This window comes from Lontra canadensis, unplaced genomic scaffold, assembly GCF_010015895.1.
Source record: "Lontra canadensis isolate GAN:19392208 unplaced genomic scaffold, GSC_riverotter_1.0 scaffold202, whole genome shotgun sequence".
NCBI lineage: Eukaryota > Metazoa > Chordata > Mammalia > Carnivora > Mustelidae > Lontra > Lontra canadensis.
Window position 1 is genome coordinate 12,339 of NW_022631196.1, and position 142,692 is coordinate 155,030.

Here is a 142,692-nt window from a genome sequence, read left to right on the forward strand (position 1 = left end):
AGACTGAGGTGATGTGGGTGTTTGGCCTGCCCCGCATGCAGGTGAGATAGAAAATGAAACCTGAGAAAACCTTCCCACTGTCTTTACTTTTCTTCCCTCCTTCCAAGAATGTTTGCTGAGCACCTACAGCACTGGGGCCACTGCTGTGAAGCGAATAGACAAAAATCCCCCCACCCCCACCCCATGGACCTCGTACTACTGAATAGAGAATGACCACAAACAAAACTGAAAAGGATATTATACTCTCTCACATCTCTGGGGTCTTTCCAGCACTAGGAAGATGCCCAACCCAGAGGGGTGCACTGTGGAAATACTGGTGGCTGCCTCTCATTAACTCAGTTCCCTTGATGTGCCTTTATCCATTTTGTTTTCTGAAAAAGTCATGTCAACCTCTTCTTCTTCATGTAGGTCCTCTCCGTGGGGGTGGGCAGGAATAAGTATATAATGGAGGATGTTACAAGGACTGAGTCTACAGATAACAACAATGCAGAGATGGGGACAGTGGGGGCTGGGTGGCTACAATCTCAGATCTAGTGACCAGGCAAGTTGTCACTGAAAATGTGAACTTGAGTTAAGACCTGAAGGAAATGAGGCAGTTATTTGGGAGAAGAACGTCCAAGACTGTGAAAGCAACAAGTGCAAATGCCCTGGCATGGGGACATCCCCAAGCTGGTGATGGAGCTGGGAGGAGGCCACTGTGCCTGGCAGAGACAGAGAGAGGGGAGAGCGTGTCGAGATGACAAGGCAGGGGAGATGAAGTAGGGCCTTGAAGGCATCCTTAGGAGTTTGGCTTTGCTTGGAGTGAGATAACAGGAGTCATGGGAGGTGTTTGAGCAGAGACGTGACACATCTGACTCACCTATTAGCTAGACCACCTGCTGCCCTGAGCCAGGCTGACTGGGCAGCAGGTGCTGAGGATGTGGGAGAGGATGATGGCTGGGACCAGACTCCAAGCAGAGGTGCAGAGAACAGATTGAATACCAGTATATTTGAAGGTAGAACCAACAGAATCTGTTGGTGGTTTGGATACAGGGTGTAAGAGAAAGAAAGACATGCTGGAAGCATGGAGCTCCTCGGGACCAGCCTGGTTTGTTGTGGTGGCTGATCGTTGTGGGTTTTGGGTGGGGAATGTGGGTACCAGGAGCTCAGTTTCTGAGTGTAAAGTTGGAGACCCACTGGGTGGTTGTGTGGGAGGAACTAGAGCCAGGGGGACAGCTGAGCTGACAAGTGCCCTGTGGGAGGAGAGCACCACGGGAGAGAATGGAGGGGCAGCAGAGGTGAAGGAGGAGCAGTCGGCCAGGGGGAGGAGGGCCTGCACAGTGCAGCAATAGAGGTGGGCATAAGGGAGCAGACTGCCAGACGCTGCCCAGGAGGTGGTCAGGTGGCAAGAGGACCGAGAACCACCTGTGTTCAGTAATGCAGATGTCATTGCAGTGTCACCTACAGCGTGGCCACTGTGATCGGAGACCATAGTGGGGTGTTGGGAACAGGAGCCTGCTGGAAAGCACTCAGAGAACAGGAGCCAAACTGGCAAAGTCATTTGAGGAATTTCACTGCAAAGGGCAAGAAACAGAGCAGTGGCTAGAGATGGAAAAGTCGCTTTTTAAACAACATTACTGGGATATAATTCACATCCCATAAAATCCACCCACCCTTTAAAGTTTGCCGTTCTGTGATTGCTAGTGTATTTGCATGATTGTGCACCCATCCCACTCTCTAATTCCAGGGGATTTTCACCACCCTAGAGAGAAACCCCACATCCATGAGAGTTCACTGCCCATTCTCCCCTTCCCCAGCCCCTGACCACCACCCATCTGCCTTCAGTCTCTATGGATTTATCTCTTCTGACATTTCATACAAGTGCAGTCCTTTACTATGTGACTGGCTTCTTCCACTTAGCTTCTATCCAGGTTTGTCCCTGTTGTAGCTAGCATGTATCATATATAATTCCTTTTTTTTTGGCTGAATAATATCCAGTTGCATATTACATACAATGTATAAACCACATCCTGTTTATCCATTCATCAGATGATGGGCATCTAGGTTGTGAACACTTTTTGCCTGTTGTGTAAAATGCTGCTAATGGACATTCCTATACAAGGTTTTGTGTGGACATGTTTTTAGTTCTCTGGGTATATCTAGGATGGGAATTGCTGGGTCACATGGTAACCTTATGCTTAATACTTTGAGGAGCTTCCAAACCATTTTCCAAAGGGGCTGCACTGTTTTACTTGCTCACAAGCAACATATAAAGGTTGGGATTTCTTCCTGGCCTCATGAACACTTGTCATTGCCTTTTATACTTGCCATCAGAGTAGAAAAGAAGCAGCACCTCGCTGTTTTTTTTTTTTTTAATGACTAATGATGTTGAGCACCTTCTCATGTGCTTGTTGGGCATCTGAATATCATTTTTGGAGAAATGTCTATTCAAATCCTTTGCCCATTTTGAATTGGATTGTCTCTTTATTGTTGAACGGTGAGAGTTCTTTATATATTCTACATACTAGTCCCTTATCAGATACCTGATTTGTAATTTTCTCCTGTCTTGTGCTTTTTTCATATTCTAGATGGTGAAGCACCAATTTTTTAATCTTGATGAAGTCCCATTTATCTCTCTTTTTTTGTCATTTGTGTTCCAAATCATATCTAAGAAACCACTATTGAAGAAAGGTCATAAAGAGGTATTCCCATGTTTTCATCTAAGAAATTATTTATTTTGAGTTAATTTTATATATGGCATAAGACACAGGTTGTCCAACTTCGCTTTTTTTGCAGCTGGCTATAACCCTGTCTCAAAACCATCTGTTGAAAAGACAATTAATCCCCATGGAATTGTCCATACTTTGTTGAAATTTTTAGTATTTTTTACCATGGGAGAAATGACCCAGGTGTGCGTGTTGCTGGGCCACACCCTGCACAGAGCTGGGAATGCTGATGAAGGGGAAGGAGGAGAATGACTGGAGCAGCAGCCTCCAGAGGGAGAGGGCTGCCCAGTGGAGGGGCTGGCATCGTCAAGGTCAAGGTCAGTATGTAGTATCAGAAGAGATGGGCACAGATGTCAGCAGTGAACTTTCTCTCCTTTCCACGGCGACTCAGCACTGCAGAGAAGCAGAGGACAAGGGCTGGGAGCTGGGAGAAAAGGTGAGCAGCTGCGGAAGTCGGCTCAGAAAATGCAGGACAATGCCCGGAAAATTGCAGCCCCCTCTGAGCTTAGCTATGATGAACTGAAACAGGTGCAGAGGGAGAGAGTGGAGGGATCCAAGGCCTCTGAGGGCTCTCTGTGCTGGGATGTAAGGAGAAAGCTGGTATTTAGTGGCTGCAGGAAGTAGCCCTCCCTGAGGATGGTCAGCGTCACTCCAAGGAGGAGGTCTTTAGTGGTGCAGAGGCCAGCTTGTCCTCTCAAAACAGGAGACAATGCCATTGTCCCTAAATCTAATTAAAGAGGGTAGCAAGGGAGTCACCAGTAAGTCCTCAACTCCTCCAATGCCCCATCTATCTCAGTGGGCTTGGGCTGCCACAACAAATTACCAAAGCCTGGGTACTTAACTAACAATGGGCTTCTACTTAACTTTACAGTGAACATTTATTGCTCACCTATTAGAGGCTGGGAGCCCCAGAAGAGGTTGCCAGCATGGTTGGAATCTGATGGGAGCCCTTGCTTGAAGACAGCTGTCCTCCCACTGTGTCCTTAAGGCAGAGAGATAGTGAGTGAGGTCTCTGATGTCTCTTCTCATAAGGGCATTAATCCCTTCTTGGGAATCCCCACCATGGCCTCATCTACATTGATCACCACCCAAAGTCTACACCAGTAAATACCATCACACTGGGGGTTAGGGCTTCAGCATAGGAATTTGGGACACACAAATTTCAGTCCACAACACCACCCAAACTGCTCTTGACCTCCAGGAAGCCTCGATCTGAACTTCACAACAGAGAAGGGACAGAAAAAGGTTCTGGGCCCTTACAGGGAGCTATCCACATCATTGGCAAACCACATGGAAAAGAAAAATCTTTCATCTTTACATTTTCTATCATTCTATCTTACAGAGTTGTCAGACCTGATATGGTAGCCACAGGTCACACGTGGATTGACACATCGGTAGTCAGAATGTAGATGTGCTATAATTGCAAAACATACACACCAGGTTCCAAAGACTTAATATTTTTTAAAAAGTAAAAGATCTCAATAATCCATTTATATCAATTATGTGTTGAAATGATGATATGTTGGGATACTGGGTTAAATTATTATATGAATTTCATCTGTTTGTTCTTACTTTTAAAAATGTGTTTACTAGAAAATGTAAAATTATATATGTGGCTCACATTTGTGGCATGTATGGGATTCTGTTGGAAAGATGCTGGAGAGAGGACCCCACATTGAAAATGGCCCCCAGCATGGCAGGCCCTCCTGCCGGGGTCCATGGGCGCCTGTGCCACCAGGAGGGATGAGCCTTATAAGTCCGTGTTACAGCAGGACCTTGTCTCCGAGGAGGTAGGGCCCCCGGGTCAGGCTCGTAAGGACACTGCCTTGTGGGGACACAGCCTGGAACCCAGTCCAGGCAGCCTTGGACAGTCCCTGGGAGGCAGCCCCGTGGAGCTGGGGATCAGGCTGGTTCTTTTTTGGTTTAGGGACAGGAAAGTAATGCCCATTTTGCAACACTGGAGTAGCCCCAGGAACGAGATTCCACACCTGGAGAATCTCGGCTTCCCCTGCTTCCTCTGAGCCATGGTCTCCTTGCCTGGGAAGCCGGTAGGTCCCCAGCACCTGTTAAAACTGGTCTTTCTCTTTATTCCCGCCTCGCATGCACGCACGTGTGAGATTGCTGTAAGGTAAATAATGTGTGCGGAGCAGTGTTACTGAACTTCGTACACTCATCCCCATTTACTACTTATTAAAATCGGCCATGATACTGCACAAAGGCAGCTTGACTCCGTCCCTGTTGCTCAGCCCTGGGTTGGCTCCCTTCTCTCCTGCTGCCATAAACCTCAGTGCTATGACTATCTCTATCTTCTTTCCACTTGAATTATTTTATTGGAATATTTCCCCCAAAGTGAAATGTGTTGGCTGGAAAGTATATACAGTTTTGTGGTTCCTGTGACTTCTTTTCTTCAAATCACACTCCCAGCAGAAGGCATCACCATGTACATTCTCCGGCACCCCATGGTGCAACCACACCTAGTCTTGCGCAGTCCGTGGGGTGTGCTTGTGTGTGCTCCATGTACATGTCTTCTGTGTGTGTGCGCTTATGCAGTGACTTCCTCTGGCTCTGCCAGCTCTGGGTTTGATCATCTGTATTTCTTTTACCATTTAATTTTTATCTAACAGATACTGCTTATATATTATCCTGGTATTGCTTAATTGCAGATGACAATGAGTAAAGTCCTTCCCTTAAAAGTCACAAATTCAAGAAACAGCCACCATCTCAATATCCTACCTCTGCTTGCCAGCATTTTGGGTACCCACCACAGCCACCCAGGGGCTGCAAGTCAGCTGGCCAGACGCCAGCTTCACCTTCAGACCCACTGTTATCACAAATGTTATCACATTAATTATAAGTTAATGAAGCCATTTATCTCCTCCAATAAACGGAAAGCACATCAGATAGTCCCTCTTCCCTCTGTATAGACAAATCCTGACATTTCTTAGTTGCCATAATTTGATTGTTCAGGATTAGACACATTCTGGTTTATATGCAAAAAAGTTTGCAGGAGATATGGCTGATGTTCTGTTCATGGTTTATTAAAACCTCAGGAAGACCTCAGCCCCCTCCCCAGGGAAACTCAGTAAAGGTCTCCTTGTGCAGCAACATTCTGGCCTGACAGGTGACCCAGGAAGGCAGGGAGGGAAAAGAGAGAGGATGTCCCTACTTGCCAACCAGAAGGCACCTCTCAATAATTAATGGGGGAAGGATCACTTCCTTCCAAACCTGGAACCCCTTGCATTGCAACACACCCCAATCATGTTTACTTCCAAGCCTGACATCTCAAAAAACAGAAAAATAAAAAAGTTCTTTCTAGCAAAAAATACACCATCTGCTTGTGAAAAATCTTTGCTCAGCAATGTCATGTCAACACCCAAAGTGGGTTAATAACTAGCCCGGAACAGATGGTTTCTTTTTATAATTAGTGGGTCCCCCCACCAAGACTTCCTCCTCAGATGCCTCCATGCCCTCCTGGTAGCCCCCTGCTGTTTCCTGGCCACCATGCTACCACTGCCCAGCCAGCCAGTGCCCTACCAGGCCCAGGGAGCTAGCCTACAGCCAGCCCTCTGCTCAAGCCAGGTCCCCCTCACTTTCTGCTGGGAACCAGCAATGGGGTCGGGGAAGCTTTCAAGACCACCTGGAAAGATGGACCCCAGCAAGTGACCCCAGTCTTGTCTCCCCCACTAGCAAAGAAAAATTAATCAACCCAAGATGTCAGTAATCACCCATCAAATCAATAAAAGTCGAAGACACTATCATCCCATTCCTGCTGAAGATGCAGTGAGATTGTACCCCAAACCCTATGGCAGGGAGAACAAGTTATCCACAGTCAACATCTAGAATGAATTTTGACTGAATATAACAACCTTAACGAATATTGCATACTTTTTAATCCAGCAATTTCACTTGGAGGAATCTAGCCAAAAGACTAGCTATGAGAGCCTAAAATACAAACATAATGTTAAAACAAAACTGTTCACTGCGACAATGGAAACCACACCTACCATAGGGTAGGCCTCAGTAGGATGGAATATTATACAGCCACGACACATATTTACAAGGACTTTCAAATTACATCATCAATGTTATTTAATGTTAACTGGTAAAAGCAGTTGAAGTGGTCTAAACAGGAAGAATGAAAATATGTTGGAAAAGCACATACACAGCTAAATGTTTGCAAGAAACAGACATTGCAACATAGTGTGTTAAGAATGATTTCCTGGGTGGTAAAATTTGTAGCAGTTTCATTATCTTCTTCTCAATTGCTCTCAGCTTTCATCAGTAAACACTGACAAATAAAAGGAAATGAATGTTTTTCAAAGACTATTTAAAAACCAAGTTAACCCTAACTCTGGGAAGGGTCTGGGGAAGAGTTCATGCTGGAAGAAGCCTTGCTTTTCCATTTTTACCACCTGGAGGGTTTTAAGTTTTGCACCAGGCTCTTATTACCTATTCAAAAATGAGTAAGTAAATAGTTTGCCAAGGAGTCACAAAAGTAAGAATACTAAAACCACAGGAGCCAAGAGGAGAACATGAGGGGATATCCAGGAAAGTGTTTTCACCTCCTGGGGGAGACAGGACTTGAGGTCCAGCCTGTCCTCTCAAGCTGAGCACCCATTACAGTCACCCCAGGACCCAGATAGTGCACACTGACTTCACTCAGCAAGATCTGCTCCATCTGACCCAAAATGCTCAAGTTTGGTCAGGGTTTTTCCCAAGAATGAAGGTAGGCCAGACAGGGGAGGGACTTCAGTGGGCACCAGGGCAGGACCACTGACTAGGACTCCTGTGTTCCCTGGGTCTGGGAGGGTTGGACCCAAGCCATGAGCAATGAATGGGTGAGGCTTGCCCCAACTCCCAATCACCTCTATGAGTCAGGAAAACCATCTAAATGGCCCACCACCCTGTGGAGAATCATCTAAATGAGACCCCTGCTTTCCAGAAATAGCTTTGAAATCAATGTACTGGACTTCAGCCTTTGAGGCACTTTTCCAGCATGGCCAGCAGCTGCATCTTCAGGGCCTCACTGCCCATGACCAGTGTGGTCAGATCTTCGGTGTCCCTCCACTTCAGGTGCTTGAGGATGACCATGGCTTCATTATAGAGCTTTTGCTTCTTATCAGGCAGCAGCTCCATTATGGTTTGAGGAATTGGTTTGAACTGTCCGCTTATCATCCATGTATGTGAGAGACCCCCAACAGCACCAACTAGAAAACAAGGAAGGTTCAATTAGTTGGTTCAATGTGTGCTCTTCTTGGGAGCATGTCCACGGCCGTGACAAGTGAGCACATTTACAAACATGCCAGAATGGGCTCGGCATCGTGCCCGCTCCACCCCTTGGTGAGGGGGCAAGTGTTTCTGGGGTCCTTGTTCCATTTGGCTCAGATAACTGACACCCAACATGCCCTTCCTTAAGCTGTGCACTCAACAGATGCAGCATAAAGCATCTCCCACCACACAGCTCTGAGAACTAAAATCTTCTCCAGGGCCCGCAGGTTTCCTGTTTCCCACAAAACTCTCTCATCTTAAAGGACAGAGCTGAGAAGCCAGGGCATTTGCAAGGAGAATCATCTCAGTGGTGAGGCTGAGTTTTCTTCATAATATGCACTTTGCCCCTGAACATTGGAAATTTTCAGTGAAATCCTATGGTTAAAGGACCCTGTGGACAGAAAAGGAGACCATACTCTGGAAGCAACTGTTTTTCATGCCAGCCCTCCAGAGTGGTATGATGATAACTATCAAATAGAGCTTACTCAACTATTTCTCTTCCTGTGACCCCGAAAGGGCATAGCCATTATTTTGAAGTGTAAATTTATGATCGATTTAAGGTGTATGATTTTGGGACTTGAGGCCCTTATGTCAATGGAAAGTTCTTTCTCAGCAGGTGGGATGTAGGTTTGCTACAGGTAGGTGCCCTGGGGCAGGGGTCTCCAACTCAAGTGCCTTCAGGGGGCAGGCTGTAGATGAAAGGAATGAAGAAGCATGAGTGAGCCTGTGGGTGATGGTGAGCGGGGTCCCTGTCTAAATGGGCAGTGGCACTGTTGTTCAACAGAATGCTCAAAGTCCTAGGCTCAGCAATCAGACAACAACAACAACAAAAGAGGAGACATTCAAATTGGTAAAGAAGAAGTCAAACTCTCACTCATTCAGGATGATATGATACCCAAAAGATGGTACCCCCAAGTTTCCTAGAACTGATACAGCTGTTCAGCAACATAGCAGGATACAAAATGAATGCCCAGAAAACAGTTACATTTCTCTACACCAACAATGAGCTTGAAGAAATAGAAATTAAGGAATCAATCCCATGTACAATTGCACCAAAACCATAAGACACCTAGGAATAAACTGAACCGAAAAGGTAAAGGATCTGTACTCTAAAAACTCCGTAACACTTATAAAAGAAATTGAGGAAGGCACAGAAAGAGAAAAACATCTCACACTCATGGATTAGAAGAACAAATATTGTTAAAATCTCTACACTGCCCAGAGCAATCTACATAGTCAATGCAATCCCTATCAAAATACCACCGACATTGTTCACAGAGGTGGAACAATCAATTCTAAAATTTGTATGGAACCAAAAAAGACCCTGGATATCCATAGTAATGTTGCAAAGAATGCCAATGCTAGGGGCATCAGAGTTTCTGACTTCAAACTATATTACAAAGCTGGGATCATCAAGTCAGCATGGTACTGGCACAAAAACAAACACATAGACCAATGGAACAGAATAGAGAGCCCAGAAATGAACCCTCAACTCTATGGTCAACTAATTTTTGACAAAGCGGGAAAGAATACTCAATGGAAAACATAGAGTCTCTTAAATAAACAGTGCTGGGAAAATTGGATGTCCACATGTAGAAGAATGAAAATGAAAAATTCTCTTAACCCTACCCAAAAGTAAACTCAAAACGGATGAAAGACCTCAATGTGAGACAAGAATCCATCAAAATCTTAGAGAAGAACATAGGCAGGAAACTCTTTGACCTCAACCATGTCAACTTCTTCCTAGACACATCTCCAATGTCAAAGGAAACAAAAGCAGAAATGAAGTATTGGGACTTCATCAATATAAAAAGCTTCTGCACAACAAAGGAAACCATCAGCAAAACTAAAAGGCAACCTACAGAAAGGTAGAGGATATTTATATATGACCCTACAGACTGATATCCAAGATCTATAAAGAACTTCTCAAACTCAACACCTAAAGAACAAATATAATCCACTCAAAAGAAATGGGCAGAAGGTATGAGCAAATATTTCTCAAAAGAAAACATACAAATGGCCAACAGACACATGAAGAAATGTTCCACATCATGTGGCATCAGGGAAATAGAAATCGAAACTAAAACGAGATACCAAGACCAGTCAGAATGGCTAAAATTAACAAGGCAGGAAACAACAAATGTTTGAGATGATGAGGAGAAAGGGGAAACCTTCTACACTGTTCGTTGCAAGGCAATCTGTGAAAGCCACTCTGGAAAACGGTATGGAGGTTCCCAAAGAAGTTAAAAATACAGCTCCAATATGACCCCAAAATTGCACCACTGGGTATTTATCCCAAAGATACAGATGTACTGAAAATAAGGAGCAGCTGCATCCCAGTGTTCATTGCAGCAATGTATACACACACACACACACACACACATGCAATGGAATATTAGCCATCAGAGAGGATGAATACTTACTATTTACACCCACATGGATGTAACTGCAGGGTATTATGCTAAGTGAAATAAGTGAATTAGAGAAAGACATATATCGTATGGTTTAACACATATGCGGGCTATAAAAAACAGTGCAGAGAACCATAAGGGAAGGTAGTGAAACCTGAACAGGAAAAAAAAGAAAGGGAGCAGGCCAGGAGAGACTCTTAATTATGGGAAACAAAAGAAGTGTTACTAAAGGGGAGGTAGTTAGGGTGTGAGGTAACTAGGTGATGGGCATTAACAAGGCAGAGGTTGTGATGAGCACTGGGTGTTATATGCAACTGATTAATTGTTGAACACTACATCTGAAGATAATGATGTACTCTATCTATTTAAATTGAATTTAAATAGAAATAAAAAATGGGGCGCCTGGGTGGCTCAGTGGTTTAAGCCTCTGCCTTCGGCTCGGGTCATGGTCTCAGGGTCCTGGGATCGAGCCCCGCATCGGGCTCTCTGCTCAGCAGGGAGCCTGCTTCCCTTCCTCTCTCTCTGCCTGCCTGTCTGCCTACTTGTGATCTCTGCCTGTCAAATAAATAAATAAAATCTTTAAAAAAATAGAAATAAAAAATAAAGGAGCAGTGTCTACCTCTTGACAGTTCATTTCTACTACACAGAATGCAAGATGTATATCCTGAGAAGTCTCTTAACTATTAAATATTGATGATCAGATATTAATAGGTGCAGTCCAGCTGTACTTAGGGACTCTCTTTGAAAAAGCAGAGTGTGGAAAGGGGAGACATTGACTTCAAAATGGACAAACCTGGCAAAGACCACCTTAACCAGGTGATCAAGGTGTCCATCACCAGGAAGGACTGTGGATGTCACATGTCCCTAAAATGGTGCTATGAGATAGGTGCTCCCCCTCTGTCTGTGGTATGATTTCCCAAGGTCCACAACCCCAGGATAAGCATGATAAAACATCAGGCCGACCCAAACGGAGAAGCATTCTACAAGTACCTGCCCAGTATTCCTCAACAGTACCAGATCATGAAAAAAAGCCAAGTCTGAGGAACTGTCACAGAGCCTGGGAAACTAAGGAGACCTGAGGATTAAATGCACTGTGATCTCTTGAGCTGGATTCTGGGAAAGATCTTAAGACAAATGAAAAGATCTTAATGCCAAAACTTGAAAAGTACAAATAAAGTCTGGAAACCAGTTGTTAGTGATCCATCAGTGTTGACTTCATAGTTTTCATGGTGGTAATGTTACGGGAACTGGATGAGGGATATCTAGGCATTCTCTGCACAGTCTCAGCAATGTGTCTGTAGTTCTACTACTATTGCAAAATTCAATGTTTATCTGACAGAATAGAGCCCACGCCAGAGAGAGCCCAGTTGTGGGCTGGACCCTGCCAACAGGCAGTAAAACCTGCACCCATTCAGGAAGCCAAGTGTGGAGGCATCTGGAAACACAAAACTCCCCTGGGGGAGAGCCCGGGCCAGCATCAGGCCCAGGAGACTGAAGACTGGCCCTGGTCAGCCTTCTGCTCTGCTCCAAAAGAAGGGAGGATTTAGGGAGGGAAAATCAGTCATTTACAGGTTTTACTGAACTTTCCCCACAGCACCCATGAAGCACTTTGTGCCAACAAGAAATGTACTCATCTGCACTAAACCAATATTTGATTTAGAACAACACTTCATGCAAAAAGTCATCAAGATCAAAAGCTTCTGCACAGCAAAGGAAACAGTCAACAAAACAAAGAGTCAACCCATGGAATGGGAGAAGATATTTGCAAATGACAGTACAGACAAAAGGTTGATATCCAGGATCTATAAAGAACTCCTCAAACTCAACACGCATAAAACAGACAATCATATCAAAAAATGGGCAGAAGATATGAACAGGCACTTCTCCAATGAAGACATACAAATGGCTAACAGGCACATGAAAAAATGTTCATCATCACTAGCCATCAGGGAGATTCAAATTAAAACCACATTGAGATACCACCTTACACCAGTTAGAATGGCCAAAATTAGCAAGACAGGAAACAAAATGTGTTGGAGGGGATGTGGAGAAAGGGGAACCCTCTTCCAATGTTGGTGGGAATGCAAGTTGGTGCAGCCACTTTGGAGAACAATGTGGAGATTCCTCAAGAAATTAAAAATAGAACTTCCCTATGACCCTGCAATTGCACTACTGGGTATTTACCCCAAAGATACAGATGTAGTGAAAAGAAGGGCCATCTGTACCCCAATGTTTATAGCAGCAATGGCCACGGTCGCCAAACTGTGGAAAGAACCAAGATGCCCTTCAACGGACGAATGGATAAGGAAGATGTGGTCCATATACACTATGGAGTATTATGCCTCCATCAGAAAGGATGAATACCCAACTTTTGTAGCAACATGGACGGGACTGGAAGAGATTATGCTGAGTGAAATAAGTCAAGCAGAGAGAGTCAATTATCATATGGTTTCACTTATTTGTGGAGCATAACAAATAGCATGGAGGACAAGGGGAGTTAGAGAGGAGAAGGGAGTTGAGGGCAATTGGAAGGGGAGGTGAACCATGAGAGACTATGGACTCTGAAAAACAATCTGAGGGTTTTGAAGGGGTGGGGGGTGGGAGGTTGGGGGAACCAGGTGGTGGGTATTAGAGAGGGCACGGATTGCATGGAGCACTGGGTGTGGGGCAAAAACAATGAATACTGTTACACTGAAAAGAAATAAAAAATTTAAAAAAAATAATATGATAGGGAAAAAAATAAAAATAAATAAAAAGTGAAAAAAAAAAGTCACCAGGAATATCGACCAGCAAATTACTAGCTCTTTGGATAAGAGAAAATTCCTTGGTTTTCTGGGTAAAATGATGCTCCACCCACGACTAGTGGCTTCAGGTAGCAAATTCCCGGGTTCTCCTGGCAGACGTCCTGTTCTCTATCAGATTTGACAGAATCTGCATAAGATATGTGCTCCCACAATGGCATCTGGGAATAGCTATAGGATAAATGATCCCATCAAGCCCTCTCCTGAGCACATTAGGTGGGGGTGGGGGACCAAGATGTAGAATGTCACTGAGGAAGAAGTCCATGGACACGTTTCCTCCCTCACTGGCTGCCCATTGGATGTTGAGAAGCTGAATTCAGGACTCACTAATTCACAGGTAGGAAAGGGACATGTACAGGTGGAAGGTCTGGGGTCACCCACACACTGATTTACTCCCCAGTGTGAGCTCTGCATCACGAAATGTCCTTGAATGCCAATCCTGCCATAGAAAGGCAGAACAAGGCAGGAAGCCATGCCAGGAGCCAGAAACAGAAGCCAACCTGGCAGACAGGCAGTCACCTCCCCAGCCTGTGTTCATGTACTGTGAGCTCTCCCACATCCCCAGCACAGGCTGGCTGGCACAGAGCAGGCATTCAGTTATGTATCTGCTGAGCCCAGTGTGGCAGACCATGCCTTTGCTGCTCCCCTGTGCTGCAGGGTCCATCTGAGGCACCTCACCGGAGGTGTAATCCAGCCCCTCCTCATGTCAGACCCACACAGCAGTCCGCTCTCTGATGCCACCCTGGCCCAAGGGGAAGACCACACCAGAATTCTTCCTACTCTTAAGACAAAGGAGGCAACCCTTCCTAGCTTCAAGAAATGATGGGAAAAATCAGCCAAATTTCCATTCGTAGCCCAAAACTGGCTCTCAAGTAGAAGCAGGTGGCAAAGACGGGGACAGGGATGGCCACCTAGGAGAGTTTGCTGCTTTTGCTGCATTAGACTGTTGGTTTCAGAATGGGGTGGTCTCCATGAATGAGCTCATGTGAAATGGCCAGACAGCATCTGCTCCTAGGAGGTGCTCAGCACCTCCCAGCTTCCTCCCTGCTTCTCCTCTGCAGTGACATACAATGGTGACAGGGGGAGGAGACCATCCAAAGGACCCAGGACACCCTGATGTCTTCAGAGGCTGGGACATATTCCTGAGGGGAGAGGCGCCCTCCAGGTCTGTATCACTCACATGCCATTTACAAGGATGGCCTGCATTTCAGAGACCTTCACACTCAGAAGCCTGTGTTTTCTTTTCTTTTTTTTTTCTTCTAAGAAGCTTTATTTTTTTAATTGTATTATGTTAGTCACCATACAATACATCATTAGTTTGATGTAGCGTTCCAAGATTCATTGTTTGCATGTAACACCCAGTGCTCCATGCACTTCGTGCCTTCCTTGATACCCACAACCAGGCTCAACCAGCCCCATTCCCCTCCCCTAAAACCCTCAGTTTGTTTCTCAGAGACCACAGTCTCTCATGGTTCATCTCCCGCTCTGATTCCCCCTGCCCTCACTTTTCCTTTCCTTCTCCTAATGTCCTCCGTGTTCTCCCTTATGTTCCACAAGTAGGTGAAACCATATATTATTGACTCTTTCTGCTTGACTTACTTAACTCAGCATAATCTCCTCCAGTCCCATTCATATTGATGCAAAAATTGGGTATTTATCCTTTCTAATGGCTGTGTAATATTCCATTATATATATGTGTAAGAACCTATTTAGCCAGAGCAACTCCATCTTGGTTAAAAGCCATTTTGTTGTTTGTGCAGTAAAAGTTAAACTGACCCTGCCCCCTCGCCCCCCCCAGAAGAACATACTTAGAAAGAAGCAAGTCTGGGAAACCAGTAAAATATGGTCAGCTAGTTCCTAATAACAGAGTCCAGAATACAAGGCCATATCGGCCAGTTCTTGATAACAGAGCCCAGAATACAAGGACGAGTCAGGCCAGGTGGAGACATCCAATCATTAAGAAACACACATACTTTTTCCCTAACCACCAAAGAATGTAAACCCCACCGCTTGGGCACCAACCTTGAGCACCAGTTCTGACCAGAGTAATAGGTTAGTTCAAACAGCTACTATAGGTAAATTGTAATTCAATTGGCCACCTGTGTGTGACCTAACATGACTACAATCTCATTGGCCACCTATGTGTGGCCAGACTTTTGTCCTATAAAAGGTAGTCTGTAAGATGGGGAGGGGTCGCTCTCTTCAGAGGCGGCCCTGACTGGTCAGTCAGTCAATTCTTGAGCCTGTAAGCTGGAGGTGGTTGCTCTCTTCGGAGATGGCCCTGGCCGGTCAGTCTGACTTCTAATGCTTAGCATAGAATAGAGCTTTGCCTAACTTTCACCTTGTCTCAGTCTCATTCCCCTGGCCAATCAGTCTGATTTCTAATACTTGGCATAAATAGAGCTTTAAATAACTTTTACTTTGTCTCAGTCTCTTTTCATTTAATAATGGACCTAACGATATGGACCACATCTTCTTTATCCATTCGTCTGTTGAAGGTCATCTCAGCTCTTTCCACACTCTGGCTCTGTGGACACTGCTGCTATGAACATTGGGGTACAGATGGCCCTTCTTTTCACTACATCTGTATCTTTGGGGTAAATACTTAGCAGTGCCATTGCAGGATCATAGGGTAGCTCTATTTTTAATTTTTGAGGAAACTCCACACTCTTTTCCAAAGTGGCTGCACCAACTTGCATTCCCACCAACAGTGTAAGACTGTTCCCTTTCCCCATATCCTCTCCAACACTTGTTTCCTGCCCTGTTAATTTTTGCCAATCTAACTGGTATAAGGTAGCTTCTCAGTGTCATTTTGATTTGAATTTCCCTGATGGCTAATGATATTAAACATTTTTTTCATGTGTCTGCTAGCCATCTCTATGTGTTTTCTGTTTTAAATTATTTTTATTTATTTATTTGACAGAGAAAGAAACAGCTAGAGAAGAAACACAGCAGAGGGAGTGGGAGAGGGAGAAGCAGGCCCCCCAGTAGAGCAGGGAGCCCAATGTCAGGCTCGATCCCAGGACTCTGGGATCATGACCTGAGCCAATGGCAGATGCTTAATGACTGAGCCACCCAGGTTCCCTTCTATGTGTTTTCAATAGGATGAATTAGGGACACAAAGATCATGTCACAAAAGCAACTGCAACTCAGCAAACATGTCCCACAGGACAGAGATTTTTGTGAGGTCTCTGTGGTTTCAAAGTCTTTTATTACAACACCCCCAAGACTGGCTGTCCTGCAAGGCTTACCAACAGCAGCTCCAGGTGGGCCTCTGACCAGATCACCGATAACTCCACCCACAGCTGGTTCCAAGCTCCCCTTCTTTTCCCTCTGCTCAGTGATGCAGCACAGCAGCTTCATGACATCTTCCACCTTGAGAGGTTTCTTGGCGAGCCTCGAAGGAAGCATTTCAAAGAGAAAGTTTTAATGAGTGTCAGAGTATTTGCACCCAAATGTCACTCTTGCTAGAGTTTGAAGGACATCCTCAAGCAGAGAACAGGAGCTCTGCTGTATGCAAACCAACAGTACCCAGCAATGTGATGGGTTCCTTGTCACAGAGGAAGTTGGGGAGCCACTAGTTAATAAGCACACAGAACCCGCAGAGGGATGGAGGTCTTCCTTGCCCTCTGCATAACTTCTCATGACAGATTACAGAACAGGTTCAGGCACAAGCTGCAGTGTTTCATCACAAGTGAGGCAAGTGTGCCCTTTCTCACGTCTGTGGCCTTCCTGCTGGCTCAGGCACCCCCAGTGCACAGAGCCTGGAAGAGGGCAGATTGTCCCAGCCTTGAGTCCTCTGTCATGTGACAGGCCAACCGAGCTCATGCCAAGCCCAAGAAGGGGAAAGTACTGGGCTCCGTGACCACCCTGGCCTGTGCCCACACCTGCCCTGTGAACCTGAGCCGAGCATCAGATTCCTCACCTGTAAAGGGAGATAAGCCACCTTCCAGCTGGATTCTGGAAAGGTCTGAGGGGAATGGATGCAAAGTACCTGTGGTGAGTCTGGAAAGCGTGGCCCTGAGAACTGATGGCTCTAAATGAATGTTCTGTTACTGATACACACCACTGGCTTTTCTGTAAGCCACCCCTCCTAACCCCCATCCAGTTCTGCGTGGGGGATAGTAAAGGTAGGGACAGGATGGCCCTAAGAATGACCAGTAAGATGGAACAACCAGAGAATAAAATAAACCAAAGAATTCCAGAGGTTTGCATGTGTTTGCATAGACAGACAGATGGACCTTTGGAACAATGTCCTTTGAACAATTTTCGGTGGTCAGGAAACTGTTATCCGCACTGGTGGGAAACTGACAGGCACACAGGGCAAAGGCAGGGTGGGCTCTGCCCCAGGGTCAGTGGGTATGGAGAGCCACAACACTGAGGGGACACCTGACAGGACCCGGAACCCAATTCAAATTGGCCATGAGCTGGTGCTTCTCCTCTTGGCTTCAACTGGACCCAAGGCTGGAAGGGCCCTTTCTTTCCTTCACTCCCCTTTTCATACAAGCAGTCCCTAAAAGATCTTGACACAGTTTGGGGCAGACCCTTTGCTCAAGAACTCTTGGTTACATCTCCTTTTGACCCAAGGAAAATCCAGAACCAGACACTCCTCTAGAAATCATCCTCTCAATCCTAGGGGAGAATTTTGAGCCCCTAGAACCAGTCTGTAGGTCTACTGGATCACCACAGTCAGGATTCAGAACCTCTCCACTATTCCAGGAAGATAATTAGTGTCCTGGGCTCTGGATCCTGCCATGTTCTAAATCAGTGATTCTCCATAAGTGCACCCCACTTCGGACAGCAAGACCCTAAGAGAGCATGACCCAGACATCAGACATCGGCTCCTTAGTCCTCGAGTTCAAAAAGTGCAAACAAGCATCCCCTAAAAGTGTCTGTTTGACCATGTGGGGTGTAGAGGCCATGAAGGGGCCAGGCCTGCAGGGGTGCTCAAGGGACTGGAGGAGAAGTCAGGAGTGCCTGCCCCCACTCTGGCGCCATGTGTCCTGGACCTGCCAGCACACCGCTAAGCTTCCTGTCCCTTTGCTCACTGCTGGCAACCCCTTGCAGGGAATGGAATATCTGTCCATTATCCTGAGAAAAGGGGAGATGAAGCTTGGATCTGGGAAGGCCCCTCTGGGGGCTTCAGTGAGCTTCCCATTTCCAGGCACATGAAGACCCTAAGCATGGTCTTTAAGGCTGGCTCCCTGGCCAGGGCACTCTGCCCAGATACCACTCCTAAAACAGGGTTTCTGCACAATTATTGACCTGCACTTGGAAACACTTTCTGCAGGGCAAGAAAATGTGTGGAAAGGAAGCAGGAAACAGCCATGTCACACTCTGGTCCATCAAAGAACCTAGCTTCCCACCTGCTCTGAATGACTTCATACAAACCCAGAGGGGCTAATAAAACATCATCATGCAAAGACTACTTACTTCCAACCTCCTCTCAGCCCAGGCAGAGCAGCCCAAGGCAGGAGCCCTGGGCTCTGTAGACCTGGAGGGCCAGGAGGTGGCCCGGTGTGTGGGAGGGCACGAGAGGCCCACCTCTGGCTGGGTTCAACAGCTTCACACCACAGCAAGACGTGGCACTGTGGCTGCCTCAATGCAAGACAGAGCTGGTTTAATTTCTGTGTGAAAATCATTTTAGACTTTAGAGCATCAACAGACTCTTGTGGAAGAATGGTTTGTCACCCCATCTCCTGAGTCCTTGCTGGAAAGCCCACCCTCCTGACTTCTCAGGGATTGCCAAATTGAAGGAAGCCAGTCCTGCTTCCCCTCCCACTCCAAGCTTGCATTTGTCTGTGAGCAACAAGGAAGCCAGGAAGGAGGGAGGAGGGAGGAATAGTACATTGATGGGGACCGAGCTCAAAGTGTGGGAATGGGGTCTCCCCATCCCACTTCACACCTATTCAGTATCAGCTTTTTCTACAACATGGGCTCTGGTCACAGAAAGCCCATCTGCCAGCCACAGGGAAGGCAAATGGCAACTTGAAGCCCTGGATTCTTGCAAGCACCAGGCTGCTCTGCTGATGACAGCAAGGTTCTGGGGAAGAATGAGATCAGCCCATCCCTGGGACTGCAGCCTGGCTTCTTGAGATGGACCAGATTGTGAGAGAGGCTTCAGAGCTAATGGAGACCCACATGCACTGTGTTAAAAAAAAAAAAAATTGGAAAAGCAGAGCCTCTTAAGGAGTCAGAGTGATCTTGCTCACCTGCCATCCTCAGTACTTTCTACTTCTCTGTTGAATTTATGAAACTCCTCTGTGTGGCCTGGCTCTTGCAAGCCTTGTGTCCCCACTTCTGTAGGTCTGCTCCAAAGGTCCCATGTGGGACCCCACTAGCACTTTCGGATATGCCCACAGACTTTTTAATGACTGAAGTGTTGCCAGTATTTAAAAACCAGATTTAACGTACATCTGATTTCTGATTTCTCTTGAAAAATCAAAAGAACACTTTCCCATAGATGCAGAGGCCAAAGCTAAGCAGGTCCTGGCAGGGCGACCTTACCTGAGCAGAGGCTCATAAATAGGTCATCTGCAACCTCTCAAAGTCCCCCTGCTTCCTCTTTTAAAGGCTAACAAAGCTACCAGTCCCCACCACAGGAATTGTCCCCTCCGAGATCCCTAACATCCATTCTTGATCATCTCTAAACATTATCTTCAGGGCGAGGCCAGGGGTTGGGACTCAAGGGGTATCCTAGGACTCTGTCCCGGATTTGTAACACCTGCCGCCCCACCCACGCACCTGGGAGGCAGATGAGGGTGACGCACACCCCGGAGTTACTGAAGATGGCACATACATGAGAGTAACTCAAGAGGTCATAAACAAACTGGGGTCACTCAGCTGGGTGCCAGGGCCCTGAGTCCCACTGCCTGGGTTGTAACCCCAGCTGGGCTGCTTCTGCTTACTTCTGGTGTGACATCAGCCTCTCTCTGTCTCAGTGGCTTCTTGTGGGAAATGAATACCTTAGCGACGTGGATCCGGCTCCGCGCCCCACCTCACCTGCACCACACCTGTGCACCCAACCCTTCACCTGCTGGGATGCGACCCCTGGCGCCAGAAGACCTAAGGACTGGCTTCTCCGGCCCCACCCAGGGTCTCCTAGCCCCGTGGCTGCCCCAGCGTGCAGACCCTCTCCCTGACGCCTTCCGGCTCGCCCACGCAGGAGGGCCTTCTGGTCCCCACTCACCGTGGCACCAATGCCACCACTACTATCACCACCACTGCTGCTGCCACTGCCGCTGCCGCCTTCATCCTCTCTGCCGCTATCTCCGCTGCCGCTGCCGCCTTCATCCTCTCTGCAGCTGCCTCCGCTGCCGCTGCTGCCTTCATCCTCTCTGCCGCTGCCTCCACTGCCGCTGCCGCTGCTGCCTGCATCCTCTCTGCCGCTAACTCCGCTACTATGGTCCTCCTGGCCGCTACCACCACAGCCACTACCGCCACCACTGCCACCACTATGGCCACCAGCACCACTACCCTCACAGACAGGCTGTGCTGCTTTGGCGCCTTCACCTTCACGCGATGCTTCTCTGACTTCGGCTTGTTGGCCAGGTGTTGCCTAGGACCTGGAGACTGAGGGCTCCTGGGGAGCTTCTCCTGAGGGTCCATCTCTACCCTCTACCACACACGTTTTATCTGGGCTTCCCTTGCACCTTCCTGAAGCTGGAGGAGGCCTCTCTCTTTGGTTTCGATTCAATATCTCTGACCCTTGGGCCTAAGGAAGCTCCCCGCCCTCTTCATTGGGCTTGAGGGAGAGCCCAGCAACACACGGAAGCTCAAGGTGCTAAGTTAATGTTTGCTGAATGTATGGGCCAAAGTCCAACATAGGTTGTCCCCCATCTGCTGCAGCAGCGCAGGCCTCTGGGTGGGGGGGTTTGAGAGGCTAAGCACTGGCTTCACTCCTACGGTTCCAACAGAAGGGGGAGTCCACCTTCCAGGACAAAGTGAGGTTGGGGAACCTCTTGGGAGGGGGCAGAGGTGTGTGTGGTGGGCTTGCAGGCAGTCCTTCAGAGGGAGCATGGAGACGATTCCCTCCCCATCCCGCACCCCAAAACACACACACACACACACACACACACACACACACACACACACAGGCTGGCCTTGAACCATCTGAAATCTGAAAAAGGCTCCTGGGGCTTTCTATGAACTAGCCCACTTAATCCTGACACTGTCCTCCCACCTAGGCATGGTTGCCACTGCAGTATTACAGATAGCTACAAGAGGTTGGTCTGCCCAAGGCCACCCAGGTAGGGAGTATCAAGGTCCACACTCTAACTTGGGTCCACCTGGCTCAAAGTCCTCACTGTGCCTCTTTCACACACAGTCTTTTTGTTTCATTTTCTTCTCGTCCTTCCTTTTAATGGGAAAGTACTTTGGGAGGATATATGCCATATATACACACACATATATACACCATAATATTCAACATATAAATATACACACACATTGCTGAATTCCTGTATCAGTTCTAGCAATTTTGGAGTAGAGACTTTTGAGTTTTCTACATACACATCACGTATCTGCAAATAGTGAGAGTTTGACTTCTTTGCTTATTTGGATGCATTTTATTGCCTTTTGTTATCTTATTGCTGAGGATAGAATTTTCAGTACTAAGTTGAACAATAGTAGTGACGGTAAACATCTTTGTAGTATTCTTTTTTCCCACTTTTTAAAAAATTTTTTATTATGTTATGTTAGTCACCATACATCATTAGATTTTGTTGTAGTGTTCTAAGATTCATTGTTTATGTATAATACCCAGTGCTCCATGCAATTTGTGCCCTCCTTAATACCCACCACCAGGCTCACCCATTCCCCCCACTCCCTCCCCTCTAAAATGCTCAGTTGGTTTCTGGAGTCCACAACCTCTCATGGTTCATCTCCCCTCCAATTGCCCCCCTTCACTTTTCCTTTCTTTCTCCTAATGTCCTCCATGTTCTTCCTTATGTTCCACAAGTAAGTGAAACCATATGATAATTGACTTTTTCTGCATGACTTATTTCACTGAGTATCATCTCCCCCAGTCCCATCCATATTGATGCAAAAGTTGGGTATTCATCTTTTCTGGAGGCTGAGTAATATTGCGTTGTATATATGGACCATATCTTCTTATCCATTCATCTGTTAAAGGGCATCTCAGCTCCTTCCACGGTTTGGCAATTGTGGACATTGTTTCTATGAACATTGGGATGGGGTTAAAACCCAGTAGTGCAATTACAGGGTCATAGGGTAGCTTTAATTTTTTGTGGAATCTCCACACTGTTTTCTGAAATGGCTGCACCAACTTGATTTCCCACCAACAGTCTAAGAGGGTTCCCCTTTCCCCACATCCTCTCCAACATTCATTGTTTCCTGCCTTGTTAATTTTTGCCATTCTAACTGGTATGAGGTGATATCTCATTGTGGTTTGGATTTTAATTTCCCTGATGGCAAATTATAATGAACATTTTTTCACATGTCTGCTAGCCATTTGTATGTCTTCATTGGAGAAGTGTCTGTTCATGTCTTCTGCCCATTTTTTTACTTGATTATCTGCCTTTGGGTGCTGAGTTCCAGGAGTTCTTTCTAGATCTTGGATATCAGCGCTTTGTCTGCAGTGCCATTTGCAAAAATTTTCTCTCATTCTGTGACTGCCTCTTTGTTTTGTTGACTGTTCCCTTTGTTGTGTAGAAGCTTTTGATCTTGATGAAGTCCCAAAAGTTCATTTTTCTTTTGATTCCCTTGCCCTTGGAAACATGTCTTGAAAGGAGTTGTTATGGCCAATGTCAAAGAGGTTACTGCCTATGTTCTTCTCTAGAATTTTGATGGATTCCTGTCTAATGTTGAGGTCTTTCATCCATTGTGAGTTTATCTTTGTGTATGGTGTAAGGGAATGGCCGAGATTCATTCTTCTCTATATAGCTGTCCAATTTTCCCTGCACCATTTATTAAAGAGACTGTCTTTTTTCCAATGGATAATTTTTCCTTCCTTAATTGAAGATTATTTGACCACAGAGTTGAGGGTCCATGTCTGGGCCCTTTACGCTATTCCATTGGTCTGTGTGTCTGTTTTTGCTCCAGTAAGATGCTATCTTGATTTTCATAGCTTTGTAATAAAGTTTGAAATCAGGCAATGTGATACCCCCAGCTTTGTTTTTCTTTTTCAACATTTCCTTGGTGATTTGGGGTCTTTTCTGGTTCCATACAAATTTTAGGACTGTTTGTTCCAGCACTTAGAAAAATGTCATTGGCATTTTGATTGGGATGGCATTGAAAGATAGATTGCCCTGGGCAGCGTAGACATTTTAACAATGTTTATTCTTCTGATCCATGAGCATGGAATGTTTGTCCATCTTTTTTGTGTCTTCTTCAATTTCTTTCATGAGTGTTCTATAGTTCCTCAAGTATAAATTCTTTACCTCTTTGGTTGGGTTTATTCCAAGGTATCTAAGGCATTTGGGTGCTTTAGTAAATGGAATTGATTCCCTAATTTCTCTTTCTATAGTTACATTGTTAGTGAATGGGAAAGCAACTGATTTCTATGCATTGATTTTGTGTCCTGACACATTACTGAATTGCTGTATGAGTTTGAGTAATCAGGGGGTGGAGTCTTTTGGGTTTTCCACATAAAATACCATGTCATCTGTGAAAAGAGAGAGTTTGACTTCTTCCTTGCCAATTTGAATACCTTTTATTTCTTTTTGTTGTCTGATTGCTGTTATTAGGACTTCTAGTACTATGCTGAACAACAGTGGTGAGAGTGGGCATCCTTGTAGTGTTCTTGATCTTATGTAAAAGACTTATAGGTTAATAAAAATAGATGGAAGGAAAGAAAGAGAGAAGGAATGAAAGAAAGAAAGAGAGAGAGAGAGAGAGAGAAATAAAAAAAAAAGAAAAGGCTCTCAGCTTTTCCCCATCGAGAATGATATTCATTGTGGGCTTTTCATAAATGGTTTTTATGAAATTGTGGAATGATCCCTAAATCCCTACAATCTGGAGCGTTTTAATCTTGAAGGGATGCTGTGTTTTGGGGCTCCTTGGCAGATCAGTCATTTTGTGTCTGCCTTCTGCTCAGCTCATGATCCCTAGGTCTGGGGTCAAGCCCCATGTTGGGCTCCTTGCTGAGAGGGAGGCCTGCTTCGCCATCTCCCACTCTCCCTGCTTGTGCTCCTTCTCTTACTGTGTCTCTCTATCAAATAAGTAAATAAGTAAATAAATAAATAAAATCTTTAAAAGAAAAAGAATGCTGTGTTTTGTCAAATGCTTTTTCTGCATCAGTTGAGAGAATCTTATGGTTCTTGTCTATTCTCTTATTAATGTGTGTGTGTGTGTGTGTGTGTGTGTGTCCCACAGCCCTGACTAGGAACCAGCCTCCTGTAGCAGAAAGCAGCAACAAGATACAATGGAAGCAAGGATACACCTGCCCCCACCCGCTCCCCCACCGCAGAGAGCGAGAAGCCCAGAGGCAGGCAGGCGGACAGCCCAGCCAACTGCAGGCAGGACCTGCCAAAAGTGAGCGCTGCTTAGAGAAGCCTGGGTGCAGAACAGCAGGAACAGCTTCCATCAGCGGAGTGAGCCTACATGGACCCCCACCCTGCCCGCAGGCCGTATGGCCTCTGCTGCCGTGGACAGGCCTCGGATCCTCTCTAGCCTACCAGAAGGCAAGCACAGTACCACACGCCAATGACCGAGCCAATGAATTCACACTTCCGAGGGTTATTTTCTCTTGCTACGCACAAGCAAGGGCATCATAAAGCCCTGATTCCTCTCCTGGGTTCCATCCTGCTCTCTGCTCCCGGATCACTTAGCAGCCCCTGCGGCAGAGCACAGGCCAGGTCTGTGTGGCCCATGCCCCACCAACAATCTGGCGAGGAGGCCACCGACTTCTCGCTGTTTACACTTCCCTCTCCCCTCCGCAGCTCCCAGAAGTTTCCATACATACAGATGTAGGTAATCAAAGACTTCCCAGCCCCAGTAGCTCTGCTCCTGAAGGCTTCTGCAGAGCCTGCTCCCTCTGCTGGCCTTGTGGCTCTGAAAGGCTCTTAAACCAGCCCTCAAATCTCTCCCCAGGAAGGAAGACTCCTCCTTGCCTGCAGATCCACAGTCATTTGTCCAGTACTTTATGGTCAGTAATAATACTAATAACACCTTGATGGAGAGGAGAAGGGAGTTGAGGGAAATTCAAAGGGGAGATGACCCATGAGAGACTATGGACACTGAAAACCAATCTGAGGGTTTTGAAGGGGCGGGGGGTGGGAGGTTAGGGGAGCCAGGTGGTGGATATTATGGAGGGCACGTATTGCGTGGAGCACTGGGTGTGGTGCATAAACAATGAATTCTGACACACTGAAAAGAAATTTAAAAAAAAAAGTGATAACACTTTCAGTGTCCCTGGGGCCATTTCCAGGAGACTCAGAGCACATGGTGTGGGACCCCACAGGATTGAGCTGCTGTTGCATTCCCAGTGTGTGGGTGGAAAGGAGGGGTCACCCTAAGTGCCATGTCCCCCAGAGGCTAAATGTTCCAGGAGAAAGGTGAGTGTAATCTCTTTCCTCGTGTGGGCGTACTCCTTAAGCAGTGTGCCTTCATCAAGGGCAAGGATGTGCTGCTCAGCCTGGAGCCTGGAGCTTGGTGAATGGTGAGGAGGTGGATCCGGGATCCTGGGTGTGATGCTGATTGGACCCCAGGACCTCAGACAATCTCATGGCTCCAAAGCCTGGGCCCAATCCCCAGGTGGTACATGTTTTACATGTTTTAGGATAGGCTGGAGTCGGTTACTATCAGCTGCCACCCAACCTCGGCCCGGCATGCCCCACGCTCTGTCACACCTGATGAAGACCAGAGCTAGTGTGTGGGGAGCACCTGCTTTGTCCCAGGCACCTGTTGAGCTAATTCAGTTGGGCTTCACAGAAGCCCTACCAGAAGCCCCACTTCACTGAGGAGAATACTCTGGCACAGAAAGGTCAAGGAACCTATCCAAGGTCACACAGCGAGCACCTCAGGCCCTCTGTCCCCAGAACCTGCATTCTAGAGGAGCATGCTGGTCTGACTCAAAAGAGCACAGTGGCTTCTGGCATCTTGAGGGTATGTGGGTATGTGGGGTATGTGGATAAAGTGATTTCTCCACATTACACCTCCTCTACTGTGGGAATATGAGAGCCTTGACACAATCTTGGTCCCCAGTGAGGCAGGAGCATATCATGTTCTCAGGGCAGACTCCATAGACAGGGTTTGTGTGTGTGATGCCCAGAAGCCACTCTGGCCAGGCCCTCAGTGTGGCTGGGGGTTCTGGGCAAGGGTCTGTATGGTCATTAGCAGAAAGAACCAGAATCAACAGGTGTACTGCTTGGGGGGAAGCAGGGTCTGCAGGTGTGGTTTCCAGAGTTCTGTCAGAAGTTACCATCAAGTCTGAAGGGAAGAGGACAGTGAGCAGAAGGAACATCCCCAACTCAGCCACAGCACCTCCTTCTTGGTCTGGCTTACCTCTGGGACTCCCACAAGCAGTCTCATTTGGGCAAAGACCATTCCTCAGCTGAGAGGAGGTTAAGTCTGAAAGTGCCGACAGCATCTCTTCCACCACATGGGGACCTTCTGCCTGAAAATGAAGTCAGCACAGACGAAAGTAGAGACAAAGCAAGAAAGATTCCTGTCGATATTGTTTAAGCCCCTGGATCCAGCTATGACTGAAATCCCTAGACTTTTTGACAGCAAGGGCCAGTAATTTGTTGATACTCTTTCAAGTTTCACTTGAGCCTGTTGACTCGGGTTTCTGTCATTTCCATTTGAATGAATCTGGACAAATATGGGTCCACACTAGAATGAGTCCTCTGCTTTCCCCTGCCTTCAGGAGTCTCCAGCCATCACACTGGAGTGAGCGGCCTTAGGTATTCTGGAAGGATTGTCCTTCCTTGCATTCCATCAGGAGAAGAGGCAGCTGGCACAGAGCCACCCACACACCCCAAGGCCTTGGGAGCCGGGATGAAGAACCAGAAGTGCAGCGATTCCCAGAGGCTCCCTCTCCTACCATGGCACCTCTGCTGACAGTTCTCTACATGACAGCCTGAGGAAGCTTCTATCAACAACCAGTCACGTCTCTCCCTCACTCAAAACTATCCAGTTCTCATGCACTTCGATTGTCCCCAACCCAGCCCAGCCTCTCCACTCGCCCTTCCTCCCAGGACTCCAGCCTTGCTGGCCTATTCTCTCATCGGAACAAGCCTGGCTTGCTCGACCTCCAGGCCTCATACTCACAGTGGCTTAGCACAGTGGGAAGACTGTGTGGTTTAGCCCCATGGTCATCTACCCACTGGGGCCTTCTCTGATGAGCCCCCACCAGTCACTCTGCCTTCCTTTGTAGCTAGGATGGATGCTTGTCTTAGTCCTTGTTGATTGGCTGCTTCTCTCCACTGGAACTTAGCATTGCTGTGACCCCATAGCTTGGAAGAGGGCCCCATCCCTTGGGCACTCAGTAAACTCTTGTGGACTGAATGAATGAATGATGAACACAGCCTCCAATGCCTTGCCAACAACCTCCGTCTCTCCTGGTTACCTGCATCTCATCTTCACCCCACACATCCAGAGCGGCCCATCCTCATTATCCATCCTCATTCCAGAGCAGTGCAGTGTCCATGAGCAAGAGTCTTTCTTCTTCCACCCAAAAGCCACCTCAGCAACCTATGTCAGCTCCCTGGTCACCCCAGGAGTGAAAGGCCTCCTGCAGTGTCTCTGACTGCAGCCACTCTGGGACACAGCTTCACCCATCCGACCATCCCCATGGGAGATGGGCTGGTAGAGCCTGTTCTAAAGAGCAGTGGCCCAGGAGAGGCGTTTTTTTTTTTTTTTTCCTTCTATATGAGGGAAAAAATTAGTCTTCCTTACCAAATAAGAATTACAATTTACAGAAAATTATGCCCTTAATTCATAATCTGGCATGTGCAGAAATTGTATTCTATAGTAATCCATCCCAACTGACTCGCTATTTTATGTGCACCTGCTAACATTTTTTCAGCCCAGTTTTAAATATTTTTATTGAAGCATAGTTGACACACAATGTTACATTGGTTTCAGATGTACCACATAGAATTTGACAATTCTAAACATTATGCTATGTTCCCCACAAGTGTAGCTACCTCTGACACCATATACTGCTATTATAATACCATTGACTTAGTCCCTATGTTGTATTATCTGCCCATTTTTTAAATTTTATTTTATTTTTTCAGTGTTCCAAGATTCATTGTTTATGCACCACACCCAGTTCTCCATGCAATACATGCATTCCTTAATATCCACCACCAGGCTCACCCAATCTCCCACCCTATTCCCTCCAAAACCCTCAGATTGATTCTCAGAGTCCACATGGTTCATCTCAACCACCCACCCCCGATTTCCCCCAACTCACTTCTCTCCTTCTTTCAATGTCCTCTGTGTTATTCCTTATGCTCCACAAGTAAGTGAAACCATATGATAATTGACTCTATCTGCTTGACTTACTTCACTCAGCATAATCTCCTCCAATCCCTTCCATGTTAAGCCAGGACTTTAGAGAAAGGACATTTTGATCACTTCTGAAGTTTGCCGAGCAATCCCCTCATTCTCAGGCATACGGTCGTTGTACTGGAAATTTCCCTCCTGGTTTCCCACAGGCTCCAGCAGCCGGCACATGGACATGCACATGGGCACACACACACGGCCACAGCCCCCTCTTGTTGGCATGACTCTGATGGGGGTGTTTTGTAGGTGCTGAGCTATGGAAATGGAAGTCAGGAGAGTGCACTAACAGTTGGCACCTGTGCCCAGTTTGCCTGAGGAGGAGCTGCAGACTGTGATGCCCATTGGAATTAGAGATGTTTTCCAGCCCTGGAGGAGAGGAAGGGCAGAGGAGAGCAGAGGCATGGAGGGCCAAGCCGGGCTGACTCCAAGCCATGCAGAGGTGAGCTCATCAGAGCTGGCCATCAGGCTGCAGTGATGCTGCACAGGAGGGGGCCAGGTGATACCAATACCCTCATGCCCTAGGTTTCTGTGCTTCTGGAGAAGCCACTCATTCCAGGACCCTGTTGGCAGCCACCCCACCTCATCCTTCCCTCAGACCTCCAGCACAAGACTGATACAAACACATGGTGGACTGACAGCCTCATGAGGTAGGAATGAGGCCACCAATATGCTCTGTTCCTTACCCTGGGCCTGGAACATCGTGGGTACTGGGGAAGTACCTTGAGTCTGAGTTAAGGCCAGGTCATAGGACTCCTTCTCTCGGGAGTGGGCCCTTCACGCTGACACTTGGGCTGTGTGGCCTTCTGGGTCTCCAGTGCTGCAAGCTGTAGGCAGGGAGGGGCTGTTCTTTCCACTGGGATCATCAGGAAAGGGACAATTATGCCAATCTAGGATGGGGCAATGATACAGGGACATGAGAAGCTGGATCCAAAAACACTCACTGAAGTGCACTCTCTCTCTCTCTTTCTCTGAACAAATATTTCAGAATATCCCAAACTCATGGGAAAAATGGTGTGCCTAAATGACCTATGGAACCTCAGTCCACAAGAGCAGCAAGGAAAAAGAATGAGATGTGCTCTCTTATAGAAGAAGCTCCAGGAAATGTTATTCTGGGAAAAGAAAGTAAGTTGAAAATAAAATAAGATTCAAATAATGCTTGCAATGTAATTTCACTTTTTAAAATCCTTTTTACATATTTATTTATGTATTTATTTAAGAGAGAGAGATTCTGAGGGAAGGGACAAAGGGAGAGAAACAGACTCCCCTCTGAGCACAGAGACAAGCGCAGGGCTCAATCTCACAAACCTGAGATCACGACCTGAGCTGAAATCAGGAGAAGGATGCTTAACAAACTGAGCCACCAAGGTGCCTCAACTTTTTTTTTAATCTTACAAGAGGTTGATGTATACTGTGATTGGGTGCATCCACACACATGCACACACACACATATATATCTGAAATGCACAGAGAATCCTATGGAAGGGAACATCTCACAGCATCAACAATGTCCCCCTCTGGGGTGAGAAGAGGAGCTAGTGAGAAATGAGTGTGTTAGCCTTATCTGTAATGTTTGCATTACTTTTATCATGATGATATATATTCATGTATGCTTCTGTAATTAAAAATATTAATCAGTATAAAAGGAATGAAATACAAACTATACTGGTCCCTGCCATCACATTCCTGAGCATAGTCCAAGGTGGGACAGTCCACCCAACCCAAACCATTTTGAAGCTCTTTATATCTATTCCATTCATTCTTTCATTCATTCATGCATTCAATATGTACCATTTTTCTGTCATTTATTCATCCCAACAAGTATTTACTGAGCACCCACTCTAGGTTCTGGGCTGCAGCAGACAACAAAATAGATAAGGTCCCCACCCCAGGATTTCCCATCCATGTGCATATATGCACATACACATTTGCACATGTGTGTCTCCTCCATAGTTCCACTGGCCACCTGGAGAGAGGGGAAAGGAACAATGGCAGTTGTTGTCCCTCACTCTTGAGTGGAAGGATGGGTGAAGAAGAAAGGGAACAGCAAATAGGCTGTCCCAGAGCATATGAAAATCATATATCGGCCAGGAAATGGGATGACATCAGGCCTTTTTCTCTCTTTGCAAAGCCTCTTCCATGTGTCCTGGGCATATGGACTCTATTCAGCCTTCAGGCCGAGTTCAAACATTCTCACTTCTTAGAAGCCCTGCCTAGAACCCTCATTCTTGCCTGTAGCCACATAGGATCTCCCCTAGCTAAGATTCCTGCTACAAGTTTCAGGTCAGATACATAGACCAACAGACAGCAGGCCATTAGCAGGCAGAGGGAGATAATTTGTGATATGAGACTGATGGGTTGAGATGTTCTTTACCACTACAGACACCATGCCTTGTGTCTCTTGCTGCCAGCACTTGAGCTTATAGTCTCCAATTAACATTGCATCTATGGGTACATTTGATTTATTCCTCCACCCACCACACAGCCTCTTGTGTCATATTCATCAAGGACCAGTGCCCGTGTAGTGGATGGATGGAAGGATGGATGGATGGAGAGTTGAGAGGATGGGAAGATGGGTTGACAGATGAACAAATGGATGGATGGATGGTGGGATGGATGGACCGATGGATGATGGCATGCGTGGATGGATGGATGGAAGGATGGAAGGAAGGATGGATGGATGGTTATGTGAATGGGTTGATGGATAGATGGATGGGTGGGTAGACAGATGGGTCAATAAATGGCTGGCTGGCTGGCTGGGTGGATGGATGGATGGATGGGTGGATGGATAGTGGGATGGATGTGTGTATGGATGGATAGATAGTTGGATGGATTAGTAGATGGATGGATAGATGAGTTAATGGATGGATAAATGATGGATGGATGGATGGATGGATGGATGGATAGATGGAAGGGTGGGTGAAGGATGGGTGGGCAGGTGGATGGACAGATGAAAGGATGAATGCATGGATGGGAGGATGGACAAAAGGACAAAAGGATGTAGACAGATAGATGGATGGACAGATGGATGGTTGCATAGATGGAGGATTGTGTGCATGGGTCATTGAAGGATGGATGGCTATGGAATGATGGATGGATGGATGGATAGATAGATTATGGGGGATTGATGCATGGGCAGATGGATGGAGACAGATGAATGGATAAATAGTTGATAGAGAGACCGGTGGGCAGATGGATGGACATGTGGAGGGGTGGATGGATGGTTAGATGGCAGACAGATAAAGACAAATGAATGGGGGTGCCTGTGTGGCTCAGTGGGTTGAAGCTCCTGCCTTTGGCTCAGCTCATGATCCTGGGATCCTGGGATCGAGCCCCGCATCAGGCTCTCTGCTGAGCAGGGCGCCTTCTTCCCTCTCTCTTTCTGCCTGCCCCTCTACCTACTTGTGATCTCTCTGTCAAGTAAGTAAATAAAATCTTAAAAAAAAAAAGACAGATGAATGCATGAATGGATGGAGGGACAGATGGATAGATGAATGGACAGACAAATCAATGGATGAATAGATGATTGGATGGGTGGATGGATGGATTAATAGATAGATAAAAGTATGTATGTTTGTATGTACAGATGGAGGGATGGATGGTTGGACAGATGCGTGGATAGCTGACAGGAAGGATAGATGGGTGAATGACCGATAAATGGATGAATGGATGTTTAGGTAGATGTACAGATTTATGAAATTATATAGGTATGGGTGAAAGGATGGATAAATGGATGGATGGATGGATGGATGGATGGATGGATGCCTGTATGGGTAGAAAAATGGATGGAGGCCAATGGATTGGTAGATAGATGAATGAATGAGTGAATGAATAGGCAGAAAGATGAAGGTAATCAAATGGATGGATGGATGGATGGATGGATAGAAGGATGGATGTGTGCATGGATGGATAGATGGGTCGATGGATGGATGCATGGATGAATGAGTGGGTGGAAGGATGGAGAGATAGTTGGAAGGATGGATATATAGATGAGTGAATGGATGGATGGATGGATGATGGATGGGTGAACCGATTGATGGACAGAAGAAAGGATAAATGCATGCACAGATGAATGGATGGATGAAAGGACATACAAATACAGGTAGACTAAAAGATGGACAGATGGATAGCAGAGGCACAGATGGACAGAAGGATGGGTAGATGGAAGGGGAATGGACAGATGGTTGGATGGATGGATGAACAGATAGCTGCAGAATGATAGATGGATGGATGAATGATGGATGACTGGATGAATGTATGGATGGATGGATGGATTGATGGATGATAGAGGGATAGATGAGTGGATAGTTAGATGGAAGGATAGATGGGTGTATGGAAGAGCGGATGCACCAATGGATAGACAAATGATTCTTTAGTTGAATGGCAGATGAATGGATGGATGGGTGCATGCATACAGGCATGAGTGGACGGATGGATGGATGGATTGATGAATACACAGATGGAAGGATGTATGGATGGATGAATGGATGGATGGATGGATGGATGGATGGATGGATGGATTGATGGAAGGATGGACAATCCATCAAATGGTTAGACAGATGGAAGGATGAATAAATGGAAGAGTGGATGAATAGACATATGGATGAACAATTGGATAGAATATTTGATGGATAGTTGAATGGACAGACAGATGGATAAGGGATGTATGGACTGAAAGACAGGTGAATGGATAGTGAATGAGTTTGTGGATAAATGGATGGGTGAATGGATGGATGGATGGATGGATGGATGGATGGATTGATGGAGAGACACATTGATGCATTGATGGATTGATTAGTGGGTGGATAGATGATACAATTTAAATAGAATCAACACATGACTCATAAATGTCAAGCTATTCTGCATCAGGAACCTTAAAACTAGAAGAAAATAATCAGAGTTTGGAGTTTGCATCTCCTTCTCATTAACAAGAAAAGGAAAATGTTGTAAGTGGAATCAGCCCATGGATAGCTAGTGCACATACTGTAGGCCACCATCTGTGCAGTGGATGAAGAAGATGATATGAAAAAGGGGGAAAGATAATGAAAGAGAGCAGAGCAGGGATAGACAACTGGAAAGAGACAGCAAGGCCCAAGTCCACAAGGACAGGATAGTGAGGTTGGGGATGACTATGAGCAAACCTAGCAGCTCAGCAAAAAGGAAGACAGGACTGAGAAAGCTCACCCTTCCCACTGCCACCTGCAGATTCATCTGCTTTGTCATTATTGGTGGTTTTGCTGAGAATTAAATCTTGAGATGCCCAACCTAGAATGAGTCATTTCTTCTTTCTCTGGAATAACCTCTGCCAGCCAGTGGCTTGGAGTAGATAGAGGTCCCCAGGGAGAGAGGATCACCAACCATATTGGAACCTCCCCCAGTTTCACATCAGCTCCTTGAACCCAGGAACAATGGCAATTCTTCCCAAAGGGAGAGCAAATGTCCCACTCAGGGTGACCTGGAGTCCATTCATTTACTGAATATTTATTGAAGCCCTTTAATGTGGGATGCTGTTCCCAGTACTTAGGATATGGTCAGTACTGAAATCTGGTCTAGTGGAGCTGACAGGTCATAGTCACAGGGGTTGGGAGAGAGATAATAAGTAAACACACAGAAGAACAATAGCCAAGCAAAATGTTAGGAAGAAAATAAAAGCACTCCTACAGTAAGGTGGCTAGAGGGCAACCCACCATTGTGGGGAGGGCAGGTAGAGGAAGGGCATATAAACCCAGGGCTGAACATATCCAGGCAGGAAGCTTGCAACTCTGTTTTGCCCAGGGCACGCAGGGCCCACCAGGATCCTTGCTCCCCTGGGTCCACTGATTGTCAATACTCACTGCTCACGATGCATCACTGGGCTAGCGCCAAGCTAAGCACTAGGAAGGTAAATGGGAAGAAGCACCTGAAGGGCAAGCAGAGGCCAGAACATTTGATCATCAGAATCAGCCTAACTCATAGAGGTGAGCAGATATGGGCACCAAGTGGAAGGTCTTCTTATCTGTTCACAGAAGTCCCAGAGGCCTTCCTGGAGAAGGAGATGCCTGAGCTGAGTGTTAAAAAGTAAAAGTCTGCCAGTCAGAGAAGCTGGGAAAGGGCATCCCAGGCAGAAGCAAAGGACAGCTCGGGATGATTTGAGGATCATGGAACATAAGCCCCAGAGGGAGGAAGTAACAGAGAGAGACAGGGCTGGAGGGCTAGATCACCAAGGGGTGCACACGCTTTGCTCAGAAGAATGAATTTCACCCAAAGGGCAATGAGGCACCATCAATAATTTTAATTAGTATGTGATCTGCATATGTTTTAGGAAAGCACCTCTGGCTGTTACATGAGGAATAAACAATGATGGGCCAGGGCCAAGGAGAGGAATAGGGGGCAAGTTCCTGAGAACAAGGAGCAAGTGTGAGAAATACCTAGGAGGGTGGATGAATGGTCCCTAAGAATAGGGCCTGAGAGGGAGGAAGGAGTCAAGGAAAATCATCTCCACAGAGTTGGTGCTGTTTTTCCTGCCCAGTGACCAGGATTTCCCTTGGAAAGTACCTCTTCCCTGAAAACTGGTCCATGACAAACCCCTAATCCTAAAGTGAGACTATGACACAAGCCTGGCCGATCAGAAAGCTTCTCTTTGGGCAGCCACGGACACAGGAGTGAGCATGTGACCCAACCCAGACCAATGGACCTCCAGTATGGGATTCTGCCAGGATAGCTGAGTTAGCTACCTTTGCCATCACCCAAGAAGAGGCTACTGGCAGCAGAACCAAGAGACACAGCCAAAACAAATGGGCTCTGGACCAGCTATACCTAAAGCCACTAGACTTACAGTAACATGTACCAGGGGATCCTTTCCCTTAGGTCAGTTTGAGCTAAAAGTCTGTTATTGGTGACAAAAATAATTCTGAACAAATCATTAAAGAAGACAAAGGTGAGCAAGACTCAGGCACGGCCCTCAAGGAGAACCTGTAGTATCTGTTCAGACCAGAAGTCACAGCTCTGATCACCTAGAACACAGAGCACTAAGACCCTAGGTTAGTGTCTAAAGGAGGTGCAGATGTGCTACTACACAGACATTCAGAGGAGGGCAGAGAAAGATGGCTCCAGAGAGGAGGTGATATCTGGCTAGGCCTTGAATCTGATGTTGGCAGTTGAAGATGGACAGATGTATAAGGCAGGAAAGAAAACAGCAAGGGACTAGAAGAAGAGGTTAGAATCTCAGAGGACTCTGTCTCCCAAGAATCACAGGGTTGGTGCAGGGTAGGCAGGAAGACTTGGACCTTAGGAGAGACTGTCCTTGCCTGGGTAAACACCTGCCTGCCCTGGCCTCACCTGGTCACAGAGAGCAAACGCCCAAACCCTGCAACTCCACAGAAGCAGCCACCCCAAGGAGACTTCTTAGCCCTGACTGGGGCACTATCCCCAGAGGAGGGACCGACTGCCATCTAGATGAGTTGGCAGAGACTGCAAGTGCCATGCTGGGCCCGGCCTCCTCAAATCAGCCTTCCAGACTGGGAACATGGGCTGTTACAGCCTGGCCTGTCTGAATCCAGAGATGCTGAGTTTCCCACAGCATCAGCACCTCTTTGGTAAACAGTAATGGGGAACAGAAGCATCCTGGACAGGGAGCCTAGCATGCAGATTAGAATGGAGGCTTGTTTCAATGAGTCACCTGCTCTCAGGAAACTCCTCCTTTAGGCTACTTTCCCCAGTACTACACACTGCAGCTCCCAGGAACCCTGGCCCCATCTCCAGCACCAGCTCACTTGAGCAACCTTCACCTCTCAGAGGCCTAAGTGTCTTCACCTTACAGCTCTACCCTGGCTGCTTCCTGAGGATCTTATTAGGGCACTGAGTGAAACTTGGTAGGAAATTGCAGGATCTGACCAACTACAAAAATAAGAAAATGATGCCATCAGGTTCTGTGTCATTTGTATCCTTCATGATCTGGGTCTAGGAGGCCCAGTCGGCTGGGGTGAGGCTGTGGGAGTAGAAGACCCCCTACCTTAGAGAGAAGCCTCCACCATGCAACACTGAGGAGAACAGCATCAAAAAGTCAGAGAGTGACGCCCACTAGTCAGGCTGGTCAGACTGTGGAGAAGTCAGCCTCATACACTTCTGTCAGGAATAGAAAATATTTCAGCAGCTTTGTGAAGCAGTCTGGCAGTTCTTCTAACATTAAACATAAATTAACCCAGCAATTTACCCAACATCTACCCAAGAGATGAAAGCATACATCCCAACAAAGACTTGTACACAAGTAAGGAAAGTAGCATATTCGTACTGAGAGGTGGAAACAGCCCAAATGCCCCTCAGTGCACAAGTGGATAAACCAAATGTGCCATCCCCACATAGAGGAGTACTCTTTAGTCATAAAAAGAAATGTGACCACGTGAACAAATTGAAAACATTATGCTATGAGAAAGAAGCTAATTACCAAAGACACAATACCACACGATTCCATTCTATGAAAAGCCAGATTAGGAAAACCCAAAGAGAGAGAAAGTAGGTTAGTGGTTGCTCAGGGCTGGGGAGAGGGGCTTAGGAGGATAACAGCAAATGGGTTTTGAGGAGATGACAATGTCATAGAACCAAATATGGCGATGGCCACCCATTATCTGTGAATGTGTTAAAAGTTATGGAATTGTTCACTTTACATGGGAAAACTATAGCTAAATAAAGCTAAAAGAAGAAGAAGTTAAAGAATTCCAATCATCAGACAAATCTAGAATGGACAATGTCCTACAAGACAACTGGCCTGGACTTGTCAAAGACCAAATCATGAGAAGAAAGGGGGTGGGGATGAGAGGAATTGGGTGTTCTAGACAGAAGGAGACCAAAAAGTAGACCCAAGAAGCAAAATCAAGGCAGGGACTTTCATTGGATCCTGACTGAAAACAGGAATCTGGGATAATGGGAAAATTGATAAGGATTAGATATCACATTATATCACCTAATTCTGATGTATCTGGATGGAGGAGAAAGACCATCTATCTTTGCCCCTTTGGCTGGTGGCCTAGAAAGACCCTACTGAATCTCAGAGCTGTCAGCTCATGGTCATGGACATTTGGCTATTCCTGCTTTAGGGAAAGGAAGATGTCACATTAGCACAACCCCAACTGCTGGTTTATAAATGGGTCATGGCTGAGTTAGCGGGATGAAATGTGGTGGACATGGAAACCTCTCAAGGCCCCTGTAGGAGGTGCTAGTGCCCCAGCTGTGGGGGTGTCACCAGCATTCAGCCTCCAGCTGCCAGCCTTCCAGGACTTCCTCAGCCTTGCCAGGGCCACATGCTGCCACACAGCAGCTGATGGAGGCGGAGATAGAAAAGCCTGGTCACTTTGGCCAAAGCAGGACAGCCCTAGGGCCATGTTCGCTCCAGGGCCCTCTGGCCACTCCCACTTCTACACTCCCCTGTTCTTAGGTCATGGCTTCTCGGCAGTCCCTCCTCACCTCCCTCATGCTGCACTCTGCTTCTGGGGTCCGCACACTGCTATGTGCAGTTTCCCACTATTCTAGGAGAAGGCAACGGTCCGCTCTCACAACGAAGATGAAAAGCCATGCCACTGTGGGCTACATGGGAATGTGTGTCCTTGCTGGTATGGGCAGTGCCACCCTTCCTCTGCCAGCTGCGGTGAAAGATAGTCAGGTGGACGTTGGAAAGGGCTGGCTAACACCTCAAGGCGTCATGCAGTCTATGGAAAAGGGTTCTCCTGAGGTGCCCCTTGTCCTGTGTGATCCTAGGTAGTGACTTCCTCTCCCTACTCTTCCACCTGGCAGGAGAATGCCAGTGATGAGTCACTATGCTTATGACCATGGAGGTGAGGGGAGAGGAAAGGAAAACCAGGCCTTCCATGGGCAATGACATAGATGGTGCTCCTCACCTGCTGAGAGCAGGGAAGCTGTATTTTCACATCTCTGCCCAGCTACACTGCCCTGGTCCTTGTCAGCCACCGTGGACCCAAGGTCATGGGTCTGCATTCTCAGCAGGCAATGGGCAGCCCTCCCCCACCTATTTGCAAACACATCTGGCCCCTGTGACCACCACCATCCTGCCCCAACTTTGGCCAAGCTGCCATCTTGCCTGGCTTGGGCAACTTTCCTCTAAGACACCAGGATATGCCTGCTTCCCCATCCACACCTCCCTCAGCAGCAGAGCGATCTATAACTGTAAATTAGAGGGGCACCTGTGTGCCTCAGTGAGTTAAGCCTCTGCCTTCAGCTCAGGTCAGGATCTCAGGGTCCTGCATCAGGCTCTCTGCTAAGCAGGGAACCTGCTTTCCCCACTCTCTCTCTCTGCCTGCTTCTCTGCTTACTTGTGGTCTCTGCCTGTCAAATAAATAAATAAATAATCTTTTAAAAAGCATGTAAATCAGAGTAGTCACTCTTCTACTTCAAACGCTTCAGGGTCTTCTAATAGCACCAGAGTAAAACTCAAACTCCCTACAAGTCTGTAAGACCCTGATGTCTCTGTCTCCCAGCTATCTTGTTGTCTTGTCCCACTGTCCCTCTACTCCAGGCTTCTTGCAATTCCACTAAAGCACTAGTTCATTCCCACCTCAGGGCCTTTGCACATACTGTTCCCTCTGTCTGGGCTACTTTCTTCACAGCAATTCTTGCTGGATTTTCATCATGCTTCAGAGCTTGGCTCTATTGCCTCCTCCTGAGAAAGGCCTTCCTAAATCCACCTTATCCTTAGTGGCAGGCCTCTTCTCCACTTCCTATCACATCTCCCTGTTACTTTTCAAGAGTTCTTGTAACTGGAGGCGATCATGGTGTCTTTCTCATGTGTTTTGCTTATGTCCTGACCCCTTCTCCCTCCCTGAGGACAGACCTCTGCCTGTCTTGGTTCCTCTGTCCTGGTGAGGGAACATTTCCTGGCCCATGACAGGAATTCAAAGAATATTTGATGAATGAATGAATGAATGAATGAATGGATAGATGGATGGATGGATGGAAGCCAGACAGCCTTGGCTGGGACACGCAGGCCAGAGGAGCCCGTGGCCCTCGCTTGCAGAGGCAGCTCTCCAGACGAAGGCAGAGATGATGCACTTCTTCTGTTTCCTTCCGTCCCATGTTTTCTCCATATGGCTTGCTGCACATTGGGTTGAATTGCAGATGCTCTAACTTGGAGCTTTCTTGCTTTTGTGTGTTAATAACATAAAGACAGAACATAGCTTACCATACATTTTGTGTTTGCTGACTATCTATATGTGTATAAAACAGACGTCGGTGTTACAGCCAACCCACTTGTGAAGTGGAAGGAAAACAGAGCAATTAGAGAGGGAGGGAGGAGGCGGGTGCTGCCTGAGACCGTGGCCAAGTCTCCAGAATTATGTGCACCTCCTGTGGAGGGCAGGCTCTACCCAGGAGGTCGTGGGCAGGGCGGAGCTGGGCACAGAGATTTTACAGCCCTTCAGTCCCCAGGATAGGGTCCAACTCCTCATGAAGCATGCCACAAAGTGTGCTCCTTGCGCTCCTACCCGAGTCTTCCACAGCCTCGGTGCTTTCCTTTCCCACCTCCACTCAGCCCCAGACACACCTGACGACCGTCAGTCACTTCCAGGATGGACCACTCTCTCTCTAGCCTCTGAACCCTCTCTCTGCACACCCCACCTCAGACCACAGCCCGCTCACCCCTCCTGGCCTCACTCAGCAACCTTTCACTCAAATGTTTGAGACTGAGTGCCTCCCACGTGCCTTTGTGTAGCTACCTTCTGAAGGAAGGAGGGCTCCAAACAAATAAACACACAAAAACAAAATGTGTCACATGCAATGAAGAACAAAATATGGGGCTTAATTAAAAAGACAGAATTAAGCATTCATGCCACCATAGTAGCCACATGCAGGGCAAGCAAATAGCCCTAAGTGATATAGAATATGTCCTTAAAGAAGATTCCAGTGAGTAGATTCTGAACAGCGGTGCATCGAGGCAGGGACGAAGCAGGGGTCCTGGGGCCCAGGGAGGAGCAGTATTCCATGACGGACATTGTTTGGAATGGCAAAGCTGTTGGAATGATACAAACAGATGACTCTTAGTCCATTTCTCTTTTTTTAAGTTCTTTACAGACAGTGTAAGACAAAAAGTAAGAATACTAAAACCATAGGAGCCAAGAGGAGAGCCTGAGGGGAAAGCCAGGAAAGTGTTTTCACCTCTTGGGGAGACAGGACTTGAGGTCCAGCCTGTCCTCTCAGGCCCTTTGCCCATTACAGTCACCCCAGGACCGAACTAGTCCACACTGACTTCACTCAGCAATATCTGCTCTATCTGACCCAAAATTGCTCAGGAGTTGGGTCAGGGTTTTTCCCAGGAATGAATGCAGGCCGGCCAGGGGAGGGACTTCAGTGGGCACCAGGGCAGGACCACTGACTAGGACCCCGTGTTCCCTGGGTCTGGGAGAGTTGGACCCAAGCCATGAGCAATGAATGGGTGAGGCTTCCCCCAACTCCCAATCACCTCTATGAGTTAGGAAAACCATCTAAATGGCCCACCACCCTGTGGAGAATCTTCTAAATGAGACCCCTGCATTCTAGAAATAGCTTTGAAATCAATGTACTGGACTTCAGCCTTTGAGGCACTTTTCCAGCATGGCCAGCAGCTGCATCTTCAGGGCCTCGCTGCCCATGACCAATGTGGTCAGGTGTTCAGTGTCCCTCCACTTCAGGTGCTTGAGGATGGCCCTGGCTTCTTTATAGAGTTTTTGCTTCTTATCAGGTGGCAGCTCCATTATGGTCTGAGGTATTGGCTTGAACTGTCCGCTTATCATCCATGTATCTAAGAGGCCCCCAACAGCCTCCCCTAGAAAACAAGGAAGGTTCAATTAGTTGGTTCAATGTATGCTCTTGCTGGGAGCATGTCCATTGCCAGGATGAGTGAGCACATTCACTCACAGGCCAGAATGGGCTCGGCTTCATGCCTACTCCACCCCTTGGTGAGGGGGCAAGGGTTTCTGGGGTCCTTGTTCCATTTGGCTCAGATAACTGACACCCAACATGCCCTCCCCTAAGCTGTGCACTCACAGACGCAGCACAAAGCATCTCCCACCGCACAGCTCTGAGAACTGAAATCTTCTCCAGGGCCCGCAGGTTTCCTGCTTCCCACAAAACTCTCTCATCTTAAAGGACAGAGCTGAGAAGCCAGGGCATTTACAAAGAGAATCATCTCAGTGGTGAGGCTGAGTTTTCTTCATAATATGCACTTTGCCCCTGAACATTGGAAATTTTCAGTGAAATCCTATGGTTAAAGGACCCTGTGGACAGAAAAGGAGTCCATAACTCTGGAAGCAACTGTTTTTCATGCCAGTCCTCCAGAGTGGTATGATGATAACTATCAAATAGAACTTACTCAACTCCACAAGTAAGTGAAACCATATATTAATTGACTTTTTCTGCTTGACTTATTTCACTCAGCATAATCTCCTCTAGTCCCATTCATATTGACACAAAAGTTGGGTGTTCATCCTTTCTAATGGCTGTGTAATATTCTTTTATATATATGGACCACGTCTTCTTTATCCATTCGACTGTTGAAGGGCATCTCAGCTCTTTCCACAGTCTGGCTTTTGTGGACACTGCTGCTATGAACATTGGGGTACAGATGGCCTTTCATTTCACTATATCTGTATCTTTGGGGTAAATACCCAGCAGTGCAACTGCAGGGTCATAGGGTAGCTCTATTTTTAATTTTTTGAGGAAACTCCACACTGTTTTTCAAAGTGGCTGTAACAACTTGCATTCCCAACAACATTGCAAGAGTGTTCCCCTTTCCCAACATCCTCTCCAACACTTGTTTTCTGCCCTGTTAATTGTTGCCAGTCTAACTGGTGTAGGGTGGCTTCTCAGTGTGGTTTTGATTTGAATTTCCTTGATGGCTAATGATACTAAACATTTTTTTCATGTGTCTGCTAGCCATTTCTATGTGTTTTCTGTTTTAAATTATTTTTATTTATTTATTTGACAGAAAAGGAAACAGCTAGAGAAGGAACACAGCAGAGGGAGTTGGAGAGGAAGAAGCAGGACCCCAGCAGAGCAGGGAGCCCAATGTGGGGCTCGATCCCAGGACCCTGTGATCATGACCTGAGCCAAAGGCAGATGCTTATTGACTGAGCCACCCAGGTGCCCCTCTATGTGTTTTCAATAGGGTGAATTAGGGACACAAAATCATGTCACGGAAGCAACCACAACCCAGCAAACATGTCCCATGGGACAGAGACTTTTGTGAGTTTTCAAAGTCTGGCTGCCCTGCAAGGCTTACCAACAGCAGCTCCAGGTGGGCCTCCGACAAGACCACCAATCATTCTACCCACAGTTGGCTTCAAGCTCCCTTTTTCCCTCTCCTCAGCGATGCAGCACAGCAGCTTCATGACGTCTTCCACCTTGAGAGGTTTCTTGGCGAACCTCAAAGGAAGACTTTCAAAGGGAGAATTCTAATGAGTGTCAGAGTATTTGCACCCAAATGTCACTCTTGCTAGAGTTTGGAGGACAGCCTCATGCAGAGAACAGGAGCTCTGCTGTATGCGGAACTGACAGCACCCAGCAACGTGATGGGTTCCTTGTCACAGAGGAAGTCATGGAGCCGCTAGTTAATAAGCACACAGAACCCACAGAATGCATGAGAGGTCTTCCTTGCCCTCTCCGTAACTTCTCAATCATGACAGATTATGGAACAGGCCCAGCCAGAAGGTGCATCTGTTCATCACAAGTGAGGCAAGCATGCCCTGTCTTGCATCTGTGGCCTTCCTACTGGCTCAGGCACCCCCAGTGCACAGAGCCTGGCAGAGGTCAGATTGTCCCAGCCTCGAGTCCTCTGTCATGTGACAGGGCAACGGAGCTCATGCCAAGCCTGAGAAGGGGAAAGTACTGGGCTCTGTGACCACCCTGGCCTATGCCCACACCTGTCTGCCCCATGACCCTGAGCAGATTCCTCACCTGTAAAGGGAGATAAGCCACCTACAAGCTGGATTCTGGAAAGGTCTGAATGGAATGGATGCAAAGTACCTGTGGTGAGTCTGGAACACACGGCCCTGAGACCGGATGGCTCTAAATGAATGTTCTGTTACTGATACACACCACTGGCTTTTCTGTAAGCAACCGTTCCTAATGCCCATCCAGTTCTGCATGGGGGATAATAAAGGTAGGGACAGGATGGCCCTAAGAATGACCAGTAAGATGGAACAACCAGAGAATAAAATAAACCAAAGAATTCCAGAGGTTTGCATGCGTTTGGATAGACAGACAGATGGACTTTTGGAACAATGACCATTGAACAATTCTCTGTGGTCAGGAAACTGTTATCCACACTGGTGGGAAACTGGCAGGCACAGAGGGCAAAGGCAGGGTGGGCTCTGCCCCAGGGTCAGTGGCCATGCAGAACCACAACACTGACGGGATACCTGACAGGACCCGGAACCCAAATCAAAGTGGCCATGAGCTGGTGCTTCCCCTCTTGGCTTCAACTGGACCCAAGGCTGGAAGGACACTTTCTTTCCTTCACTCCCCTTTACATGCAAGCAGTCCCTAAAGGATCTTGACACAGTTTGGGGCAAACCCTTTGCTCAAGAACTCTTGGTTACATCTCCTTTTGACCCAAGGAAAATCCAGAACCAGACACTCCTCTAGAAATCATCCTCTCAATCCTGGGGAAGAATTTTGAGCCCCTAGAACAAGTCTGTAGGTCTAGTGGATCACCAAAGTCGGGGTTCAGAACCTCTCTGCCATTCCTGAAGAGATAAGTTAGTGTCCTGGGCTCTGGATCCTGCCATGTTCTAAATCAGTGATTCTCCATAAGTGCACCCCACTTCGGACAGCAAGACCCTAAGAGAGCATGACCCGACATCAGACATCAGCTACTTAGTCCTTGAGTTCAGAAAGTGCAAACAAGCACCCCCCAAAAGTGTCTGTTTGACCACATGGGGTGTAGAGCCCTTGAAGGGGCAAGCCCTGCAGGGGTGCTCAAGGGACTGGAGGAGAAGTCAGGAGTGTCTGCCCCCACTCTGGCTCCATGTGTCCCGGACCTGCCAGCATACCTCTGAGCTTCCTGCCCCTTTGCTCACTACTGGCAACCCCTTGCAGGGAATGGAATATCTGTCCATTATCCTGGGGAAAATGGAGATGAAGCTCAGACCTGGAAAGGCCCCTCTGAGGGCTGCAGTGAGTTTCCTATTTCCAGGCACATTAAGACCCCAAGCATAGTCTTTAAGGCTGGCTCCCTGGCCAGGGCACTTTGCCCAGACACCACTCCTAAAACAGGGTTTCTGCACTATTATTGACCTGCACTTGGAAACACTTTCTGCAGGGCAAGAAAATGTGTGGAAAGGAAGCAGGAAACAGCCATGTCACACTCTGGTCCATCAAAGAACCTAGCTTCCCAACTGCTCTGAATGACTTCATACAAACCCAGAGGGGCAAATAAAGCATCATCATGCAAAGACTACTTACGTCCAACCTCCACTCAGCCCAGGCAGACCAGCCCAAGGCAGGAGCCCAAGGCTCTGAAGACCTGGAGGGCCAGCAGGTGGCCCGGTGTGTGGGAGGGCACAAGCGGATGTGGCTCACCTCTGGCTGGGTTCAACAGCTTCACACCACAGCAAGACGTGGCACTGTGGCTGCCTCAATGCAAGACAGAGCTGGTTTAATTTCTGTGTGAGAATCATTTTAGACTTTAGAGCATCAACAGACTCTTGTGGAAGAATGGTTTGTCACCCCATCTCCTGAGTCCTTGCTGGAAACCCACCCTCCTGACTTCTCAGGGATTGCCAAATTGAGGAAGGAAGCCAGTCCTGCTTCCCCTCCCACTCCAAGCTTGCATTTGTCTGTGAGCAACAAGGAAGCCAGGAAGGAGGGAGGAGGGAGGAATAGTACATTGATGGGGACCGAGCTCAAAGTGTGGGAATGGGGTCTCCCCATCCCACTTCACACCTATTCAGTATCAGCTTTTTCTACAACATGGGCTCTGGTCACAGAAAGCCCATCTGCCAGCCACAGGGAAGGCAAATGGCAACTTGAAGCCCTGGATTCTTGCAAGCACCAGGCTGCTCTACTGATGACAGCAAGGTTCTGGGGAAGAATGAGATCAGCCCATCCCTGGGACTGCAGCCTGGCTTCTTGAGATGGACCAGATTGTGAGAGAGCAGGGAGAGGAAGGCTTCAGAGCTAACACAGACTTCTAGGCACCCTGTAAAAAACAAACAAACAAACAAATAAACAAACAAGAAAAAAAGAGAGAGAAAGGAAGGAAGGAGGGGAGGATGAGCGGAAGAGAGAAAAGTAGAGCCTCTTAAGGAGTCAGAGTGATCTTGCTCACCTGCCATCCTCAGTACTTCCTACTTCTCTGTTGAATTTATGAAACTCCTCTGTGTGGCCTGACTCTTGCAAGCCTTGTGTCCCCACCTCTGTAGCCCTGGTGCAAAGGTCCCATGTGGACCCCACCAGCACTGTCAGATTAGCCCCCAGACTTTTTAATGACTGAAGTATTGCCAGTATTTAAAAATAAGATTTCACATCCATCTGATTCCTGATTTCTCTCGAAAAATCAAAAGAGCAAGTCCCCTGGACCATCTTCCCGTAGCCACAGAGGCCAAAGCTGAGCTGGTCCTGCCTTCTGTCTGCCATAGGCCCCAGCAGGGCGACCTTACCTGATCAGGGACCCATAAGTAGGTCATCTGCAACCTCTCGAAGTCCCCCCTGCTTCCTCTTTTAAAGGCTAAAGAAGCCACCAGTTTCCACCATAGGAATTGTCCCCTCCGAGATCCCTGAGATCCATTCCTGATCATCTCTGAACTTTCCCCGCAGGGTGAGGCCAGGGGTGCTGACTCACGGGGTATCCTAGGACTCTGTCCAGTATTTGTAACACCTGCCGCCCCACCCACGCACCTGGGACGCAGAGGAGGGTGACGCGCACCCCGGGTTACTGAGGAAGGCACGGACAGGCGGGTAACTGGGGAGCTCAGACACGCACCGGAGTCCCGGGCCCTGGCTCCGGATGCTTGGGTTGTAACCCCAGCTGGGCTGCTTCTGCTTACTTCTGGTGTGAGGTCACCCTCTCCGTGCCTCGGTGTCTTCACGTGGCAAATGAATAACTTAGCGACGTGGACTCGGCTCCCCAGCCCGCAGACCCCCAGTTACCGCGCCTCAGCGCCCCGCCTCACCAGAGCCATGGGGGCACCGAGCCCTTCACCTGCTGGGACGTGGTCCCGGGCGCCAGGGAGACCTGAGTCCGCTCTTTCCCCGCCCCTGCTCCGCCCAGGGTCTCCTGTCCGCGGGGCCGCCCAGCGCGGAGGATCTGCCCCGCTGCCTTCAGCTTCGCCCGCGCTGGAGGCCTTCAAGTCATCACTCACCACCTGGCCCCCGAGGCCTTAGCCGATGTCCCCCCCATCGCTGCCACCACCTCTGGTGACACCCTCACAGCCACCGCTGCCGCGTCCTGCTGCTTGGGCTTCCGCTGCCTGGCCCGCTCTCGCTTGGCTGGGTCGGACCCCGAGGTGGACCGAAGTCCCCGTGGCGCTCAGGCAGCGCTCCTTCACGTGCACCGCCAGCCCTCTACCGCAGCCCGCACACGTTTTAGCGGGCCTTCCCTTGCGCTTTCCTCAGCTCCCTGGAGAGGCCTCTCTCCCTTTGCCCCTTGATTCAGGATCTCTCTTAGGTCTGCGGAAGCTCCTCCTTCCTTCAGTGGGCGTGGAAGACAGCCCAGCAACCTGGGGAAACCCCTGGGGCAAGGATAATGTGTCCTGAATGTATAGGCCAAATCCCATATAAACAGGCATAAGGGTGCCCGCACCAGGTGCCCCTGGGTCAGTGGTTTGAAAGGCTGTGTGCTGGCTTTACTCCTCGGGTTCCAAGGAAAGGGGGAGGCCCAGCTTCCAGGACAAAGCTGAGGTTGGGGAACCTCTTGGGAGGGGGCAGATGTGGGGATGAGGCAGGGAATATTTTAGAGGGAGTGTGGAGAAGATTCCCTCCACTCCCATCTCCACCCTGACACACACACGCACACACTAACACTCAAGGGCCTTGAACCATCTCAGATCTGAAAAAGGCTCGGGGGCTTTGCATGGAGTGTCAGGGTCCAGACTCTAACCTGGGTCCAGCTGGCTCAAAGCTCTCGCTGTAACCCGCACTGGGCCTGGCTTTCCTGGATGTCGTGCGCACCCAGAGGATGGGCCTTTTTCAACTGCCAGAGTCATTGTTTCGTTTTCTTCTTTTCCTTTTTTGGAAGGGAAAGTACTTTGAGAGTATATATGCCACACACACATACACACACACACACACCATATATGTGTACATATATATACTATAGTATATGCATGTACTAGTAACGTGTTTTTTTAAGATATATATTTGCTGACTTACAAAAAGCTGTACATATTTAATATATACAACTTGATGATGATGTGGGAAACAAAGGCAGGAGAAAAATTAGTAAATTTCATTACTACCTACAGCCCAGGCAGGCAGAATGACTTTCCTCTAGAAAAGGAATGTCAGCACTTCGCTAAGAGCAAAAAGCACCCTTAGCTCAACCCTAGAGCCCTGTAAGTCTACTTTAACATACAAAAATTCCTTGGGAAATTTCCTTTATCTCTACCCCGCTAGATATATGTTGTCAATCATCCCCCAAGCATATGGCCCCCCATACCCATCTGAAGGGACTCATGACTGAGTTTTTACTAAATTGTAATAGATGACATTTCCTCCCAATAGCTAGACCCCTCAGGATCATGGAAACTACTTGGGAGGCTTACACTAACTCCCTCCCAACTTGAAAGTATATAATGAGCCACTCCTCACCACCCCAGTGCAGCTCTTCCTGCTCACAATTCCTGTCCCCATGCTTTAATAAAACCACCTTCTTGCACCAAAAATGTCTCAAGAATTCTTTCTTGGCCATTAACTTCCAACCCTAATGTCTTGTCCTACATCGATGAGTTTGGAGATAAGTATATACCTGTGAGACCATCAACACAATCTACACCATAATCATCTCCATCACTCCAGAAGTTTCTTCCTGCCCTCTTTATTATCATTATCACTTGTGGGTGTGTATGTGCCTACGTGTGTGTGTGTGTGTATGTGTGTGTGTTAAGAATATTTAACATAAGAGATACCCTCTTTAATATGCATTTAGTATACAACAGTATTACCTATACGCAGTATGCTGTGTAGATAAGCACTTACTTATCTTCCAGAACTGGAACCAAAAGTATTAGCTATAGCCTTATGCTGTGTAGATAAGCACTTACTTATCTTCCAGAAATGAAACTTTGTACTCTTTAACTATCCTCATTTTGTTTCTTCCCTTTCCCTCCTGTCCTCATTGTGAGAAAGGGGCTCAAGCATGAACAAGGGTTCCCTGGGCACAGTGAATCACCTCATCCATTTCCAAATAGGAGATTTTGCTTAAGTTTGGGTGACAACCATCTCCAGCTCAGGCCTGGGGGAGATTTTCCAATTTCTCTGTGGGCAGCTCCCTCTGGAGGCTCATTAAAGAATTGGGCTGCTGACTCCCCCAGAGGTGGGAAGGGGAGCACTAGTAGACAGGAAAGATGATGGAAGGGAAAAAAAAACTGCAAAGTCAGGGCCTTCCAGAGAAGGTGAGCTGTAAGAAGTCCAGCAAACATTGCAATCTGTTGACAACCTGTGACATTCTGATATGAATGAAGTCATAAAATGGATGCAGACACCAAAGCCCATGGATGTAACACATGATACCACAGTCTCCTAGTGACAGCCAGTCTTCCTGCCGCGTGGTCCTGTGAATGACAGGTCCATGGTTGGGTCCCCATCATGGTGACTGTGCACTGACCCAGCATCCAGACAGTGCTCTCATGATGCTTACCATGCTGAAGTCTGGCTGAGTGACCTCAGGAGTGTCATTCAGCTTCTCTATGCCTCAGTTTGCTCATTTGGGAAATGACGACAACAATCGTGACTTCCATAGGATTATTCTGAAGATTAAAGGAGGTAATATGTAGGGATCTAGATTATTTTTGTTTATACCATAGTGTGTGAAAATGAAAAACATCTCCAGAGTCCCAAAAGTGAGCCTCGTGTCCAGAGAGGCAGGAAATCAGATCCCACCCCCACTGTCACAACCCACCATCCACAATCCACCATTCCGGGGATCCAAGAATCCCCCAGCATGTGAGGCTGTGTTTACAGAACCAGCGGGGACTTGGGCCCATACATTCACCAACACTAACTTAGCACCTTGAGTTTCCCAAGGTCCCTGGGCTCTCTCCTGGGCCTGCTGAGGGGAGGGAGGAGCAGCCCTAGGCCTAAGGGTCAGAGATCCTGAATCAAAGGCCAAAGGGAGACAGGGTCCCCAGGAAGCATCTGCAGGCTTGAGGAAGATTTGAGGTGAAATGTCCATCTAGAATGTGTGCGGGCTGGGGTAGAGGGCAGAGGCTGGATGCGAAGAGTGTAGTGTGGGGGCCACGGGGCCCTCTGAGGCCAGAGCCTGGTTCCCCCTCACCTTTTCCAGAGTTGCAGTCAGCAGCTCCTAACTTATATGGCTTTTTCAGGATAATCCCACTCAGCCCCAAAGTTGGATAATGCCACACACGGGTCACACACAGAAACCCCTGTGACCTCTAATTAAGAATATGGTAAACTAGATAACACTTTGAAAACCAAAATCTTAACAGTCTATGTTCTTTTTACTTTAAATTACTTCTAAGAAGGCACCATAGTCTGGTGCTTAGGGGCCCTAGGAATCTGGATCCAGACTTGCAGCAGGTCATTTTTCCCCAAGGCAGCCCAAGAGACAGGGTTTGGGGTCAGGAGAGGTTCCAGCCCCATATGGTGGGCCTAGGACCTGCTTCCTTCCTTTGTCCCAGGGTAGAGGAGGTCTCCACAGCCCCCAGTCTTTTCCCCAGGATGCATGCCATTTTTTTGGTATGTGAAGTGTTCAGTGCAGTGGGAGGCATCTATCCGGGGATTCATTAGTTTGCTAGGGCCCTATAACCAAGGACCACAATGTGGGGAGCCTAAAACAGGACTTTATTTTCTCTGTTGTGGAGATGAGTTCAACGAGCCCGCAGGCCCCAGCTCCTTCTGAAATCTGTGGAGGAGAATCATTCCTTGCTTCTTCCTAGCTTCTGGGAGTGGCCGGCAGTCCTTGGCTTGCAGCTGTGTCTCTGTGTATGTCATCACTTGCTATCCCCCCGTGTGTCTGTGTCTGCGCCCCAGGTTCCCTCTGCTTATAAGGACACCAGTCATATGGGATTGAATGCCCACCCTGCGGACCTCATCAGAACTCGATTACACCTGCAGACTCTATTGTCAAATAAGGTCACATTTATAAGTACTGGGGTTAGGACTACAAATATCCATTTGGGGTGACACAATTCAATGCCAAACACCAGGAAGTCAACAAATGCCAGCCGTGATGATAAGCACATGAGTATGCACACAGTCCGTGCTGGCACAAGGAAACTAGCAGGCTCAGCCCAGCCTTGTGTCAAAGTCGCTGTGCACATGGGACACCTGCCTTTTTGGTCTTGGTCTTTGGTCTTGGAGGAGCTGCGTTCTGCAAGGACTGTTGCCAGACAAGCTGGCTTTGGGAGTGGTAATGAGCCTGTCCCGGCTTCATCATTGTTCTTCTGAATGTTTAAGTTTTTCTCTTTTTGGAGTTTACATCTTTCAGATATACGTAGACCCTTGGTCATCACTTAGCACCTGTCTGCATATTTGCCGTGGTGTGTTGTTATTATTATTGTTGTTGTTCCTATGTCCTCCTTGCATGCTCACTTGGTCCCTCAGCCACCATCACTGCTGCCTGAATTTCCTGCAGGTTCCCAGCCCTGCAAGTGCTGAGTTACCGGAATGGAGCATCAGAAGTCAGAGTCAGGTGACAAGGGACAGCTCACAGGCCCTCTGGCCCCCTTCTCCTTTGTCATTTTTGTCAGTTTCCTTTACAAGCTAAGTAAAACACAGCATGCTTACAGTGTGAATGCAGTTTCCAGACAAATCCCCTGTCCCTACTTCCATCCGGACAGTCCCCAGTTTCCTCAACTGTGAAATGAGGATAAGAACCCTTGCTCTCGGGGGAGGAGTCAAGATGGCGGAGAAGTAGCAGCTGAGACTACTTCAGGTATCGGGAGATCAACTAGATAGCTTATCTAAAGATTGCAAACACCTACAAATCCAACGGGAGATCGAAGAGAAGACAAACAGCAATTCCAGAAACAGAAAATCAACCACTTTCTGAAAGGCAGGACTGGCGGAGAAGTGAATCCAAAGCGACGGGAAGATAGACCGCGGGGGGAGGGGCCGGCTCCCGGCAAGCGGCGGAGCAACGGAGCACAAAATCAGGACTTTTAAAAGTCTGTTCCGCTGAGGGACATCACTCCAGAGGCTTAACCGGGGTGAAGCCCACGCGGGGTCAGCGTGGCCTCAGGTCCCGCAGGGTCACAGAAGGATCGGGGGTGTCGTGAGTGTCGCAGAGCTTACAGGTATTAGAACGGGGAAGCCGGCTACAGAGACAGAGCCGAGGAGTGAGCTCACAGCTCGGGGTTACCTTGAACCGGTCACAGGCTCGGTCAGCTCGGAGCGCGGCCGGAGGCCAGGGTGACGGGAGTAATTGGGCGCCGTTCTCTGAGGGTGCACTGAGGAGTGGGGCCCCGAGCTCTCGGCTCCTCCAGGCCGGAGACTGGGAGGCCGCCATCTTCATTCCCCGCCTCCAGAACTCTACGGAAAGCGCTAAGGGAACAAAAGCTCCCGAAAGCAAACCCGAGCGGATTACTCAGCCCGGCCCCTGGTAAGGGCGGTGCAACTCCGCCTGGGGCAAAGACACTTGAGAATCACTACAACAGGCCCCTCCCCCAGAAGATCAACAAGAAATCCAGCCAGGACCAAGTTCACCTACCAAGGAGTGCAGTTTCAATACCAAGGAGAGCAGCGGAATTCCAGAGGAGGAGAAAGCAAAGCACGGAGCTCATGGCTTTCTCCCCATGATTCTTTAGCCTTGCAGTTAATTTAATTTTTTTCTTTTTCAATTTTTTTTTCTCTTCTTCTGCTAAATTTTTTTAACTTTTACCCTTTTCTTTTTTAACTTTTTTAATTAGTTTATCTAATATATATATTTTTTTCCGTTTTATATTTTTTCATTATTGGTTTTCTTTTTTTATTTGTTTCTTTTTCTTTTTTTCTTTCTGAACCTCTTTATATCCCTCCCCCCCCTCACGATTTGGGATCTCTTCTGATTTGGCTAAAGCATATTTTCCTGGGGTTGTTGCCACCCTTTTAGTATTTTACTTGTTCCTTCATATACTCTTATCTGGACAAAATGACAAGGCGGAAAAATTCACCACAAAAAAAAGAACAAGAGGCAGTACCAAAGGCTAGGGACCTAATCAATACAGACATTGGTAATATGTCAGATCTAGAGTTCAGAATGACGATTCTCAAGGTTCTAGCCGGGCTCGAAAAAGGCATGGAAGATATTAGAGAAACCCTCTCGGGAGATATAAAAGCCCTTTCTGGAGAAATAAAAGCACTAAAATCTAATCAAGTTGAAATAAAAAAAAGCCATTAATGAGGTGCAATCAAAAATGGAGGCTCTCACTGCTAGGATAAATGAGGCAGAAGAAAGAATTAGCAATATAGAAGACCAAATGACAGAGAATAAGGAAGCTGAGCAAAAGAGGGACAAACAGCTACTGGACCACAAAGGCAGAATTCGAGAGATAAGTGACACCATAAGACGAAACAACATTAGAATAATTGGGATTCCAGAAGAAGAAGAAAGAGAGAGGGGAGCAGAAGGTATATTGGAGAGAATTATTGGAGAGAATTTCCCCAATATGGCAACGGGAACAAGCATCAAAATCCAGGAGGTTCAGAGAACCCCACTCAAAATCAATAAGAATAGGTCCACACCCCGTCACCTAATAGTCAAATTTACAAGTCTTAGTGACAAAGAGAAAATCCTGAAAGCAGACCAGGAAAAGAAGTCTGTAACATACAATGGTAAAAATATTAGATTGGCAGCAGACTTATCCACAGAGACCTGGCAGGCCAGAAAGAGCTGGCATGATATATTCAGAGTACTAAATGAGAAAAACATGCAACCAAGAATACTATATCCAGCTAGGCTATCATTGAAAATAGAAGGAGAGATTAAAAGCTTCCAGGACAAACAAAAACTGAAAGAATTTGCAAACACCAAACCAGCTCTACAGGAAATATTGAAAGGGGTCCTCTAAGCAAAGAGAGACCCTAAAAGTAGTAGATCAGAAAGGAACAGAAACAATATACAATAACAGTCACCTTACAGGCAATACAATGGCACTAAATTCATATCTCTCAATAGTTACCCTGAAGGTTAATGGGCTAAATGCCCCAATCAAAAGACACAGGGTATCAGAATGGATAAAAAAACAAAACCCATCTATATGTTGCCTACAAGAAACTCATTTTAAACCCTAAGACACCTTCAGATTTAAAGTAAGGAGGTGGAGGGACGCCTGGGTGGCTCAGTTGGTTAAGCAGCTGCCTTCGGCTCAGGTCATGATCCCAGCATCCTGGGATCGAGTCCCGCATCGGGCTCCTTGCTCAGCGGGGAGCCTGCTTCTCCCTCTGACTCTGCCTGCCACTCTGCCTGTGCTCACTCTCACTCTCGCGCTCTCTCTCTGACAAATAAATAAATAAAATCTTTAAAAAAAAAATAAAGTAAGGAGGTGGAAAAGAATTTACCATGCTAATGGACATCAGAAGAAAGCAGGAGTGGCAATCCTTATATCAGATCAATTAGTTTTTAAGCCAAAGACTATAATAAGAGATGAGGAAGGACACTATATCATACTCAAAGGATCTGTCCAACAAGAAGATCTAACAATTGTAAATATCTATGCCCCTAACGTGGGAGCAGCCAACTATATAAGCCAATTAATAACAAAATCAAAGAAACACATCAACAATAATACAGTAATAGTAGGGGACTTTAACACTCCCCTCACTGAAATGGACAGATCATCCAAGCAAAAGATCAACAAGGAAATAAAGGCCTTAAATGACACACTGGACCAGATGGATATCACAGATATATTCAGAACATTTCATCCCAAAGCAACAGAATACACATTCTTCTCTAGTGCCCATGGAACATTCTCCAGAATAGATCACATCCTTGGTTCTAAATCAGGTCTCAACTGGTATCAAAAGATTGGGATCATTCCCTGCATATTTTCAGACCACAATGCTCTGAAGCTAGAACTCAATCACAAGAGGAAATTTGGAAAGAACCCAAATACATGGAGACTAAACAGCATCCTTCTAAAGAATGAATGGGTCAACCAGGAAATTAAAGAAGAATTGAAAAAATTCATGGAAACAAATGATAATGAAAATACAACGGTTCAAAATCTGTGGGACACAACAAAGGCAGTCCTGAGAGGAAAATATATTGCGGTACAAGCCTTTCTCAAGAAACAAGAAAGGTCTCAGGTACACAACCTAACCCTACACCTAAAGGAGCTGGAGAAAGAACAAGAAAGAAACCCTAAACCCAGCAGGAGAAGAGAAATCATAAAGATCAGAGCAGAAATCAATGAAATAGAAACCAAAAAAACAATAGAACAAATCAACGAAACTAGGAGCTGGTTCTTTGAAAGAATTAATAAGATTGATAAACCCCTGGCCAGACTTATCAAAAAGAAAAGAGAAAGGACCCAAATAAATAAAATCATGAATGAAAGAGGAGAGATCACAACTAACACCAAAGAAATACAGACAATTATAAGAACATATTATGAGCAACTCTATGCCAACAAATTTGACAATCTGGAAGAAATGGATGCATTCCTAGAGACATATAAACTACCACAACTGAACCAGGAAGAAATAGAAAGCCTGAACAGACCCATAACCAGTAAGGAGATTGAAACAGTCATCAAAAATCTCCAAACAAACAAAAGCCCAGGGCCAGATGGCTTCCCGGGGGAATTCTACCAAACATTTAAGGAAGAACTAATTCCTATTCTCCTGAAACTGTTCCAAAAAATAGAAATGGAAGGAAAACTTCCAAACTCATTTTATGAGGCCAGCCTCACCTTGATCCCCAAACCAGACAAGGATCCCATCAAAAAAGAGAACTACAGACCAATATCCTTGATGAACACAGATGCAAAAATTCTCACCAAAATACTAGCCAATAGGATTCAACAGTACATTAAAAGGATTATTCACCACGACCAAGTGGGATTTATTCCAGGGCTGCAAGTTTGGTTCAACATCCGCAAATCAATCAGTGTGATACAACACATTAATACAAGAAAGAACAAGAACCATATGATACTCTCCATAGATGCTATAAAAGCATTTGACAAAGTACAGCATCCCTTTCTGATCAAAACTCTTCAAAGTGTAGGGATAGAGGGCACATACCTCAATATTATCAAAGCCATCTATGAAAAACCCATCGCAAATATCATTCTAAATGGAGAAAAACTGAAAGCATTTCCGCTAAGGTCAGGAACACGGCAGGGATGTCCGTTATCACCACTGCTATTCAACATAGTACTAGAAGTCCTAGCCTCAGCAATCAGACAACAAAAAGAAATTAAAGGCATCCAGATCGGCAAAGAAGAAGTCAAACTATCACTCTTCGCGGATGATATGATACTATATGTGGAAAACCCAAAAGACTCCACTCCAAAACTGCTAGAACTGGTACAGGAATTCAGTAAAGTGTCAGGATGTAAAATCAATGCACAGAAATCAGTTGCATTTCTCTACACCAACAACAAGACAGAAGAAAGAGAAATTAAGGAGTCCATCCCATTTACAATTGCACCCAAAACTATAAGATACCTAGGAATAAACCTAACCAAAGAGACTAAGAATCTATACACAGAAAACTATAAAGTACTCATGAAAGAAATTGAGGAAGACACAAAGAAATGGAAAAATGTTCCATGCTCCTGGATTGGAAGAATAAATACTGTGAAAATATCTATGCTACCTAAATCAATCTACACATTTAATGCAATTCCTATCAAAGTACCATCCATTTTTTTCAAAGAAATGGAACAAATAATCCTAAAATTTATATGGAACCAGAAAAGACCTCGAATAGCCAAAGAAATATTGAAAAAGAAAGCCAAAGTTGGTGGCATCACAATTCCAGACTTCAAGCTCTACTACAAAGCTGTCATCATCAAGATAGCATGGTACTGGCACAAAAACAGACACATAGATCAATGGAACAGAATAGAGAGCCCAGAAATACACCCTCAACTCTATGGTCAACTCATCTTCGACAAAGCAGGAAAGAATGTCCAATGGAAAAAAGACAGCCTCTTCAATAAATGGTGTTGGGAAAATTGGACAGCCACATGCAGAAAAATGAAATTGGATCATTTCCTTACACCACACACGAAAATAGACTCAAAATGGATGAAGGACCTCAATGTGAGAAAGGAATCCATCAAAATCCTTGGGGAGAACACAGGCAGCAACCTCTTCGACCTCAGCCACTGCAACATCTTCCTAGGAACATCGCCAAAGGCAAGGGAAGCAAGGGCAAAAAGGAACTGTTGGGATTTTACCAAGATCAAAAGCTTTTGCACAGCAAAGGAAACAGTTAACAAAACCAAAAGACAACTGACAGAATGGGAGAAGATATTTGCAAACGACATATCAGATAAAGGGCTAGTGTCCAGAATCTATAAAGAACTTAGCAAACTCAACACCCGAAGAACAAATAATCCAATCAAGAAATGGGCAGGAGACATGAACAGACATTTCTGCAAAGAAGACATCCAGATGGCCAACAGACACATGAAAAAGTGCTCCACATCCTTCGCCCTCAGGGAAATACAAATCAAAACCACAATGAGATACAACCTCACACCAGTCAGAATGGCTAAAATTAACAAAGTCAGGAAATGACAGATGCTGGCAAGGATGCGGAGAAGGGGAACCCTCCTACACTGTTGGTGCGAATGCAAGCCGGTGCAACCACTCTGGAAAACAGCATGGAGGTTCCTCAAAATGTTGAAAATAGAACTACCCTATGACCCAGCAATTGCACTACTGGGTATTTACCCTAAAGATACAAACGTAGTGATCCGACGGAGCACGTGCACCCGAATGTTTCTAGCAGCAATGTCTACAATAGCCAAATTATGGAAAGAACCTAGATGTCCATCAACAGATGAATGGATAAAGAAGAGGTGGTATATATACACAATGGAATACTATGCAGCCATCAAAAGAAATGAAATCTTGCCGTTTGTGACGATGTGGATGGAACTAGAGGGTATCATGCTTAGCGAAATAAGTCAATCAGAGAAAGACAACTATCATATGATCTCCCTGATATGAGGGAGAGGAGATGCAACATGGGGGGTTAAGGGGGTAGGAGAAGAGTAAATGAAACAAGTTGGGATTGGGAGGGAGACAAACCATAAGTGACTCTTAATCTCACAAAACAAACTGAGGGTTGATGGGGGGCAGGGGGTTGGGGGGGTGGGGTTATGGACATTAGGTAGGGTATGTGCTATGGTGAGTGCTGTGAAGTGTGTAAACCTGGCGATTCACAGACCTGTACCCCTGAGGATAAAAATATATGTTTATAAAAAATAAAATAAAATAAATATATTGGAAAAAAAAGAAGTTCTAGCAGAAAAAGCTTGTGTTTTATCAGAAGTTCTAGCAGAAAAAACTGGAGACTGTAGTTATGGCTTCAGTAGGGGAAGCAGCCTTTTTCCAAACCAGTGGGTCAGGTCTTCTGACCCTATCATAAAGAAAAGCTGAGCAGGAGTAGTATTTGAGCTGAGGACAATGGTCCCAACTAATGGTCTTAACTAATGGTCCCAAAGTACAACACTTTGTTGGGCAGTGAGCAACAGCCATAGCACTTGGCTCTGGAAGACTGAAGGGCTTTAAGTCAGTGGGTTTGCAGTAACAGTTGTCACTGCATGTAGACCCTAGTAAGTAGCATTTCTGGGGATGATTTCCTTCTTATTAGAAGAAGAAATACTTCACTTTAGGGAAGTAAATAAGACAGCATATCCTAGCTTCTTAACTTTCTTTTCTTTTTCTCTCCTTTAAAAACCAAAAAGCAAACTTTAAGCATATTGATTTTTTGAGCCATGATAAAATGGATCTACTTTTTGAAACTCAAGACTGTTTATTTTCCCAGCTTTTTTTAACTGAAATTTCTAAGTGAGAATGAAGCAAAGGCATCTATATGGACTTGTTAGAGTTTTAGAGTAGTTTCTATTCTCCAGGAGGATCTGAGCAGTGCTATGGTGCCTTGCATAAGTAGTTCTATTCTTAATTAAAAGGGGCATAAGGAGTCAGAGGTGGTTAGAAATAGTTAGAGTTGGTCTCTCGTTCTTATCCTTTTCCTTCCTAAAGTCAGATGGATCTGGCCTCCTTTAAAACCCAGTATCTGCACAAGAGAAAGGACAGAGACTTCATATTGTGCTTTATCCACTGGGTCCTAAAACTTTCCAAACCACATGTCTGCTTGTAGGTCATCCAGTTTATCTATGAACTGTGGGTTGGAATCTGCTGCCATTTTCTCCCCAGAGCTGCTCTCAGCTCTTTCATCCATCTGGCTGCAGAGGGTGGCACCCAGCTTCTGCCCTCACAGCTAGAATTCATTTTTGAATGAAGAACAACTTAAGGCATTTGTCATGAAACTCTTTTTGTGTCAAGGAAATGCTACCAGCACATGATACTAGAGCTGGAAGTGGAGGTTGCCCTTCTATAACAGCTGTTGGCAGGGGTTGTCATGGTTAATTTGCATGCCCAATGCTTTGCACCCTGGGTGGAGAAGAATTTTATACTGCTTTGCTCGTCTCAGCAAACTGAAAGTGCTCTGGCTGCCTCTGAAAGTGGCGGGTGTGTCATGAGAGCCCTGCTCTACCCTATTCTCCAGACATCACCTGAAGCCCATGTCCCCATGCTCGTTTCTAGTTGCCCCATTGTTCCTTTTCTTCTCTGGTCAACTTTAATGAGCTGTCTGCTCTAAAAAAAAAAAAAGTGCCAAGAGTGTCAGACTTCCACAGGGCTTCCATGATGGTGGGATTTATCTGCCACATTGTCAAGAAAATCACTCTTATAACTCAAAAAAAAAATCCATCATAGGTTTCTTTTCGGAGTAGGACAATAAACAGACTAGCTTTAAAAAGAAACCAAAGTAAAAAAAAAAATTCTGATAATACATTAATAGTAGGAGACTTTAACAGCCACTCACAGCAATAGACAGGTCATCTAAGGAGAAGATCAACAAGCAAATAAGGACTTTAATGACACACTGGACCAGATGGACTTAAAAGATATACATAGAATATTCCATCCCAAATCAACAGAATACTCATTCCTCTCAAATGCACCTGGAACTTTCTCAAGAAGAGATCATATATTGGGTCACAAATCAGGTCTCAACTGATACTAAAAGACTGAAATTATTCCCTGCATATTTTCAGACCACAATGTTATAAAACTGGAACTCAGTCACAAGAAAACAATTGAAAGGAACTCAAACTCTTGGAGGTTAAAGAACATCCTGCTAAAGAATGAATGGGTCAAAGGGGAAATTAAAGAAGAACTTAAACAATTCATGGAAACTAATGAGAACAAGAACACATCAGGTCAAAAACATATGGGATACTGCCGTATATACTTCCCTAAGAAGGAAGTACATAGCCATCCAAGCCTCCCTCAAAAAAAATAGAAAAATCCTAAATATAGAAACTAACCTTACACTCTAATGTATCTGGAGAAAGAACAGCAAATAAAACCTAACAAAGCAGGAGAAGAGAAATAATAAAGATTAGAGCAGAAATCAATGAAATCAAAACCAGAAGAACAGTCGAACAAATCAACAAAATTAGAAGCTGGTTCTTTGAAATAACTAATAAGATCAGCAATCTTCTGGCCAGAATTATCCAGAAGAGAAGAGAAAGGAACCAAATTAATAAAATTATGAATGAAAGGGGAGAGATCACAACCAATACCTAGGAAATAGAGACAATTGTTAGAACACATTACCACCAAATACATGACAACAAACTGGGCACGCTTGAAGAAATGGATGCATTCCTGGAAACTTATAAACCACCAAGACTGAAACAGGAAGAGGTAGAAAATCTGAATAGACCAATAACTGGTAAGGAAACTAAAGTAGTAGTCAAAAACCTTGCAAAAAAACTAGAGTCCAGGGCCAGATGTCTCCCCAGGGGAATTCTACCAAACATTTAAAGAAGAAATAATACCTATTTACTGAGGCTCTTTCAAAAAATTAGAAATAGAAGGAAACTTACAATCTCATTCTATGAGACCAGCATTACCTTGATCCCCAAACCAGACAAAGACCCCATCGAAAAAGAGAATTACAGACCAATATCCCTAAGGAACATGGATGCCAGCATACTCAACAAGATCCTAGCCAATAGGCTCCAATAGTACATTAAAAGGATTATTCACCACGACCAAGTGGGATTTATTCCTGGGCTGCAAGGGCAGTTCAACATTCACAAATCAATCAACGTGATACATCACATTAATAAAACTAGAGACAAGAAACATATGATTCTCTCAACTGATGCAGAAAAACTACTTAACAAAATACACCATCCTTTCTGAATGAAACTCTTCAAAGGGTAGGGTTAGAGGGAACATACCTCAATACCATAAAAACCATCTAGGAAAAGCCCACAGCGAATATCATTCTCAATGGGGAAAACTGAGAGCTTTTGCCTTAAGATCAAGAACATGGCCAGGGATGCCAGCTCTCACCACTGTTCTTCAACACAGTGCTAGAAGTCCTAAAATCAGCAGTCAGACAACAACAACAACAAAAAAAGGCATTCAAATTGGCAAAGAAGAAGTCAAACTCTGTCTCTTCACAGACAACATGATACTTTATATGGAAAACCCAAAAGACCACCCCCAAATTGCTATAACTCATGCAGCAATTCAGCAACATGACAGGATATGAAATCACTGCACAGAAACCAGCTGCATTTCTATACACTAACAATGTGACTGAAGAAGGGGAAATTAAGGAATCTATCCCATTACAATAGCACCAAGAACCATAAGATACCTTGGAATAAATACAACCAAGGAGGTAAAGGGTCTGTACTCTAGAAACTATAGAACACTTATGAAAGAAATTGAGGAAGGCACAAAGAGGTGGAAAAACATTCCATGCTCATGGATTGGAAGAATAAACATTGTTAAAATATCCGTTCCACCACTGAATGGATATAGAAGATGTGGTGCACATATGTATAATGGAATATTATTCAGCCATCAGAAAGAATGAATACATACCATTTATACCAACATGGGTGGAACTGGAGGGTATTATGCTAAGTGAAATAAATCAGTCAGAGAAATACAATTATCATATGGTTTCACTTATATATAGAATATAAGCAAAAGCAAAAAGGATCATAGGGGAAGGGAGGGAAAACTGAAGGGGAAAAAAATCAGAGCTGGAGACAAACCATGAGACACTCCTGACTCTGGGAAACAAACTTAGGGTTGTGGAAAGGGAGGTTGGTGGGGGGATGGTGTAACTGGGTGATGGGCATTAAGGTGGGCATGTGATATGATGAGAACTGGGTGTTCAGGTGTTCATATGCAACTAAGAAATCATTGAACACTACATCAAAAACTAATGATGTACTATATCTTGGCTAATTGAATTTAAATTTTAAAATAATCTTTAAAAAGGGTACTACATTTTGTCAAATGCTTTTTTCTATGTCAATTGAGAGGATCATATGGTTCTTGTCTTTTGTTAATGCGATATATCTTGTTGATTGACTTGTGAATGTTGAAGCACACTTACAGCCCAGGAGTAAATCCCACCCAAGGTCATGGTGAATAATCCTTTTAATGTACTGTTGGATCCTATTGGCTAGTATCTTGATAAATACTTTGGCATCTGTGTTCATCAAGGATATTGGTCTGTAATTCTCCTTTTTGAGTGGGTCTTTGTCTGGTTTTGGGATCAACATAATCCTGGCCTCATAGAATGAGTTTGGGAGTTTTATTTTATGTTTTGTTGGATCCAATTTGCTAAAATCTTGTTAAGAATATTCCTAAGAATATTCTTGCTAAGAGTATTCATATTTCTATATTCATGAGAAATCTTAATTTGAAGTCCTCTTTTCTTATAATGTCCTTATCTGGTTTTGAAGATAATGGCAATGCTGGCTTCATAGAATAAGTTAGGATCTTCAATTTTCTAAAGCACTTTGGATTGAAGTGGCACTAATCTTCCTTAAATGATTGGTAGAATTCTATACTAAAGCCACCAGAGCATGGAGTTTTTTTCATAGAAAGTTTGTCATGTTTATTGTGTTGGGGGGTTTTTTGTGTTTTGTTTTTAATAGGTTCCACACCCATCATAGAGCTTGAAGTCATGACCCCAGGATCAAGAGTAGCACGCTCTACTGACTGAACCAGCCAGATCCCCCTGTGGGAAGGTTTTTAACTATACATTTAATTTATTTAATAGATATTGGGTTATTTGAGTTATCTACTTTTTTCATGAGTAAGCTTTAGTAATTTATGTCTTCCAAGAAACTTGCACATTTTATCTAAAACTGTGGAGTAATGATTATTTTTCCTGATGCTCTGTGTGTTACAAGACTTTTCCACTTTTGCTGTTGGAAACAAAACTTATTCCAGCCCTGTATGAGTTCTGGACACATTGTTCTACTTGCTTATTTCCAGTGGTTCCTTCAGTTGCCTCAAGTAGTTTCCTCACATTCATGCACTGATTGGTAATCAGCTGAAGACTTGAGTGGAACCTGAAAGAGTCCAGAGTGTTTTCTCTTTCTCTTCTCCCTCTTTTCCTATCTTTTCACTCCACACCTCTCTCTCTCTCTCTCTCTCTCTCTCTCTCTCTCTCTCTCCTCCATCCCTTCATACCTTTCTCTCTTCACCCTGTTCTGGTAGTCTGCCTGCAAATGCTAGCAACTTTGCCCTCCCTGAATCTTCCAGTCTCCTCATCATGGGAAAACCACTGGGCCCTGTTTGGACTTTCCTTTCCTGAAACTCACTCACCTTGTGGGACAGGTTGGGGCCAGAGATAAATATTCGGGAGCAAGTGCATATAGCTAGTAAAAAAGACCATAAGTGTAACTGGAGAGAACTTGTAGTGGAGGAAGGATAGTATCTTAAATACAAAACCCACAGGGGCAGGGTAGGCACAAAAGAGACTATGATGTAGGAGTAGAAGAAAGATATAAGTGGAAAGAAGTTCAGCAAAGAATGAAGTTTTGGAACTCATGGCTTGAAGAGTTTCAAGAAACTGAAGGGGTCCAAGTGTCCTTGCTCCAGAGGCCCAGAGCATCAATGTCAGGCTTACACAGGCACAATGCTACCCTTGCAATGAACACGTCCTGTGCTGTGACTTTGCATATGCTTGTTTCACTGGTTTTGCCAATATGGAAAACTGGTCCAGACTTCAGAGAAGACTGAAGTGCAGGTGAGTGAATGAAGTAGGCAGAAGCGGTACAGGCCATACTTTCAAGAAGATTGGCTGAAAAGGGAAGAAGATTAGTAGCTAGTGGAAGGCAGGACTGAGGTGTTAAGAGGGGAGGGGACACTTTCTGCTCAGTATCCAAGTCTTCAGTCTGTGTATAGTCTGAGGAAGAAAACAAAGTGGACAGGTAGAGCCCGAGATATGGAAGAAGGAAGATAATTGATGGAGCAAGATCCCCAGAGATGGGAAGCTGGAAGGGTTTGGCTCTGTGCAAAGGGAAGAATGAGTGCCAAAGCAGGAAAATAGCAGATTAGAGAGAGCAAGTCTGAAATCCAGGTATTGGCCTCCCTCTTTACCAAGAGAGGTTGACAACACATGGCAGGTTACATGTCAGCCTATGACAGCTTAAAAACAAGCCTCAAATCTGTTTCTAGCAGCCCAAGAATGCAACTCTGAGACCTATCTCCTGCAGCAGTGCACAGATAGCGGACATCAGAATGTGGTGCTCAAAGCCACAGTTTAGGACTACCTTGAGTCACCCAAATGGTGTGACACAGACAGTATACTAACGAAATCCATCTTCCATAGCATCTGTACTGAAGCATTAAGTTCCACATAGAAGAGGTACAACCACCTGATTTCTACAATTCAGAAGTGTATCATATTGATAGAATATTTGGCAATCCAAACTGGTTAAAACCAAAAGAGAATTTATAGGGGTGGCTTTGGCTGCATCTCATTCCAGAGTACTCCCAGGTTACCTGGTGGACAGGTAGCTAGCTACCTGTGGTAAGTTAATGGCAGCAAGTTCACGAGCTGAACGAAAGTTCTGGAGTTGACTCCTGGTTCTAACTGACCTGGCCTGAATCATAGGCTCATTTGGAGCCAATCGCCAGGGCCAGGGGGACTCAATATGCTGACTGTGTGAGCCAGGATGGCTTCACCTTCACAGAATGCACATGGGCTAGAAGTGAAGAACAGTCACCTTATTCCTGAGAGGGAGGGGGGAAATAAATGCATGCTGGGAGGCACCAACAACTAGTGTTCCCTACATGAATCTCTCCGAGGCATCAGCTCTGGGGGGTCTGCTCCAGGAATGCAACACAGACACAAAGAGCCATGGCCTGCGTGTGCATCTGTGATGGAAGATAATCCTACATAGTATGTGTGAGAAAGAGAGACAGTGAGCTGCACGCTTGGAAAATGAAACTGTCATTCTAGAAGCACTGCGTCTTTCAGATGGTGCAACATCTGCTTAGAAAACAGGGTTCCTTCACTTCTGCTTGACCTTTGATCTTGCTGCCTCTTCAGTTTTGCTTCAAATGAACCCATAATTCCATCTTAAGAACTTGACTGGAACTAACTTCCTTATTAAATAAACTTCATTGAAGGGCTGACTGCCTCGTGTCATGGAAGAAAACACATCTTACTTTTGCTGAGACCAGTCCAGGTCAGCAGGGCAAAAGCTTCCTTTTGAGAGAGGTGAACCACCATCCCTTGGATGAAGGGCTGAGGAAGCTTTTTTGTACTGAAGGTGCAAAGTGGAGAAAAGAGCCATCGCATAGGAGCCAGTTCAGAGGGTGAGCTGAGTGCACAGCCACCTGCTGCTTCTCTCACTGCCCAGCCAGGAAAATTCTTTGAAACAGAGGCATCTCTGTGATCACAAGCAGACACGAGCAATATCTCCAGAGCAGACTCAGAGCAGCCTGAGGCAGAGGTTCCAGTAGTCTCCACAGAGGCTGTCAGTTTGTTCAGGAGTGAGAATGGACACAGGGACATTTGGGACTCCTGGGTCCCTTTGCTAGCAGGAGACAACCCTGGTAGCCAGCCTCCAAAATGGTCCCCAGTGATCCCTGTCTTCTGGTGTTGTCTCTCCCACGTTGAGGAGGACTGACCTATGCAACCAATAGCATATTGCAGACATGATGATGTCTCTGGAGGGTACATCATAAAAGATACTGTAGCTTCTCATTTGCTTTCTCACTGACTCTGGGAGAATCCAGTTGATATTTTGTGAAAGATAGTGAAATAGTCCCATGGAAAGACACAAATAGCAAGGAACCAAGGTCCCCTGACCATATCCATGTGGACAAGCAATTCTTGGGAGCAGACCCTCCAGCCCAAGTCAGTCCTTCAATTGACTAAATCTGTGACTGGTGTCTGGGCTACAAGATGATGAACCCAGTACCAGAATTCCTCAGTTAACCGACTCCCAAATTCCTGATTCACAGAAACTGAGATAATAAATATTCTCTTAAAAGAAAGTTTTGGAGTCATCTGTTATACAGAAAAATAAATAATATAGCTTCACTTCCAGAAGCAGGCAAACAAGACTTGTTTCCTGGTTATCCAGTATTTGCAGGACTTGTTCTCAGTGCCACAATCCATCCTGTTGGATAGAAGCTTTCAGGGGTCAGGGACCAGATTGTCATTAACACCCACTTCCTATCCTCCTAATTTCCCCACATACTATAAATGCTCAATAAACATTTGCCAGATGAACTTGAATTTCTGTCCTCTGTAGAGGAGATGATTTGTGAACACGTGTGTTTCCTTCCCCCAGAAATTACCTTCCATAATTCAAAATGAGAAAATGCAGCTTTTTAATTAATGGAAAACATCTAAACCCAGATATCAACAAATTTGGTATATTGTAGGGGCTGCTTCTTGCAGCGATTATAGCTACTTGAAAGAGTCCACAGGTCAATACAATTTCAGAGAATTGTGTCCAGCAGGCAACCTCAATGTCTGAGAAAGGACCTCACTGCTGCACAGATCAGCAGCGTGTGTCTGCTCCGCCAGCACCATCCCTGCCAAGTCACAGCGTCAAACAGCCCACCCATCAGGGAGGACTTAACCTGTGCCCAATACCTGCTGGTTATTCTGCCAAGGTGCCCAACACAGAGCTCCATCCTCAGGAGGCTTGCAGTTGGCTAGGGCAGGAAAGATTCCCATGGAAGGATGAGCCACACTCCCATCTGAATTTGCCTACAATCCTTTAGAGTGGCAATGATGGTAAACCAAGGAGGGGCTCTAAACTCTGGAAAAGTGTGCCGCACCCTATATTCCTCATCAAGGAATTCGTGATCTTCCATAGAAAGCTTGCCAGGGAGGGTGTCTAATCCAGTGCATAGACAATGCACTCATGCTGAACCCTAAAGAATGAGCAAGAAGCATCTGGGAAGGAAGAGAGCATCACAAATTAGCATCCCCGTGAGGCAGGGAGACAAGCAGCTTGTCATGACTGAGCATGCAGTGTAAGACAAGGGTAAAGACAGATAAATTGGGACATGGGTTGTGGATATGTTGGGAGACAGTTTTTCATGGATATCTCATGTTTCTGCCTATCTTGTGAGCAGAAGCACTTGTACCTTTGTTCGGAACTATCTTTTCAAGCATGTTTGTTCAGTCAACAACCTTGAAATACAAATAGATTTTCTCTCCCTCGACTGAAAGACAGGTATGCTGAATTTCCATTACAAAAATTCAGAGGCCTTAAAGATCCTCTCTTGTGGAGTTGAGTTGAATTAGTACCAGTAAATGTTGATTATGGGTTACTGTTATTGTTATGAGAATGGAATCCTTGGCCTCTGACCCAGTACTCCTGTGTGTTCTACCAGCATCCATGAAAATGGCAGGCCAACTTGTGAGCTGGCAAATGGAGTACAGGGAGGTCCCTGAATTCCAGGTTTTACCTTGCTGGTTTTGAGCAGCAAAATTACATATGTCTTTAGCCATAAAATTATGTTACTGGGAGCATAGGAGAATATTCTGATATTTTTCAAGATATACAGAAATCTCTGAAGGACAAAAGTAAATCTGATTTTTTTTTCTTAGTAGGAGTTAAGTAAGAGTCTAAGGGCAGAAGAGGGAGGAAACCTGGAGTGTTCCACCAAAATTAGAGAAGTTCCCGAGACTGGGAGTCCACTGAAGGCTCCAGGACTGCTGCCTGGAGGGGTTAACCAACCTTGCCCACCACCTGTAACAAAGAACCTACTGACACAGATCATCAGTCCCCTCTACAGACACAGCAGTCTGAACCTTCTTGGGCATAGTCTGCCTAGGCTGCCATAATAGCAAAATCTCACAAACTGGGTGAATTACACAACTGAAATTTAATTTCTCACACTCTGGAGACTGGAAATCCAGGTTCAGGGGACTAGGATTGAGTTTTCTGCTGAGAACACTTGTCCTGGCTTGAAGATGGCTGCCTTTGCTCTGTGTCATCACATGGTAGAAAGAGAGGGAGCAAGCTCTCTGGTGCCTCTTCTTATGAGGCACTAATCCCATCATGAGAGCCCCATGCTTATGACCTCACCCAAACCTGATTACTTCCCAAAAGTGCCATTTACGAACACCATGATGTTGGGTATTATAGCTTCAACATGTGAATCTTGGGTGGGAGAGATACAATTTAGTCTGGGGCCTTGACCTCCAAACTCCCAGTACACACAACACCTACTAATTTATCATACAACACTCATGGACAACTCAAGTCCTCAAGGCAAGAGAACCTTGAACACCAACTAATTCAGCCTCTTGCCCCTGAGTGGGGAACAGCAGCATCATCTAGAGTAGGTAGCTGGTTACTTCATTTATAAAATCTCAAGGAAGCAGGTACCCTCCTTACTCCTCTTAATAATCCAATATACACTGATGGTCAAATTGGTCAAATCATCTGACTGCATTCCCTTTGGATTTCTTTTAAACCTAATTTCTTGACCTTTTAGTTCAAATTAAAATGACACTTGGTTATCATAATAATAATTTGTGCTGAAAACCACCTGAATTGTTTTAAAGCCAAATAGGCAGTTGGAAATAGGAAATGTTAAGGTGCCACAAACCCAGTCATAAAACATTCTGCCATTACAATTCAATATCAGGCAAGTGCTATAAAGAGGTCGCAGATAAAGAGAGTAAGGAATCTCTCCTGCTCAGTGCCTGAGAATCCAGACCAGAGTTAAGTCTATGACCCAATTGGGCCTTCTACTTGTAGTGGTTCCTTCTTTTCTGCATCGCTTTGTCCATCACAGGTCAAGGCAGCAACTGCAGCCCCAGCTCTGACACTCCAGAATCCCAGAATCCAGGAGCCAATGCTTCTCTGATCCATTTTCTGGCCAGCTGTCCAAAAACTACACACAAAAAAGTCACCTAAAAGAGGCCATATGGGGACGCCTGGGTGGCTCAGTTGGTTGGACAACTGCTTTCGGCTCGGGTCATGGTCCCGGAGTCCCGGGATCGAGTCCCGCATCGGGCTCCCAGCTCCACAGGGAGTCTACTTCTCCCTCTGACCTTCTCCTCGCTCATGCTCTCTCTCACTGCCTCTCTCTCAAATAAATAAATAAAATATTAAAAAAAAAGAGGCCATATGTTATACTCTGACCCTAAAAGCCTTTGATGGTAGATGATTTCTGGCTTTTTCTGCAATTGACACAGCTAACTGTCATCTCTCAACTTAAAGTTTTCCCCCAATGATGACAAGATATGGGATTTAGAAAAGAAAATGTATGCTGGAAGGGAAGGTGGGGGAGGCTCATATCTGCAGTACAAGGAGAAGGGGCTGCTCCCAGCTCTGTGATTTTTCCTTCTCGAAACGGATACTTAGGGATCATCAAATAGTATTCATGTTAGAGGACTGGAACAGTTTTAAACCTCTATCCACCAGGTACAATTTCCATTTTATCTAAGTTGATAAAATCAAATTTCCTGGTAAGCTTTTGAAGGTGTGGCTATCCCAGTTCTCATCATCCAATAACACATTGCACAGCTTTATCCCTTCCAATTAGTGCCTGATGCAGGTATTGATGTACTAAAAATTAACTTAAGTGATCTTCATCTGAGAATATAACTAACAAGGCATAATTTTTCTGATCAATGCTACTGATCAATTACCTAATGAAAGAAAAATACAGGAAGGTCTCGGCATCAGAATGAAATTATATACCTCCAATGCAGCACACCTATACTTCAGGACTGGTTCCCTGTCAGGACTCTGCATAATAACAGATAACTTTCATGCACAATGAAAAATTTGTGTTCTGTTCTTTCAAGGAAATCATGTGTGTCTCCAAGAGGGAAGGGAAATCATCTCCTAAAGCAGTCAGCCTTGGGGCAAACGGAACTTAGTGCCTGACATAGATAGGTGAAGCAAGGTGGCCCACTTTACAAGAAGAGGCAGGCACAGGAGGGCTCCCCACACCTCCACCTCTAGTGGTTTTGCATACAGTTTTATCAAGATCCTCAGTGGAAGGAACACCAGGAAATAATAAAGAAGGAAAACATTTTACTTCTCCCCAGTTACAGTCAACCAAGATAAGTCAAGCTCTCAGGACTGTGCTCCATCAGATGAAATTCTAAGTACGTTTTCACTGTGAAGGCAAAAGGGTGAAATGAGTCAACTCACTTTTTATCTCCTCCCTTGTCCCCACCCCCCATCCCATCCTGACTCCTTAGACCAGGCTCAGCGGCCAGGTGAGGGACTCACTTGTCACACGGCAGAGTTTCTTTACTACCCTCAATTAGTGTTTATATTTCAAAATAAAGCTCTGGAGAAATCAATGCTCCCCTGAAGGAATGATTCCCCATTGGAATTCCAAGCAGAAGTATGCCTGTTACTATATGAGTGGGGGTACCCACAGGGGCATTTTATGGTGCCCATGGGTTCCCACTGCTCAGGAAGTAACCTCTTCTGCCTAAGCATGAGGCAGCCCCTCTCTGTGCCTCTCAGTGGATTGCAGACACGCAGTCATTCATGCATCCCTTCAAAGACACTCTCTGCATGTCCTTGGGGTTCCCACACTGTGGGAACAGGCAATTCCCACAGGCAGCCTGGAATAACAAGGGGTAGCATCCCATTCCACTGCCCTTGCCACCTTCTGCCTCCCCTCCATAAGCACTTGCTGTCCCTTGATGAGGAGAGAAAACTACGATCAAGTTCTTCCTAACCCAGATGTCATGAACAAATGTCACCAGATAGTCCAACATCAAAAAAATTTTTAAAAATAATAAAACTTAATTGGTAGCAATTTTGCTAAGTAGCTTGAGCTCCCTTTGTCTTCATGAACACAGAAAAGGACAATTGTCACATGAAATTCGTGAGCCCATATCTAAACATCACTGCCCCATTTTGTATTACTTACTCTGTGGGTAGGAGTGTCTCTCTCCATGGTAACAACAAGGACACTGGACAGAAAATCATTTTGCAGTAAAAGAAAAAAAGGCACTTCCAAAAACAAACAAACCCCACCGCAGTGGAAATTCCCTCACATTCCTCTAAGCAGCCCCACCTGGAACTCACTGCAATCTACCCGAAATCCAGCGAGCAGAGTTGTTCCTCACCTGCTGTGCCATCAATTTCTGAATGTTAGCCACAATCACGCCTCTTCCCCAGGGTTTCATCATTCTTCTCTCCTTTTAATCTCCATCTTGTTTAAACCACTTAACTCGGTCACCATCCGTTCTGGCAGGGAAAGCGTTGATCAAAATCAAGTTACATTGTTTAGAGAGAAATAACCCCATCTCCTGGATGGTCGTGGTTTTTAGTACCCAGGCTGCAATTCTTTGAAGCGGATGGTAAACCAGGTTTTTGACAGGCTTGGAGGAAAAGGACTCCAAGACTCTGGAGGAGGCTGCCAGCCACTGACTCAATCCTTGTGTTAGGCTGCCATCTCGTGACACACTGGGGTATGCAGCTGAGGACCCAAGACAGCATGTTATATCAGTCTTCTATCTAACATTCTAAAACCTTCCCCCTCCCCAAAATGCAAACCAATAAATAACAGATGCCAATATAACGTGTCTTAGCCTAAATGGTTGATTTAAAGCCAGTTCTTCTTCAGGCATCAAAGAACCTCATTATATAGGAAAAGAGATTTCACAGCTGACTCAATGTTTGTCAGAAATCTGAAGTGTGTCCTGTCATTGGCACCTCAGATCACTTCCCCCCTCATGTTCTCACACCACCCAACCCTGTGTCAGATGGGCTGGGCTCTGCTCTTGGCCGTGAGCCAGGTGTGGGGGTCTCCATCACAGCCATCAGTGCACAAAAAGCAAAGACCAGCAGGCCTCCAGGAGTGTGCTAGAGATGAATCTACCATCGATACCCTCACAGCTCCCCGGTGTCTCCACTGGGTCCAGAGGACTATGATAAATAGAGGAACCCTTTCAAGCTCCCAAAGAAGGCTGCTGTCCCCTTTCAGGTCCTGACTGCTCTGGAGTCCAGCACTGGGGATAAAGTGGAGCTGGTCCTCCTATTACTTCACAGACAAACACGAATGACCCTCAGTAATGAGGTCTGACTTGGCTACTGAGAAGACAGAAAATGACTCAGAGTCCAGCCTGGCCCTGGAGCTATTCTCCAGCTGGCAAGCTCCACATCCCAGCTGTACAGATGCCTGAGGCTCTGGGACACAGTTCTCAGGGCCCAAAGCTCACAGAAACCATTTCCTGGGAGATGACTCCTCTCCAGTAGGGCAGTAGGGGCTTCAGGGGGGCGGGTAAGAGTCGCAAGAGCACCTTTCATTTAACAATCAAGACACAGGGACCCAGAGAGCACTCAACAGACAAATATCTGTTTATCAGGTGATTAAAAAGGAAAGTGTGTGTGGTCTGGGGATTAGAGCCTCAATAGTTATGAAAAGGTTAAGTTTGCACAAGTAGGCCACTGCTGTCACAGGAAACGCTGAAAATATTTTTCAGCTATGGAATTTCTCTGCTGAAATTCCTCCCTTTTTACCCACGTTGTCCCTCTTTTCCTCTAAGTTATTCAATGTACTTACAATCGTATTTTTTATTGAAGTATAGCTGACCCACAACATACTAGTTTCAGGTGTACAACATGGTGATTCATCAATTCTATACACTACAAAATGCCCACCATGGGAAGTGTAGTCATCATATGTAACCATACAGAATTGTTACATTATTGGCTATATTTCCTACTCTGTACTTTCCATCCTATAACTGGAAGTCTGTAACTCTTAATGCCTTCACCTATTTTGCCCATCTCTCCGCGTTCCCTCCCCTCTGAGAACCACTGCTTTGTTCTCTATATTTAATAGTCCAGATTTTTTCTTTGTCTCTTTTTAGATTCCACATATAAATGAAATCATACGGTATTTGTCTTTGCCTGTTCGATTATTTCACTTACCCTTGTACCCTCTAGATCCATCCATCTTGTTGAGAATCATAAGTTTTCATCCTTTTTTATAACTGAGTAATATTTCATTGTATATCACAGTTGATTCCTGAACAACACAGATTTGAACTATATAGGTTTATTTATACATTGATTTTTTTTCTTTTTTTTAAAGAATTTATTTATTTATTTGACAGAGAGATCACAAGTAGTCAGAGAGGCAGGCAGAGAGAGAGAGGAGGAAGCAGGCTCTCCCCAGAGCAGAGCCCGATGCGGAACTCGATCCCAGGACTCTGAGATCATGACCTGAGTCAAAGGCAGAGACTTAACCCACTGAGCCACCCAGGTGCCCCTACATTGATTTTTTTCAATAAATACAATGAAGTACTGTAAATGTATTTTCTACTCCTTAATTTTTAAGTAATTTGCTTTCCTCTAGCTTACTTTATTGTACAAATACAGTATATAATACACATAACTTACAAAATATGTGTTTATTGACTTCATGTAATCAGTAAGACTCCTGGGCAACAGTAGACTTCAGTATTTAAGTTCTGGGGTTGCAAAGAGTACATGTGCACATTCTCTACAGTGCAGAGAGTCAGCATCTCTAACCTCTGCATTGTTCAATGTTCAACTTGAACATACTCTTTATCCATTCATTGACTGATGGACATTTGAGTTGTTTCCATATCTTATTGTAAATAATGCTGCAATATTCAGCACTAATTTTCAATCAGTGTTTTTGTTTTCTTTAGGTAAACACCCCAAAATGGAAAACTGTGTCCTATGGTATTTCTTTTTATTATTATTTGTTATTATTATGTTCAATTAGCCAACGTATTGTACATTAGATTTTGATGTAGTGTTCAACAATTCATTAGCTGTGTATAACACCCAGTGCTCGTTGCAGGATCTGCCCTCCTTAATAGTCATCACCCAGTTAAGCCATCCCTCCCTTTCTCTCCCTTCTGTAACCCTCTGTTTGTTTTCCAGAGTCCAGAGTCTCATGGTTCATCTCCTTCTCTGATTTCTTCCCATTCAGTTTTCCCTCCCTTCCCACATTATTCCTTATGTTCCACATATGAATGAAACCACGTGATAATTGTCTTTCTCTGCTTGACTTATTTCACTTGGCATAATCCCCTCCAGTTCCATCCATACAGATGCAATGTGAGTATTCATCCTTTCTGATGGACAAGTAACATTCCATTGTATATATGGACTACATCTTCTTTTTCCTTTCATCCATTGAAGAACAACTCAACTCCTTCCACAGCTGGGCTATTGTGGACATTGCTGCTATGAACATTGAGGTGAACATGTCCCTTCTTTTCACTACATCTGTATCTTTTATGTAAATACCTATTAGTGCAATTGCTGGGTCTTAGGGTAGCTCTACTTTTAACATCTTGGAGAACCTCCCTACTGTTTTCTAGAGTGCCTGTACCAGCCTGGATTCCCACCAACAGTGCAGGAGGATTCCCATGTTTCCACATCCTTGCCAACTTTTGTTGTTTCTTACATTGTTAATTTTTGCCTTTCTAACTGGTGCAAGCTGGTATCTCTTTGTGGTTTTGATTTGTATTTGCCTGAAGGCTAGTAATGTTGAACATTTTTTCATGTGTCTGTTGGACATTTGTATGTCTTCTTTGGAGAACTGTCTGTTCATGTCTTCTGCCCATTTCTCAACTGTGTTATGTGTTTTTTGGATGTTGGGTTTGCGAAGTTCTTTATCGATCTTGGATCCCAGCCCTTTATCTGTAATGTCACTTGCAAATATATTCTCCTATTCTGTGGGTTGCCTCTTAGTTTTATACTGTTTCCTTTGCTGTGCAGAAGCTCCTCGAAATGGATAAGACAGGAATCCATCATAATCCTTAGAGGAGAACATAGGCAGTTCTTTTTGTTACCTGTATATCTTGTTGAGAAAATGCCTATTCAGGAACTCTGTCCATTTTTAATTGAATTATTTGTATTTTTGCTGTTGACTTGTATGAGTTCTTTGTATATTTTGGAAATCAAGCCCTTATGAGATAAATCATTTGCAAACATCTTCTCCCATTCTGTAGGTTGCTTTTCCATTTTGCTGATAGTTTACTTTGTTATGCAAAGGCTTTTTAGTTTGATGTAGTCCCAATAGTTTATTTTTTGCTTTTGTTTCCCTTGTCTGAGGAGACAGACCCAGAAAAATACTGCTATGACTGATATATAAGAGATTACTGCCTATGTTTTCTTATAGGACTTTTAAGGTTTCAGGACTTACATTTCCATCTGCAATCCACTTTGAATCTATTTTTGTTTATGGTGTACAAACGCAAATATGTATCATTTTCCCAGCACAGTTATTGAAAAGAGGCTCTTTCCCCATGTATATTCTTATCCCTCTTCTTGTAGATTAATTGACCATATAAGTGTGGATTTATTTCTGGGCTCTCTATTCTGTTCCATTGATCTATGTGTCTATTTTGTGCCACTATCATATTGTTTTGATTACTGTAAATTTATAATATAGTTTGAAATCTGGGATTGTGATACCTCCAGCTTTGTCTTCATTCCCAAGATTACTTTGGCTATTGTCTTTTGTGGCTCCATACAAACTTTAGGATTATTTGTTTTAGTTCTGTGAAAAATAACTATTTTATTTTATAGGTATTGTGTTGAATTTTTAGGTTGTTTTCAGTAGTGTGGACATTCAGTAGTGTGGACATTTGGAGAATATTGATTCTTCCAATCCATGGCATATGTATCTTTCCATTTGTCTGTCACCTTCAGTTTCTTTCATGAAAGGCTTATAGTTTTCAGAGTAAAGGTTTTACAACTTCTTAGCTAAATTAGGTATTTTATTCTTCTTTGTGTGATTGTAAATAGGATTTAAAAAAATTTTTTGCTAGTTTATTAGTGTGTCAAAGTGCAACAGATTTCTGTGTATTAATTTTGCATCCTGCAACTTTATTTAAAACATTTATTATCTCTAATATTTTTGTGGAGTTTTTAGAGTTTCTTAAATATAGTTTTATGTCATCTGTAAATAGTAACAGTTTTACTTCTTTCTTATCAAATTGGATTCCTTTTATTTTTGTCTTGTCTGATTGCTATGGCTAAGACTCCCAGTACTCTGTTGGATAAAAGTGGCGAGAGTGGACACTCTTGTCTTATTCCTGATCTTAAAGGAAAATCTTACAGTTTTTCACCATTGAGTATGTTAGCTGTTGCTTTGTCATATATGGCTTTTATTATGTTGAGGTATGTTGTCATATATGGCTTTTATTATGTTGAGGTATGTTCCCTCTAAATAATTTCTATTATTGTATTATTCTATTCTGATTGATGTTTATTTTAATACTGTCTATCCCTTTCTTTGTTGAAGTCCTCACTGAGTTCATCCACTCTCCTCTAAAGTCTGGTAAACATCATCGTGACCATTATTTTGAACTCTGTATCAGGTAGATTGCCTATCTCTGTATCATTTAGTTCATTTTTTGAAGTTTTGCCTTATTCTTTCATTTGGAGCATATTCCTCTGTCTCCTCATTTTGTTTGTGTTTATTTCTGTGAATTAAGCAGAACAGCTAACTCTACCAGTTTTGAGGGAGTAGCCTTGCGTAGGAATGTCCCCTGTATAGATTACATGTGCCTGGCAACATTGGCTGGCTGGCTGGAGCTGGAATAGGCAGAGGTTGGTGATTTCTGGGCACTTTGTCCAGGGTCACCCTGCTGAGATGGTTGGAGCTGTGGTAGGTATGAGCCAAAAGGTTCCAGGGGTTCTAACTCAGAGCCACCCTGGCAGGACAGCTGAAAATGGGAGTAAGGATAGGCCAGGTACTCCTGTGATGCTCCATGGGCCATGGTGACAGAACATCTGGAGCTAGTATGGGGGCTAGTATGAGTTCCAAGGTACTCCATACTGGAGCCACTTTGGCAAAACAGCTGAAAGTGGAGCAAGCATGGCCCTGGTGGCCCTGGAATGCTCCAGGTTGGTGCCACCCTGGCAGTATGGCTAGAGCTGAGGTGGATACAGGCTGGGGCCCTCCATGCAGGGGGTGCACTGGTGGGACCACTGCAGCTGAAGTGGGCATGGGCCAGTGGGCCTCAGAGTGTTCTATGCCACAGGCACCCTGGTGGGACGGATGAAGCTGGGGAGAGCATGGGCAGGCAGGCCTCTTAGGGGGAATGGCTAGAGCCAGTGTGGGCTAGGGGCCAAGGTTCACTGAGGTGGTGGGCCAGCCAGAATGTCTGGGCCCTGCTCCCATCTGTGCTATCAACAGAAAGGAAACATAAGAGTGGTGCTCGCCAGTGCTGCCAAATGCAGAGACAGTTCCAGAAGTTGCTCCCCAACATTGGTGGACCCTCTCACACTAGTAAATGTGTTTCCTTACTTATAGTCTAATTGCCCTTGAAACCACTGGTTTTTTGGGGGGAGGGGAGATGTTGCTTTGCCACAGATCTGGGAAATCTGCATCTGGGTCTTTCAGTGCTGTCCCTATCATAGTTCATGGCATCATGAGTGGGGTCCCCAACATTACTGTGTCTCCATTTCTCCTGCCATTTTCTATGTGGTCCCTCTATCCTTCATTGTGCAGCAGCTGTTCCATCTGCCCTTGGTTGCTTCTTCAGGAAGAATTCTTCTACATGTAGGTATAGATGCAGTGTGTCCATGGGAACAGGTGAGTTCAGGATTGTCCTATGCTGACACCTAAGACTCCTCCTCCTGTAACAGCATTGTAAAGGTGACATTTCTTCTTTTTTTTTTTTTTTTAGATTTTATTTATTTGACAGAGATCACAAGTAGGCAGAGAGGCAGGCAGAGAGAGAGAGGAGGAGGCAGGTTCCCCGCTGAGCAGAGAGCCCGATGTGGGGCTCGATCCCAGGACACTGGGACCATGACCTAAGCCGAAGGCAGAGGCTTTAACCCACTGAGCCACCCAGGCGCCCCACATTTCTTCTTTTGATTTTGGGTGACAGTTCCTGCTTCTTTGCAGATATACTGCTTTTCAAATTTTAAGCTGTATGTTGTGTATTAAAGAACGGAGACTGAAGGAAATTAACAGGTAGACCCATCTCTCAGAAAGGTCACACCTTTTCCCATCAGGCAGCTATGCTGAGGGCCTGACCTCTTCATTAAATCAGATATTTAAACAGTTTCAGGTCCCCTTCTTGCTTCAAATATCTTGAAAGGGAAGTCTGTCCCCTACCTCCAGCAGGGCTTTGGGACTCAAATAGCAGAAAACCCAGGTTTCTAGCCTTGTCCTAATTCCAGTTTGGGTGATTTTATATCAGCTCCTTTCTCCCACCCACTTTCCCATATTTTGGCCCAGAATGGACTCATACATGTTAACACACAGCTCTTAGGCCTGGAGTCCATGGCTGCTTCCCCAACATTGAGCACAGGTCAGAACAGGGGAGGGGGAGTGTGAGCTGCATGGATACATGCTATATGAAGCCTGCAGAGGTTTCCCTGCAAATCCTTCAAATGACAGCAACTAACCCTTGAGCCCAGTGAAGGAGATCCCTTAGGTCCCCAAAAAGTCTCCTCTTCACTCTACCATGAAAAGCAAAAATGAGCTTTCCTCAGTGGATTCAGCTGAGAAGGAAACTTCTTCAGGGAACTGGAAGAATCTATAATTTGCATTTTAGACATCTGGGATCAAGGTGGCCTTGAAGAGTGACTTTGGAATTTGAAAGACTGACAAATCTGGGTTTCAGAAACTGATAGCTGGCCATACACGCTAAGCATTGTAGTCCCTGCTGTCTGGAATTGTAAATGGTTGGCTTAAAATTGACTTAGAGCTCAGTGCTGTCTCTTGACCACAGGGGCTGGTATGTCATCCTCCTATGAGCATCAGCTCTTTGATTCTTGTAGCCGAAACACCCAATCACCTCGCTGGAAAGGGCTTCTCTGGCAGGAATGTCCAGCGTTAGAACTGGAACCTTACTGTCTCCTCTCCTCACTGTCTGTCACACAGAGAATCTCCTACAGCACTAGTAAGCCTGGGGAATGACTGCTGGTGCCACTGCGCCCAGGTCCCCTCCCACCACCACCACCACCACCACCACTTGTCAATCAATATGCCACGTCTGGACCAACAGACAGATCAAGGGGTGAGAGACATTCTTAATCTTGAGCCTCAGGGACGATGCCAGTTTTATGAGACTGCAGATAAAGATGGCTGTCCTGTCCAGCGGTGTCGTTTGCCCCAGGCTCTCCTGTGACATAGGCATCATCTCACTCTACGCCATATTTTTGTTTTTATTTATAAGGCAGTTCCTAAATATTTTTTTCTTTAAAGATTTTATTCCTTTATTTGACAGAGAGAGAGACAAAGAAAGAGGGAACACGACAGGGGGAATGGGAGAGGAAGAAGCAGGCTTCCCACAAAGCAGGGAGCCCAATGCAGGGCTTATCCCCAGGACCACAGGATCGTGACCTGAGCACAAGGCAGAAACTTAATGACTGAGCCAGGCAGGCGCCCCAGGCCCTCACTTTCATAGACATGTGCTTATTTAATAGTAGTTGAGGGTTAATCTTTTGAGCTTAAATATGAAAATTTTTGAGTACTCAATCTAACAGCCTGTCTTAAAGCAGCAATCAAAAGAAACCTGTCCAATGAGAGCAAAATATAAAACTATAGAACTGAAAAGCATATGGGTGTTCACTGTAGAATTCTTTCCATTTTTTCTGCACTTTTGAAATCTTTCACAAGTTGTTCGAGGGGAAGGGGATGATCATTTCAATAATGCTCTTGAACTTTGACTTCCTATGGAAATTTCACAGAGCCACTAGTGGGAAAACACATGGGTAGCCATGTCTGAAAGTTTATCATTTATAGATATAAAAAGAAAAAATTAACAAAGCCTTATTTTCTCTGAATAAAATTTAGAAAATAGACAAAAGAAGAATCTCTTATAAGCTCACTAATGCAGCCATTAAAAACTTCCTCTATATTGTCTTTTCAATCCTGTTTGTGTATATTTAGTTTTGTGTTAATATTTTGTAAACCTTTTAAAAACACTAATTTGTTTAATGGCTATGTGGTGTTCTACCATATTAAGTTTTATAAATGTACCATACAATAGTTCCCAAAACTAATTACTCACAAAATCACCTGGGAACATTTTTTTTTTTAAAATACAGATTCTTAGAACCCACATACTAAATAAGAATTTCCAGGGATGCTGAGGAATCTGAATTTTTGAAGCTTACCCTGTGATTGCAATGCATTTAATTAACCTACTTAATTAATTAGCACATACTTCATTTATTTAATCCACTCTTGTTGAATATGGAGCAGTTTCCAAGCTTTTTACTATTGTAAACAATAATCACAATAATACCAATATCTGTAAGGACAGGTACCAATCTTCATACACAGACATTTATTTCCCAAGGATACTAAAGTGGTTTGTTTTAAAAAAAAAAAAAAATTTAGTGATCATGGAATTGTAAAGTAACTGCAGTTTTCAGTGCTCACCCCACCACAAGCAGGGAACTCCATGGAAGATTGGCAGTCCTCCCAGCTGACTTGACTACTTCAGAAGGGGTCCACTGGGAGATAAAGAGTCCTAATAACCCTAAAAAAGCAGCTCTCAAGAAGGGAGAGGTCTGCCTCCCTCTTGTTGCAATAATCACAAAGCTTCTCTCAAAAGGGCCCCCTTGAAACTAATAACACTGAAGTTGGCTCTTACTATCTCTGCTGTCTCATGCTGCTCTTTTAAAGTTCACATTTGGTAGTTCACATGGTATGAGTCCCCAAGAGCAGTTTCTCAAGCTTAGTCCCATAGACTCCTAACTATTCTCAGGCATCTCAGCGCAATACATTTAAATGTAATTCCACTTTGATGTTAATATACATACAAGGTTCAGGTTCACCAGGACAAGCCACATGATAGCCACTGAATTCGAGGGACTGCAGTCCTATGTTGAAGATCAAAATGGCTCAAGGTCACCACCCAAAAACAATTAAATCAATGTTTCCCAAACTAGGATCTCTGGACATAAAACCTCAGGGTTCCTAGACAACTTCTGCTCCCTTAAAAGGACTTTTTACCTTACTGGAAGTTTGACCCACTGACTTAAAGTGGACGGGCTATACCGCTCTCCTGACCCGCACTCCGCAGAAATGAAGGCTGCACAGTGCTGCACACCAGGTCACTTCGGAGACGTCTGCACTGGCCTCCCAGCCGCAATCCTTGACCCTTCCCCAGAACAATGGGCATCAGATCCTTGCCTTTTGACTTCCTGACAGAAACTAACATTCTGGGTCTCAAGAAAACGTTCAGATTATCAGGCCCAACCCACTCACAGTGATGGGAAAAGGGACGCTGGAGATGGGAAGTGCCTTAAGCGACGTCACACAGCTAGTTTAGCAGCAGGACAAAACTAGAGCCTAAGCCGTCCATCCCAACTTCAGTGGCTCGGCTACTCTGTAGAGACGGCTGATGAGCGACCCCATGGACCTCATTCCCACCATCCTTGTCCCATTTCCGTAGTCCCCTGATACCCGAAGTCCCCGGAGTCCTCTTCGGGTCGGCTGGCTCCGCTCTACTCCAGCTCTTCACAAGCAGTCCACACGCCCGAACCACAACTGGAGGTTTCTGGCCTTCCCCCGCCTACAGTACAGGGGAGCTGAGGAAGTCCCACGAAGCATAGACACGGTGAAGACTAGCCGCGCCCACGGTGTAGCAGAGCCGCCACCCGGCGCAGGCGCCACCCTAGTTCGGCGCGCGTCAGTGACGTCACAAACGACGCCGCCTGCGAGCCCGCGCGCATGCGACTCCAGGTAGAGTTGCAGCGTCTCAGTCTGGCCACTTAGCGTGGCGAGCGAGCTCGGGCGCAATACCTCCCTCCAGCCCAAACTTTAACGAGAGAAGTGTTGATGGCCGAGGGCTGCTGAGAAAAGTGAAGAGAGGTAAAGAGTGAGAGTCGCCCGCTGGAAACGTCATCGGAACGCACCGGAAGCGGCCGGAGGATGACGAGTAAGTGAGGTTGAAGGCCTGTGTGCAGGGGAGGGGTGGGATGTAAAGGGTTGGAAACTTGGTGCTGGTAGGTGGACCGGTTCGCAGCGGAGACCGACTGAAACTGCTAGGGGAATTGTCGCGCCTTACATAAGGGAAACCGAGGCCCGGAGTCCCCATTGGCCTGGCGTAGTCTCTGCGCTGAAGATTGATGTCAGAGCTGGCGGCAGGTCCCCATGGGTCCCGCTCAGTGTGCTAGAGGAGGGCCGAGGGCCTTGGGCCGACTTGGCCACTGCCTGCCACCTGCTGACAGTGGTAAAGGCCCGGATCCTCTCTACGACCTGGTTTCCCCTTCTGTGAGGTGCTGATGGTGGTTCCTGCCCCGCCGGCTGTTCTGTGAACGACCCTTGTCTGGTAGAAAGCTCTGGGAGCCTGCTGAGGAATGGTATTCCTCCCCGGACTTTGGGAGTTGAGCAGAGAAGAGCTATGCCTAGGGAGGGAGCAAGCGCCCAGGGCAGTTATAAGCAGGGGAGTGTAGACGCCGTTAAAATTGGTCTTTGGACCAGTATGTTCATTTCCACCTCTGCCACTTCCTCTCTCTGTAATCAAGTTATGGGTCTCAGCAAGTCTGAGCTTCAGTTTTCTCGTGTGCATTATAGGAATAAAGATTGTTCAGAAAATATAATGAGATAAAATGTTTAGCTCTTAGCCAGGTGCATGTGAAGTAATGAGTGCTCAGTAACTGTTAGATGTGGATTGTTCCAGAAAAGACTTCCAAGTCTAATCGAAGCACCCGTGACAGGTGAAGCAAAGTCATTCCTGGGGTTGCTCTTTAGAAACAGATTTTAATGCCACTCTTGCATTTGAAGGAGAACCAGACTCTGTATATAATATAATGATATGATATGTATATAATATACTGTGTATATTATATAATATAAACACTTTGGTTTGCTTGTTCAGATGTACTCAAGGAAGCACAAGCGAGCTAGGATGGAGTTTACAGACTGCCATGTGAACCAAATTTTCTAGTCTTTTGACCCTTAAACCAGGCCTTTGTCTTAAACTTACTACATTTACACCCGTACTCTATCCGCAGAACCATATTTTTCTTCTTCACACACATGAAGTAAGAAACAGACGTGTGGAGTTTTTAGAGGTTGAAAGCACATTGCTCTCTATATATTTTGAGCTTGAAGAAAGACCTACTGTGTTTTATCAGTGTAGGACACCATCTACTGTATGATACACCCCAATTTCATAGATATTGAAATGTGAAAAGTCTCTTTTTTAAACATCTTACAGCCAACAAAATGTAATATTTGCAACCATCTGCGTCCTGGGAAGCTCTGTGATATAACGTTAATATGAGTTATTCAGACTCACAGAGCGACTATTCAAGGCCCTAACCTGCGGTACATTAAACCAGTCAGCTCCTCGTGTGGTCTACTGACCTGCAGGAGCATCTGAAACTTGTTAGAGATGCAGGGTCTGAGGGCGCCTGGGTAGCTCAGCAGGTTAACCCTCTGCCTTCGGCTTAGGTCATGGTCCCAGGTTCCTGGGAAGGAGCCCTGCATCAGATACCCTGCTCATTGGGGAGTCTCCTTCTCAGAAGCCCTACTCTGCAAGGGGGTCTGCTTCTCTCTGACCCTAACCTTTGCTTGTGTAGGCTTTCTCTTCTCTTTCTCTCAAGTGAATGAATTTTTGAAAAAGTCTTAAGAAAAAGAAAGAGATGCTGGATCTAGGAGTAGGACCCAAGTATCTACATATAATAAGAACCTAGAGTTTCCTACATAAATTAATATTTGAGAAGCATTGTTTTATATTTCTTTCTTTCTAAAGATTTATTTATTTAATTGAGAGAGAGAGAGAGAGAGAGCACTCCACAGGTGTGGGGAAGGAGAGAGAGATTCTCAAGCAGACTCACCTGGAATGCAGAACCAGACACAGGGCTCAATCCCAGGACCCTGAGATCATGACTTGAGTTGAAATAAAGGGTTGGACACTCAACTAACTAAGCCACCCAGGCATCCCGAGAAACACTGTTTGAAAGCACATTCTTGGAACTTAGGGTGGGTGACAAGAGGGTAGAATAAGAGGCATCCAGGAAAGCTTAGAAGTCTGTGCTCTCTGTAGCATTCCTGTCTTCTACTACCTCTAAATAACCATAGTTAGTTTCATAGTTAGAAGAGTCATGAGTCTGATAGTCATGCCCAACCTGAATTATCATTTCTTGTTTGTTTGAATCCCCCAGGTGTGATCTACCATGCCTTTTCTCAGAAAGAGGCCAAAGAGCTCGACGTTCAGGTACAGTGCATGGCAGGAAGTCTGGGAGCAGCAGAGGTGATGACAAGGATGGCTCGATCCCCTAGCACTGCTTTAGATGTCCTTCCCATGTCTTACTCCTCATCCTTCCAGTGGATGTGTTGGGCTCCGTTGAGATCTGTTGTTCTGATGGCCTGTTTCCAGATGCTGCCCTCTTTTTCCCTTGTTTGGTTAACTGGGACCTCTTGATCCTGTGTCCTCTCCCACTGTGTAGGGGACACTGGCTATGCCCACCTGAAACCTGCCCTGGTGAGCACTGTCATTTGGCTTTGTCACTGTGCCCCCTTCGCTCTTGAAGAGGGCAGGTGATCACATTTCCTAAGTGGCATTTCTGGATTGTATCTGGGTGCTGCCAACATGCTTGTCAGTTTGACAGAAGCTCCACTGGGGACTCCTAATGAGGGAGTTATCAGGAAATCAAGATTTTGAAAGACTGATATACTTTTATTTGGTTTCTTCATGAAGAAGGCCACTTAGGTATTTTTAAAAAGTAAGTAATATTGATGATAATGAATCTTTAGTTAGTATCTAAGGTGCAAAGTCGAAGCTGACTGCCCTCCTGACTGTGAGCTGCCTTGAAGGTCGAGTGTATCACATCATCCCTTTGCCAGCCCCGCCTCTCCGTAAGGGAGAGCGTGATTATTGACACATTAGCTTCCCAGGGTTTACAGCCTGCTTAGCTCAGCAGGGGGTCAGGAAATCCCCAGCCAAGAGGCAGGACCTGCATAGACTGTGCTGCCCGGGCTGTGGCCAGGAGAGGACACAGGCAGCAGAATGAGGAGTAGACCAGTGGAACTCCCCACGTGAGAGGCAGTGACATTTGGAGTTCTCTCAAGAATTTCACAGTATTAGGACAATTCTTTTGCCCACATGTCCTAGGAGTCTGTGCTGAGTCACGGTCAAGTGCTGTTGTGCTCTTGGGAGAGAGTGAGCCCAGGGGGCTGAGATGCACTGGTACTTCCTTTCCCCAAGTGCTGCGGGACCAGACTTAGCGAGTAGCCACGACACATCCATGGGGTCAAACCCAAGTAAAGGGGATTGCCACATGGGCACCCTGTCAGATTCCTGTCCCCCAAGGCGTGGCCCACCCTGGGGCATCAGGTGGTATTGTTTTCCCAAGTGTTCAGATAATTCCTTCGAGGCCATAGCTTGCCTTCATCTGGTCGTGACTGAATAAATATTGTTGGCATACGTTTCTCGAGCTTTCTACCCTGCCAAGGATCAGAGAAGCCTGTTCTTCCTAATGTGAAGGGTTAGGGGCTTTTTTATTTGTAATCCCTTCACAATAACCTCAGAGATGTATAGTAGGAAGTTGAATTTTGATGTGGTTGTTTTGTGCAAATTGGTGTTCGAATTGGTATTTGAGGGTGCCTTTCACATCTGGAAAGATGTGGGGAGCTCACCTTCAGCAGATGAGAAGCTGTGTGGGGCTCAGTCCGGACAGATGGGTCAGGGAAGGCATCCCACCTGTGGTGTCTAGGAGGGCCTGGGGTCTGGGACTGCCCCCACCAGAACAGTGGGCGCCGTGCTGCCCTGTCCCCATGCAGCTTCCGGGAGCCCAGCAAGCCGAGGCCTTCGTGAGGGCCTTCCTGAAGCGCAGCACACCCCGCATGAGCCTGCAAGCCCGCGAGGACCAGCTGCAACGCAAGGCTGTGGTCCTGGAGTACGCCACTCGCCGGAAGCGCAAGGAGAAGAGAAAGAAATCCAAGGGCCTCTCTGCCAGGCAGAGGAGGGAGCTGCACCTCTTCGACATTAAGCCAGAGCAGCAGAGGTATGCCAGGGCTTTCCTGCCTTTCTCCCAAAGGCAGCTTCCTCCTCTTGGAGTGGATGTGGCTTTGGGAGACCCAGTTCCCCTGAAGCTAAGGGAGCTTCTCCCACTGCCGCCACGAGGGGGCAGCCTCCCTTTCCCAACTCAGGCTGGGTTTGCACTTGGCTTTCACAGCAAGGCACAGCCAGGGTCTTGCTGTTTGTCTGGCTGTGCCTTGCTGTGAAAGCCAAGTACAAACCTTGCCTGAATTTCTCCTCAGGGAGCAATGGTGCAGCAAGACTTAAGTTTAGTTCGTGAAAAGCCGTCCAGATGAGCACCCCCAGGGCCCCGGGCTGGTGTGGCAGAGACTCGGGCGGTGCTGCCCTGGGAGCACCCGGCTGCACCGCCATCTGTGCAGGGTGCCTCATGGTGTGAGGGGTCTGCTGGAGCGCCGGCCATCCAGGCTGCATGTAGCCAGGAGGAAGGATGGAAGGGCACCAGGAGGGTTCTAGCAGCGGAAACAGGTTCAGGAGGGGGACGAAGTTGTCTGTCGGGTTATCTGCTGTGGAACTAGGATCCGCACCCACTTCCCCATGACCCGGGTCGGGGTCCTTGGCATTTGGCTGCGCTCTGTGCCCTGTTAATGTCACAATCCCAAGCTCAGGTCACCTAACTCTTTACTTCTTTCTACCTTTGCCACAGATACAGTCTTTTTCTCCCTCTGCATGAACTCTGGAAGCAGTACATCCGGGACCTGTGCGGTGGTCTCAAGCCAGACACGTGAGTTGCATGTCTGCAGCCCTGCCCTTTGGGGCAGAACCCAAGGCTTACGATGACTGTGAATGCAGCCTTCGGAGCCAGCTGGCTGCAGAAGTTCCTAGACCTGTGTGCCCCTTCAGAGCTCTCGCTCATGGTCAACACTGAGGCCTTCTGCTTACCTTCTAGGCAGCCGCACATGGTTCAGACCAAACTGTTGAAGGCAGATCTTCACGGGGCTCTCGTTTCAGGTACCTCACCTACGAGCCCACAGAGCAGCGTGGCTCTGTGACACAGGGCTAGACACACTCTTGTCACGTGGACGTTTCCAGATCACCAGCATTGAGGGTGGGAGATGACTAGCTGCCCGTGCCAGTTCTGGCCACTTTTTGGATGTACTCTCAATGGTCTTCGTGTGTCTTTCTACACAGGGACCTCTGCTGCCCTCCCAGGGGGCACAGCAGCTGTTGGCACGTGTCCCCAGCCCTGAGTGGAGAGTCCCTTTCATCCATTTCCCCACAGTTTTCAGCTACAGACTCCCAGCTCCCAGTGTCATCTCCAGGGCAGACCTTCCCCTGAGCATCGTCATTCATCCAGCCGCCCTGCACACAGCTGCCCCGCTGTCCAGCAGGCATCACAACCTGTCCATACCCAGAACAACTCCGGCCTCCTCACATCAGCCCCTGCCCTGGTGTTCCCAGCTCAGTTCCCAGTACCAGTGTTTACCCTAGTTGTTCACCCAAAACCTGGGCGGTAACACCTTTCTTCTTTCCTACTCCCTCAGCACCATCCATCAGCATGTCCTAGCACCCAAATCCAAGCCACCACCATTGCCCCTGGATTCCGGTAGAAGCTGCCTAGCCCTCTCCCTGCTGACACACTGCTTCTCCCCAACCAGGCAGCCCGAGGGAAGGTTTTAGGCCAAAACTCGGGCCATGTTTGTCTTCTGCTTCCTTACTGAGGTCTAAAAGGCCCCTCTGGCTCTACTGAGCACCAGGTCTAACCACATTGGCCTGCTTTCTGCTTCTCACACACTAGGCTTGGCCCCACATCGGGCCTTTGCCATTGTTCCTTCCCTCTGCCCAGAGTTCTGTGTGTCACAGACTGACTGCTTCTCAGTATTCAGGTCCCTACTCACACGTCACTTCCCCTGAGGACCTACCATCACTAACAGTGAGCCTTCTCCCCATGACCTTGTGTATTTCTTCATAACAGTTACCATGATCAGAAAATGCAGTCATCTCATGTGGCACACATTCCCTCCTACCTTTAGAACATCAGCTCCTTGAGAGCAGAACCGAGAACTTGTTCTTGTTCACTCTCGTGCCCAGCACTGACCTCGGACAGTGCCAGGCATGTGGCAGGTGCTCAGTGACCTGTCTACAGGCTACACTGGGACATGGGTCAGGAGAGCCGAGGGGCCGGCTGCCTGTGGTGGCAGTTCGCCTCAGTTATGCTTCACCACCTGTAACAAGATCCCATTCTGGCCAGAGTTTGGTGGGTCGTGGGAAGGATGTGATGCACTGGTGTTCCTTCAGATCCTATCGCTGAGACTTGGCCCCATCCCAGCAACCTGTGGATCTTGGTGGTGCTGGACACACATGTGATCTCTTGGCTCCAGAGTCCTTCCCAAGACCCCCATGGCTGCAGGCCCTCCAAAGGACGTCTTGTCAGAACAGTCCAGAGACTCCAGAGCCAAAGTCAAGGGACTGGGACCCCAGACTCTCATCCAGCTTGGTCCCTGTCCAGCTGAGGACCCCACCTCCCCACTCCCCACCACCCCCACCTAGCTGGTTGTGGCTGCCCAGCACCCCCGAGGCTGAGGCCTTGAATGCCCTTTTCCTTTGCAGTCACGAAATCCAAATGCCCGTCCTATGTGGGTGTTACAGGAATCCTCCTACAGGAAACAAAGCACGTTTTCAAAATCCTCACCAAAGAAGACCGCCTGAAAGGTACGGAACTGCGTCAGGGTGTGTGGCCTGTGGCCTCCCCGGCTTCGTCGGCCCTTTCCTCGTGGCTTCAGTGGGTCCATTTGGCCTCTCAGGTCAGCACAGATTGCAGATCCTGCTGACAGTGCATTCCACACCTGCCACCTGCTGAGAGCGTCCCTGCCCTCACTGCTCTCCCCAGGGCATCTGGAGCCCACCCAGCAGCCGCAGCCAGATACAACTGGAGACAGGGCTGCTGGGCTGCGCTTCCAGATACGAGGGTCCGTTTCCATGACTGAGACCCTCCCCTGCCCCAACCTACTGCCCTGCCCCAAGGAGTGGAGCTAAGAAGACCCTGAGGGGAGCCAGCGTAGTGCTTGTCCCTGGGGTTCCAGGATCTGGCCCTTTCCGGTAACCCTTTGGGTTCCAAGAAAGCAAGTTCAGCCTCCCCCGTGGGTGTGCCAGAGCTCCTTGTTCTGGCAGAGACGAGCATAAGCACCTGGGCTCTTGAGATTCTGAGATTGCAAAACCACAATGGGAGGTTTTTGTTCCTTTATTTTGGAGGTATTTTTGTGGGGTTTTTTTTTTGTTGTTTTCTCTCTGCTTCCTTCTGTTTCCTTGTATGGTCTTGTCTCATTTTAAACCTCAGAAAGTGGTGTCTGGGTGCCCTCACTCATGGCATAAAGCCGTGAGTCAGTCTAAAAACCATGCTGGGAGACCCGTTTCTCGCACTTTTTCTGCGAGTGTTTGCCTGAGAGCCTTTGACCCTAAAAATTAGTGTTGAGTTATATTCAAATCTGAATACATCGGTCTTACAGCAGAAAAACACCCTGTTTTCCTGTGCTGCTGAGCTTTGTGGACTCTGTTCCTTACTAGCTTACGTTCTAATGCAGACATTTTAGGAAGGTCTTGTGCTTTAGCGTGAGCTTAACCGTCAGGATTTTTTTTGCCTTGTTCTTTTTCTCCTGTTTTTTTTTTCCAGTTATCCCCAAGCTAAACTGTGTGTTCGCAGTGGAAATCGATGGCTTCATTTCCTACATTTATGGAAGCAAATTCCAGCTTCGGTCAAGTGAACGATCTGCCAAGAAATTCAAAGCGAAGGGAACAGCTGACCTGTAGCTCTCTGCTGCGGAGACGGCTGTTTGGGACCCCAAGGACCGGGGACACCTGCGTGCCCACCTTTCAGCGGAGACACGGCTGGGCTGGTTCTGCTTCTAGATCACCCCCAGCCCATTAATACCGGAGTTAAGAACAGTTCATCATCCGGGAAGACATGCGCCTTACTGAGCAAAGTGAGGGAATGGAGGGGTGTCTTTCTAGGTGACGACGGGTGAGCATTGCTCCCACTGAGGAAGTCGCTGCCTTCCCTGTGAAGTGGCTCGTTCTTCCGCCCATCCGAGTGTGCCACGCGGGGCACAGCCTGGTACTACGGTTCCCTAATCCAGCTGCTCCTGCCCACCCCCCTGTAGGGAAATGGTGGCCAACATGTAAATATACAACTGCTTCCAGAACCGTTGGTGCCACTTGGCTTGTGAAATGTTTTTCATGGCTCAGACTCAAGTTTCTCTGTGAATGGCTGTTTCATTAGTAGCCTTCTCTCCCCGCTTACCCGAGGACACTTGACAAGAACACTCACCTGCCATGAAGCTGCCACTGTGCCCGCCTGTTTCCAGGATGCCCTGTTGTCCCCACAGCCCACCTGGGGTCACTGGGTCCTGTGCCCTGAAGACTGTGCCCCTGACGGCCCAGGCCAGGCGGGACACTGGCTCTCGGTGAGCATCCTGATGAGGCCGCACCAGCTGCTCCCCAGAACCAGGCTGAGGCCTCCGGCAGTGGACCAGGGCTGGCCACGTCCCCACAGCTGTGGCACAGGGCCGGTTGTGGAGGGTGCTGAGGTAGCCTGCAGTCCGGGCTCCTACCTCCACTGCCCCAGTAGAGCTGTGGCCTTGGAGGTGTAGGCCTGTGGCAGACAGCTACGTCAGCCTCACTTGTTGGTCTCACGCACTGGAGGAACCAGAGAGGCCCACAGAGCAGCAGAGTGGTGACCACCTGGGGACGGGACTCAGGAGCCACAAGGCCAGGACAGGCACCCACTGTTCTCCAAAATGTGAGTGGGCCCGCGGGCCCTTTACGTTCCCCGGTACCAACTCCATGTGGGGAACCGGGCCTTCCTGCAGGGACAGAAGACAGGCTGGAGCCCCTCCAGGGGAAGAAGAGGACAAAGCACCTGGAGGGGGAAGCGAGGGCGGCACAGGTCATGGCCCCTGCGTTAGCTGGGGCGGCCCCAACCAAACCGCAGACGGGCAGTGTAAACAGAACATCCTTCCCCAGCGCTGCAGAGGCTGCAAGTCCGAGTGTAAGGTGCCCTCCTGGGTGGGGTCCGGTGAGAGCCTTCTCCTTGGCCCCTTCTTGCTGTGTCCTCGTGTGGCCTTCCTCAGTGCACACCTGCCGGGAAAGAGAGCCATCTGGTGTCTCTTCCTCCTCTTATTGGGACACCAGTCCTGTAGGCTAGGGTTCCACTTTATGACTTCATTTCACCGTAATTGCCCCCTTAAAGGCTCTATTTCTCAGTGCAGTCACACGGGGGATGAGGGCTTTGACAGGAACTTGTGGGGACATGATTCAGTCCAGAACAGCCGTGGAGCTGCCCACCCGGAACAGGAGCCCCTAGCAGAGCCCCTCAAAAAGGTTCCAGTACCCAGCCTGGCTCCCGTCCTCAGACACTGGCCTGGCCGGCCCGCAGCCCTGCCTAGGTTGCTGGCGCCACTAGCCGGTTCAGCTGGTCCAGCTGCTGGGCCCTGAGCTCCCCTCAAAACTGGGTTCCATGACTGTCTCAGACAGGAGCTTAGGTCCAACGGCCTCTCCACTGCTGGCTTCCCTCTCACTTCTGCAAACCACTGAGCTCCTCCATCACCCTCCCATCAGGCATAGGGACAGTAGTGGGGGAGGAAACGCATGCACAGGGGGCAGGGTGGACAGGGAGGTTCCCTGGAGGGGGGGCTTGATCCAGGCTGCCGTGGGATGTGAAGAGGGACACTGAGGCTTGGGACCAGACCGGCAGAGCAGTCATGGAGGCCCAGGACATCGCTTGCCCATGAGACTCAGGGCCAGCAGGAAGGAAGGTGGGAACGGGTGGCAGAGCTCTGGCTTCCGATCCCAAACTCATAGGAGGTGCTTCAGGTCCTGCCTGGTTCCGTGGGAGGGGAGAGGTGCTAGAGAAGTTGTAAGCCCCTGGGACGGGGCAAGGTGCGGAATCCTGCTGACCCACTCGTCCAGTCCTGACATGCTTGGGGGCCTCCGTGTCACCAACTGGCAAATGGGGCCATGAGACCAGATGAGGGTTTCCTGAAGGGGGATCCTGGGACTTCCAGCACCTGCATTAGCGTCACTAGGACACGCGTTCAAAGCAGCCAACTCCTGGGCTGCCGTCAGACTCCAGGAGCCTAGACGACTTCGTGGGTCTCTCAAACCCCAGCTGGCTCTTCCGGTCACTGAAGTGTGAGGATCGTGGATCCCAGATGGTGGCGCAAGTGTCTTCTAGCTCTGACATCTGGACTGTGATTTAAGATTTGGGACTCTCAGGATGGGGTTTTCCGGATGCTGGAAATGCTGGAAAAGATTGTCAGTGACGGATCTCTCAGGTTCTGAAGAGTAAACATGAACATTCCCCCAAAAAGCCATAAATTATGGTAAAAAGCTGTCTTTCTGGACAATGGCTTTCGTTTTAATTTAGTTTGCATTTCTTAGCTATAATGTCTAATTAAGACATCTGTTAAATGTCTATAATATTAATTTGATGGGGGGTTCTAATAGAACTGTATTGGAATTGTCCATTTAATTAACCTCGTGGGCCTTTAATGGATGTCTTAAATAGACATCATTAACAAGAGTGCTAGACAAATTAAAATTAGAGTCAATAACATTCTTGGTCATTTTTCCTGAGCTGTGAAGGACGAGTGTTGCTAAGTAGACAGACGCAAAGACGGGCTGCACAGAGGAGTGTGGGGGCTGGTGTCCCCAGCAGGACTCCAGCATGGACGAGGCCCCAGGTCGGGCTCAGTCATTCTGTGTCCTGGCCTCCCCTTCGTGCACCTCCCACACACGACGCTTGCTGGCCTGTCCATCAGATCGAGCTCTGATGAGGAGAAGGTAGCGAGGGAGGAAGAGGAACCTAAATCCCGGGCCTCTGCATGGCTCGCATTGAGATGAAACAGACATGAGACAGGACAGACGAGAATGGGGCAGGATGGGCTGGGCTGGGGGGTGGAGTGCGGTAAGAGGGGAGGAAGTGGGGAGCATGCCCGTTTTCCCCCACCACCCCGCAGAGCAGTCTCCCTCAGGTGAACTTCACTTCCAAAGCCAGGGCTGGGTTCCCATCTGCACATCACAGGTGGCCTCTCAGGGCGGCTGACAGTTAACCACTGCCTCCCTCCTGAGGCACTTGTGTCCCCACTCTCCCTGACGGTCCCCCACCTCCTGGCCACTCCCTCTCTGTCCTTTCATGGATCCTCCTCCTCCTCCAAGCTTCTAAATATTGGAACGCCCTGAACTCCGTCCTTGGACTCCTCACCTTTCCCCTCAGCTGGTCTCACCCACAACCCCCAAAACACACCTGACTCAGAAGATCCTGTTGGCAGCCCTGCTTCTCCCCAACCCCACAGCCGAATCTGGAACTTTATCGTTGGCCTCCCCTAATTCCAGCGGGAGCTCGTTTGAGCTCACGGTGGCTCTGTTTGGATGGCTAATGTGTCCCCAGTGATCTAGAAGCCCTCGCTGACCTGAAATGGGTGCTCAGTGAACATTCGCCGGGGAATGGAAACCACGGCTGGTTGACCAAACCCCTGGGAGTGTAATGGGCTCCTGACCTGAAGAGGCTGGGCAAGAATCAAGGACTCTCCCCCACAAGGGTGCTCCCCCTCTACCCCCATCTCGGTGAATGGCCTCTGTCTCTCCATTTAGGTCAGAAACACAGGAGGCCTCCTACCCCCTGCCTGGTGTTGGCTCCTGCCCCCATCCGATCTCTCATGAAGTGCTGGTGGCTCTCCCTCGTCTTCCCTGCACCTGCTGCTCTCAGCCACCCTCCCACCACCCCTTGAGGCCTCCCTGCCTCCACATGTGGCCCCAACACAGCTCAGGTGACCGTTGTGAAGCAGGACTCAGATCATGTCACTCTTCTGCTCAAAACCTACAAGTGACTTCCCAGTACACTTAGAATTAAACCCGGTGTCTGACCAGGGTCATCAAGGGCCCCCAGGACCTAAACCCAGCCTGCCTCTCCCAGCTCCCCAGTGTCCTGCCTCCGTGCCTTCTCCATAGCTCTGTCCCACTCAGACCACTCGCACCTTCCCGGGACCTGTGAGCACCAGGCAGCCCCCTCCTCTGCACTCAGCTCTCCACCGCTGGCTGGCCTCCCTCTCAGCAGTCTCCCAGCGGTCCCTTAGCATGTGACCTCATTTCACACTGGACACAGCGTTTGTCAATAACCTTCCCTGCTGGGTCATTGTTCTCTTCCAGCAGAACGTACGCATCATGAACTCCAAGACTTGGCCTGGCTCCTCCACCCCTGCAACCGTTATACCTCAGCGCCCTCCAGAGCACTGCCCTCCACGTAGTAAGTGCTCCGTTAAATACTTGTAGTCTGACAGCGAGCCGAGGATGTGGCCCTAAGGGTGGCTAAGCCACAGTGACCTCCATCTGGCCCCAACAGACGCCTCCCCCCACTGTGCCTTTCCATAGCAGAGCAGCACCGGGTCCTGTGACCCCCAGGCCATCCCAGCCTTTCAGGCAGGCAGGCGCCCCAGAGAGCAGCAGTGCCTGGACACCGTGGGGGTCCTTCCCGCGTCCCTGCCAGGTGAGCGCTTACACACTGTGGGCAGCTGTGACCTGCAGCAGGCGAGGCAAACCCCCTCTGTCATCTCCAGTTTTACCCACTGGACCCAGGGTGCAAGGGGAGGCAGGCCGGGGCTGGTGCTGGGCAACCCGGCCTGGAGACCCTGAGCTCAATCAGGAGCCTGGCACTCAGGAATCCCGAGTTCAAGGTCAAATTAGTCTTGACTTTCCTTTTCAACCACAAGGGACATGGCTGAGTGTGGTGTTTATGGTAGATTCATTGAATCTGCAGGAATTAACCTGCAGCCCCTGTCAGGAGGGAGGGAGAGAGCTGCGGGTGCCTGCCCCTCTGTTCCGGGGACATCTGCCTTGTGGTGGCTGAGAGGGAAAAGCACCCCTAGTTGCTCTTCGTCTCCCCGGAAGGGGTGTGAGCGGAACGCGGTTCCTAGTTACGCCGCTGCTAACCAGTGGTGTGCTGGTCCGTGGCTGGGGGCTGGGAGCACGAGCGTCACTGGCGGATAGCTCGTCAGGCTGTAGTGTAGGGTTCGTGACCTTGCTGTGTGTGTTACACTTGGATTAAAACTGTGCTTGTCAATGACCCGCTGAGTCCGCGGTGTGGCTGCTTCCTCGCATCCGAAAGGGAAGCGTCTCCCTGTCCTGGTGTCTTGCTCCCGAAGGCCGTGCCCGTTACCCTCACGGCTCTTGCCCGAGAATCAGGGGTTTCTAGCAGGGAAACCCAAAGTGCTCTCCGGGGCGTTATGCCCCGAAATTCACCTTGTTTACATCTCCCACCTCTCTCCCCTGGACCTCCAGGGACTATGACGTCAACAATCCCGTCACAAAGGAGTGGTTGCCACAGACCTGGTCCGCTTGAGGCTCTCAATGAGTGCCGGTAACAGCAGCCATGAGGGGGGTGGGCTGGGCTGGGGAAGGACACAGTGCCCATGTCAGGGGGACCTGGAGGGACTGGCGGGTCTGGAGGTAGAGCAGGCTTCCTTTGGGAACTGACTTTAAGATGAGGCCAGAGAGCTGAGTGGGCTTCAGGCAGGAAAGGGACCCCCTGCAGAGGAACCTGAGGTGGGAAGTAGGGCCTGGAGGGGACAGCAGGGACTGGCAGCTAGTGCCTGAGGCACTGGGCAGGGTGACAGAAGCCAGGGCAGGGAGGGGCCAGAGTGAGGGCTGGAGACCAGCAAGGAGACTGACGGTTCTGAGGGTCATCTGTGGCCTGACCCACGGTGTCGGCTTCAGGGGTACACAGAAACAGGTTTGAGGGGTGCACATACCACCCCACATATAAGATCTTAGGTTCACATGCATCCCCCCAGGTCTGCATCTGACCCTCCACTCACAGCCACATGGCCTGTGAGGTTGGAGTCCAGCTGGGTGAGCACAGGTCGGCCCCAGCCTGCCAGGCTGATAAACGGAGGGGGTGAGAGCAAGGCCAGCAGGGCCGGGAGGGTAGGGGAAGCCACTGAGATCTTCTCAGAGAAACGAAGAGGGGACAGGTGGGCAGATCGGCAGGTGGGGGAGGAAGAAGGAGCCCTGGGTCCAGGATCAGAAATGAGGAAGATGGCAGAGCTCGGCCAGGGATGGGGAGTGCTGTGGGCACATCCCTAGGATGTCCTTACCTGTCTTGGCTCTATGACCTTAGGCAAGCCACCTCCTGGTGCCTCAGTGTCCTCATCTGTTAAATTTAAGTCTCCTGAATAAAGCACAAGGACAAGGTTTACTGCGTGGTCTCACCTGAAAACTAATTTCATCTTCCAAACACACCGGACCTGTCCCTTGTCAAAGCTGTCCCCTCCAAGCCCACACTCTTGGTGGAGCCTTGGAATATCCCCCAAGAAGTCAGCCCTACTGGCCTCTGTGCTGGCCAAGGACACTGAGATCACCTGTTCCAGGATCACCCAACCATGGTGTGGCTAGACCCCTCCCCAAATCAGAACCCACGACGGCTCCCTTTCCCCTGAATTTCAAGCCCCGCTGTCAGCCAGGGTGAGGACAGGTCTCTGGTTTGCAAGACAGGACCCCTGCCAGCTGCTGGCTCCTGGCGGTGCTTGTGGAATTTAAAGACCGCAATAACTATTGAACATCCTATTACGCGGCTGCCTAATTAATGCAAATGAGAGTTACCTTCCGCTCACAGAGGCTGATGCTTCTCCAAGGAGGCCCTGCCAGCCTCCCGGGCCCCATTCCAGGGCCATTTATGGGAACAGCCCCATTCTGGCTTGGTTGAGTTACAGGTAAGTCATGGCCCTAAATAATGAAGACGGAGTGCTCATGGGTCCCCAGAAGTCAGGCAGCTCTGGCTCCAGTCCCCGAACCAGAGGCACTCCCTCCCAGCTTCTTTCCTCAGACCCAAAGCCTCAGCTGTGTCCTAAAGCCCAAGGGGCAGAGACTCTCGGCCTTCTGGCAGGGAGACCAAGGAGCCTGTCCCCCGGTCTCTGCATGGAATGTAGTCCTCTGAGGCCTGTAGGGCCGGGCCCCATCCCTCCAGACTGCCCCCCGTCCCCATCCTGGAGCTGCAGGCCAGGTTTGCTGGGACCAGTCAGGTTTAGCACAGTCCCAGGCAAACCGGAGCCATTGGCCATCCTACTCCAGCCCTGCTAGGATGCTCTCGCTGGTTCAATATCCAGGTCCTTTTAGCTCCTGGGGGGACAAGGATCACACTGAAGGCCACCTTCTCTGAGAGGCCTTCCCGAGCAGCCTGTCTTAGTCAGTCCCCTCCCTGGTGCTCACCCCTGGCCACATAGTAGAACTGCGTAGCCAGTTTTTCAGATAGTACCAAAGCTCAGAGCTCATCCCCTAAAACTACACCAGAATCCCTGGGCGCGGGACCCAGGTATCTGTAGGTTTTTACTCAGCGGTAGAAAAATCTGAGTTCAAATCCCAGCTCAGACCCTGCATGGCCCTGGGCAAGTCACTCGGCCTCTGGGAGTCCGGGCTTCCTTGTTGAAAATAGGAATATCTATCCCAGTAGAAAGAAGCCAAGAGGGCCAGGCACAGAGTTAGTCTCATTAGGATATGCTCTGTCCTGGCTCTTTCTGTTGCCGAATGGCTGGTTCCTGAGCTCCACGAGCCAGCCTGAGAGCTTGGGCTTTGCCAACCGTGGTGCCATGCAATGGCAGACACATGGCCCCAGTCTTTGAAGCTGGGCAGGGACCTCTCAGCCCAGAGCCCAGATAACAGGTACCTACATTTGTCATACCCCTTTGTACTACGCAGTAAGCACACAGCTGTCTCCCCATCAGGAGTCTGAGAAATCCACCCCGGAGTCCTGGGCTCAGCACGAAGGCAGGCTCAACGTCAGCGTTTAGAGTGTGAGCAAGTGAATCGGCGAGTGTGCCCACGGCTGGTGTGGTCCTTTCAGGGCCACCTCTGTGGCAGGACTGTGCTTCTCAGAGATGTCTCTTGACTCTCCTACCCATTGGTCCAGCCAGAGGCTGGAGCCCTTCCCAGCATGCCTTGCAGAGGGTGCATGGGGCTGTTTCCTAAAGTCATTTCCAAACAACCCGAATGAGTCTTGCAATCAATATAGCCTGTGGTGATCAGGGCTCTCTCTCTCTCTCCACGAAGTAGAAGAGCCTGTAGGATAAAGTACCAAAGCGAATCACACATACATCTGGTCATGTTATTGCCTCACGTTTTCTTTCAGCTCTCTGTAGAAATGGGCCTCTCTGGACACAAGGAGTACCAGATTGGGTCTAAGCTAGGGAGCTCTACACCAGCACCTGGCAGAAGAGATGCTGATGGGTGTGTGCATAAGGAAACGGTGCTGGGGGGAGGGAAGGGGCTGTCCAAGGTGTCACGGATCGTCAGGCACAGAGCTGGACGCCAGCCTGGGCTTCTTCCTCCATTACCCACTCCTGATTTGTACCCCCCTCTGCAGAAGCCCATGATCTTCTCTGGCTCAGGAGCACTGTGGTGCGTATTTCTTCTCCAGTATGGTCCCATGAAATCAGAGCTGTCCCAGAGCTGTCACACCAAGAGACACTGATTTTGTCTATGGCCATTGAGTGCATCCGTTGGGACTACTTTGGTTGCAAGTAACATAAATCCCAGTGTAAACTCGTGAAGGGGGGCACTTATTGGCCCCCCATAATTGAAAAGTCAGAGTAGAACCGCCTTCAGGAATGGCTTGATCTAGAGGATGAACGTCTTTCGTACTTCTTCTCTCCAGCTGTATCTTTGCTCTGTGCTGCCTCGTTGCTCAGACAGGCTCTCCCTTCACAGCAGCAAGGTGCGTGTCCAACGCTCACACTCTCAGTCTAGCTGAAGTCTAGCTGTAAGGAAGGACATGTTTCTTCCTGGTACCCTCCCTCCCCTCCTAGAATTCCTTCACCCTCATTTGACCATGTGATCAGACTCTGGCTCAGACATCCGAGGGGCAGATTGGCCAGGCCTGGATCACATGCTCCTGCCCTGACAACATGTGGATTAACTGTGGGAAAGAGATTGCTCCTCCAAAGGCACCGAGGTGCTATCTTTAAAAGAAGGGAGGATGGATAATGCTGGCGGTAATAATAGTAATACACGTCCACTGCACTGAGCTCTCAAAGGAGGGAACAGGTGCCATGTAGCAGAGAGTTCCTGGGATGGACTGATGTCATGACAACTCACCCGAGCTGGACCCACACTTCCCAGCACTCTCTCCCAAGCCCTGTTCCCAGTTAGCCTGGGTGGGCCCTTAGGGAACCTTGCCCTGATTTGGGAGGCAGAAGTGTGCCAGCAGTGGGTCCTTCTCAGGGTCCTGGAGGTCAGTGCAGGGTTCCAGGTGCTGATGTTGCTCACATTCAGCAGATTTGCTGGGTCATTGGACGGATGTGGGCAGCAGCCTGGCCCACAACACCTCCAGCCCCAGCTGTGGCCTCCTTCAGCTTCTCTAGCCCTGGGCCATGAATAAGGGCGCCAGCCCCTCCTGGAGGACACCCTCATGGTGAAATGGGAGGCTGGGAGCCCAGGAGGGGCTGATGCGGAGCCAGCCTCTCAGGTCCCGACTGTCCTTGTGTCCTCCACCTCCCATCCATCCTTCCCTCCCTATCTCCTGCCCCTCAGGCTTCAGGTTCCAGGCCCTGGCAGAGAAGCAGACGCTGCATGTATGCTGTTTAACCAGCTCCCACAATGGGGTAAGGTCAAATCTCTATAACAAATCCTTCAGGACACAAAATCTCCTAGTGGCGCTGCTCGTCTGACGGAAGCCTGACGGAAACAGTCCCTGAGCTGCCTGCTCTGAAACGTCATGGGGATCACAGACATGACACATGGACCGATGCAGGAGCGGCCTTGCTCCCCCTGCTCTCGGGACTCCCAGGGTCACCCCAGGTGCCGTCAAGGGGTTGACGTCAGTCAGGCTCCCACGTGCATTTTGAAAGTAGCTTTCACCCTATCGAAGCCTGGAGTAGAGTCACCCCCGTCAGGACACAGATCCTGTGGGCTAAGGCCATCTTCCCCACAGCTCCCTCTCTGGCTTCTTCCGACAATACCCTCACCATGAGTATCTCACTAGTGACAGGTGCACTCACAGGCTGCCGGGGCCTCCGTGTTGCCTGGCCAGCCTCCGTGCTCCATCCCAACAACTGCTCTGGGCCCAGCACGGTCATCCTGCTCGTCTGGCAGGACACTGCTGTAGAGAGGGCCATGGGGCCCCATGCCAGACCATGAGAGCAGTTGTTGTGTGATTGTCTGTGCTATCTGCCCAGTGTTTCCAGTTCTCCCCACTTTGGGCAGTGAAATATTTATTTCCTGGTCTCCTTGTGGTCAGCTGAGGCCATAAAACTAACCCAAGTCAATGAGTGATAAGCAGAAGCCATGTGTGTCATTTTAAGCCAGAGTGTTTGACTGTGAGTACGAGACCCCCCAGACCTTCTTCCCTTGGGCACAATCACCAACAGCGTTCGAGACGGCAGCCGATGCCCCAGCCTGGGTTCCTGAGAGGGTTTGGAAACAGAGCCCCTTACTGACCTGCTGTGGCCTGTAGCGTCAGAGAAAAGCAAACCTTTGATGTTTGAAGTCACTGAGATGTTGAGATTTTCTTGTTACAGCTGTGTAACCTCATTTATCCTGTTACAAGGTTTTACTGGTGGTAAGGGAGCTGTTTGTTCATAGGAATGAAGCATAGAGAGACAGCCAGTCAATCCCTTTTCCTCCTCTAGATGGTGCTGGACAGGAGAGGGAAGCCTGGAAATCAGCTGCCACTTTGATACCAGGACAGTCTGAGGGAAAGCTCGCACCCTGGGGACCCCGGGCAGAGGAACGGAGAGAACCAGGTTCCTGGACAATAGGGCCAAACTCCTGAGTCAACAACCCAGCAGACTCTTCTACTTCTTGGCTTCCTGGGATGTGAAATAAAACTCCTTCTTGTCTAAGCCGACGTAGGTTCAAGTTTCTGCTACTTGTAGCTGAAAGCATTTTAACCGATCAATGTAATGGACACATTTCTTCCTCAGGCAACTCCTGGAGGGTTTTAAACCAACTTTGCCATGAGCAACCTACACCCCAGAGACACAGAAACACATTCTGTCCTCCCAGTCAGAAAGTGAAGCAGGATTGAATTATGTACGGTTCACCCTTGGTCAACATGGGTTTAACTGCACGGGTCCACTTACATGTGGTTTTTTCCCCATAAATATGGAATGGTACTGTAAATGTATTTTCTCTTCCTTGCCTCTTCATAATAACATTTTCTCTTCCCCCGCTTCCTTTATATGGGGATATGGTATACTATACATATAACATACAATGTGTGCTACTCAACTGTTTGTTATGTACGAATTCCGGTCAGCAGGAGACTATTAGTAGCTAAGTCTGGAGGAATCAAAATTATACACAAATTTTCAGCTGCACAGGTAGACGGCGCCCCTAGTCTCCACATCTCAAGGGTCAACTACATTTGCCAGTTGAAGTGCAGAAACCGAACTCAAATTTGGCTTATGAAGAAATGGTGGGGGGCGTAGATAATGGTTCCTGCAACTGGAAAGGGTGGAGCAATTTTAACTTCAGACAGGGCTGGTTTCAGGGACCCAAAGATGTTGTCAGGAATCCGCCTTTCTCCTCCTCAGTTATATTTTCTTCCACGTCTGCTTACTCTCACTCAGCATCCTGCCAACGGATGGGGGAAAGTATCTGGTTCCCGTGTGAGCAGCCTGAACTTACCAGTGCAAGGATATGTATTCCCACTCGCAAGCCAAGGGCCTGTGTTGGGTTCTCGTTGGCCTAGACTGGATCATGTGTACGTCCCCAAACCACCATTAATTGAAGTGCCAGAAGAGAACGGCCTTCAGGAATGGCTTGATCCAGAGGATGAACCACCTTCAAGACCGCCTCTCTCTTGCTGTATCTTTGCTCTATGCTGCTAGAGCTCTATGTGGTGCTCTGGTCGGCCAGACTCATGTCTATCTCTGGGCTGACACTTGGGTCTGTCTTCCCTGAATCAAAGGACCAGAGAGAGAGAAAGGTGGAGTTCCCCAAAGATAATAGGAATTTCTGCCAGAAAGGAGAAAGGTTCCCAGGCTGACATAAGTAGTAGATAAAGATGTGTAAGCATAGGCAGTCCTGGGGTGCCTGGTTTCAACAAGGAGGCTAGGCTTGGGGATGACAATATGACTGTTATGTCAAGTCCTTGCCGATCCCACAGGCAGGGCGTTGGGGGGCGGTTACAACCAGGAGGAGGATCAGCCGGGGCAGGGATTTGGACCCCAGAAGACTGGCTTGGAGTCCCTGCTTTCTCCACCAACCCTCACAAATCCCACAGGGTATTGTAGGCCACCTGAGGCTTCCCAGAGAAGGAAAGCAAGTGGTCACTTCAGTGACCCTCCAGCGGCCTGCCTTTGCTGATGGTCACTCTGTGGGGTCTCCCCTGTCTTGGGTCCCTGTGATCAGCAGGCAGGTCTTCCCTTCTGAGATCTCAGATTCTTGCAGACTTTCTTCTCAGGCATGTTTTTTTGCAGATGCTAATGAATGAACCTGACGTTTCCCAGAAAGGCTCCCCCTTTCTGAAGTGGCTTAAGATCTCCGCTCCTGATTGCAATCTTCCCAGAGCTGATTTTGGCCACTTGGCTCTTATTTCTGAAGTGTTGATGGACGTGGGAGGAGAGGAGAGTGAGAAGGAACACATTCAGGGCTCCGCTCTCCTATAGAAACCATGATTCCAGGGGTTCAGCTCTCAGAATTGCAATAGGCAAAAGAACTCTGTTTTCTTTTCAGTTCTAAGCACAATTGATCCCTGGTTTGAACCCGATATGAGGCACACTCATTCTGCATAAATCCTAACTTGTTAGGTAAAGATCAGCCCCTGTTTCTTGGCAATTTTGGTTTATCATAGGGACAAAATTCTTCTAGAAGTCTCATCCCTAATTTTTGAAATGAAAGTCTATGGGAAAATGTGAATTGAGTTGGAGAGGTTTCTCTATACGTAATTTTTAAGAAGTCGTCTGCACATGCTCACAGGTGTACGAACACTTAGGAAGCACTTGCCAGGCACTATTTTGAGCGTTTTGCACATATTAACTCCTTTCATCCTCGCAACAACCTGGTAAGGTCAATGCTATCATTATTCCCATTTAACAGATAAGAAAATTGAGGCCCAGAGAGGTTGTCACTTGCCCAAGTGGAGCTGAGATTTGGACCCCTGCAGCTTGGCCCCAGATTATGTGGCACAGGGACATTTGGGCCTCTACAAACGCACACTGACACCCACCCACACACATGCACACCTGCCCCAGCACTCCTACAAGCATGAGTGCACACAGCCCTGTTTGCTGGCCTTCCCCGAGGCTGTGCACCCTGGTGCTTCCTGGTACAAAGAAGTAAGAGAATACCTCCCTTCTCCCAGCCTCTCCGGGGAAGCTGGGACTCTCGTCTTCTGTTTAAAACCAAAACTCCTCTGAAACAGTCTTCCTCATCTCCTATGAGTGAGAGGGAACCCCAGCTTCTCTGGTACCTCTGTCCATCTGGATCCCTCTATGACCTTGGAACGCAAGTGGGATCTGTCCCTCCTGTCCCAGGGAGGGACCCGAGACCAGAGCCACCTCAAGTGTGGTGGGCAGGTCCTCCTGGGGTGCGGATCACGCCTCTGGAGGGCCCAAAGCAGGGACCGGGCCACACTACTGGCTTCTCCAACAGCCCAAGACAGGCAGATTAAGGACCAATTAGCTGGTGGCATTTTGGAGGGTCTGGCACAGTCCAGAGCAATAATACCAACACCCCGAGGTCAGGGGCTGAGGGATGGTATCACGTAGTCACCCCAGGTGTCCCACCCACGGGCCTGCCTCCTTGCTCTTTGCTCTCTAAGACCCCGGAGGCCCAGCATCCCAGGAAGGTTTTTCATTTAATGGTTTAATGTCAAGCCTGAGTGAGAGCCAAGGCAGCCAACTCAGCAGCCAAAGCTGTAAATCTCAGCTTCCTCTCCAACTCCCGGGCTTCTCCCTCATCCTTTGTGTGGCTGGCGGCTTTATGGGAAGACAAAAAATAAAAAAATAATAAAAAACAGAAAAATAAATTACTCAGGAATTTGTTTTTAATTAAGCAATAAGGCTCGATGGGGCCTGGCTGCTGCCTCATAAAGCCGCTCCTGGGGTGTGGGGAGGCATTTGGTCCAGATGAGTGCCTCAAATCAGCCCAGAACGTGATTAGATGATTACTCCCCGGAGTTCCCGCAAGATGATCTTCCCCAGAGTTGTCTTATTGCGATTATAAAAAGTCTGCAGGCAGGAGGGGAGCTTGGCTGCTTTGAGAAGATGTAAACGCTGTCAGGACAGCCATGGGGCCTGAGCGCCCCACCCCCGCCACACCTGCTCCCAGCAGAACCCATGGGTGGCCTGCTAGGCTGGGTGGGTGCTGGCACCTTTCCAAATAAGTGGGTCCCGTACACGGGGAATAGGATGTCTCAACAGAGAAGCAAGGGGGACGGATGCAAGGAAATCTGACTTGGAGATATTTTCTCCTCTCCTGCAAGGAGCGACAAGCCATCAGCCTCATTCTCAGGCCAGCTCAGTACATCTCACTGGTGCCCCAGAGATGAAAAGTATTCCACTTTCCTCAATCTCTCTCTCTTGCTTTCTCATACGTGCGCTTCCCAGGGGAAGGAGTCTCACTTTCTGAGTCATACAATGACCTACTGTTGGACATGCTGGATCTGGACAGTAGACAAAGGAAAAGAGAAAACTGAAGACACCTGAGAGGTGAGGTTGGTCGCAGGATAAAGAGCTGAGATGGGGAAAGATGAGGAAGAATAAAGGAACAGCAGCGTCTGGCTGAGTGTCAGAGAGAATCTGGAGGGCCAGAAGACGGGAGTGGGGGAGAAAGGGAGTCTTGGGGAGCTGTCACTGTGTTAGGAGGAACAAGGAGTGGTGATGGAGAGGAGTATTGAACTTTGCTGGACCATGAAATCGTGTTTTCTCCTGTAACATTTCCTCCAGCATCTGAGCCTGGATTTGGAAGTTCTCTGAAGTATTTTGTGACTGTGGTTCCATGTTTCTGCGACTGCCACAGGCATACACAAACGGAGCCACATGGGACCCCACTTACCTTTGAGCTACACTAACAAGATGAAGGCAAAATTGGAAGACCTAGAGATGGCAGGGTCAGACAAGAATCCCTAGGACAAGGGTTAGGATCGGCATCCATACATGTCATATACAAATGGGAAACTGGAAGCAGCCAGAAGGAAGCAGAGGCTGACACAGGGAAGGTAAGGGCTCCTTCGTACACGTAAACAGCCAGGAGCAAGAGCTCTGGGTCGGACAGCCCTGGATGAGAGCTCCCGTTCTGCCACTCTCTAGAGGATGGCTTTGCAAAGTCCTGTAATCTCTCTGAGCCTCCCTTTTCCCAGTGCAAAATGAGATGAAATGCGGGGCTGATCATGGGACTGTCCTCATTGGGATGTTGCCAGGATCGAGTGAACTATCAGCCAGAGCACTTGGCACATGCCTTAGAGCACAGAAAGGCCCAGCGGGTGCTCCCTGGTGTTACTATTGTTAATGTAGAGCTGCTGAGCCTTAAGATGATTCTGCTCAAACACATGTTTGAGGGGCCTCATCTCAGACCTGCAAGTCGGAGGTCATGCTTGTGGGACTTGGAAGGCCATAGGTCTGTTTGGGACTCCCCTGAGGATGGATGGACTAGGAAGAGCCTTGGTGCTGTGCCCTGTGGTACCGAGGTAGAGAATGAGGATGAAGAAGGTGGCTTTTAGATGAGAAATTCACTGTATCTTTCCATGCTAGAAAAAAAGTAAGTTAAAACAACAGAAAAGATTGTTTGCGTAGTATTGGTGTGCCTAAAAGTTGTTTAGCAAACACTAAGAATGTGAAGGGTAGAGTATAATGTTATTAGCTTTAAAAAATAGAATTCAAGGTAAAATCCTTTTTAAAAGACTGTCTCATTTTTTTTAAGATTTTATTTATTTATTTATTTGACAGAGATCACAAGTAGGCAGAGAGGCAGGCAGAGAGAGAGAGGAGGAAGCAAGCTCCCTGCTGAGCAGAGAGCCCAAAGCGGGGCTAGATCCCAGGACTCTGGGATCATGACCTGAGCCAAAGGCAGAGGCTTTAACCCACTGAGCCACCCAGGCGCCCCAAGACTGTCTCATTTTGATAAAATGAACAATTCATTAAAAAAAATAGACAAGATAACAGTTGAAGAACATAATTTAGGTTAATGATATGACAGGTGCTTCAAAAGAGAATGATCTCAATTTCAATGGGTTAAGAAAATTTATAAAATAGGGACACCTGGGTGGCTCAGTCGGTTGGGCATCTATCTTTGGGTAGGTCATGATCTCTGGGGTTGTGGGATCGAGCCCTACACCTCTCCCCCTCTTCCCCACCTATGTTCTCTCTATCTAACTCTCTCTCTCTCAGATAAATAAAATCTTTTTTTAAAAAAAGAAAATTGGTAAAATAATTAAATGTGTTTGCAAAACTTGACTCTTATGACGAAGAAACAAGAGTCACACATTAAGCAAAGGATATCACATTGAGCAATCACACATTGTGTCCAGAATCGTATGCCTTCCCCAAAGCAACATGACTCAAACTTTGATCATTCTAAGAACATTCGGCAGTTGCAAGCGTGACCTATGTTTTGTTAAATGGAAGATAAACACTTTGAGAATTTTATTTCATTTTTGAAGTTCCAGTCACTTTTTCCTTTTCTTATTTTCTCTGTGATTGTGAGTTGACCCACGTTAAGGGATTATTCTCTGAGAATTGTTGTCCTCAGATAAGCAGGAAACCCTGCATGTACCATGAGCTGAGGTGTGGACATGAGGTTTCTTTCTCCAGTAGAAGACCTCAGAGGGAAACAAGTCCCATAAACAGCAGACACACGCCAGTGCTTTTAAAGAAGTTTTGAACTCTAGATAGTCAAGAGGCAAAAGAGATTCTTCTTAGAGAAAACAGCTTCTGCATTTATGGAGTGTGGTTGAGGGAGGCAGTTGGCCTCAGAACATTTCTATTGTGTTCTCTGACTCTAGCTGTGCTTCTAAGGGGAAACTCAAATCAACGGAAACAATTACTGCGGGTGTGCACATGGGGACTGAGCCCCAGGCCCTTGTCCTCAGGGCCTACGTCTCCAGTGAGGCCAAGTCACAGAAAGACTCAGGACTCTGAGCCACAAAGCAGGACCGGGGACCACCAGGGATGCTGTGGGTGGAAAAGGAGAGTATGACTAATGACAAAGAACGACTCCAAAATTCAGTATTGGGCTTTTGGGCTTCCAAGCCTCTGAGGGCTCAGGAAGGAGCAGCTTGAGGGGCTACAGGTATGTGTGGAAACCACAGCTCTCCCCAACGGCCCAACTCCGGAGATGCAAGGTGGGTGCAGGGCGAGGAGACCAGCATGGTGGAGGCAGCTGAGCCTTCCTGCCCCTGTCCCCCTACTCCCCTTCCCCCGAGGGGCTTCACTGTCTCCTGCAGCCCTCACTGCAGGCAATGTAATAAGGGCGGGCCCTGGTCACCCCCTGCACTCTGACCCGAGACAGGACACAGGCCGATGCTCCAACACGGAGGTGAGACCTTCCCAAGAGCTGGGCAGCAACAGCAGCAGACGGGAAATAAGCGTAGACACAGGCATGGGGACAGCTGCCATCATGGTTGCAGTTGGCAATGAGCCAGGCACCCAGAATGGCAACAGGACAATCTGCTTTAGTTGATGATTCTGTTATGTTCATTTTGGATGGAGTTCCTCAACAGCAGCACTGATGACATTGGGGCTGTACAATTTGTTGTTATGGGGCCGTCCTGTGAACTGTAGGATATTTAGCAGAATCCCTGGCCTCTACCCACTGAAGGCAGGAATACCCCAACTTGTGATCACCAAAAATGTCTCCAGACATTGGGGAATGTCCCTGGGGACAGAAATTGTCCCCAGTCAAGATCCATTGATTCTAAGGATGAATTTCATGAAGACTATCTCCAGGCTGCTCTCCAAGAGACCCAGGAGAATGACCTGCCCACAAAAGCATCAAGGTTGACATTATGTAATGTCAAAGCCTATGATAATTTGAAGGGGGTTGTATTGTGGGTAGTGGATAGAAAAAGAATCTCTATCCTCTGAAAATCCCCTTTCTAGACTAACAACTTAAAAAGGGTGCCCCCTCTGGGCTGGTGCAGCCTATAGGACACAGCTTGTAAAGTTCAGTGAAGGTTGGATGCTGGCTCTCTCTCATGTCTGCTGAGCCTCTTCGTGCAGTGAACAACCTACTCAACTGTATGCTGTGACCTTGAAAGGGAAACTGCCTTCTGGGCTCAGAACTGGGAAATATTCCAAACCAAAGGCAAATAAATACATTCCAGGTTTTAGTTAGATGCAGCACTACCCATTGGGAAAGTCTGTTCTATGCTTTAAAGGATGAATTCAAGACAAAATGTAAAACTAGCAAGAAGGTTTGAACTCTAGATAGTCAAACACCCTTTGGCCAGGTGAAACCCTATGTCTAATCGATCCTGACTGCAGCCAGAGCCCCATGTGACCAGTGCTCCTATCACAAAGGGTGGGGAGAAGGGGACAAGGAGTTGAGGGCAGTTTAGCACAAGAGAATGAAAACCAGAAGGGACCCACGTTCTTAAACAGGACATAGATATTCCAAAATCACTCCTGGTCACAATGCAGGACAAAAGCACGACGCCTCTGGTTCACTAGTCCACATGCTCTGAGGGGGGCTGATCTCTTCTGCGAAAAAACTGCAAATTCAGTCTTTAACTTCATGCACAATCCCCTGGGATCGAGGGACTCAGAACATGCAGGTCTGGCTGAGACTGACGGCAAGGCTTTAACAAGCCTGCAAGGTGCATACAAACCAGCAAAAGAGCCAAGTGGCTGGCTGGGGGAGGACAGGAGATGAGGGAGGGACTGCAAGGTAAGTCTCTGCACGCTGCCCTGTTTGGTTTTTTAAACCTTGCAATTTAAATTGATGAGGCATTTGGGGGATGTTTTTGTTGTTGTTGTTGCTTTTTTCTTTTCTTTTCTTTTTTTTTTTTTTTTTGGTCTGTTTGTTTTACAGTAAGTATTTTAAAGTTTTGTTAACACACACCCACAAATACACACACACACACACACACACACACACACTCACAGACACTTTGTAAAGGGCCCTTATGTAATGCAAAGGCCAGTCCTGACACTGCGTGTTTTAAGTTCCCTGTACCTTCTTCTCTTAATACCATAATGTCAGGCAGCCCTGTGAGCTGTTACAATCTGGTGAGTGGGGCTTCAGCGATGGGTTAATGTCTCTCCCTTTGGTGGACATTTGGATCCCCTCTAGTTCCTGCAGGGACCTGGCCAGAGTCTCTAAGCAAAGCCCCTGGATACCAAATAGGCAATGCCTGCTCTGGATGGCAAAGCAGCTGGGATGGTGAGTTCCCACCATCAGCAGGTGGACAAGGGCAAGTAGGTCCTGGGTGCAGCTCAGTGCTGACTTTGGTGGAAACTAGGAGCAGTTTTGCCTCTGGGATCTAGAATTCTTTTTTTCATTATCATTAAAGGAAATCAAAGTACAGGGCAGCTCTAGGTGGGAAAGACATTCCGAGGTTTGGTCAGACCCAGAAGCAGCCATCCGTTTCTGAGTCCCTGAGGAATGTGTGGTTGGAGAAAATTAAAGTGATATGACATGATTGTTCTGTCCTCCATCTCTAGCTGTGCTCCCCAGCCAGGAAAATTCAACGCAAGGCCGAGTGGTCCAATCTGCCTCCATAAGTCCCTGGAGACTGTGGGGGTGTGGAGGCTACTAATAATTTCTGCATCTCTTCCCTGAGCCACTCAGGGCCTCAGTCTTTCTGTCTTTGATTGGATGCTATCACTGTCCCAGCAGGCTCCTACTCTCCCTTTCTTCCCCCTTACAGCTTTGGGGGTTGGGGAGAGGGGTCAGGGCAGTGTTAAGAACTAGGCTTATTTCTGAATCTTGTTTCTCATAACTCCAGTTCCCCCTTTAGGAGGATTTTGGCGTGCTATTTTGCCCAGGCCTTCGTAAGGCTGTTTCTATGCCTGGGTTGGTTTTTGTATTGTTTTGTTTTGTTGTTTCTTCCTAGTTGTATTTTATTTCATTTGGTGTGTGAGGTTTTGCTTGTTGTCGTTGTAGTAGGTCTTTGATTTTACTGATTGATTTTGATTTATTCTGCCTTATGCTTCTCAGGGTTTGGAGGAGGGAGACTGTGAGGCTCTCCTTGGGAAATTCCCTCTGGGGGCTTCAGGAAGGGGAGGGAAGTTCCTACCCTGACCTCCCAGTCAGGAAATAGCTGAAGAATTCCCCCTGAATGTAAGAAGCTCCTGAAAACAGAAGACTGAGCTGGATTTTTTTTCATCCTCTCTAACAATAGGCAACTTGGAAGTTGTCCAGCATGATTTTCTTTAATACCTAGATGGATGCCAAACCCCAACTCCCAGACTTTGCCTTTTTTTTTTAAATGTAATACATTAAACTTTTGAAACACATGCACACACAAATTCCAGTGTAATTGGCAACCATATGAAGAACAAATGTGAGAAATTTTCTACGTGCTAGGAGAATCGAAATTACAGATTACACAATTATGTATTTTACTAATACTTGTTTTTATTTTTTAAATTACACTAAATGTCATTCTGCTAGTTTACAGTGTCATGTGTTCTGGTAAAGGTAGACACTGTAACCACTACCACAATCAGAATCTGAAAGCACTTCCAAAATTCCCCAAATTACCCTCATATTGGTCCTTTGCAGTCAGTCCACACCTAACCAGAAACAACGCTGGTCTGGTCTTCGTCTTATAGTTTTGCCTTTCAGGATGTCCTATCCATGGAAACATGCAAGATGGAACTTCTGAGTCTTGGATTCTTCTTCTAGCACAACCCCCTCATGATGCAGCCCCGTTGCTGGGTCTGTAAAAGTTTGCGCCTTAGGAGGACTGAGCTCCTTTTCATTCCACTGTATGGATATACCATAATTTGTTCATCCACTCACCACCTGAAGGCCATTGGGCCATTTCCAATTTTTGGTTTTTATGAATAAAGCTGTTATATGCTTTTGTTAATGGGTTTGGTGTGAACGAAAGTCTTTATTTCTCCTGAGTAAGCATGAGTGAGATGGCTGGGCCATATGGTGAGAGTATGTTTAAGTTCTCCAGATATTGTCATACTGTCTCTCAAATGGTTGTACCATTTTGCAATCCTAGTACCAAAGTATGAAAGTGTCATCTGATCCATATCCTCATAGGTACCTGGTATTGTCATTGTTTGTTTTGGGTGGGTTTTTTTTAAGATTTTATTTATTTAGTTAGTTAGTTAGTTAGCTAGCTAGTTATTATTTTTTAAGATTTTATTTATTTGTTTGGCAGAGAGAGAGAGAGAGCACATGAGCAGGGGGAACAGCAGAGGGAGAGAGAGAAGCAGGCTGTCCACCGAGCAGGGAGCCCCATGCAGGGCTCGATTCCGGGACTCTGGGATCATGACCTGTACTGAAGCCAGATGCCCAACTGATGGAGCCTCCGAGGCGCCCCTTGCTTTGGTTTTTATAGCCATTCCAATAGGTGTGTAGTGACATCTTGTTATGGTTTTAATTTGCATTTCCCTAATGTCTAAAGATGTTGAAAATTTCTTACATGCTTATTTCCCATCTTTATATCTTCCTTGATAAAGCATCTATGGAAATATTTTGACCTTTTTTATATTAGACAGTTTTTTCCCTCTTTGTTCAGTTTTGGGAGTTCTTTATATATTCTGAATATATATCCCTTTGTCAGATATGTGATTTGCAAATACACACCCCTAGGCTGAGGCTTTTCTTTTGAATTGAAACGTATATCTCACAGAGCAAAAGTTGAATTTTGACAAAGTCCAATTCTTCATTTTTTGTCTTTCTGGATCATGTTTTTTATATCTATCTGAGGACTCTTTGCTTAGCTCAAGCTCAAAGATTTTCCCAATTTTTTCTTCTAAAAGATTTACAGTTCGATGCCTTACATTTAGATCACCAATCCATCATTAGTAAATTTTTGTATAAGATATAAGATAGAGCTAGAAGTTGATTTTTTTGCATTTGGACGTCTAGTTATTTCTAGCACCATTAAACACTATCCCTCCTCATCCTCTTTGTGGAGCCTAAGCACAGAAGTTTGATGAGCCATTTTTTGGAGAAATGCCCCTGGAGTTTGTCTCAAGAAACAAGAATAGAATGCATCATGAGAGAGGTGATGATTTTTCTGTTTCAAGAAAACTCCCAATAGCCAAAGCAATCTTGGGAAGGAAAATAAAGTTGCAGCATCAAACTCCCTGATTTCAAACTATATTACAAAATCATAGTCATCAAAAGAGTCTGGTACTGGCATAAAAACAGACACATAGATCGGTGGATCAGAATCATGAGTGCAGATATAAACTAACACATAAACGATCACTTATTTTACGACAAAGGAGCCAAGGACATTCAATGCAGGAAAGACAATCTCTTTAATAAATGGTGTCGGAAAACTTGGCAGCATGCAAAAGAATGAAACTAGACCACTGTGTTATACTATAAACAAAAATTAACTCGAAATGGATTAAGGACTTGACTGTAAGACCTGAAACCATGGAAGTCCTGGAAGTGATCGTTTATGTGTTAGTTTATATCTGCACTCATGATTCTGTTCCACCCATCCATGTCTGTTTTTATGCCAGTACCAGACTCTTTTGATGACTATGATTTTGTAATATAGTTTGAAATCAGGGAGTTTGATGCCTCAACTTTATTTTCCTTCCCAAGATTGCTTTGGCTAAGCTCCTTGATATCAGTCTTGGTGATGATTTCTTTTATCTGACACCAAAACCAAAGTAAACAAAAATAAAAATAAAGAGGTGGGACTTACTGTGTTGATCACAATATATACAAATATTGAATCGTTATGTTGTACACCTGAAAATAACAATATTATATGTCAATGATATCTCAATTAAAAAATAAAATTAAAGGGGCACCTGGGTGGCTCAGTGGGTTAAAGCCTCTGCCTTCGGCTCTGGTCATGATCCCAGGGTTCTGGGATCGAGCCCCGCATCAGGCTCTCTGCTCAGCGGGGAGCCTGCTTCCTCCTCTCTCTGCCTGCCTCTCTGCCTACTTGTGGTCTCTGTCTGTCAAATAAATAAATAAATAAATCTTTAAAAAATATAAAAATTAAATTAAATTAAATTAAAAACTAATTTTTAAAAAATTCTAATTAAAACAAAGAAAAAGAAAGTTTCCCTGAGATGTGAAGAGAGAGTAAATTAAAGCTTTTCCATTACCTCAGGTGTAAAGGAGGAGAGAGATGAGGGTTTGAAAACAGGAAGCAACGGGAGGGCAGAGCAGAGACAGAGAGTCTGGAGATGTTAAAGAATCTGGAGGCTGGGGTCTTGGGTGGTGGGGGGACCACTGGTAAATCTTTGTCTAGTTGGGGTCTTCCGATAAGCACACACTAACACAGGAGCAGACATGCAGCCATGAATTGGAAGGAAGACCAGGAAGGATAAATAAGAGGTTTCCAGGAAAGTTGGGGAGAGCCTGCAGACTACTGTGCTGGTGAGACACCCAGAAAGAGAGGAAGAAAGAAGAACTGGGTAGAAAAATTCTCAAACTTCAGAACAGTGCCAGGGAAGCTTCGTCAGGCCAATGGGGGAATCCCCGAACCAACATAGCCTGACATGAACTAAGTGTGTCGCCTCTAAAATTCATATGTTGAGACCTAATCCCAATGTGATAAGATTTGGTCCTCTCAGAGGTACACAAGTCATGAGGGTGGAGCCCTCATGAATGGGATTAGTGCCTCCATGAGAAGAGGCCAGAGAGCTAACTAGCCCTCTCCCCCATGTGAGGGTACAAGGAAGAGATGACTGCCTACAACCCAGATGAGGGCTCTGCCAGAACCCAACCATGATGGCACTCCGATCTCAGACTTCCAGCCTCCAGGAGGGTCAGAAATAATTTTTTACTTCTTAAGCTCCCCTGTCTATAACTCGTGACAGCAGCCCAAACTAATACATTGCCCAAGGTCCCACATCTCATGGGAACGGACCAGTATTGGCACCCTGCATGCTCAGACATTGGCTGGGAGCAGCCTGGATGAAATAGGGTCTTGGCAAGGAAGAGCAGCTTCTGAACCATCCATCCACCATGATCCCTGCAGCAGGATGAACAGAGTATTAACATTCTGCACCCGGTTCCAAGGTATGGGTTCCCCACCCCCTCCCACACAAGCAATTCTCAGACACTAGCTGGGTGTCCCACAATTCTGCTCAATTCAGACACCATCTTCTTAGAGACAGCATCAGTTCTTATAGGTTAAGGACCCAGTCCCAGAAGATTGACCCTGTCCCACCTCAGACACCAGTCATAAATTCAGGCTGTCACCTGTGCTGGCTGATTGGTTATAGATCAGGGGTTTCAATGAGCCCCTGCTTGGCTTTGATTAATCTACTATTATGAATAACATTCTTGCGCATTGACTTCGGGGGACTCATGGCCTCTCTCCTCTCGGATACACACTTGGGAGTAAACTTTCTGGGCCATAGGATAGCATATGTTGAGCTCAGGAGACTCTCCCAAATGGTTTTCCAAAGTACTTGTGTCCATTTATACTCCCTCCAGCAACCTATGAGAATCCACTTGCTTTATATCTTTGCCAACACTTGACATCGTCAACATTAACAATTTTAGCAATTCTGGTGGGTGTCAAGTTCAGATTTTAAAATCCAGGGTGCCAGCCAAACTGAAAGGGTCTGTGGGCTTGCAGGCAGCTGGTATGAAACTTCTGCTTGTGTGTTGCATGCACACTCACGCACACACACAGGCACACATGCACACACACACACATACACACACACACACACCTGGAAGTCAACCTCCTCTCCCCTCTCTCTGAGCACTTTCAGGGAGTCCTACTTAGGCAGGGTTCCTTGCTCTGCGCTGGTTCCTGCCTTTGCACCCCGCAACTACCCAGTGCTGATCGCCCTGTAGTACCACACACACAGTCGATGTGGTATAGACGGTTAGGATTATGACCAGCATGATCACCACCACTGTCTGGACACGCACAGATGCACAGGTACAACGTCTAGAAGAAATAAAAGCATGTAGAACAAACTGATGCACAGCAATCTATCTCAAAATTTGGTGACTTGAGACAATAAGCATTTGGTATGTCACATGGTTACTGTGGGTGAGGAGTTGGGGAGGGGCTTAGCTGGATGGTTCTGCCTCAAGGTCTCTCAGAAGGTTGCTGTTGAGATGTCAGTCTGGGCTGCAGTCTGCTTGGAGCTTCCCGGGGCCTGAACAATCCCTCACGGGGCCAGCCACCTGCTGCGGAGGTTTCTCACTAGGTGGCCATCTCCCCAGGGCTGCTTGACCAGGCTCAGGTCCAAGGAGCTGCCTTCCCCTGAAGCCAGTGATCCAAAACAGCAAGGTCAAAGTGTGGACTGTCACAGACAGTCATCTCCACAATCTCCTCTGGTTACACAGGGTCGCCTGTGCAGTGTGGGAAGGAATCAGCAAGGGTAGAAGATGTGAGCCCCTCTCTACCACAGGTCCACACCACCCGTTTGCACCCCCGCCCCCGCCTCCAGAGGAAACTGCTGGGACCAGTTTCTCACCAACTGTGCCGGCAATAATTTTCACACATACTCATGCAGGAAGTCACACGTATACATACACTTTGCACCTTACCTTTTCGCTCAGTAGGTCTTGGAAATCCTTTCACATCGGGTTATAGGGACCTGCCTTCCTCCCTTTCACTGCGCTGAGCCCTGCCACGTTGTGGAGGTCCATGATTTAACTAGCTCTCTGTCCACGGATATTTAGGCTGTCCCATTATTTCCTATGGTAAGTGAAGCTGCAATGAATACATATGAGCATATATCCTTTTGCACAAATACAATAATGTCTAAGAATAAGTTTCTAGGAGAGGACTAGTGGGACAAAAGTTCCCGTGCCTTTCTCAAGGTGGTAGATGTTGCCACATTGGCCGCCGTGGAAGTTGGATATAATAATTTGCATCTGCCAGCAAAGGTGTGGACTTCATGAAGCTTTGAGTGGTGACGGCCCAAAACGTGGGGCATCTCGGGCAGCCCAGCAAGCAATTCAAATGGAATATCACCCGCCTCTGTCCTTGGAAGCCTTTCTCAGCTGCCCCAGCCCCACTCCTCAGCCAGAAAGCCTCCGCTGGCCCTCTCCCACGCCAGGTACTGGGCCTCCTTTTTCTCTCTCTAGCTTCCATCCTCCTGGTCCCTAAAATTCCTGTCTTGCCTTAAATGCAGCACATGAAGAGCTTTTTGCCGGTCAGGCCACAAGGGCTGACTTTTTGGTGCCCAAATTGTGCTCCAAGATGTGGTATCCAACCCAGACAGTTCTCACCTGAGATGCCCTCTGCTTGGGGTGAGCAGTTCTGGCTCCTCATGGATGAACCTATTCTCACAGCTGTGTCCCCTGATCCACTGCAAGCCTCCCAGGGGCAGAAGCCCTGCCCCATTTATCTCTGCCTCCACTGCTTGGCCATGCACAGTGTCCAGGAACTGTGGAATGAATGCATGACCCAGATGGAACCTGACAATCCCCGGCTGTCAGAGGCCTCTCGGCTTTACCCTCTTCGAGAAAGTAGGTGTGAGTAAATCATTCTGAAGATTATCTTTAATGCAACATTTATTTCATCCATCTGAAGTGTTTTTCAAAGGACAGTGTTTCTCTTCTTGTGTTTCTGGTTTTCCCCTTTGGCCTGGTCAGAGCCTCAGGGGGACACCCGCAATGGGAAACAGGTCTACACTGCCCGCAAACGTGACAAGGAGGGGCAGACTTCAAACAACACGCATGGGCACACACACGCACAGGAAGGAGTAAATATCGACACAGCAGAGGCAGGTGGGGGGAGGGGAAGCCACGGCTGTTGAGTGGTTGCACAGAGTGCAGGATTCCTCTCAGTTTCCAAATCTGATACTTCAGCAATCCAAAACCCAACGACCCTTTAAAAAAAAATCCAGCAGTCCCAAACCTCTCAGGGGCTCCTCCTTTAAAATTAATCCTCCTAACCATTGCATGAGAAATCTTTCCTAATGTCCACGTCTCCGCGGCTTGTGGACTCAGCCTCAGGTGTGTCACTGATAAAGCAAGCAGCGTGCAGAGTCGCCGGAAGTGAGTGAACTTGAAGTCGAGTTCATGACCCGGCCGTGAGAAGTAGGACAACCACTATTTTTTTTTTCTTTACTTATTTGCCCAACTTTCTGTTTTGAATGTTTTCAAAGGAGAAGTGTTGTAAGGAACAATGACGGACATCTGTTAAGTCAGGGGGCAGCAAACTCCTGCCTCCAGCCTGTTTTTGCATGGCCCGTGAGCTAACAATGGCTTTTATATTTTTAAGTGGCTGGGGGAAAAAAGTGAAAATGAGAATGAAGTTTCATAACACACGAACCTGATCAAACACTCAGACGTCAGCGTAGCTGAGGGAAGCTCGCTTATGGGCGGGCGCCCGTCTAGGGCTGCTCTCGGTGCAACAGCGGAGCTGCATTGTTGCCAGGGGTCTGGGCACACAGACACTGAACTGTTGATTATTTGACCCTTTATAGAAAGTCTGCTGACCCCTGACCGAGCGTCAGCACCTGTTTCTCCTTTGCCCCATGTGTTTTCCCTTCCTTTTGCTGCAACATTTGTGCTGGTCCAGTTCCTTTGCCCTAAATACTTTGTGTCTGCCTCACTTTCTCAAGCCCAAGGCAGGGGAGACATAAGATAATATGAAGTATTTAGCTCACAGCACTAGGCACTTAGACAAAACTTAAGAAAAAGATCCAATATAAATTTCTGGCATTGTCCACGGAGCTGATTGCCAGAACTCCTAACCTGAAAATCGTGAGCCTCGGCAGTTTCCTGAAAGCCTGGTTCCAGAACTCTGGAATCCACCTTTTCCTCAGAAAGGGTTTCTTACCCCAGGAGGGGAAAAAAAAAAAAAAAAAAAGCCTCGGGGAGCACTCATTTTTTCCACAGCTTGTGGCTTGGCTGAGTCAACTTCTGCCTTTCCCTGAGTCACGAGTTTTTCCTCTTATTTGGAGGAGCAGGCCCTCCGCCCAGGTCTTCTCCACCCACAGCTGGTCCCTGCTGGGAAGGGGTGATGGCTAGAGGAGTAGATTCTCTGCTGCCTCCAAGGGATTTCACAGGGCTCCACCCAGAGACACAGAATGTCAGGACTGGAACCAGGGACAGAGGAGGAGACTGAGGCCCCAGTGGGTCCTGGACCGGCAGTGAGACAAGTCTAGTTGAGGTCTCCCACCTCCAGACCAATGGTGTGCCTCCTCCCTCCAGTTTCCCAGAACCGTGGAGAGGCCTCCCTTTCCTGACACCTGCTGAGTGCCAGGTGCTGTGATAGGTGGCAGGGTGCTATCTCTAACTGGATAGCCCTGACTTCAAAGATTTTCTGGTTCCCTTCCATGACCCCAGGCAGGGCCTACCTTCCCCATGAAGCCCCTCTTGCTAGGGAGGTGAGGGACCTGGTCCTGAAGCAGTCACGGAACATGGCCTTGAAGGCTCAGCGCAGTGTCCCCCTCCAGCCCAGCAACAAGCAGGATGTACACTGGGGGTGGCATTTCCTGGTGTCTCAGTGTCCCAACTGACCTGCCTGATTCTACGTCAGCCTATGAGATGGTTGGGCCTGGTGTCCTTCTCCTCCGATGGTGCAGAGGCCTGGCTGTCCCCTCAGGACTGCTCAGTGCACCTGCTTAGTCGACTGGAAGCACATAAACGGGTAACGTGGGGCAAGAGGGAAGCCACAGAGTGAGGTGGGACTGTGGTGAATGGGGTCATGTGCTCAATCTGACGGGGACAGTTCCACGAGCAGATGGGGGACCGTGTTTTCAAATCCTCTGACTTACGAGAAGGTGAAAATCCTGAATTTTATGTGAAAGCTTGAAATATGAAGGTTGGCAATGCATTTCATACGTGTTTACTTCTCTGAGGCCATAAGCTCAGTAAGCACTGGCTGTGCTGCTGCGGAGCTAACAGCTGAAGGTGGTGGAGGGGGGCTCTCCAAGGCCACAACTGGTGGCCCTCTCACTGGTCCACCACCTCCACCCCTCTTCTTTCTGAGGGCCTCTCCCTCCCTTCTCCTCTCTTTTCTCATCCCCTTTCCTTCTTAGCCCATGTCCTGTGCTGGGAGAGGTCAGCCCCAACTCACAGGTCCTGCCTGTACCACCCAGGAGGACAGGTCACCCCTGCTCAGCTCAGACCTCCTTGCTGTAGCCTCCAGGTGGGATCAGCTCTTGCTCCTGCTGCTGTCTCTGGTCGTGGTCCTGGCCAGCAGACACTGCACTGGCCAGAGCCGGCTCCTCTCCAAAGCCAGAGCCGGCTCCTCTGCCCAATTTGGCAAGACAAATTGCATCTGTGGGACAGACAGTGACCGCATTTCTACTAAGTGCTCAACTCGGTTCTGGGCACTGGAGATAAAGGAACAAGATCAATATAGTCCAGTCCGTGGGGCTCACTGCCTAGGTGAGGGACACAAGCCAAGAACACGTAAACAAGTCACTGAATAAGATGACTTCAGGCTGTAGAAATACTTTACAAAATAATAAAACTGGATGAGGTAGTTGAGGGTGGTGAGGTGGAGGCAGGGAGTTGCTTTGGGTGGTCAGGGAAGCCTGTGAGGACATGGCAGTTTGAGCTGAGGCTTGAATGCCAAAAATGCAGCCATGGGAAGAGCTGGAGGCAAGGGACGTGTAAAGGCCAGAGGTGGGAACAACCCTGGGGTTTTGAGGAACAGGAAGAAGCCAGTGTGAGATGAGGTGCTGGGAGGGGACCAGAAGGAGGCTGGGACAGGCCTCCTGGAGCAGTGAGGCCTGGAATTTCATTCCAGTGTCCCAACAGGAAGGGGAGGGCCCGGGTGGGGCAGCAGCTTCAGGTGCTGGGAATGCTGGGGGGCGTGATGAGTGCATGCAGTCCACTAAACTGGGCTCTCCTTCAATGCAGGTTTGCAAGCTTCCTCTATAAGAAGTTTAAAATATAAAAAGCATTAAGTTTTGCTGATTTTAAGTTAATGATTGTTAGTTTCTCGGTTGCGGAGAGGGGATGACCGTGTCAGGGAGCAGCAATGAGGCTCGCCAGAGGCAGCACAAAGCACAGTAATTCCAACGCCTCCCTTAGAAGTCCAGCAAGGATGGTTTCCAGGGAGGTTCGAGCAGGAAGGGTGCGGAGCCGTGGCGGGAGCCACGGGAAACTGGGCAGTGGCTGGGGGAGTCAGACTGGAGAACCAGCCCCGGGAGATCCCGAAAGGTACCTTGGCTTAGGTTCTGCCGGCGGCGGCCACTTACTGCCAGCCCATTCTAACCATCTGTGCCCTGCTCTCTTCCCGGGAACTCCAGCCCCGAGAGTGGGGAGCCCAGGCTCCGCCCCGGCCCGCGCTCCGGGGCTCTGACTGGTGGAGCCTACGCGAGGGGCGTGTCCGGAGAGAGTGGGACAGCGGCGGAGTCCGCGGCGCGGCTGGGCCGGGACCCGGAGCGGAACGCTACGACGAAAGTGGACTTGCTGAGCGGCTGCCGGCGGGGTGCAGGCGCGCAGGGACCCGGCGGAGGAGGTAAGGTCCTCGGACCAGGGACGCGCGGGGAAAGCAGGTTGCCTGCCCACCGCTTCCAAAGTCCCCTGGCCGCCCTGTCGAGGTGGCTCCGGGGCTCGGGAGGGACAGGCACGCAGCAGCAGGGGCCACCGCGGACTCTGACCCAGAGCAGAGGCGCGGGGAAGGGCGCTTACTGCTGGTTGGGAGTGCAGGAGGCAAGGTGGAGGCTGCAGGGGCTCCAGGGAGCGGGCGGCAGGGATCTCCGCACACCCTTCGTCCCTTGGCGGAGAGTCCTGCCCTGAGGCCGCCATCAGGACCTCACATCTTGGTCCCAGTTTTTGGGGTCTGCACAAGTGAGCAGAGTCAGCTGCCCCAGTGGACCTGGGAGGTGGGGGGAGGGTGACAGTGCTTTCTGGGTGGCCTTGGTCCTCTCTGTCCTCTCTCACTGTGGAACAGCCTGGCCCGCCGAAGCATTGGAGTTTGTGATTTTGGTTAAAGTTGCCTAAGGAAATGGCACTAAGGCAGGCCGGTAGAGATGGCTGTTCTTTCCCAGCCTGGAATCAGCTGGAATCTTCTTTCCTTTCTTTCTCCCTGAACACTGAAGGGTTAAGGAGGAGTGTCTTCAGTTTAGGAGTTGAGGAGTTAAGGAGTGGTGTCTTCAGCCTCCTTTACATGGGGAGAACAGGAAGGTTCCGAAGGTTCCAGAAATTTCCAAAGTTCGGAGGCACTCTGAGCCTCCGTCTCCACAGTTGAAGGAAAATACTGGTTTGCAATTTGAACAAAGTTCTTATCTCACCCCAGAGGGTCAGAAACCTGCAAGGAGGGTAGGATCATTGCTGGGGTCATTCTGCGCACAGTTTCCACTTAGTACTGGGCTGTTCCTGGGCACATAATTTCCACTGGGGTCTTGCAGGCTGAGAGATGACTCTGACATTGGCCTGTGTCCCTGCACACGACAGCCCTCAGGGCTGCCAAAACAGGAGGGGAGGCAGCCCAGCTGAGCTAAGGGACCTGCCCTGGCCACCCCCAAGGGATCCTTGAGTTGGATGGGGTTGGGGGTGGGGCAGGGGAACAGGCATTTAGAGAGGGACCCTGCCCTTTGAACTTGAGGATTTCTGATTCTGTCTTTGGTCAAGAACAGCCTTCTTGGAGCTGGGCTCCTGCATCACTCTGCTGGGCCCTTGGGTAGTAATTTTGATGATGGGGGTGGTACTTTCCCCCATGGGGCTTTCTTAAGGATTAAGTGAGAGAATACTTATAATGTGCTTACTGGTGTAACTGGTGCGCTATAAGCTCCTAGTTAATAGCACCTTTGTTTTATTTTCCTTATTACTGTTTTTTTTTTTTTTTTTTTTCTTTCATGGAGAAGGGCCTCCAGGAAGCACAGGGTTAGACACGGCTGAGGGGTAGCCCCTCGGGAAGGAAGGGACCTAGATCATGTCACTCTCCTCAGTGTACTTGGAGAAAAATCTCGGCCTGTGGACCTTGAAGACTGGCCTCTGCTGGCCCCTTTGACCTTAACTCTTACCCTCACTCCTTCCTCCGTGGCCTCCATGGATCAGATTCTTGAGCTGTTCCCAAGGCCCAGAACATTCTTTCCTCCAGCCTTTGCATGACTGGCTCTTTCCTGCAGCCTAAGGTTGGTGCAAGGTTACTTCCTCACCAGGTCTTGCCTGACCCCCACCCCCACCCCAGCTCTGCCGGTCAGATCAGCCTTTTGCTTCATGGCAGTTATCACGTGCACAAGCAGACATTACCTTGTTGATTTACGTACTAGTCTGACTGTTCCACTGGGGAGTCTGTTACTCAAGGGTCTGGTCCCTACTTCTTTGCTGTTACCTGGTGCCAAGCACAGTAGGACTTACAGTACATATTTGGAAGGTGAAATCCAGAAGGCCTGGGAGCACAGTGGACCTGGTTGGGGCTAGAGGGAAGGAGGGGCGGCGATGAATCAGCCTGGCCCCAGTCAGTAGAAGCCAAAGGACAGTATAAGGGGCCAGCGTCGTGACTCCCCACCTCTGTGATCTTGGCAAGATACCTCCCTTTCTGATATCCCCAACTATAGCTCTCACAGGAGAGCTGGGTCCCACCTGCTTTCCAGGGTTCCCAAGGTGGGGTCCCAGACATCTCTCTTAAATCACACAAACTGTTTCTGAGTGGAGGAGAGGAGAGAACAAGTTCACTCAGGACACAGCCCTATGTCAGGTGTGTCCCTGGAGGAGGTGTGTTATACATTTGACAGCATGGGGTGGTACAGATCAGGCATAGATGAGGGTCTGCAAATTTTTCCTATAAGGGGCTAAATGGTAAATGTTTTCAGCTTTGTAAGCCAGTCTCTGTCATGGCCTTCCAATGAATTGGATTTAGAAAAGTGGGCACTGGATCAGACTTGACGTGGGCTGGCCAGCCCTGGTGTAGATCACATGTGACACCTCAGCCCTCACGCACAGAACCCTGGCCATCAAGCAACTGTCGCATCCTGGCTCCCCAGACCCCTGTGCTCACCACGTACCTTCAGCCCACTCAGGTGGTGGGATCACTTGTGCTCAGGAGGGCCAGCCCAGGAGCCTAGCAGCCTCCCAAACCCTCCCCCCGAAAGCAACTCTGTTCATTGCCCCACTGCCAGACACTCACCCTTCAGAAGTGTCCACTCTCTGCCAGCACCCTAGGTGCTGGGTACCCCGCCCAGAGGCAACACACGCAGTATCCCAAAGCCAGAGGCTGTCCTGAGGCAGGTCGGCCTCAGGAGGCGTGGGTCAGCTCTCTCCTCCCCTGTCCTAAGGAGACAGTGTTGTAGGCTCTCTCTTGCCTAAAACTCTCCCCTCCCTGGGTGCTGCTCTTCACTTCCTGCAGGCTCCCCACCTGGGTAATGTCGGGTCAGAGGAGGACCTGGGCAAGCTGGCCTCTCGAGCTCACCAAACCCCCAGGGCCGGATGGGGGCCGTCTGCTGGCTGCTGTCTCAGCACATAGTCTGTCTGTCTGACTCAGCTGCCAAATGTGTTAAGTAAGCCTTGGTCTGTGGCCACAAGACTAGGTGACACATAGGTGAGCTTGAAGGGAACGAGTGGCATCCTTTCTCAGGGCTCCCTCCCGGCATCGCCTGTGTCCCTGGACGGTCAGGGGAGGCCCCACCAGATGACCCGTCGCGAGCCCCGCAGCATGGAGCTCCCAGTCAAGAGAGCTCAGAGCTCTGGGTGCAGAATCTGTCCCGTGGCTTGTCTTTTGAGGACCTTACATTTAGACAGAAAGAAAAAGACGCTCACGTTCCCACTTCCTGGAATTGACCGGTATTGTGTTTTATCACTTTGTTGCTGCTTTTTTTTTAAATGAAAGAAAGAATATTATAAAGGTGAAGTCCTGCTTGATCCCCCCTCCCCGCCATTGCTAGTTACATCCAGGTGCCCCTTCTCCAGGCCACTTTCTTTGGTTTGGGTCCATCATTTGATTTTAACCTGTCTTAACCATTTTTAAGTGTACAGTTCAGTGGTATTAAGTATATTTCCATTGCTGTGAAACATCTCCAGAATTCTTTTCATCTTGCAAAACTGAAACTCTCTACCCATTAAATAACAGCTCTTCTTCCTCCTGCCGCACCCCCGCAACCTGGGCCACCACCTTTCTACTTTCTGTCTCCATGCATTTGACTACTTGCAATGCCGCATGGGAGTGCAACCGGATGAGTACTTGTCGTTTGGTGACCGACTTATTCCACGGAGCATAAATATCTTCGGGATTCATGCACATGGTAGCAGGTGTCAGAATTTCCTTCCTTTTACGGCTGAATTACCTTCTGTCACACATTTTGTCCAGCCTTTCAGCCGTCGATGGACATGTGGGTTCCTTCCACCTCTCGGCTGCTGTGAATAACGCTGCTGTGAACGTGGGTGTACAGTACCACTTTGAGACCCTGCTTCCCGTCTTGTGGGGAGACACCCCAGGAATGGAATTACTGGGTCAGATGGTATTTCTGTGTTTGATCTCTCAAGGAGCTTCCATATTCTTTTCCATAGCACGACACCAGTTTACATCCCTCCCCCACAACAATGCACCAGGATTTCAACTTCTCCGTGTCCTTCCCAACCCTTGGGTTTTATTTATTTATTTATTTACTTACTTACTTACTTATTTATTTTGACAGTTAGCCACCCCCGTGAGTGTGAAGCTCCATCCTCTCCATCATTGTTCGTAGATCTAGTGTCTTGAACACTTTTGCAACATTGTGTAATGTCTGCACATGAGCTGTCACATACCATTTGGCAGGCTGCTTTCTCCACTCAGTGTTTGATGTCTATGGTCACTCCACATTGACCCGCGTGGATTGGGTGTCATCATAGCTGCTGACACTCTTCCCACGTGTGAGTGGCCCAGCTGTGGGACCCGTTACCCCACTGCTAGGCATCTCTCTTGTCTCCGCAGCAGGTCATGAACTCACGGCCCTTGGGGATCTCCCTCGGCTGCACTCTGAGCTCCTCCCGTGGAGCCCTCAGCCGGCCCATCCCAGCACTCAGCCCAGCCCGGAGGGGTGGCCTCTGGAATTTTGCCAGATTGTCCACAACAGGGACCCACTGATCCGTCCTAGCAGGACAGCCCAGGGCTGTCACCAACAATCAGCGAGGTTTGCAACACAAAACCAAGATTAGCAACCTAAAAATAGTGGTTCTTACATAAGGTGGTGTGGGCAGCACTTCTCAGGATGCCTTGTGGTCTGAAGGGGGCAAGCGGTATGTGACTCAGGGGGCCGAGCACCCATCTTGTGCAATGCATTCAGCCTCTGCACTGGGCCCCACTCTCGTTTCCCATACGTGGTCTGACTTCTAGAACTGCAGTGTAGTGACCCAGAAATACCACGTGTGTGATCAGCTCAGCCAGGGTCATGCTGTGTGTGCCTGGGCACACTTATGCACATGGTGGTGGCTGTGAGGTCAGCTCTCACCAGCTTTTTCCTCAGAAGTAAGGCTGACTCACACATGGCAGACCCTCGGGGAGCTTTGGAAAGGTTCCTTCATTCACCAGCAACTTACAAAACACCTACCGTGTGCTCGGCACTGTTTCAAGCACCGGGGATACTATAGTGAACAAGAAAGGGCTCTTGTTCTCATGCTTAGAACCCGGTGAGGGAAATAGAAAACATGTAAGCAAATGATAAACAAGAAAATATTAGGTCCTGGTAAGTCCTGGGAGAAAAAACAAAATAGGGTAATGTCTTAGAGAAACTGGCAGTAAACTTTTTCTGTAAAGGGCCAGGTAGTAAATATTTCAGGCTTTATAGCCTACGGTGTCTGTCACCATGAGTCATCTCTGCCCTTGCAGCATGAAAACAGCCACAGACAATTTTAAATGAACGAGTGTGGCTGTGTTCCAATAAAACTTTATTTACAAAAACTGGCTGTGGGCCAGATTTGGCCCTCAGGCCATAGTTTGCCAACCCTGTACTTGAGATGAGGTTGTCAGAGACCCTTTCTGAAGGGAGATGAGAACTGAGAGCCCAGGCAAGACCTCATGGCGCCTTGCTGTTGATTTAGTCATGTAGCTGTGTGGTGCGAAGTAGGCAAACTCTGGCCCGTTGTGAGAGAGAAAAATGGTGGAGTTTATTCATGAGGTGACTCTTGGGGGTACAGGCAAGAGGAGGATGAGTCCTTGATTTGGGGCTTGAACAGATGGGTGAACAGTGGTTCTGCTTATGGAAAAGAGGAACTGGAGGGAAAAGCTGGGTTTATGCTGGGCATGTTGAATCTGAGAACCTTCTTAGATGAGCAGGTGGGAAATCATGTGGGCAGGGGGATATCCAGGCTTAACAGCGCAACAGAGAAGCCACAGCTGGAGGCTTGATCCGGGGAGTCAGTGGGATGTGGGTGGTCTTCAAAGCTGCGAGTCCCGAGGGTCAAAGGGAGTGTGTGTGAACAGAATAAGGGGGCGCTTGGATGAGATCTGGGCTACTGACGTTTCATGCTTGGCAGAGGAGGACAGAGAGGACCCCACACTCCATGGAGGAAGGCACTGTCCCCCCAGGGAACAAGCTCTGGGCCCCCTACTTACTCACAGAGCCTCAGTCCCTCCACCCCTCGTCAGTGAGGGATTCTGCCTCCTCGGGTTGGTGTGGGGACTAAATAAGAGAGTCATGCTTGACATGGAGGAGGCAGTCAGCACTTGGTACCTGTGACGGGGGAAGTGGTGCCCACTGAGCCAGAGGCCGAGGGAGCGGGTGCAGGTCTGTGACGGTTTGGCTTGGATGGCAGAGGCCATGGTGGGTTAGGGGCACAGGTGCCTGGCACTTGCTGTCCTGGTACATGCCCCTGCACCCTTCCACCTGGGACAGGCCCAAGTGCCAGGTCTCTGGTGTTGGGCGGGGGTTGGGGCTCAGTATCCTTGCCCCTTGGGTACAGCCAGTAGGGGCTGCTCTCTTCTGGCTCCTCTGGAGTTGACCGCCCCCACACCCTGGGCCACAGCAGTGGCCTGGATTAGTCACCGCTCTTCACTGCTGTCCCCCCATCCCTGGCTGACTTCCACCTGCCCGCCCCCCACTGGGGACTCCTCCTTCATCTCTCAGCAGCTCCTTGTGGAAGAGCTGGCTCTGGCTACTGGGGCAGCAGGTCTGTGGTTGGCTGTCCGTCTGGGCCCCGTGGGTTCCAGTGGGGTAATGGCTGGGGGGTGGGGATGGTCAGTGAGCTGGGGAGAGCCGTGTGGTTCCCACCCGGCGCCCCGCCAGCTGCCGCCTCCCTCACCCGCCGCCCCTCCCGCAGCCCCGCCGCCAGAGAAGATGGTGGATTCCCTGGCCAACACCGAGATCAACAGCCAGCGCATCGCGGCGGTGGAGAGCTGCTTCGGGGCGTCGGGGCAGCCGCTGGCCCTGCCGGGCCGGGTGCTGTTGGGCGAGGGCGTGCTCACCAAGGAGTGCCGCAAGAAGGCCAAACCACGCATCTTTTTCCTGTTCAACGACATCCTGGTGTACGGCAGCGTGGTGCTCCCCAAGCGCAAGTACCGCAGCCAGCACGTCATCCCGCTGGAGGAGGTGACCCTCGAGCCGCTGCCGGAGACGCCGCGGGCCAAGAACCGCTGGATGATCAAGACGGCCAGGAAGTCCTTCGTGGTGTCGGCCGCCTCCGCCACGGAGCGCCAGGAGTGGATCAGCCACATCGAGGAGTGCGTGCGGCGGCAGCTGCGGGCCACGGGCCGCCCGCCCAGCACGGAGCACGCGGCGCCCTGGATCCCCGACAAGGCCACGGACATCTGCATGCGCTGCACGCAGACGCGCTTCTCCGCCCTCACGCGGCGCCACCACTGCCGCAAGTGCGGCTTCGTGGTGTGTGCCGAGTGCTCGCGGGAGCGCTTCCTTCTGCCGCGCCTGTCGCCCAAGCCCCTGCGCGTCTGCAGCCTGTGCTACCGCGAGCTGGCCGCCTGCAAGCGGAGGGAGGAGGAGGAGGAGCCGGGCGTGGGGTCCCCGGGGCAGCCGTCCTATCTCTCCGGGGCCGGCGCCGGGGCGTCCAGCGGGGACGAGGAGGACTCTGACGAGGACAAGGAGGGCAGTGGGGACGGCGACTGGCCCAGCCGCGTGGAGTTCTACGCCTCGGGCGTCTCCTGGTCAGCCTTCCACAGCTGACCGTGTCTGCGGCCTTGATGGAGGGGCTCCCAGGCCCTTCTGCATCCAGGCAGACTCCATGGCCTAGACCCAGGCGAGGGCAGAGTTCCCAGGCTACCCCCCCCCTCCCCCCCGCCCCCCGCCGACCAGGACCCTGCCCCCACAGGTGGCAGGTGCAGTGGGAATGGCTCTTTCTCTCTGGATCCTAGTGCCTTTGTGCAGGACGTTGGCATCCTTCTTTTCCACTTCACGTAATTCTCTGTCCACCTAGCAAACCCAAAACACTTTGGCCTCTTAGGAACAAATAGTGCCTTTTCTCAGCCCTAGGAGCTGTAGTCCCAGATGATCCCTTGAGCTAGACAACCAGAGGCACCTTTCAGAGGACCAGAGGGAAGATAGGACTGGAATGAGGCCCCCTGAGGCCATGCACCCCAGCACCTGCCCCCCAGAAAAGCACACCCCCAGGGAAGACTGGGAGGGCTGGAAACAAGGTCTGCCCACGCACCTTGCCTGGCTAGCTGGGCCTTCTCAGGCCAGGCATGTGGGCTCACCTTGAGCCAGACAGACTGCCGTGCTGTGGGTGCCCACCAGGCATGGGACTGCCACCTGGCTCCCCGGGGGTCCCAGGCATGTGCCCGGGCCTCTGGCCCCATCTCCCTTCTCTCCAGGTGTCCAGGTGTCTGATGCCCCTCACTCCAGCCCTCGTCTCTCTATGGCTGAGGAAAGCTGTGTTTTCTGTTAGAACCCTTCACTGCCAGTGACAGAAACCCCACCCAGACTGACTTAACAATAAAAAGAACGTTTATTCACTCGTGTGGTCAAAAAGTTCAGGAGTGTCTTGCTTCAGACACGGCTCATCAGGGGCTGAAACCATGCGAGGTGGCAGATGTCCACAACTGTCCCCCATGGTGTCCTGGGAACACTGGCAGCACAGTGGGGTGGGACATTCGGGCCACACCTGGGCTGCTTCCTGAGAACATGGCCCCATCACCCTGGGTGCTCTGCCCATGGCCCAGTGCCTGGGGCCCTGTCCCCTAGGTGTGAGTCATCTGAACGGAAGGACAGAGCACAAACCCAGAGCCACTTGTCCAGCTCTGCCTGGGCCTTCCTGGCATAAAGCTGTCCCAGGCAGCCTCCTGTCTGGCCTGCCCCTGGGGAGGGTGCCGCTGACTGGGGAAGCCCCCCGTGCAGTGACTGGCCTTGCTCAGAGTGAGTGTGTCGAGGCTGGAGCTTCAATGCCAGCCTCCTGAGGCCTGGCCCGCAGCTGGCAATACGGTCTCTTGATTTGCTCCTGCTCTCATCTCCCTGTTGCCTGGCTGAACTTGGCCAGAGCCCGCTGCGGAGGGGGAAGTCACTGTCCCCTAGAAGTAGTGACTCTGGGACCAGGAAAGCCTCTCCCAGCCCACATGGCCCCATGCCTAAAACCCCTTCGTCAGGGCTCCAGGCCCCGGGGGAAAAATCCCCCTCTGGCTAGTTCTCAAGTCCTCCTGTGCGGACAGAACCTGAGGGTCTGGCTAGAGCACCAAGTCTGACTCAGCGGGTCGCTGGCTCCCAGCCCGTTGTGGACGGGGAGCCACCCCTGTGAGGGAGGGTAGAAGCGGTAAAGTGCAAGCACCCGGGCCTGCCTGTGGCCTTCTTGCATGGAAAGAAGGAGCAGGCGGGGGAGAGTCAGAGGTGTGTCCAAGAACAACTTGCTGGTTTTCAAGCCCTTGGCCTCCCTGAGCCGCACAAACGGGTCCAGGCCGGTTCCACCCGGCCAGCGGGCTCAGGGCAGGACAGGTGATGGGATAAGGGGCAACTTCCTGAAGACAGATCCCATACCCTCTCACAGCTAGGCCTGGCAGCCCGATCCCTTCAGCCCAGGGTAGGTGCCCAGCCCCAACCACTGGCCTCCTGGTCACAGCCCCACTCTCCTCGAGCCTCTCTTGCCGGGTAAAGGGGGAGTAGAAGCACCAGGCAGCATTCCTGTGAAAAGGAAGGAGGACTGCCTACAGCTGTGTGCCGCCAGCCTTCTCTACAGGGACCTGCCACAGGGGCACAGACAAGACCCTAGGCGTGCAGGACAGGTGGCGAAGAGACATGCCCTTCTCCTCAGGGCTGGGCAGCTGCTGGCTCGGCCCTCAGCCCAGGGCCCTTACCCCTGCTTCCCTAGTAGCCCCCACCTATTAGGGCCTGCAAGGACTCAAGGGCTTGAGTGGCCAACAAGCTTTGGGGGGGGCCTCTGGGCCATGCCAGGTGCTGGGAACAAGCCGTGGGTGAGACACACAAGATCCCCACTCTTAAGGTTTCTCCTCTGGCCGAGGAGACAAGTAAGAGGAGCAGGTGGTGTCAGTCCCCGTGTGTGCTGTGATGGGGACAGGACTGAGGCATGATGTGGTGGGCAGGTGGACAGAAGCACCCCACAGAGGTAAGCTCCCCCCAAATGGTGAGAAGGAGTGAGCATTGCCACCTGGGGAGGTGGCATTCCAGAAGGAGGGAATGGCAAGTGCAAAGGCCCTGAGGAGAGGAGCTGTTCAGAGCAGCATGGCTGCACTGAGGCCACACAGGGGGTGGGGCCAGCTCCGATAAGCCGGGAGCCACTGGAACCTTCCATAAGGCAGCAAATCTGCTCTTTGCTTTCCAGAGCTTGCCTGACAGCTGTGTGCAGGTGGCTGAGGCAGAGAGAGCATCTGGACAGCCACCCAGACTCCTAGGATCCCTGCGAGGGGAACCAGGCTCCGCTGAAGCCACATCTGCCTGCAGTGGTGGGTGGTGGACGGCAAGCCTGGGCTGTCACCATCTCCTCCTAAAGGCCTGGTCCCTCCCCTGTTCTGGATTACAGCAGAGGGTGCACCAGGAAGCAAGGTAAATGCCACGAACTGAACATTTGCCCTGGGCCAGTGTGAGAGGTCGATGCTTGCCACTGAAGCCCAGAGGGGAATATGTTAGGAGGAAGCAGGACCTCCCAGAAAAGAATATGTGGGCCCGAGAAGGGAAGGTGCTGCCTCAGGAGACCCCAACTCTGACTCCTTTAGGTCTGGTACCCCTTCAGAGACAGGCTCGTCATCCTGGCTTGGGTCACAGGTCAGGCCAGGCCCTGCCTGCACCTGCCCCCCAGGCTGTTCCGAGAAGGGGCTGGCTGCCCTCCAGGCTGCTGGGGGATTCTGCTTTCTCTCACCTACTTCCCCAGCAGATGTGGTCCTGCGAGGCACCAGAGCTGCCCCTAGTCGAAGCCATGCAACTGACCCCTGCCCTTGGCCACGAGGCCACCCCTGCGCATGGAGGAAGTCAGGAGGAGGTCAGGCTGAATCAGTGCCTCTGCTTTTTGTGATGTTCCCTCTTCCCGGAATGAAGCTTGAGGTCTGGCCGCAGGGCTGAATCTGCTGGGCTGACGTCCCAGCCCTCACTGTCTCCTGGGGCTTTGCTTACTAGGCCTGGCGAGGACAGGGAACCCACTGTCCTGCCAGCCAAGTGCTCCCTTCCACAGCCCAGGATTCCTTCTTCCCAGCTGTGCAGGGACTTCGTGTTCCTGCCAGAGGTGGATCCTTAAGCCCTGGGAGAAGCCCACCCTGCCCCTCCTCCTGGGAAGTGGACACAGGCCAGGGGAGGGTCCGAGGACCAGGCCCATGCATTTGCGGGGCACCAAAGGCCCCCACCACCTCCGCCTTGCCTGAAGCGCCCCTGTGGCATCAGCCCTGACCAAAGTCGCTCCAAGTGGAAAGTGAAGTCTCAGCGGTGACCTCAGGACATTGGAGAACCAACTGACAGGCAGGCTTCCCTTTAGAGTTTGACCTTCCCCTGGGCAGGGCTGCAGTGATCCTGTGGACCTCGGATACTGAGGGAGGCCTCTGTGGGCAGCAAGCCAGGGAACCCCTGCCTGGGAGTTCTGACTTGGGATTTTCTGATGTCGAGTTTTCTTAAATAAGGCTCGCCTGCATGGGAGCTGCTCACAACTGTACACTGTCTGCCAGAGGCAGGGAGCCAGGCAAGGGGTTGGCAGGACTGGAGGAACCTTATCCCTCCTTGGTGATGATGGAGGGTGGGCGGCATGGATGCTGATGGTGACAGTGGCTGCCTCTTACTGAGACCCATCTGGCCACTGCTCTCAGGAGGGCAGAGCCAGGTTACACAAGGCCGTCCTGAGGGGGATGCGGCCTGAGTCCTGAGAGACGGATAGATAAAGCCAGTGGCCAGAGGGATAGTTGTATGATCAGGGAGGGCTTCCTGGAGAAGGTGATGTTTGGCTGAGCCCTGGGAAGGCACGACTTTATCAGAGAGGACAGTGGTCTCCCCCAGGACTGGGACGCTGGGTCTTTTGTTCACTGTCCCCTCCTGTCCTTGGCACTGAACATTTCTGGATTGAAGAAATGAATCAAGTAAGAAATGAGGTTGGGGGCCTTCGGGCGGAAGGGATGGTAATGAAATGGCCAATGAGCCTCATATTTGGAGCCTCTGGTCAAGGTGCTGGATGAGAACTGGTGGGCCTGGCCTCTTTCTGGAGGGTAAGGACGCCTCTCCTTCCCCCAGACACTGACTGCTGCCCTGTCAGCAGGGACAGGAAGCGCCTATCCACCCCCTCCCAGGCAGAACTTCCTGGAGACATGAGGTCAGACCTGTTTGCAGGGGGACAGCCTCCTGGTTGGCCTCAGGGGATGTTAGCTGGCCCAGCTTCTGCCCAGCCCCTGCCCAGCCCCAGCCTCTTCTTGGGGACTCAGCCAGAAAGGGGCTGCTTCTGCCTGGCCGCAGCCTGTTCTTTTTTTTTTTTTTTTTTTTAAGATTTTATTTATTTATTTGACAGAAAGATCACAAGTAGGCAAGAGGCAGAGAGAGGAAGGGAAGCAGGCTCCCTGTCTAGCAGAGAGCCCGATGCAGGGCTCCATCCCAGGACCCTGGGATCATGACCTGAGCCGAAGGCAGAGGCTTTAACCCACTGAGCCACCCAGGCACCCCTGGCCGCAGCCTATTCTCGGGGACTCAGCCAGAAAGGGGCTACAGGGGAAGTCAGGGCCCCTGCCGGGTGCGGCTACCAGGCAGGTGGGGAGTGACTGCAGGGCTGACCCAGTTCTCAGACAGGATCCTGGGGCTCTCAGGCCACTCACAAACCAAGGCAGCCACTTCCGCTGGCCTGCCTCCAACCCAGGCCTTCAGGAAGTAACCCTCCAGAGGCCTGTGGGCAGGGGAAAGGCTGCCTCCAAGTCAGAGGCTTTGCACACCTGGCGCCAGCAGGCTCTGGGCTGCCCGAAGCCTCCCTCCTCAATGCTTGCCAGCTGTCTCCCTGCCTCTCTGCACCCAGGCTCCATCTGTGAAGGGGCCCACACACTCTCCACGTGCTTGCTCAGCCTTAGCCCTGAGCAGACTCTGTGAGATACCTGTGCCCAGAGGACAGAACTTAGGGCGAGGGCTGTGGGCCGGAGGAGGGATTCTGCTTCACCAAGCCCAACAGGGGCACACCCTGGTCTTCTCTGGGCTACTTGCTGACTCTGGAGGTTCATCTGCTTTTGTGCATGAACTTTGTACCTCCTGTAAGCCCCAGTGCTGCGGCCACCTCCCCTCTGCAGCCTTCCTGGTTGCCCCAGGGCAGCATGGCTCTCCCATCTGTGCTCCCAGAGCACCTGCAGCCCCAGCTGTGGCTCCCACCCCCCATCTTGCGTGAGTGCCTGAGTGCGCCTTCCAGTCTGGGCGGCTTGAGGGCAGGGGGCCCCTCATTCGTCGCTCACCTGCAGCCCCCACAACTCTCAGCTGGGTTCCACAGATGCCATTTTTAGAAGGTGACTTTGGGACTTCCCCTAGGTTCTGGGGGAGGGGGTGTCTGCAAGATGCTGGGGTCACGGGGACCTCACAACTCCTGTGTCCAAACTGACCCCGTCACCTTCCCCTAACCAGCAAGTGCTGCCTCCATCAGTGCCTGCACCCAGGTCCTTGAGCCTGATATTGGGGGGGTCTCCAACACTTCCTTGCCTGTTCCCTGCCCTCCTGTGCCTTTCTAGGTAACCCACGCCGAACTGGGGAAGCCTGTGGAGCACTGGGGGAGCCAAAAGGAGCTTCCGTAGGGCCCTGGAGGAAGTGGTTTAGGCAAGACCGCAGAGGTGGGCCTGAGTCAGGCCCTGCGAGGTGGGGTCCTTATCCCAATGGACAGCGAGCCCTGTACACATGCGCGCACACACCCCTCCCGCCCCTCCCAGACTCCCCATGTTACAGCCCCAGGCTAGCTTTGGGAGCAGTCTAGAAGGGAGGAATCAAGAGTGAGGACAGGGGCTCCCACTTGGGAAGGGAGAGTGAACAGCCGGGGGCTCTCCAGGGGCTCTTCCCTATTTCCTTCGCTCTTTGGGCTGGGAAGCTGAGGCCCCCAGGGCAAGGGCGTCCTTGACACTCACGAATCAGTGCCAGCGGAAAGGCTGTGGCCAGTCTTGTCCCGTGTCCTCCCAGAGTCCTGTCTCCTGCTGGCTCCCCTCACCACCACAGAGCCCAGCTCTGACTGGAATGTTCCAATGTTGAAAACAGAAAGGCAGGCAGGCGGGCGGGCAGGGAGGGAGAGAAAGGGGTTGGATGGGGGGCGGGGAGCAGACCAAGCCAGACATTTCTGGGCAAAAACAAGGGGAAATTTCAATCCCTGGAGTGTCACTTTAGGGGGTCCTGCCAGATATTCTGACCCCAAAGAACAGGCTTTCTGAAGAACAGTTCTGCTCACAGTAGCTCCCAAGCTGGAGCGGGGCCAGGGGGTAGCGGGGGCTGGGTGCGGGTGGGTAGAGTTGGGTGCCTGGAGCCAGTCATCTGTGTCGCTGTTTCTCCACACAGTGGGACTTCACGTGACCCCTAGCTGCCCACAGCAACACCCTGGGGTGGGAACCCAGGCTCCCAGGATTCTGGAACTGCACACACACACACACACACACACACACACGTTTTCCTTTGTGCGTACAAAAGGAAACTTCATGCAGTTGCACATAGCCAGCATTCTTAAAATGCCAAAATGCCTTCCTTTGTATCCCAACGAAGCCTCCTGGAGTCCCCACTCCCACCCAGAACGTAGAGGAACCCTCTCAGTCTTGGGCCAACCTAGCCCCTGGCTAATTGCTTTCCCCCAGGCTTGACCTAGAGCTGGCCTAAGAGTGTAGAGTCAAGGCAGAGGCACCCAAGGAGAGGGAGTCTGGCTGAGGGCCGGGATATAGTCATCACGGCCAGGACAGGCCGAGGCTCCCCATGCCCTTCTGTTCTGTGCTCATGTCCTCACCTTGAAACACAGGCCAGCCCCCAACTCTTTGCCACTTGCTGCTGGAGGGGGTTCCCGGGGTGGTGGACACCCGTGGCTCACCTGTGTCTGTTTCCTCTTCGGATGCTCTCATCCTAGTATTCCCTGGCGCAAAATAATACAAAAAAAAAAAAAAAAAGGATTGGTCTCTATTCCCAAATCCTGGCACAGAGCTTCCAAATACCTTGGAATTTCCTAGGTGGCAGGAGTGGCTGGTATCCTAATGAGGCAGAACTTATGGGCACCAGAAAGACCAAGCTGTAATTAAAAGCTTGGAACTTTCAGTCCCACCCCTCATTCTCCCAGAAAGGGAGGGGTACCAGAAACTGAGCTAATGATCAGTCACGATGAAGGTTCCATAAAAACCCCCAAAAGTTTCTGTCGCCTTTATCCTGTCCTTCATGATAAAGCAGTCAACGTATTTCACTGAGTGCTGTGAGTTCTTTTAGCAAATCATCAAACCCAAGGAGGGGATCACGGTCAGTGAGAAGGACAGGTGACACCCCAGGACTTGTGATTGCCATCCAAAGAAAGGGCAGTCTGGTCTGTGGCATCTGCGCTGACGTCAGGGAGAGAGCGTCAGAACCAAATGAACTGTAGGACACCAAGCTGGCGTTGTAGAGAACCGCTTGGTGTGGGGAGCCCCCAACATGCGGTGTCAGAGCGTTGTGACTGGGAATAAAGGCAAGCACAGGACTGTTCCTCCCACAGCCCTGGGGGAGCTTCTTCCTTGCTTTGGCCACTGGCTTCAGTGCCACTGAGCCGTCCATATCCTGGCTCTGGAAAGGAGCCAGGATCCGGGTCAGAACAACCAGCACAGGGGGTAGGACTGAGCGGAGGTACCGAGAGCTGTGAGGGTCCACGTCCACTTCTCTCACCTGTGCAGAGAAAGCGGTCCTGAATCACGTGGCAGGGGGCCACAGGGGCTCTCCTGAGGGTCTCAGGAAAGGGCTCAGGGGCCCTACATTCATCCCAGAACGAGGCTGTCGCAAAGACACTGTGCAGAATTCAATTCAATTAGGGAGAAACCCACCCAATGATGAACAGCTCCAAGGTATGAAAACAGAGCATTCAAAAGCACAATGGACACAGTGATTGTTTCTTTTATTCAAGTCAGGAACAATGCGACCTCTCACTCAGGCACAAGCTGATTATCACATGAGTCAAAACTCTGAGGAATAAACATAATTCAGATGCAGACCTGATTTGGGGAAACAAAGCCCGTCCAGTCCTTGTCAAGTTAGGACAACAATGACGCAGAAACGCAGAGCTCCGCAAGGAGGGGCTTCCTGGGAGTACCCAGGTCCTCTACAGTTCCGTCCAAGGTCTGCACATTGATCTGCTCTCCAAAGTCAAGGAGAATCAGTAAGTCTTCAGAGCAGTATGAAGAGGAAATTAGCATGGGGGACACATAGTTCATAAGTGGGGGCAGTCAGCCGTCTGGAGCACCCCCTGGGACTTTGAGGGTATTTTTTTTTTATTGAATTCTAACCTACATCTAGTAAAGTGCGCAAATCTGAAGTTAGTGAAACTTCAGCTCAGTGAGACTTTACACACACACACACACACACACACACACACACACACACACGGGCGCGCACGGAAGTGTGCGTGTGTATAAGCACCGCCTCCGGAGAGATGGCTCCCTTGGGCGCTCCCCAGGGCTCCTGCCTCCAAGGGTGACCAGTGTTCACTGAAGTTTTCCCTTGTTGTTGTTGTTGTTGTTGTTTTTAACTTCGTATAAATAGAATATAACGTATGAATTTTTTTGGTTCAGACTTCTTTGTTCAAATCCGTGTGTAAACCCCCCCCCCGCCGTGTCGGCGTGAGCATCTGTACTTGGTGTTTTTCCGGTGGTGGAACATTCTGTTGAGTGAGCCCTGCACAACTGTGTGTCCGCTCTCCCGGGGACATGCATTTGCCTTGTTTCCAGCTGGGGTTTGGCATGGATAACGCTGCTGTGACCATTCCCAGGGATGTCTTTGGAGGACGAAGCTCTCCCTTCCGTCAGGTGCATGACAGGGCCGGTACTGCTGGGCCCACGGGACACAGGTGCATGTGGCTTTAGCAGATGCTGCCCGAGAGCTCCCTGCCGGAGTTAGACCAGGTTGCACCCCCTCAGCAGAGGACGCTGCAGGTGCTCCGTGTCCTCAGCAGCACCGGGCACTGAGGGGCGCTCTCACTGCAGTGTCTCTGGAGCGTCGCTTGGAATAAGGGCTCAGACACCAGCCTGGCTTCAGAGCTCCCCTCACTGGGCTGGCGGGAGGCAGCCTTTCCTCCAGCGCCGGGAGAGGCAGGGACTGAGGTGGTGCGGGTGTTTGGCCCACCCGCATGCAGGGGAGATGGATGACGAAATCCGAGAAAACCTGCCTGCCACCTTATTTTCTTCCCTCCTTCCCCGAGAGTTTACTGAGCACCTACAGCACTGGTGCCACGGCTGTGAAGCAAACAGACAAAAATCCCTCCCCTCATGGAGCTCGCACTAGTGAAGAGAGACAGACCACAAACACAACTGAATGGGTGGTATACGCTCTCACGTCTGTAGGGTCTTTCCCAGCACGAGGAAGCTGTCCAATCCAGAGGGGCGCACTGTGGAAATGCTCCACCTGCCCCTCATTAGCTCTGCTCCCTTGATGTGCCTTTATCCATTTGCTTCCCGAAAAGGTGATCTCAACACTTTTCTTCTTGATGTAGGTCCTCTCCGTGGAGGTGGGCGGGAATAAATATATAATGGAGGATGTTACAAGGACTGAGTCTATAGATAACAACAATGCAGAGAGGGGGACAGTGGGGGCTGGGTGGCTACAATCTCAGATCGAGTGGCCAGGCAAGTTGTCACTGAAAATGTAAACTTGAGTCAAGACCTGAAGGAAATGAGGCAGATATCTGGGAGAAGAACGTCCAAGGCAGAGGAAGCCACAAGTGCAAATGCCCTGGGGTGGGGATGTCCCCAGCCTGGTGATGGAGCTGGGAGGGGCCAGTGTGGCTTGCAAAGCTAGAGAGAAGGAGAGCAGCCAGAGATGACTGAGAGGACAGGGAGATGAAGCAGGGCCTGGTTTGTTGTGGGGACTGTGGGTAGCAGGAGCTGTTTCCAAGTGTAAAGTTGGAGACCGAGTGGGTGATTGTACAGGAGGGACTAGAGCTAGGGGGAATCTGGGCTGAGGCACTAGAGCCCCATGGGAGAGAATGGACATGGGGGCAGCAGAGGTGAAGGAGGAGCAGCCGGCCAGGGGGAGGAGGGCTGGGATGGTGTAGCAGAGGTGGGCATAAGGGAGCAGCCTGCCAGATGCTGCCTAGGGGGCGGTCAGGGGGCAGGAGGACTGAGAACCACCTGTGTTCAGTAACACAGATTTCATGTGCAGGGTCGCCTATAAGGTGGCCACCATGATCAGAGACCATTTAGTGGGGTGGTGGAAGCAGGGGACTACTGGAAAGCACCCAGAGAACAGGAGCCAAACTGGTGAAGTCATTTGAGGAATTTCACTGCAAAGGACGAGGGAGAAATGGAGCAGTGGCTAGAGATGGAAAAGTCGCTTTTTAAACAACTTTACTGGGATATAATTCACATCCCATAAAATCCACCCACCCTTTAAAGTTTGCAGTTCTGCGATTGCTAGTGTATTTGCACAATTGTGCACCCATCCCACTCTCTAATTCCAGGGGATTTTTCACCACCCCAGAGAGAAACCCCACATCCATGAGAGTTCACTGCCCATTCTCCCCTCCCCTAGCCCCTGACCACCACCCATCTGCCTTCAGTGTCTATGGATTTGCCTATTCTGACATTTCATATAAGTGCAGTCCTTTACTGTGTGGTCTTTTGCGACTGGCTTCTTCCACTTAGCATCTCTCCAAGTTTGTCCATGGTGTACCATATATTCGTATGTAATTCCTTTTTATTTCTGAATAATATCCAGTTGCATATTATATACAGTGTATAAACCACATCCTGTTTATCCATTCTTCAGGCGATGGGCACCTAGATTGTGAACACCTTTTAGCTGTTACAAAAAATGCTGCTAATGGATGTTCATATACGAGGTTTTGTGCAGACATGTTTTCAGTTCTCTGGAGCATGCACCTAGGACTGGACTTGCTGGGGCTTATGGTAACTCTATGTTTAATATTTTGAGAAACTGCTGAATTGTTTTGCAAAGTAACTTCACCATATTACGTACCCACCAACAACATATAAAAGTTCCAATTTCTTCCCAGCCTCACCAACACTTATCACTTTCCTTTGTATTTAGCCATCAGTGTGGGGGAGAAGCAGCACCCATGATTATGATGTTGAGCACCTTCTCGTGTGCCATCTGAATATCATTTTTGGAGAAATATCTACGCAAATCCTTTGACCATTTTTAAGTTGGATTGTGTGTCTCTTTACTGTGAGAGTTCTTTATAGTCTAGATACTAGTCCCTTATCAGATACATGACTCTTTTCTCCCATCGTGTGTGTGTGTGTGTGTGTGTGTTTCACTTTCTCGGTTGTGAAGCACAAGTTTTTAATCTTGATGTAGTCCCATTTGTCAAACTTTTTGGTCATTTGTGTTTTTGTGTCATATCTAGGAAACCATTGTTTCATACAAGGTCATAAAGAGTTATCGCATGTTTTCATCTAAGAAACAATCTATTTTGAGTTAATTTTTTGTATGGTATAACATAGGGTATTGTCCAACTTCACTTTTTTCCATGTGGTTATACACCTGTCCCAGAACTATCTGTTGAAAAGACAATTACTCCCTGTGGAATTATTCTGATAACTTGTTGACATATTTCTTGTTTTTTCGTTTAAAGACTTTATTTATTTATTTGACAGGCAGAGGTAGAGGGACAAGCAGGCTTTCTGCTGAGCAGGGAGCCCAATGTGGGGCTCGATCCCAGGACCCTGGGATCATGACCTGAGCTAAAGGCAGCCACTTAACCGATAGAGCCACCCAGGCACCCCTCTTGTTTTTTACTGTGGGAGAAATGACCCAGGTGTGTGTGCTGCTGGGCCACACCATGCACAGATCTGGGAATGGTGATGAAGGAGAAGGAGGAAAATGACTGGAGCAGCGGCCTCCAGAGGGAGAGGGGTGCCCAGTGGAGGGGCTGGCATCGTCAAGGTCAAGGTCAATGTTTAGTACTAGGAGGAGAGATGGACACTGATGTCAGCAGTGAACTTTCTCTCCTTTCCGCAGTGACACAGGCACCAAGTCAGCACTGCAGAGAAGCAGAGGACGAGGGTTGGGAGCTGGAGGAAGAGGTTAGTGGGAGTGGAAGTAGGCTGGGAAAATGCAGGATACTTGCCAGCAACATTGCCGCCCCCTCTGAGCTTAGCGATGATGAACTGAAACAGGTGCAGTGGGAGAGAATGGAGGGATCCAAGGCCTCTGAGGGCTCTCTGTGCTGGGATATAAGGAGAAAGCTGGTTCTTAGTGGCTGCAGGTAGCAGCTCTCTCCTGATGATGGTCAGGGTCATTCCAAGGAGGATATCTTTAGCCATGCAGAGGCCAACTTGTCCTCTCAACACAGGAAGATGATGCCATCGCCCCCAAATCTAATTAGAGAGGGTGGGGAGGGAGTCACCAGTAGTCCTCAGCTCCAATACCCCATCTGTCTCAGTGGGCTTGGGCTGCCACAACAAATACCAAAGACTGGGTACTTAACTAATAGTGGACTTGTACTTAACAATGGACATTTACTTTTCCGAGTCTGGAGGCTGGGAGCCCCAGAACAGGTTGCCAGTATGGTTGGATTCTGACGGGAGCCCTTGTTTGCAGACAGCTGTCCTCCCACTGTGTCCTCACAAGGCAGAGAGATAGTGAGTGAGGGCTCTGGTGTCTCTTCTCATAAGGGCTCTAATCCCTTCTTGGAGGTCTCCACCATGACCTCATCAACCCTCATCACCTCCCAAAGACCCCACATTCAACACATTAATTTGGGGCACACAGTTCAGTCCACAGCACCATCCAAGCTGCTCTTGACCCCCAAGAAGCCCAGATGCTGAACTTCACGACAGAGAAGGGACAGAAAGAGGTACCCAGCCCTTACAGGGAGATGTCCACATCACTGGCAACCAACGTGAAGAATCTTTCATCTTTACACTTTCTATCATGTATCTTACAGAGTTGTGAGGCCTAACATGCGAGCCACAGGCCACACGTGGATTGACACATCAGTAGTCAGAATGGAGATGTGCTGCAAGTGCAAAACATACGCACCAGGTTCCAAAGACTTAATATTTTTAAAAAAGGAAAAGATCTCAATAATCATTTATATCAATTACATGTTGAAATGATAATATGTTGGGATATTGGTTTAAATTATTAAATGAATTTCATCTGTTTCTTCTTAGTTTTAAAAATGTGGTTACTAGAAAATCTAAAATTATATATGTGGTTCACATTTGTGGCTTGTATGAGATTCTGTTGGAGAGACACTGGAGAGAGGACCCCACATTGAAAATGGCCCCAGCATGGCAGATCCTCCTGCCTCAGTCCATGGGCGCCTGTGCTGCCGCCCGGGGATGAGCCTTACAAGTGCGTCTTACAGCGGGGTCATGTCTCGGAGGAGGTAGGGCCCCTAGGGCAGGCTTGTGAGGACACAGCCTTGTGGGAACACAGCTGGAGCCCAGTGCAGGTGGCCTTGGACAGTCCCTGGGAGGCAGCCCCGGGGAGCAGGGGCCAGGCTGGTTCTTGTTTGGTTTAGGGACAGGAAAGTAACACCCATTTTCCAACACTGGAGTCGCCCCAGGCACAAGATGCCAAACCTGGAGATTCTTGGCTGCCTCTGCTTCCTCTGAGCCATGGTCTCATTGCCTGGGAAGCCGGTAGGTCCCCAGCACCTGTTACAATTGGTCTTTCTCTTTATTCCTGTCTCACATGCACGCTCATGTGAGATTGCTGTAAGGCAAATAATGTGTGCGGAGCAGTGTTACTGAACTTCATACACCCATCCCCGCTTACTACTTATTAAAATCGGCCATGATACTGCACAAAGTCAGCTTGACTCTGTCCCTGTTGCTCAGCCCTGGGTTGGCTCCCTTCTCTCCTGCTGCCGTAAACCTCAGTGCTATGACTATCTCTATCTTCTTTCCACTTGAATTATTTTATTGGAATGTTTCCCCTGAAGTGAAA

The 142,692-nt window shown here is 48.5% G+C and overlaps 4 protein-coding genes across 5 annotated transcripts; 2 read left to right on the forward strand and 2 right to left on the reverse strand.

Annotated features, from left to right (window-relative positions):
• Positions 1-7,526: 7,526 nt before the first annotated feature.
• LOC116861655 (protein C19orf12 homolog) lies at positions 7,527-20,530 on the reverse strand. The gene is made up of 3 exons (XM_032848417.1): positions 20,372-20,530; positions 16,437-16,594; positions 7,527-7,912 (listed from the first exon to the last, which is right to left on the reverse strand). The coding sequence occupies exons 1-3, from the start codon at positions 20,515-20,517 to the stop codon at positions 7,677-7,679; spliced, it is 540 nt and encodes a 179-aa protein (XP_032704308.1). The 5' UTR covers positions 20,518-20,530; the 3' UTR covers positions 7,527-7,676.
• A 20,428-nt stretch (positions 20,531-40,958) lies between these two features.
• LOC116861659 (protein C19orf12 homolog) lies at positions 40,959-47,014 on the reverse strand. Its single transcript, XM_032848421.1, has 3 exons — positions 46,977-47,014; positions 42,896-43,050; positions 40,959-41,440 (listed from the first exon to the last, which is right to left on the reverse strand). Exons 1-3 carry the CDS (start codon positions 47,012-47,014, stop codon positions 41,205-41,207), a joined length of 429 nt encoding a protein of 142 aa, XP_032704312.1. The 3' UTR covers positions 40,959-41,204.
• A 35,002-nt stretch (positions 47,015-82,016) lies between these two features.
• Positions 82,017-90,292, forward strand: LOC116861657 (ribonuclease P protein subunit p29). Its single transcript, XM_032848418.1, has 7 exons — positions 82,017-82,204; positions 84,438-84,490; positions 86,056-86,279; positions 86,958-87,035; positions 87,201-87,262; positions 88,862-88,963; positions 89,922-90,292. The coding sequence occupies exons 1-7, from the start codon at positions 82,198-82,200 to the stop codon at positions 90,056-90,058; spliced, it is 663 nt and encodes a 220-aa protein (XP_032704309.1). The 5' UTR covers positions 82,017-82,197; the 3' UTR covers positions 90,059-90,292.
• A 30,459-nt stretch (positions 90,293-120,751) lies between these two features.
• PLEKHF1 (pleckstrin homology and FYVE domain containing 1) lies at positions 120,752-128,453 on the forward strand. 2 transcript variants are annotated; one of them, XM_032848419.1, is made up of 2 exons: positions 120,752-120,788; positions 127,508-128,453. In XM_032848419.1, the coding sequence occupies exon 2, from the start codon at positions 127,525-127,527 to the stop codon at positions 128,362-128,364; it is 840 nt and encodes a 279-aa protein (XP_032704310.1). In that variant the 5' UTR covers positions 120,752-120,788; positions 127,508-127,524; the 3' UTR covers positions 128,365-128,453. The 2 variants fall into 2 exon arrangements, with proteins under 2 accessions (XP_032704310.1, XP_032704311.1); XM_032848420.1 differs by lacking the exon at positions 120,752-120,788 and adding an exon at positions 127,249-127,357.
• The last annotated feature ends 14,239 nt before the right edge of the window (positions 128,454-142,692 follow it).

What these genes read in the sequence shown, in the direction of transcription:
- LOC116861655 (XM_032848417.1), bottom strand. Translation starts at nt 20,517, where the DNA reads ATGAAGGCAGCAGCGGCAGCGGAGGCAGCTGCAGAGAGGATGAAGGCG. An exon ending in GTGGCATTGGTGCCACGGTG is followed by an intron (nt 16,595 to 20,371) that starts AGTGGGGACCAG and finishes TCTCTTTGAAAT; the next exon opens with GCTTCCTTCGAGGCTCGCCA. An exon ending in CCCACCTGGAGCTGCTGTTG is followed by an intron (nt 7,913 to 16,436) that starts GTAAGCCTTGCA and finishes CTTGTTTTCTAG; the next exon opens with TTGGTGCTGTTGGGGGTCTC.
- LOC116861657 (XM_032848418.1), top strand. An exon ending in CCAAAGAGCTCGACGTTCAG is followed by an intron (nt 84,491 to 86,055) that starts GTACAGTGCATG and finishes GTCCCCATGCAG; the next exon opens with CTTCCGGGAGCCCAGCAAGC. An exon ending in ATTAAGCCAGAGCAGCAGAG is followed by an intron (nt 86,280 to 86,957) that starts GTATGCCAGGGC and finishes CCTTTGCCACAG; the next exon opens with ATACAGTCTTTTTCTCCCTC.
- LOC116861659 (XM_032848421.1), bottom strand. Translation starts at nt 47,014, where the DNA reads ATGGGGGGGACATCGGCTAAGGCCTCGGGGGCCAGGTG. An exon ending in AAGGCCTCGGGGGCCAGGTG is followed by an intron (nt 43,051 to 46,976) that starts GTGAGTGATGAC and finishes TCCCTTTGAAAG; the next exon opens with TCTTCCTTTGAGGTTCGCCA. An exon ending in CCCACCTGGAGCTGCTGTTG is followed by an intron (nt 41,441 to 42,895) that starts GTAAGCCTTGCA and finishes CTTGTTTTCTAG; the next exon opens with GGGAGGCTGTTGGGGGCCTC.
- PLEKHF1 (XM_032848419.1), top strand. Translation starts at nt 127,525, where the DNA reads ATGGTGGATTCCCTGGCCAACACCGAGATCAACAGCCAGCGCATCGCG.